This window comes from Monodelphis domestica, chromosome 1 (genome assembly GCF_027887165.1).
Source record: "Monodelphis domestica isolate mMonDom1 chromosome 1, mMonDom1.pri, whole genome shotgun sequence".
NCBI lineage: Eukaryota > Metazoa > Chordata > Mammalia > Didelphimorphia > Didelphidae > Monodelphis > Monodelphis domestica.
The window spans coordinates 462974276-463118454 of record NC_077227.1 but is presented as its reverse complement, the minus strand read 5'-3'; the positions used below and the strand labels follow the sequence as shown (position 1 = coordinate 463118454).

The 144179-nt window shown below is 41.5% G+C and overlaps 2 protein-coding genes across 8 annotated transcripts; one reads left to right on the top strand and one right to left on the bottom strand.

Annotated features, from left to right (window-relative positions):
* The first annotated feature begins 6637 nt into the window (after positions 1–6637).
* PTGES (prostaglandin E synthase) lies at positions 6638–53826 on the top strand. Of its 6 annotated transcripts, none has more exons than XM_007475133.3 (4): positions 6638–6781; positions 23030–23195; positions 28905–28987; positions 52743–53826. In XM_007475133.3, the coding sequence occupies exons 1-4, from the start codon at positions 6741–6743 to the stop codon at positions 52987–52989; spliced, it is 537 nt and encodes a 178-aa protein (XP_007475195.2). In that variant the 5' UTR covers positions 6638–6740; the 3' UTR covers positions 52990–53826. The 6 variants fall into 6 exon arrangements, with proteins under 6 accessions (XP_007475195.2, XP_007475197.1, XP_056668510.1 ...); XM_007475135.3 differs by lacking the exon at positions 6638–6781 and adding an exon at positions 19960–20093; XM_056812532.1 differs by lacking the exon at positions 6638–6781 and adding an exon at positions 19986–20089.
* Positions 53827–64531: 10705 nt separating this feature from the next.
* On the bottom strand, positions 64532–134021 carry PRRX2 (paired related homeobox 2). Of its 2 annotated transcripts, XM_007475132.3 has the most exons (5): positions 133440–134021; positions 70414–70598; positions 69734–69912; positions 68663–68786; positions 64532–68195 (listed from the first exon to the last, which is right to left on the bottom strand). In XM_007475132.3, the coding sequence occupies exons 1-5, from the start codon at positions 133726–133728 to the stop codon at positions 68013–68015; spliced, it is 960 nt and encodes a 319-aa protein (XP_007475194.1). In that variant the 5' UTR covers positions 133729–134021; the 3' UTR covers positions 64532–68012. The 2 variants fall into 2 exon arrangements, with proteins under 2 accessions (XP_007475194.1, XP_001369196.1); XM_001369159.4 differs by lacking the exon at positions 68663–68786 and having other exon boundaries at positions 133440–134015.
* Positions 134022–144179: the final 10158 nt, after the last annotated feature.

The window sequence follows — 144179 nt, the reverse complement described above, 5'->3', positions numbered from 1 at the left end:
AGGTGAAAGCTGTGAGGTAAATGCTATTACAACCAACACAGCCATGTTGCACTTGGAGTACTGTATAACTAAAACTATAGAAAGAATATACAACAGAATCAAATCAGAAGTGGGAGTCAAGTCCCAGCTCTGCTGCCAATTTATGAGGCCTTGGCTGAGTCACTTCTTCCATGGGTCTTTGTTTCCACATGGGTAAAATGATTTCAGCTCAAACATTCTATGAGTATTGGTCTACTACTGAGTTCAGCCAAGCAGTCAGAAGCTAGCTATTCAATTAGGTTTCCTGTAATAGTGCTGAGCTGTGAAAAAATTTATGATTTTCCCCATACACTCCCCCTTCTTCTTGCAGCCTCCCCCTCAGCAGAATCTCTCCCTGCTCACATAAGAGAATCTACAAGGGTGTGAGCTACTTGTTGAGGCATGGAGCCACTTTGGAACAACAGATTTCTCTGTGGCAAGGGATGGATGAAGAAGCTAAGGAGGGGTGAGCGAACAACATCCCAGGTTGCTGTAGTTCACACCCTCACCCTCTCTGAAGCTTTGCCTGTTGTCATGCCAGCCCTGTCTTTCATTGCTACTCTCAGTTTTACCCAGTGGAATGTATAATTTGAGTGCAGTGCTGGTGAGATTGAAATTGGCAGCTAAATCTCTATGTGAGTTCCTTAGCTTTGCCCTTTGTCTGAAGAAGCTAGGTAGTCTAATGGGATAGAGTCAGACTTGGAGTCAGGAAGCTCTGAATTCAAATCTTACTTTAGAAACTTGCTATGTGACCTAGGCAAGTAACTTAATCTCTCTCATTTTCCCTGTCTGTAAAATGAAAAAAATAATCATGGCACCCAATTCACAGAGTTCTGGTGAGAATCAAAGAAAACTCTCCACCTTCCATCTGCACTTCAGCCTGATTTGGACTCCTTAGAATATAATGTTTCTATGCTGGGTACCTTCTGGCATGACTACCCCTTTTCTAGTTTCTTTTGTGTGTTGTCTACCCAAATTAGACTGTAAACTCCTTGAGGGTAGAGATTGCCTTTCTTTTTCTTATTTGTATTGTTGGGGCTTAGTCCAGGGCCTGCCACATAGAAGAAGCACTTAATAAATATTTATTGAATTGAATTGGGAAAGGGCTTTGCATACCTAAATATATAAATACCTAATATTTATTTTTATTGCATATATTATATATAATAATAATAAATTGCATACCTAAATAAATAAATAGAAATGCTAGTTGTTATTATTATTTTAAGGATACAGATTACACCCTGAACTCAAGCTAATGGGACTTCCAAATGGGTGCCTTTTAATTTTTCAACTCAGCTCCCATGGATTAAGTACCTACTGTTCTTTAGGCACTGTACCCCTGGTGGAATCAGACAGAGAATCTCGCATGTTGCACAAATGCAGATCTTACCAGCCTGGAAACAATTCAGTGTATTTCATACTAATGAAGTCAGTAGCATCATCTCTGTATACAATGGGTAGTGTTTTCACACAGTTTGGATGTGTAGTAAGTAGCCCTTCCATAAGATTTAAAATTTATGAGACTATTTTTAGAGCATTGTGTCCAGTTTGGGTGCCTGTCATTTATAAAGAACGGGAAGAAATTGGAGTGGGTCCACAAATGAGCAATAAAAATGATTAAAGATGTCGGCTAAGAGGAAAGACTAATAGAACTGGGGATATTTAGTCTAAGAGATGGCTGAGGGGCAATTTCAAGTATATAAAGTGTTATTATAAGGGGAATGTTCACCAGCTGTTTTGTTTCCTCAGAACAAAAAAACGGAAAGGAAATGTGTTTAAACTGTAATGATACAGTAATACTAATAACTAACATTTATAAAGCATTTTGAAATTTGCAAATTATTCCCCTCCCAGTTATGCTTCTGACGCTTTGGGCTTTGCCACCATGACTCAGCTGTCTTTTCATCCTGGAAATTCCCTCCATGACTGGTGCCTTCTCAATTTGGAACTTTCCACCTCCATGCGTGGGGAATTCATTTGGATGAAAGGCCCAGGCCATCAATGTTTTATTCTCCTTCTAGCTGTGTTATTGACTCTCCAGACCACTCACGTGTCTGTGTGTGTTTGCACGATGCCATACTTTCTCCATCCACCCACCTCACTTTTTATGTGTCTTATCTATTAGAATGTAAATTCCTGGAGGCAGCTGGGTGGCTCAATGGATTAAGAGCCAGCATAGAGATGGGAAGTTGTGGGTTCAAATCTGACCTCAGACACTTCCCAGCTGTGTGACCCTGGGCAAGTCACTTGGCCCCCACTGCCTAGCCCTTACCACTCTTCTGCCTTGTAACCAATACACGGTATTGATTCTAAGACAGAAGGTGAGGGGTTAAAAAAAAGAATGTAAACTCCTTGAAAGTAGGACTATATTTTGTGTGTGGGGGGGTTGTTGCTTATATTTGTATCCTTGTGCTTAGCACAGTGCCTATATCTATATAGAAAGCACTCTTCTGCACCTGGAGACCGACTGGGAAGAATTTAGAGGTAAGGCAAAAATTCAGGTCCAGTACAAACTTAATGACACCTTTATTTTGTCATTTGCTAACCTAACATCCCATTAACAATAAGGTCTCTCATTCAAATTTCCAATAAGCTATAGCTACATTGATAGTGGCTTATAGAGGAGTGGGCTCCTTCTATCCAGCAAAATATTTCCCAGATCCCAAAAATGAAAGCAATTTTAATACATTTACAAAATTCATCATGGTGTGGGATGGACTCTTCTCCCTTTTGTTTTTTATCTCCTGTGCCCCCTCAACAAAGATCTCAAAACATAGATCTGGGACTAGAGAAGACAGATACTTCCTGTTCTTTCTACCAGTCACTGCCCTCAGAGCCCTTAGAAATGAGGAAGACTAGTGAAATATCATTAATATATGTTAGAAATAAAACTTTTCTTATATGAAAAGAGAAAGTCCAGAAGACATTTTTGCTGCTACTGCCTCCCACTAACTGACCCAATCTATAGACTTGAAGTAAATGATGATATTTCAGTAATGTACAAAACCTCTAGTTCCTGTCTTTGGAATTTGACCTATTATTGGAGGCCTCAGCTGCCTGTAAAAATGTCTTTCAGTAAAAATCATTAGAACAGAGTGCATCTAGGTGGTTCAGTGGACTAAGAGCCAGACTTAGAGATGGGAGGTCCTAGGTTCAAATCTGACCTTTGATATTTCTTAGCTGTGTGACCTTGGGCAAGTCACTTAATCTCCATTGCCTAGACCTTATTGCTCTTCTGTCTTAGAACTAATACACAGTACTGACTCTAAGATGGGAGATAAATGCTTAAAGAAAAAAATCATTAGAACATGCAAGTTTCAGGAGCATCTGGGTGGCTCAGTGGATTGAGAGCCAGGCCTAGAGATGGGAGGTTCTAGGTTCAAATATGTTCTCAGACATGCCCTAGCTGTGTGACCCTGGGCAAGTCACTTAACCCCCATTTTCTAGCCCTTAGTGCTCATCTGCCTTAGACCCAATACATAGTATTGTATGAGCATGCAACTTTCATGTGTGAACTATTTTTCTTTCATTTTTCTAGTGTGGCTGTTGGCTTGTTCTCAAGAGAACTTAGTTGCTCAACTTATAAATTTCCTGAAAACTTGATTTTCCTTTTACTGCTATTATTTTATAAAATAATATTGATCATAATTTTCTACTATCTTTATAAGATTTTCCAGATGAATCTGTAGTCAAAAATGATCTCTTTCAACTTGGTAGGGAAAGTATATGTTTAATGACCAAGAAGGTTCCTAGGCAATTTTGGTCACCCACTCTTCTCAATCTTCAACTTTTCCTTTCCTACTAGATCAGTGATACCAGACTCAAAGATAGAGAGAGGTGGATTCTTTCTGGTTGCAAACTAACTTAGAGAACCACAAATTAACACCATTTTTGTGGTATTACATTTTTTATTTATTTTGTTGAATATTTCCCAATTATATTTAATCTGGTTCAAGCCTTACTAGGGAATGCTGTGGGTTTACACGTATTGTGTTTGACACCTTTGTACTAGATCATTCCCCATTATCTACAAACATTCCCATATCTTTCCCATATTAAGAAATCCCTCACTTTATCCTACCATCCCTTCAGGATGTCTTCCTATATCTCTCTTCCCTTTCAGAGTCATATTTCTAGGGAAAAAGCTGTCAGTAATTGGGTCTATTTCTTTTCATCCCACTCACTTATCAGTCCCTTGTGGTCTGGCTTCCATCACTCAATTGAAAATTCCCTCTGGAAGGTTACCAGTGACTTCTAGTTTGCCAAATCCAGTGGCTTTTCTTAATCATCCTCCCTTTTTATTTTTACCACAATTGATATTATTGACCATCCTCTCATCCTAGCTCAAGGATCACCTTTTGTATTGTGGACTTTTTGGCAGACCCCTTCTCAGAACAGTGCTTTTATTTATTTGGTTGTTTTAATTTTTATTATATTTTTCTTTTCCAGATTACATTAATATATAATTTTTAATAATTATTTTATGATACATTTTCTCTCCCTTCCTCCTTTCTCCCCAAGATAGCAGTTAATATGATATAGGTTACATATGTATTATCAATTTCCATGTTTGTTATGTTGTGAAAGAAGACATGTTGCTTTTACATGGAAAAAAATCATGAAAAAAAAGAAAATGAAAAATGGTGTGTTTCAATCAGCATTCATATTCCATCACTTTCTTTTATGGTAGGGGATAGCCTTTTTTAGCATGAGTCTCTTGCATAATCTGGCTCCAAACTACTATTCTAATTTTTTACATTGCACTCTTCTTTACACTTTATATTCTGGCCAAACTGACCTACTTACTGTACCTTGTGTAGGTTCCTCCACTTCGTGTGTTCATGAACTCATAGATTACTCTCCTCATGCCTGGAATGGTTTCTTCCTCAGCTCTGCCTCGTAGAATCCCTACTTTCCTTCAAAGCCCACTTCAAATGCCTTTCTCAGAAGCTTATGCCTTTTATCTCTGAAATGTCACTTATGAAATGTCCATGGTGCATTTTCCCAATAGAACGTAAGCTCCTCAAAGCCAGGGACTGTTTTGTCTTTGTACCCCCAGCACCTGGCACCATCCCTGGAATGTAGTAGGTGCTTAATAAATGCTAGTTAATTGATTGATTGATTAAGAGATTCAGTATAGTAGTGGATATCCATAGGGATTCTTCTCTCCCTTTCCTTTTCATTCTTGATTGGAGGGACCATTTTCATCAGCCTATATAGAAACAACCTAGAGGAATATTACTTTCAGTGCTTGCTCTGGGGCTGTTCAAAAACAAAAACTTGTTATTTCCTGATCATAGGAGACTTCAACTGAAAGAGCAAAGGGAATACAGGGTATGTGTGTCATGTCTTCCCTTCAAATGCTTTAGGATGTTTTGTTTGGCCTGTTTCTTTTTCTGGTTATCCAGAAAGAACTGTCACAAGTAGGATTCTGAAGAACTGAAAGAAGGTAGGAGGGTTCAGTAAAGTATTGACTGCTCGGGGGTCAGAGGAAAAACACAATTCAGAGTACAAGCCTGACTCTTCCTTTTGCAGTCACTTTTATTGGGAACAAACCTCTATTAAGCAACTACTGTCTGCCAGGCACTTTACAAACCTTCAAACCCCACTGAGAGATGGGTATTATTATCTCTCTTTTACAGTTAAGGAAGCTGAGGTTAAATGACCTGCATAGCTAAGAAGTATCTGAGTTCAAATTTGAATCCAGTTCTTCCTGACTCCAGGTTCAGCCTGGTACCACCTAGCTGCCCTTTTGGGTCACAACATGAAAACCAGTTTTTCTCCCCTGTCTCCTTAGTGCCTTGTTATCTCAAGATCTTAAGTCAAAGGTTAGCCTGAGTCACGAATCAGTGTTGCTTAGGAAGGAAAAGTTCGAGGGGTTGAGATTCTTCATTCTCATGTTTCCAAATTACTTTGTGTTTATTTATTAATTTGGGTATACAGAGACTGCATGATTTTTTTCTTTGCATTTCCCTTGCTTAGTCTAGTGCCTGAATATATCACATGAGCTTAATAAATTTAATGGAGACAGATGACCTTCAGGGCTAGTGTTTTAAATTGGCAATCACCAGAGAAGGTAGAAAGGATCGTTCCCCTCTTCTCAGATGTCCTACAGTGATTCCCCAGATTACGCTATCAGGAATTTATTTCTTTGAATTTAAAAAACATTTAAGCCTTCTTTTAAAAAGTCCAAATATTCTTGGGAACAGTTACACACCTATTCACCAATACATGAGTGGGATTGGGTATATGGAGTTTCTGTCCTTCAAGAGAAATAAGGCAGTGGGCAGGGGATTAAGGCTGAAAAGACTGGTTTAGAGAAAAGAAGAAATGGGAAATTTCCGGAGTCTCTGAAGATCCATTTCATCTAGAGTTGGCCTGATGACCTTGAACCTGAAGCAAGAGAAATAACAGGGGGTAATCTCAGAGGGCAACCCCTGAACATAGTTAGGAAATTGAAACTGGAACTTGACTGGGCATCACTGTACCTCTCTGTGTGAGCTCTTGTGAAAGAGGGAAATTAAACAGAGGGAAAGTAGGCAGCATAATAACTCTGTGGTTTGGGTCAGGAAAACAATGACTAGGTCAGGTGGGGACGTGGACAGCCTCAGAGTGTGCGGCTCCCTGAGTCATGCCTCAGAGAGAAAAACCATAAGAATAAGGAAGGAGCAGAAATAACTCCTAGTTGAAGCCTCCTACATCTAAGAATTGACAGAAGGATGAGCTCGGACCTACGAAATCTTAAAAGCTTCATGACGGGGTAAGAGTAAGGGAGGCCAGATGGTGGATATCTTCCGAAGTCAAGGATTGGGTTATCGGGAGGGCGCCTACACCAACCCTCTGTCCTTCATTGCAGGAGACAGCATCTACTTTTTCTCCAAAAGCTCTGGGGAAACTTTACAATTCGAAATGAACAGAATTGGGCATCATAGCCTGCTCAACTTGCTAGGCACTGTTTCTAATGTTCCTGTTTTTGCAGTTCTTTCCTTTAAAGCCTTATCTTTCAGAACCCCCCCCCTTTTTTTTTCAGATTCTTGTGAACATTCTTCTGTGGCAACAGTAGTACTTTCTGGTCAACTGCTTAACATTTTACCTGATTCTATTGTGTGAGCTCAGAGCTGCATCTCAAGGTCCAGGGTTTCAAACTGGTTGAATCTAATGCCTTTAACTGAAACTGAATTCTTTGGCAGTTTGTGCACTCAAGAAAATGTTGTTATGCCATTCTCTGAGAATCAGATAGCTGGTATTGCTGCCCACCTCAGATTATATCTACTGTCTCTTCCTACTTGTTTCTTTCAGTTTAATTTTTACCAAAAGCATTATCAAGGGTGGGATTCTTGGAGAACAAGAAAGGAAGGAAACATAAGTATATAGTAAAGTACCAGTGTGGGGCTGTCTGGTGTTGATGCTGCCACTTTCATTGTTAACACCCCAAATAGGAGTGACTAGGGTACCTTTTCATGCTGCACTGTTTACAAAAGCTACTCCTTTCCTCTTGCTTCTATTTCTAGACCAGAATTCTCCTGTCCTCCTCTCTCAAGACCACTTTGTCTAACCCTATAAGCTCTCAGGATTCTGAATCCAACTTCTACCCACACTATGAGTTGGGTGCCCCATGGAAGGTTTTCCCATTGTGTCCTAGTGATATCTCTGAAGGATCTCCAGTATCTTTATTGCTAGTGATTCAAGTCCCTATTCTATTCTCACTAATATCAATTACCAGTAATTAGTGTCCCAGCATCATTTAGCCAATTAACATCAGCTGGTTTTTACAAAGGGCTATTTGCTGAGAAAATACAGCAGAACAGAAGTAAAGGCATTTCTCTCTCCAACACCCAGAGATACACACTCCCCTATATATTACCATGGCCCTTCTGGTGAGTGGGCTCAAAACTTAAGGCAGTTTTTTTGTTTCTATATATTTATCATATATACATCTATATGATAATATTTTCCCTATTTACATGTAAAAACAGTTTTTAACACTTGGTTTTTTAAGTTGATTCCTGAATTTTCTCTCTCCCTCCTTTCCTCCTTTGCTGAGACAATGAGCAATCTGATATAACTTTTACATATGTAATCACACATTTTTCCATATTTTCCTTTTGTGGAAAAAACTTAAACAAAAATATGAAGAAAGAAAGTGAAATATAGTATGCTTTGGTCTGGATTCAGACTCCATCAGTTTTGTCTCGGGAAGAAGATGCCATTTTTTATCATGAGTCCTTTGGGATTGTCTTGAATCATGTTGCTGAGAATAGCTAAGATATTCACAGTTGTGCATTGTATACTATTATTGTTATTTCTGTGTAAAATGTTCTCCTGGTTCTGCTTACTTCAGTCTGCATCAGTTCATCAGAGTCTAACTAGGTGTTGTTGTTTTTTTTTAAACCCTGACCTTCCAAATTGGAGTCAATACTGTGTATTGGCTCCAAGACAGAAGAGTGGTAAGGCTAGGCAATGGGGATCAAGTGACTTGCCCAGGGTCACACAGCTGGGAAGTGTCTGAGGACAGATTTGAACCTAGGACCTCCCATCTCTAGGCCTGGTTCTCAATCCACTGAGCCACCCAGCTGCCTCCTAACCAGGTATTTTAACCCACCCCCCCAATCATTTTAGCACAATGATATTCCATTACAATCATATACCTTAACTTACTCACCCATTCCCCAGTTGGTGGGTATCTCCTTACTTTCCAATTTTTTGCCACCACAAAAAGAGTTGCTACAAATTTTTTCATACATACAGGTCCTTTTCCTTTCTAGTTGTTAAGTCTTTGTATGTAGGCATAAATCCAAATTGTTCTCCAGAATGGTTGAATCAGTTCGCAACTCCTCCAACAGTGCATTAATATCTCAATTTTCCCATATTCCCTCTGATTTTTGTCATTTTCCTTTTCTGTCATAATAGCTAATTTGATAGATGTGGGGTGATACCTCAGAATTGTTTTAGAGGGCATTTCTCTAATTAATAGTGATTTAAAGTCCTTTTCATATGACCACAAATAGCTTTAATTAGCTTAGTCTGAGAACTACCTGTTAATATCCATGACCATTTTTCAACTGGACAATTACTTACATTCCTATACATTTAACTAATTTCTCTATATATTTGAAAATAAGGCCTTTATTAGAGACTTATACGTTTTTTTCATCATTATGATTACTGTATTACCCTCCATCCTATTTCCTCCCATATTTACTTTACTCTCTCACCTTTCATCCTGCCCATCCTCAAAAGTGTTTTGCTTTTGACCACTACCTCCCTCAATGTGCCCTTTCTTTCATCAGCCCTCTTATACCCTTTCCCTCCTGTTTTACTGTAGGGTAAGATAGATTTCTATACCCAATTGAGTGTATAAGTTCCTTCCTTCTTTGGGTCAATTCTGATGAGAGTAAGGTTCAAACACTTCTTTTCTCACCTCCCCCATCTTTCCCTCTAACTATAAAAGTTCTTTCATACCTTTTTTTATGTGAGATAATTTACCTCATTCTACTTCTTTCTCCCAATGTATTCTTTTCTCATACCTTAATTTTATTTTTTTAGATGTCATGCCATCATATTCAACTTACATCCTTGCCCTCTATCTATGTATATTCTTTCTTTTTTTTTTTTTAAACCCTTATCTTCCACCTTAGAATCAATACTGTGTATTGGTTCTAAGGCAGAAGAGTGGTAAGGGCTAGGCAATGGGAGGTAAGTGACTTGCCCAGGATCACCCAGCTAGGAAGTGTCTGAGGTCAGATTTGAACCCAGGACCTCCCGTCCCTGGACCTGGCTCTCAATCCACTGAGCCACCCAGCTGCCCCCTGTATATTCTTTCTAATTGCTCTAATAACAATACATTTCCTAGGAGTTACAAGTATCATCTTCCTATGTAGGAGAACAAACAATATGACCTTACTGAATCCTTTATAATTTCTCTCTCCTATTTACCTTTTTCTGCTTCCTTTAAGTCTTGTATTTGAATGCCAAATTTTATTTTCAGCTTTGGTCTTTTCATGATTAATTGAAAGTCCTCCATTTCATTGAATGCTCATTCTTCCCTTTATAATACTCAATTTTGCTAGGTAGATGATTCTTGGTTTTAGTCCTAACTCCTTTGCTCTCTGGAATATCATATTCAAGGCCCTTAAATTCTTTATTGTAGAAGCTGCTAAATCGTATGTTATATTGACTCTGGTCACATGGTATTTGTTTCTTTTTGTCTGTTTACAATATTTTTTCCTTCACCTGGGAGTTTGGAATTTGGCTATAATATTCCCAGGAGTTTGTATTTAGGGAGTTCTTTCAGCAGTTTTCCCCTAGCATTTGCCCCACCAAGTCTACTTCTAAATTTGTCATAGTTGGTCAATGAGTCATTCCCTAGTTTGTTGTGTTTAGCATCTTAGAATTGGGAACCCATTCAATGTTGAGTTGTACTGATAGCCCCAGACTTGGTTATTCCCACAGTCTAGCATGGATTTTGGCCCTTGGACCTCTGGTGGCTCACCATTTTGACCTATTAATGATCATAAAGTTGGAGCCTTTGGAGCCTTGGAACTATCTCCAATACTCTTTTATCTAGAAAAACAAAGAAAAAAAGAATGGAGAATCACATTTATGGGCCACATGTTGATTCTCCCATTCCTCTCCACTCCTCCCACCCCAAGAGCAGGAGGGAGGGGTGAGTCTTCCCATATAGAAGATTATAGCATGTTTCTCTCACTCAAATGCAATCAGGCAGGAAAAAGAAAGGGACTTGCTTTAGCCAGCTGATGCCTTTTGAATATGCTCTAGTTCTGGCTCAAACAATCAAAAAGTCCATCTCTTCACCATGTGGTTAGCAGACTGGCACCAGTTACAGAATGTCCATATTCCAAATTCCAAATAGGGATTATATCAGCAGAGCACATTGTGCATGCTCATTAGGACTGGGCTCATTTGCCAGTCCACTGCTACATTTGTTTGGTAGGCATGAAAAATATTTTTTCCCCCCTTTTTTTTGCAGATGAGGAAAATGAAACTGAGAGCTTAGGCCAAGTAGCAGTGTAGTATTGGAGAAAGAACATTGACTCTTGAGTCAGAGAATCTGGGTTCAAATCCAACCTCTTGAACTTATTCTATGGGCAATCTTGGGCTTCATTTTCCTGAAGTGGCTGGACTGGATAGCTTCTGGAGTCCCTTCCAACTTCCATAATAAATGCCCATTAATTAAATTTCCTATTAATTGTCCTATTAATGTGAAAACATTATTTTCTTAGACATTCATTCTTTTCATTTAAATTTCATATTTTGCTGGTACATTTTTGGGGAAAATAGTTTCTAATTTTATTTATTCTTCATTTCTGGTGACTATTCCTTTTTTACTTTTGATACTGGCAATTTTCCTTTTCTCTTTAGTCAGAGGAGCTAGTTTATCCATTTTACTTTTTTTAACCACTTTTGGTTTTATGTACCAATTAAGTGGATTTTTTTGCTTTTGATTTTTTTAACCTCCTCTTTGTTAGAATTTATATTTTGGTGTTTAGTTGGTTTTTTTAAATTTACTGTTTTTTTAAGTTTTTTTTTTTGTTCTATGCTCAATTCATTGATCTGTTCTGTCTCTTTTTCGTTAATGAAAATGTTTTGATATATTAAAATTTCCCTTAAAATATCTTTGGCTGCATTCCATTCATTTGGATATGTTGTCTCATTAATATAATTTTCTTTGATGATGTTCTTTATTATTTCTGTAATTTGTTTTTTGACCACCAATTTTTTAAAGTTGTCTTTTTATTTTTAGTTCATCTACTTCTCTCTGTATCTCTGTTTCTGTCTCTCTCTTTATTTTATTGAATCTGGGTCTTCCCATCGTGTCCAGGTTGTAAGTGTAATGGTTATACATTATTTCAGTCCCAATACTGATCACCCTGGAAGTTTTAACTTACTCTGTTTTTCCAGCCTGGGCCTATTCATTCCTCCTTAGAGTAGCCTGGTGGCCCTTTGCTCCTGAGGGAAGAGAATTAAGATTTATTAAATGTCTATGACTACTTTGTGCTAGGCACTGTGCTAAGTGCTTTACAAATTTTATCTCACCAAATTGGTGCCAGATCCATTATGTAGAGACTCAATAGGCCCTAGTCCTACTAAAGCTCAAAATTCCTGAACTCAGTAGATCCATCCATGTCAGATGCCTTAGAGGATCTTTAGGGACTAAGGGGCATGTACCTTCATGCCTGGCTAAGATATTTAATTTCCAATGAATTCTTAATTCTTTCTTCAAAGTTCCTTTATTGATCTGATCTTTCAAAGGTTCTAATAGGATTTTTGTTACATCATTGTCAATAAAGAATGTTTAATATTTCTGCTTTTTCTGTATTTTAAAAATGGTTTTTATGTTTAAATACATGGAAAATCTTTGGAAAGGTGCTGGGAAACATATTCTTTTTTTGGTTTAAAATTCAATTATCACCAGAGATCTAACATCTAGCTTTTCTAAAATTCTACTCTGGGCTTTGTCAACATAGAATCTAGAAACCCCAAACTTGTAGCCTAGTAAGATCTGATGAACCCCAAGTTTTAATATTAGCTTGTATGCTGGAGACCCCAAAGCATATACTTGTTCTCTGTTCCTGTGAGAATCCACCCTGAGGGGAATCCAAGGCTAGCAGTTTCAGACTCAATAATGGACCCTAAGGTAAAGGCAATGCACTTGAGGTGGAGGCTAAACCCAAGCTCAGTGACTCTTTGGCACAGTAGGCAGCCTGTCAGTCTCATAAGCTGAAGGTCCTGAGTTGGATCCTCCGAAGGAGGGTGTGATATACTAGCAGAGGCTTCTGGAGACAAGAAGAGACTCTCTCAATAAAGTCTTGTATTTTAAAGGATTGATTTTCCCCAGTCACATATTTTTAAAAAAGTGGTGAAGGAAGGTGAATTTTGAAATTTCCAAGGGCCCCTCAATTTCCACCCCACATAATCCTATCCTTTTATGCTTTTCCCTCTTTATCCCTTCCTACCCCTTTGTTAAGAAAAGAGTGTTGAGAGAGAATGTGCTCAACACTGCTCATGTATATTTTAATCAATCTGATTCCATTCCACTATTCCTCTTTTTGTCCAGTTCATGATCATGGGTTCTTTCCTTTGACTTTTCCCTTCAAACTCTACCTTCCATAGATGGACTTTGTTTATGTCTTCTCTAAATCTCCCCTTTTTAGTACCCTCCTCTCTACATCTGATTTCCTTTTTGAGTTGAAAGTATTTCTACATCAAACTTTGTATGTATATATGTATGTATTCAACCTCCCTTTGTCCAGTTAAGATGAAAATAAGATTCATGGGTAGCTCATTTCCCTCAACCCTTTCTCTATGTGTAGATAGTCTTTTTTCATACCCTAATTATGTGAGATAATAAATTCCACCCTTCCTCTTTTGTAAATTCCTTTTTCTTTTTTTTCCTAAGGTAATCAAAATAGAACAAAATTGTTCCCAGGTGCTTTGTCTTATTTGCTCCCTCTAAGACCCCTGAATACATTAGGGATCCAATGGGAAACTTGCTTCTTAACCCCTACTGTAATACACACACACACACACACACACACACACACACACACACACACACACATACTTTGTAATCACATAGCTTCTTTCAGTTACTCAAACGTAAATAAAATCTTTTTGTTTTTCTCTTGACTTCTTTGTTTTCATGTCAGTTTCTGCTCAGCTCTAGTCACATCAGGAATATTTGAGAGTTCTCTGTTACTCTAAAGATCTGTTTTTTGGTTGTGAACCTTTATGTTTTGTTTTCTGAAATACCATATTACAAGCTCTCTTCCTCTTTATTATTTAGTTAACAGGTCTTGTTCAAACCTACTCTTGACCTCTTTCTTTTTAAGTCTCTCAGTAGTTTTCTTTTTGATTTGAAATGTTTTGTATTTTAGCTATTACAATCCCCAATGTTTTCATTTTGGGGCTTCTTTCAGAGGATGACAGGTACCTTTTTTTCTATTTTCATTTTACTTACTGGTTCTAATAGGTTCAGAAAGTTTTTATTTACAATTTTTTGAAATAAATATTTAGGCTTTTTTGTTATCAAAGTCTTTGGGAAATCTGATGATTCTTAGACTCTCTCTTGAATCATTTTCCAGATCTGTCATTTTTGGTAGATCTCTTATATTTCTGGTATTTTTTCAGTGTTTTCATTTTTTTCTAAATTTTTTTTTTTAAAAAACCCTTACCTTCCGTCTTGGAGTCAATACTGTGTATTGGCTCCAAGGCAGAAGAGCTGTAAGGGCTAGGCAATGGGGGTCAAGTGACTTGCCCAGGGTCACACAGCTGGGAAGTGTCTGAGGTCAGATTTTAACCTAGGACCTCCCATCTCTAGGACTGGCTCTCAATCCACTGAGCTACCCAGCTGCCCCCCCTAAAATTTTTTTAATGGATTCATTGATCTTTATCAATTTGATCTGATTTTTAAGAAGTCTATTACTTGAGTGAGATTTTTGTACCTCCTATACCAAGCTATTCCTTCTCCTTTCAATTTTTTCTCATCGAACTCTCATTTCCTTTCCCATTTTTTCCTCTAGTTCTCTCATTTTAATTGTATGATCACTTTTAAATTCTTGCTTAATTTCTTCTGGAAATTCCAAGAAAGCATGGAGTAAATTTGTAATTTTCTCTGCTTTAAGACCCCCAAATCCTAGAAGTGCTTCAGGTCAAACTGTAAGCAGGAAAATTCCTTTTCTTCCTTGTTGTTCTTGTAATGCTGAGGAAAAGGTGACTTTGAGCCTCAGAGACTCATGATAAGACAAGACCTCTGAGAGGATTTCCCCCTAGATTTTGAGATGGACACAGAGATACACCTCCAGGCTATGCTTTGTTACCATCAGATTATATCTAAGGCATCTACTCATTCCCTAAACTATGAGTGTCATTCCCTGTGTCTTTGGGGTACAAACCTCAGTCAGATAACACATATCCCTCACTTCTGCCCAACCTCATTCCATTCTTCCTTTGGCACGTAGCCCCCAGGCTAAGCCCCTGTGCTAAGACAATAAAAAGTCAAGAACACATCTCCAATAGGAGAAGCAATATCCCATCCATGGTGTCCTCCCAGTCACTTTACCTTGAATTCCAAATTAATAAATTTCTCTTTTTATTTCTAAGCTCAGTTATGGAGTTTTGCATTCTTGCAAAGGGTACCTGTTCCAAACTCCAGGGATTCACCTCAAGCCCCCTACAACAATAGGATAGAATTTTTCTGGCTATGTATCTTTAGCATTCCTGGTTCTATTATATTTCTTTATTGTTGGTGTTTTCTTATATTTACCAATTTTTTTTTTAGCCTTACATTCTGAATTAGGATTTTTGCATTGGGACCAGGCTCTGTGTACTTCTAGAAGGAATAGCAGGCCTTCTTTGGTGCTGATCCAGATTATCTGAGTAATCAGGTTTCCTTCTTAAAGTACTCTAGAAGCAATTGGCCAACTCAGGTAGTAAATGTGGGGTAAGGTGGCCTAGACTGGAGTAGTCTGACCCAGGTCACGTCCTAATAGTAAAAAAATTAAAAAATAGTCACTAAACATTAATTAAGCATTTACGCTAAGTATTGGTGCTAAAAATACAAAAAAGACAGTCTCTGCCCTCAAGCAGCTCACAATCAAATCCTTCCCATCTGATTCTGAGTGGCTCAGATGCATGTTCTAGGCTTTCTTGGGTAGATTCTGATCTGATTTTCCATCTCCTTGCCTCTGGTCTAGAGCTTTAGTCTTTAGATTTCAGCTAAAAGGCTTCCATGAGCTCAAGTCCCCCGGCAGGGTGGACTTTATGTGGATCTGGGCTGATAAAATGCATGCATTTCTTGATCATTTCTTAGTCTCAAATGCTTTTTTTCTCCCTTTAATTCTTGCTCAAGTAGTTATGAGAGAGCTGGGGCTGCTCTGCTTTCACTCACTTCACCTTCTTGATGAAAGTCCTTTGATTAAGCAGCTTTCTCCTTAAAATTGTTAGCCTTCAACAGAACCCTGTTAAAATAAATGTGTTCTTCAAACACAAACATGTTACCAAGACAGTAATCCATTAGCACCCATTAACACATGAGTGAGAAGTAGTTTACGAGTGGAGATCAGGGCCTTCCGACAGTGGTACAGAGGCTAGGTAAGTTTTAATGGGGAAAGGGGTCAGGAAAGGCTAAGAGCATGGAGCCCATCTGGAAGCAGAATGGTTTAGATGGAGAACTGGAGTGGGGAGGGATGGGAGAGAAATACCTTGACTTTGAAGTAAAACAAGAATGACAATAATAGCTAGTGTGTGGTAGAGAACTTAAATATTTACAGTTATATATGTGTGTATGTATCCATGTATATATAATTTGTACATGTATGTGTGTATGTATATTATTTTTGTGTAATTTTAGTCATTTCAGTTGTGTCTGACTCTTCATGACCCCATTTGGAGTTTTGGCAAAGCTACTAGAGTGGTTTGTCATTTCCTTCTCCAACTCGATTTGACAGATGAGGAAACTGAAGCCAACAGGGTGAAGGGACTTGTCCAGGGCCACACAACCAGTCTGAAGTCAGATTTGAACTCAGAAAAACAAGTCTTTCTGAGACCAGGCTTGGTGCTCTATCTACTGTGCCACCAGCTGCCCCATATGAATATATGCATATATACATACACATATAAATTAATATATATTCTATATATGTGTAGATATATAAATTCATATACATATATGTATTCTATATGTATGTATGTATAAAATTTCACTTGATCCTTATAGCAATCTTATGAAGAGATGCTATGATTATCCTCATTTTAAGCATGAGGAAATTGAGGCTCTTAAACGATTTGGCTGATGTCACAGAGCTAGCAAATATCAATGGCAGGATTTGAATTTGTCTTCCAAAGTCTGTGAATTCTACCCACTCTTTGAAACTGCTTTTCAAGTAATATAGGATTTTAAAGTCAGAGAGGAAGTCAAAATCATAATAATAATAATATTGGTAGGGGACAGCTGGATAGCTCAGTGGATTGAGAGCCAGGCTTAGAGACAGGAGGTCCTGGGTTCAAATCTGACCTCAGATACTTCCCAGCTATGTGACCCTGGGCAAGTCACTGAATCCCCATTGCCTAGCCCTGACCACTCTTCTGCCTTGGAACCAATATACAGTATTCATTCTAAGAGGGATGGTAAGGGGTTAAAAAAATAATAATATATTGATAATAATAGCTGACATTTATATAGAGCTTACTATGTACCAGATACTGTACTAAAAGCTTTTCAATCATTATCTCATTGGATCCTCATGACAACCCCAGGAGACTGAGGCAAATAGAGGTTATGTGATTCGCCAAAAGTCACAAAGCTAGTAAGTGTGTAAGGTTGTTTTTTTATTCAAGTTTTTCTGTCTCCAGGAAATAAAAGATAAATTTTACCATTACAACCTCCTCTAGCATGTCAAAGATTTTGTTCTAAACAAATATTTACTTATTAAAAATGTCCATTCCTAAAATACTGTGATTTCATGACTGGAAGTCATGTTCCTTGAGATCAGAATGACATCATAAACTTCAGGGGAATGAAGATGAGCCTTTCTGATTCCTATGGGGTTTGTTTTCCCCAAACTGGAAGGTTTTGACATGTTCATCTATTTGGGAAAACTGTGGTCAGGCTGATTTGGGGAGCTCCATCTGAGTCCTTCCCTAGGAATGTGACATCGACTCTCTCAGGGCTGCTACAGGAAATAGATTCCTGATGTGTTCCAAAGGCATGAAGGCCTCAAGAGGACAACCATGGAGCAGGGGAGATGTCTGTGCACAAACAAAACCATGGAGGGTCTCGAGCAGGAGGTGGGGAAGACTGGGCAGAGATCTCATTTCCAGCCTCCTCCTTCTCCCCACTTTGAAACCAGGAACTTCTCTCTAGGCCCAGCTTTTCTGGCAAAGTTGGGTCTCCTAGAAATGCTTGGACAAAGGCTTATGCTGAATCAAACTTCTCATCCTCCACCCATCCAGCTGGACCCTATCCTAGGGATTGGGCCAATAAATTTCCCTCTCCTGAATGTGATCCCAAGCAGTTATCTCATCTATAAAACAGGACTGGTAACCCCTTCCTGGCCATCTTCACTGGGCTAATAATATGAAGCTCAAATGAGAGGGACTTTGGAACTGTGTAAGTTCCCAGTAAATAGGAACTATTAGTAGCAGTAAAACAACTGGGGAATAAAAGCCTCAGAAGCCAAAGATGAGGTCTTGTCAGAGGCCTGAGATTCCCTGGGCTGGATAACCTGGCACTATAGCTGCCAATATTATGACAGGAATTGCTTCCGTTTTAAAGGAGCAAATACCAAAAGAGGGTTTTTTTTTTAGTTTTAAATTTTATTTACTTTTATTAAAATTTTTAGTTTTTGATTGTCATCGGATATCTCCATATTTCCCCCTCAGTGTTGATTTGAGATTTTAGAGGTGTGCATGGCTCTCAACTATGACAAAAAAAACCCCAACAAAACCCAAACCACTTAAGTTTATAGACCTCAGAATGCTGACAATTTCTTGATACTATTGTTTATCCTCAGTCCTTCTTTGGATACACTCCTTACCCAGAGTTCCCAGTATGGCCTTTTTTTCTGACTTATGGAATCACAGGATTTTGGAGCTAGAAGCCACTTTTTAGGGATGCTTGGGTCCAACCCCTTTATTTTCTAGATGCAGAAACTGAGGCACAGAGGGGATATCTTTCAGATAGTTCCCAGGCAGGGGCATGGCTGGATCTTCTGATTCTCACTCGGGAGCATTCTTAGGAAATGTGTTGTTGAAAGAAACACCACTCCCTCAGCTTTTCCCACTAAGCCAGAAAGCCTTTATTTATAAATTAATATGCTGCAACCTCTGTAGGCTCCCTAAGAGTTCGTGCTTATCACAGTCATTGAGCTGTGATGCTGCAAGCTTCCAAGGCACTACTTGTACTTTGGGGGTGCCACCATTCCCACTTAGGGGCATCTAATGGGGACCCTTCTGCAGTCTTTTGCCCATAGGGGAGAAGCTGGAAAGGGTCTGTCTTCTTCCTGCCACAGTTTTGCATAATCTACTCTGGAAAGAGGCCCACAAGGTTCAGAGGAGTAACCGCACACTTCGGGAAACACTGGGGGTAGGTGGCCCTCGTGGCTCAGGTGTTGCCAACTTCTCTTTGGGTGGGCCAGAGAGTTCAGCCTCTCCCAATTTCAAACCATTTAAAAAGCTGCCTGATCTGCGGCAGATGCAAGAGGAGAATGATCTGGCCGGGGATTCTTGGCAAAGGCAATTATTCTTTTTCTTAAAGGATCCAAGAGGTCAGATTTACTAAGGAGAAAGGCTTTGGTAGTGGAGAAAGTGCACGCATGTGTGTGAATGTAAGTGCTGAGAGAAAATGGGCATTTATGAAACGCTAATTCCCCATTATGGAATCGATGAATTTTAGGTTTTAAATTGTCATCCAACATCTCCCCATGTCCCCTCCCCCACCTCCCCAGCCCGTTGACTTGGGATTTTAGAGGTCTGCGTGGCTCTCCGCGATTAATACACAACTCCAACTCTTCCAAGCCCTAAGTGGGTGCCGGTCTGCAACTTAAATAATGGCAGTGAGCTGCCTGGGGTCACAGAGATGTTAAATGTCCTGCGCGGGCGTGGGTTAGAGGTGGGACTCGAACCCAAGTCTTGCTCACCCTGAGGCCTGCTTTCTGCTCCTGCTTTTCCACAGTAACAGGTGGCCTTCTCTAAGGGAGCCAAGAACAAGTGGTGGGCTTCCCAGACCCCCAGGACCCGCCCTTGCGGGGCTTTGCAGGTAGAGTTGACCCGGAGCGCAGCGGGGTTCCTTCCTGTGATTTCCCCTCTTTTGATGAAGGAAGGCTTTCAAGGAGAGCTAGGTGCGAGCCCTGACCAGCTTTGACTCCCAGGTTCTGCCTAGCAACAAAACGTCCAATCACTGGGCCACCAGGGGTTTCCTGGGGCCCAGAGCAGGGCCAAGGGGTATATTAAGGATAAGGGAGGCAACCACGTGGCTCAGTGAGGTGAGGTTTTTCTCCGGTTGGGTTCTTCAACTCCTGGTCGGTGTTTTAGGAGCAGAGATCAACGAGTAGGTAGGAGACGTTGGGCCCTGAGGCGAAGGGGTTAGATGACCGCTGTGGTGGCCGGCCTTTGTCCGCTAATGAGAACTTCATGACTTATGAGGTGGGGGTGGGTCAGGAGACCTTAGGAGGTGCAGAGCTGATTGGGGCTAAAAACTTCCTTTTACAGAAAGGGAAACTAAGGCAAGAATGCGCATCTCATTAGCCCATGGCAAAATGGAGACCCAAATAGAAAACAGATACAGCAAATAAAATATAGGGGCGACTAATTTATTCAGTGTGGAGGCCGGAGTTCATATGTGGCTGTGTGACCCTGAACAAGTCACATAATCCCATTTGCACCATAGTTTCCTCATCTGCAAAATGAGCTGGAGAAGGACAACCACATTTGGTGTCTTTTTTTTTTTTAAACCCTTACTTTCTGTTTTAGAATCAGTACTGAGTATTGGTTCTAAGGCAGAAGAGTGATATGGGCTAGGCAGTGGGGGTTACGTGACTTGCCCAGGGTCACAGTTAGGAAATGTCTGAGGTCATATTTGAACCCAGGACTTCCTGTCTCAAGACCTGACTCTCAATCCACTGCACCATCCAACTGCCCCAAAATTCAGTATCTTTGCCAAGAAAACCCCACATGAGGTCACATAGTAAGGTGTGACTGACAAAATCTATATATGTTTACATATAACATATCCTGTATACATATATTGCATATATACTAATGTGTATGCATATATTTCTATCTTTTTTATTGACAAGTCCCGACATTCCCAGTAGATTCTGTTTCCTCACCCAAAACCTCACACACAATTATTTTGTCTAACTTCTACATTTTGTATATGAGGAAAATGACATCCATGGAGAATGTTGGGACTTCCTTTCTGTATGCACACAGAGAATGAAACAGATAAGATTTGAATTCAGGTCCCTTGACTAAATACTTTCCACTATATTAAGCTAATTTGTGGGCCTGGACAGGTGTAGGGGAGGGGTCAGCCCAGAAAAATAGTTTAAAATGGGGACAGGTGAACAATCCACTAAGCCAGAAAGTCTATGAACTTTGAAATTCTCCCCTCCCCCGCACCTGTCAAAGCCTTGGAAGTGGCTTTTACCAGAGGAACAATGATTACTGAGCCTCTGCTGTACCCTTTCATTTTATTCATAGGACCACAGATTTAAAGCTGGAAAGGACCTTAGAGGTTACCAACTCTGTTCACCCTATGACGTTGGAAAGTTACTTAATGGCCTGTAAAATTGAGAGAGTTGGTCTAAGATCTCCAAGGTCCTCTTCCACTTTGATTCTGTGATTCTAGAATTTAGAGCCTGAAGGGACTTTCTGGATCTTTTTGTTCAACTCTCTTATTATACAGAGGAGGAAGTGAGATCCACAGAGAATGTTAGGACTTGCCACTGATTTACTTTGGCAAAGCCAGGAGGAAAGAATACCCTATCCTTGCCCTCAAGGAGTTCGGAGTCTAGTGCAGGAAGCAGAACAAGACAGGACAGTGAGCCCAAGCTCCCACTCCCTTTTGCTGCAGTGTCTTTTCTAGATGCTGGTTGGGACACCCTTACTTCTCAGATCATTTTCTGTTAAAGTTGTACCTTGAGGGGAAGGAAAGGAGGCATTTAATTTAATTTATTTATTTTAAACCCCTACCTTTCATCTTGGAATCAATACTGTGTATCAGTTCCAAGGCAGAAGAGTGGTAAGGGCTAGGCAATGGGGATTAAGTGACTTGCCCAGGGTCACACAGCTGGGAAGTGTCTAAGGTCAAATTTGAACCCAGGACCTCCCATCTCTAAGCCTGGCTCTCACTCCACTGAGCTACCCAGCTGCCCAGGAAGGGAACATTTTAGAAAATTCTTTTGCATCCCTTCAGTTAGAGCTTAGGGGCTAGGAGGAAAGATCCTACTAAGCCATTGCCCATGAAGGCTCTGAAGAGGTCTCAGAACCCTTAACTAGTAGGATCTAAAGCCCTCAGTTTGGCCAGCGATTTGGTTTCTCAGCCTGTTGGTCTAGGAAGGCATTCCCCTGTTCCAGAAAAATAGCCGGTGGGAAACACAAACTCAAGAGGTAGGAAAAAGGATCTCAATGTACAGACCCAGGGGAGATCGATGCTCTTTACACTGGCCCTGAACATTGGCAGTATAGGCATTGTATAGCATTAGGTAAGTCACATCACTTGTTTTCCTGGTTTATCATGAGCAATAATGCACCTGGCTGTCTTAATCGTTTATCTCTGCTCTTGGCTGGCTGGAACCAGGGAGTGAGGAACAGTCAGCCCTTGGGCTGCACCTGGAGGTCTGGGGTGATGATCAGACCTTGAAGGGAGACGGCTGAGTCTCATATCAGTCTGGAATAACAGTCAGACCTTGAGCTGCACCAGGCAGTCTGGGGGTGATGATCAGACCTTCAGCTGAGGGGAGAGACTGAGTTTCTTCATTACCATTTTAAGAATTATAATTTTCCAGAGCAGGTAATTCATTCTACCGAGGAAATGAAAAGTGTATGTAGGCGATGCTCTGTGATGAAGATGGGAAGTATGGAATTGTTTGGAGGATTCTGAGACCTTGCTAGGACAGCCTTTCCTATACTCCCGATAGGGGAGGGTGGTATATTTTACAAGGAAAAGTCTTTGCTGGCAGGCTCCTCAACTTGGAGGCTTTAGTGTTACAAAGGAACACTTAGCATTTTCTAAAATACCTGGGGGGGGGGCCAGAGAGGACATGTCCTGCTAAATGACCAGGGCTGAGGGGCTTGGGGCAGGAGATGTTAAAAAAATGAAGGTCTGTCACCTTAAGGTTCTGCGCTTCTGTGTGGGTGTCTTCTGTGTTGATTACAGACTAAAGGACCATTTTTTTCCCCTTGCTTTCCTTTCTCCGCCTTCTTCCCTCTTTCCCTTTCCCTGGCCCCGTCCCTGCCCTGCTCACTCATTCGAAATGCAAACTAGGAGCCCTCCGTTTGGCCAGGCATTAGAAGGGGACAAAGCCCCAGCTTCTGCTCACAAGATGATGGACAATGAAGTCTTTGTGAACTTCCTCCTCTACAGCACCATTCTAGTCATTAAGATGTATTTGGTGGCCGTTATCACCGGGCAAGTGAGGCTTCGTAAGAAAGTAAGTTTTCAGTCTCTCTGGACCCTCCATCCTTCCCTCTTCCACTTCTGATTTTGTTCTGTTGTCTCGGCAGATAGTTAGAGGAGGTAAATAAAATTCAGTGTGTTTATACTCTGGCAGAGATTTAGAAGTGAGTTAGATGCTAAATATTTTCTTATGATTTGCTTGGGTTTTGCCTTCCCTCTATTCTTCCCCTCCCAACCCCAATCTGTTTCAACAGGATTTGGTTATTTCATCTTTTACATGTAAAGAACATTTTTCTCATTTGACATGACATGCAGGTGAGTGTTCTCTGAAAGAGTATGTGTGGGCTAATCTCTTCTTGGTATCTGGAAAGAAAATCAGATTTCTTTTAAACCAGCAGTTCTGGAATAGTACAACTCTGACAGCCTTGGAGCCTTGTATCTTTTTCTTAGGAAAACTTGTATTTTGAGGGTGGAGTAGATTTGATTAAACCAGAGACATAGAGATCAGTAAGTGGAAATTCCCCAAGCCTTAAAGGGTTGATTATTGTCCAGGACCATCAGGATCTTTTTTTTTTTTTAAAGCCCTTACCTTCTGTCTTGGAATCAATACTGAGTTCTGTGGCAGAAGAGTGGTAAGGGCTAGGCAGTGAGGGTCAAGTGACTTGCCCAGGGTCACACAGCTGGGAAGTATCTGAGGCCACATTTGAAGCTAGGATCTCTGGTCTCTAGGCCTGACTCACATCAATCCACTGAGCTATCCAGCTGCCTCCTAGGATCTTCTGAGTCAAAGTTTTAGCTGGAAATAATCAGGATTCAGGTTCTGGCACAGCTTATGTGAAAGAATTCTCCCCCCCCCCCCATGTTTTAGTCCCTTAACAATTGGAGGAAAAATACAAGTGAGAATGTAAGCAAAGTATAAGGAGAAGTAAAAACTGTTCAAGATGGGGATGCATTTTTAACTGGATAGTATCAGACAAATAAGTGTGTGAGCCAGCAGAATGGGCCTGTTTTATATTATGTAAAATTGCAAGAGAATGTGTACTTACAGGACTGTAGCCCCAAGTGTTCACCTGGAGTTTTCACTCACTTCCAATTTTTCCATATGATCTCCCTGCTGATAATACTTTTCTAATTAATCATCCTTCCAGTTTCTATCCTCTGCCCTTCTGAGCACTGGATTTAGATTCAAAAGATCTGGGTTTCTATCCCAAGGAATCCTGCCATTTATGAGCTGCTTGACCTCAGGCAAGTCACTTGGCTTCTCTGTTCCTTCATTTATAAAATGGTTTATAAAATGATAATAGCTGTGACATGTACCTCATCAGCTGAGATAAACAACATGAAATATACTTTTTAGATTAATTCAACAAACATTTATTAAGCACCTAAAGCATCTTACAAGTGCCATTTAGTTTTGTTCTCTCCCATGTCTCGGGAAGATGGTTGCATTTCAGAAGTAAGTAAAGTTTCAGCATAGAGCCTGAATCTTGTTCAGAAACTTGGGGGGGGGTTGGGAAGGGCTAGGAAGTGGGGTCAAGTGACTTGCCCAGGGTCACCCAGATAGGAAGTATCTGAAGCCACATTTGTACCTAGGGCATCATAATTCTAGGCCTGACTCTATATGCACTGAGCTACCTAGCTATCTCCATCACTGGCAGATCAAAGGAAACATGTTTGCCTCAGCCTTAGAAATGTGTCAGATCATAGCCTTATTTCTGGAAGAGGCTTGAGAGCTCACCTAGGCCAAAGCCCTAGTTTTCAATAGGAGGAAACTGAGACCCAGCTAGGTTAAAGTCATTTGTTCAAAGTCACATAGGTAGTAAGTACTAATAGGAACTTCATCTGGAATGTGGGTGAGCCATTGGCTTGTCACTAACTCCAGTTCTAATGACATTTGAAGAAGAGGAGTGTCTATGCTTGCACAAGGGTGTTTGTAATGTTACATATTTGAGGGTAATGCTGGGGAGAACTCCTCAGAGTAGGTTGATCTTGCTCCTTTGTGTCTTGCTTTGTCATTTCTTTAGTTTTTTGCATCGCAGTCCTGTACATGGAATAGCTTATGTATCTGTTAAGCCATGGTCTGGTCACCCTCCCAGAGGTAGTGGAGTTCTTGTTGAAAGAAAGTAAAAGGAAAGCAGGAGGTTTTTCCTAGGAATAGCTTAACTTTCAATTCTATTTATTACTCTGTTGATTTTCAGGATTTCCAATTTGGTGCTTTATTGTGGATTTTTAATTTGTTCCTTTTCTAGTTTTTTAATTGCATGTCTAAATCATTGATCTGCTTTTTCCTGTTTTATAGATGTAAGCATTTAGTGATATAAATTTCCCTCTAAGTATAGCTTTAGCTGTTTTCATAAATTTTGATACGTTGTCAATCTCTTTAATGAAATTAGTGATAGTTTCTATGATTTGTTCTTTGACCCATTCATTCTTTAGGATACAATTATTTAGTTTCCAATTAATTTTTAGTCTGCTTCCCTTTGTTGAATATAATTTTTATTGCATTGTGGTCTAAAAAGGATGTAGTTACTATTTCTGCTTTTCTTCTTTTGGTTGAGAGGTTTTTGTGCCCCTTTATGTAGTCAATTTTTGTGAAGATGCCTGGTAATACTTTACTTAAATACAGAAAGGATCACATTGCTTCTAGCTGAAGTCTTTAATATGACAAGGAGCTGGGAACCTAGAACTTAATTTCACATCTTGGCTTCACCATGCTTTTTTTTCAACCTTTACCCTTCTGTCTTAGAATTGATACTAAGTGTTGGTTTCAAGGACTAGGAAGTTGGGATTAAATGACTTGCAAAGTGTTACACAGCTAAGACGTACTTGACCAGATTTGAATCCAGGATTTCTGGTATCCGGGCCCAGCTCTATCCATTGAGCCACCTAGCTGCTCCTTGGCTTCACTATTTAACTTGACCAAGTTCTTTAACATCTCTGGGCCTCAGATTCTGCCTCTGATAAAGGAAAGTAAATAAGATGACTTCCATGTTCCCAGTTCTCAATCTATGATACTATAAACTTAGTGTCTATACCACTTATTTACCTTGTTTGTGGATGTAGCTCGACAACTGACTTGTAAGCTCTAAGAGGTCAGGGATGGTGTCTTAAACATTTTTAGAATCCTTTGTGACTAGTAGAGTGAGGACCTTGCACAACATTATGGTCAGTATCTTGGTATTTAAAAATAGTAGGGATGTATTAGGGATTTGGAAACAAGGCAGCATAAGTAGTTAGTATTTTTTTAATAAATGACAGGCTAAGATAATTTCATGCTTCAAGAAACATGCCTGCAGCTCTGCTGGCTAAAAATGGGGTCCTAGAGATTGGGCCTAGCTTGCTTTAGAAGTTAACAGAAAAGAATCCTTTGTGCTGATCCTAGTTCCAATTAATTCACCAGGTAATCTGGGACAAATAACATAAATTCCTAGTTCCTTCTCTACCTGTCTGTATAATGGGAAGAATGAAGTGTTACTCTTGCAAAATAAGCTAGGTATGAGAACTGGTAATGATCCAGTGGGGATCCTGGGATTAGGGTTCCTGGAACTGGAAGCCTATCAACTTCAGCCTCTTTATTTTGTAGAAGAGCAAACAGTACTAGAGAGATGGAGTAATTTGTCCAAAATCATACAAGTGATGAGTGGCTGAGCTGAGATTTGAACCCAGATCCTTTGACTCTAAATTTATCCTTCCCCTTGGACCATGTGGCCTCCTAGAGCTGAAAACATTTAGTTTTCTTTTTCTTTTTTAAAATTAAGTTTATTTAATTAATTTAGAATATTTTCCCATGGTTACATGAATCATATTCTTTCCCTCCCTGCCTCCCACTCCGTCCTGTAGCCAACAAGAAATTCCACTGGGTTTTACATGTGCCATTGATCAAGTCCTATATCCATATTATTAATATTTGCACTAGGGTGATAGTTCAGAGTCTACATCCCCAATCATATCCCCATTGAAGCATGTGATCAAGGAAATGTTTTTCTTCTGTATTTCTGCTCCCACAGTTCTTTCTCTGGATGTGGATAGCATTCTTTCTCATAAGTTCCTCAGCGGGGCAGCCAGGTGGTTCAGTGGATTGAGAGCAAGGTCTAGAGATGGGAGGTCCTGGGTTCAAATGTGGCCTCAGACACTTCCCAGCTGTGTGACCCTGGGCGAGTCACTTGACCCCCATTGCCTAGTCCTTATCACTCTTCTGCCTTGGAAACAATACACAGTATTGACTCCAAGACAGAAGGTAAGGGTTGAAAAAAAAAAAGATCCTCAGAATTGTCCTGTGCTGCTAGTAGAGAAGTCCATTGCATTCAATTGTGCTACAGTGTATCAGTCTCTGTGTACAATATTCTCCTGGTTCTGCTCCTCTCACTCTGCATCAATTCCTGGTTGTCGTTCCATTTCACAAAACATTTAGTTTTCTAAATGTACTTATCCTGGTTCTGTCAGCAAAACATTGTTTATTTGTTCAACTCCTAGCATTAGTTAATCAACAAACATTTATTAAGCTATTTATTTAGACAGCTAGAGGATAAAGTGCTGGTTATGGATTCAGGAAGTTATGAACTCAGGAAGACCTGAGTTCAAAACCTGTCCCAGTCACTTGCTAACTGGACATGCCATTCTCAGCCTTAGTGTCTTCATCTGTAAAGTGAGAATAATATGACCTCCCTCCCAGGGTTGTTTTGAGTAAGTATGTAACGAGATAACATGAATAAAGGGCACTGCCAACCTTTAAATTCTATATAAAACCAGCCGTTATACTAAGCATCTACTCTGTGCCAAGCGCTGCACTGGAAGATAGGGGTATAAAATACCAAAGATAAAATGTGCCCTGAAAAGCAGCAGCTGGTTGGTGTTGTGTGTGACTGTTGTGCTTGTGTGACCTTAATTCAGTTAGTAAGAGCTGACAGTAAGATCCAGGCATTGTGCTAAATGCTGAGAATACATACCAAGTTAAAGACAGTTGCTGCCCTCCAAGAGCTGACCTTTCTGATGGGGAAAGGTTTGAAAAAGAGAAGCTGAACAGGGTGGGGCATGACAGAGGGGTCTGGGCACTTGTCTTTTTTTTTTTTTAACTCTTATGTTCTGACTGAGAACCAATACTAGGTATCTGTTCCAAGGCAGAAGAGCAGGAAGGAGTAGGTTTAAGTAGGGCTAAGTGACTTGCCCTGGATCACACAGCCAGAAAGTGCCTGAGGACAGATTTGAATCCAGGACTTCCCATCTCTAGGCCTGGTTCTCTCTTTATCCATTGCTGGGCACTCTTAAGTGGAGGTACTGGGAGGGGCCACAGGGCTAGGGACTGAAGTGTTCTTAGCTAAAGAGGGAAGAGGAGGAAGGAAAAGGACAAGCATTTCAAATGCTTGTCTTGTACCATGTGACACACACTGCTAAGTGCCTAACAATTATTGTCTCATTTGATCCTCACAACAACCTGCCTGGTAGGTGCTATTTATTATCCCCCATTTCAGTTGATGAAACTTGAGGCCAACAGGATGACTTGCCCAGGGTCATACTGCTAGTAACTGACTAAGGTTAACTTGAGTCTTCTCGACAGCAGGCTCCAGCTCTCTATCTACTCTCCCCTAGCATGCATTTTCTGGGGCATGATAAAGGAGTCTAAATTATAGCCTGCTGAGAAAGGAAGAGATGACTGGCCTGGGCAACCTCCTTAAATGGAGGTTCTTGGAATGAAAAATTCCCAAGACCGACTTGTAGTCACACAATCTCTGTGGATATCTTTTAGGCTTTTGCCAATCCAGAAGATGCCTTGAAGCATGGAGGCCTCCAGTTTTGCCGGACAGACCCAGATGTGGAGCGATGCCGCAGGCAAGTGTCTGCCTTCTGTCCCTGTGTGTACCTCATTTAGCCTTTTCTTGCCATCCTGTGCGCTGGGACTTTAATGTTCTTTTTGCGGGGTGGCTTATGGGCCGTGGAGGAGAGCTGGGGGTGTCTTGGATTTTCTTTCCCTTCCGCCCGTTTTTGAGGTAGGTCAAGGAGGGTGGATTTGGTGGGAACTGTGGTAGAGAAAGGATCCTTGTGGGTGGGTGGTGGATCATAGAACTGGTTGGAACAAGGGACAAAACTCTCCTGTGCCCTAAAAAAATGAATGGGCGTGCCATCTCAGACTAGAAAACATGAGTACTTGGCACAGTTAGAAAGCTCTCTTTGCTTATTTATTCATTTGATTATTTCATTCACCACAAGCCTATCCCCCTTGCCTGGAATGTAGTCCCTCTTCCCCTCCTCTCTGCTTCTTTGAATTCTCAGCTGCATTGAAGGCTTGGCTCAAGTGCCACCCTTTACAAGAAACCTTTCTTGATCTTCTCCCTTTGCCTCCAGTTGTTGGTGTTTTCTCCCTCTTCACATCATCTTGTATTTATTTGGGTACATGTCTTACCTCTCATTGGAAACACAGTGCTTTGTAGGTAATGGACATGTCTTAAGAGTTTGTGATCTGACTGTAAGTCAAGAAACTCTACAGTCTCCAAAGGATTAAAAATAAGTACCATACAGGTTAGTCCAGAGGTGCATGGTAGGGGTAAGCATATAACATAGACACATGAAAATGAGGAACTTTAAAGAACTGGTGTGAAAGATGTCATCAAGGATATGAGCATTAAAAAAGAAGATGGGCTGGAGCCAGCTTGAACTGACTCCCCAGAACCAATTGTTAAAATTTTGGAAATCAACAAACTACAAATCAGAGCTTGACATTGCCTTGTTGATGGTCAAGACTTAAGAAAATAATAAAGAAAATATTAATAACGCAGATTAAAATGACTTGACATCCCCCCATAGCTGGTTATTAAATATTTACAGGCACACCATTGGCTGGTCACATGGTGAGAGCAAAGGCTATTAGGTGGCTGGCCTGTGTGTTCCACTAGGTTTATCCAGATATTAGAAAATGATAGGGAAGACACCCCCCTACCATATCCCTAGCACTTTGAGTGGGCCCTTGGGGTGAGCTCTGGGAAAACATGGAAAAGAGTCAGGGAGGGTAGGCAAGCAAGAATAGATTAGAATTTGAATCATTGAAGGGCTTATACAAATGGCTGAGATCATCACTGTTCCCTTTGAGACAATCCTGTAACCTCGATAATAGAGGTCACATTTTAGGAAGGGGTAGGTCACTTGTCCGTAGTCATGTGGTGGAACCACAACTTGAACTCAGGTCTTTGATTTCAAGTTCCACACTTCCTGGCAGTGCCATTCTTTGATCTTGAAATGCTAGGGCCCAAATAATGGGGAATTACCAGAACTGTTGGCAACTTCTCTGCAGCTTGGCAAGTTATTGCAGGGTATGGAACAAACAGAGGTATTCATTTTTTCAGAGTTTTGAAGAATGTATAGCCCAAGGAGGAAATCTCATCATCCTGGGGAAACTAGAGTAGTTAAATATTAGGCCAAGGCTGATGGAGCTGTTACTCAATAGCTTGGCCTTTCAGCTGTAATTTGAATTTGTGTTTTTTTTTTTTTCCTAGAGCAGTAAAGACATGCCATAGATGGGTCCAGAGTTTAAAAAATTAGGATGGACCTGGTGCAAGCTGGAGAGGGGAGGCAGAGAACTCTTTACTACTACATTTACATTCTGCCTTTTTAGATGGCCTGGAAATGGGATGGAATGGTAAGACTATTTCTGCACATAACACATAATTGGAAGCCATTCATGTGACTTAGTAGCAAAAGGAGAAATATCCTTCCTTTGATATGTTCAGGCAAAACCCCAAGGGATAGAGTAATAAGGACAGATACTTGTATTTCTTTTGAGCAGGAATTTGGGAACAGGAGAAAAGTTTAGACGTGGGTCCGATGGGAGAAGGGGGCATTGCTAGATGTAACTAAAAGAGCATTAGATCTGGGATAGTCCTAGCTTTGGTATTTAACTAGCTTATCATGAAAGGTGGTATAAGGGGAACTTGGGTTCAAATTCTAGTTCTGCCTCTTAGTTTTTTGTAATCACCCATAGGCACTGAGTCTTCCTGGGGCTCATTTTTATCTTCTACAAAATAAGTGAGATTGGACTAGCTAGCATCTTAGGTTCCTTCTAGCTCTGGGTAACCTTGGTCAAATTGCATTTTTTCCTCTAGGCCTTGGTTTCCTCATTTTTTCAGAATTGGGATAATGGGATAACCTATCTTTTTATTTTTTGCTCTCCAAATCCAAAGTTAATATAATTCAAACATCTTGTAGACCCTAGGGTGCTATGGAAATAGGCATTGTTATTAAGTTTTCTATTGGTCATGATGAATGAATTCTTAGGGAGGAGCAGTCTAGCCCAATTTAAAGAAGCTCATCACCATTTGGCCACAAATTACTTATTTTCAGTTATGGAAACAAAACCCGTATGCTATTGTGATTTGCATTAGTGGAGGGAGCACCTACTTGGATGAAAACACAGGTCCTTGGGGTCTAAGTATGATTGTCACCATGTTTGGAGAATTCCCAGGGCAAGGTCCAAAATAAAAGTTTTTCCTCATATCAGTTTCTAGTTGAGTTTGACACTACTAGTCTGGTTTTTATGTTTGTAGATGACATGGAGCTGATTACATCAAGTCTCAGAATATTATAGGGCCTTTTAAATAGGATCCAAAATCATGCCTAAGAGTTTAGCTTAACTGTCCAGACGGAAAACTCAAGGGGATGAAGAATGTGTATTGTCCAGAGATCTGGCCAATTAGTACTTATATCTTAGAAGGACACTATGCAGGGGCAATGAGTTGGACCCAGGAGCAAAGAGCAATCTGGATAGATAACCTGTGGAAAATTGTGCCATACTTCCAGTGCCCTGAAGCTTCTCTCTGAAACAAAAGCCAATTTTTAAAAACATTCTGCTGCTGCATGTTTGTAAGACATAGAGAAACCTCATCTCCGAAGAATGAAAGTTGTAGGTCATTCTAAAGAGTGATGGGCTCCAGTGTAGGAAACAACATATTTCTGAGGAAGGGTTATATGGGAGAAGCTGCATCAAGGATGAACTACCATTGAGATGTAGCCAGAAAGGAGGTGGGTAGGTCATAGATCCTAAGACCATGGATCCAGAGCTGAGAAAGATCTGAGCAGCCATCTAGCCAAACTCACTCATTTTATGGATGAAGAAACTGAGGTAAGAGATGATTAATGGAGAGTATGTATTCCATCACATTCATTTATTAAATGAGTAAATATGTGTTAAGCAAATTTAAAAGTGCTATATAGATATTAGCTGCTGTTTATTATTCATGTAATATTAGGAAGTTTTGAGATAGGTTTCTGGCACAGTGGAAACTACAAAAGCATTTATAGTAGGAAATGGATAAGAAGGTGTGAATGAATTAGAGACTGTACTGTTGAAGGGAATATCTATATTTCCTTCCCCCAGCTCCCATTAATAAGCCTTTGAAATGCTTTCAAAATAATGCTTTACTTTCATGGTCCAGCTTATTAAACATTGAAGGGGATGCATTCAAGGCACTGGAGTGGATTCTGAGATACTTGAAATTCATTTGTTTGTGGAATATTTTAAAAATATGATTTCCTATTTTTATTTTTCATAGTTTGAGATGCCAGTGGAGCCCAGTGCTTTCCTTTTCTTTAAATCAGCAGTTTTCACACTTTTTGGTCTTAGGACTCCTTTACACTCTTAATTTATTGAGGACCTACCACCTCCAATGAGCTTTTATGTTTGTAGTTGATATCCAAGGGTGTGTTTAATACAGACAACTTTATCTGGTTGAGCCAGTTGTTAAATTTTTAAAAAAATATATTTTTAAAGTTTAATTAATTTAGAATGTTTTTCTATAGTTACATGAATCATATTCTTTCCCTTCCCTCCTCCCACCCCCTCCCATAACCAATGAGTGTCATGTGTCACTGATCAAGACCCATTTCCGTATTATTAATATTTGCACTAGGTTGATCGTTTAAAGTCTACATACCCACATACCCAGTCATATCCCCATTGAACCATGTGACATTTGTTAAATTTTTATTGAGAGTATTTACTCCTTGGAAATCAGTAAGTGCTATGCAAATCAGAGCTTTATTTTATTGATTGTCTAGCCTTAAGAAAGTAAAAGTATTAATAATGTAGATTAAATGTTAGTGTCTCAGTGTACATTTTTATTTTCCTCCAGAGGGCTAGTGATTAACTGCTTATCAGCACCCCCTTGTTTGTATCTATTAACATTTGATTAGTTCAGTTATTTCCTACTTTTTTTTACCCCATTTGGAGTTTTCTTGGCACAGATACCAGAGTAGCTTATTGGTTCCTTTTCCAGATAAGGAAACTGAGGCAAAAAGTTAAGTGATTTGCCTAGTATTTAAAGCCCAATTTGAACTCAGGTCTTCCTGACTCCAGGCCTAGTCCTGTGCCACCTAGTTGCCGCATTGATATTTACTGTATTAGAAAGTAAAACATCTTAGTATTATAATGAAAAATAATTTTGACATCGTAGACTCCTTGAAAGGGTCTTGAGCATTCCCCCATGGATGCCTGGACCACACTTTGAGAGCTGCTACTCTAAATGATGAAATTTTACTGTGCTTTTTACCAGTTACAGAATTAAAATGAGATTGGTTACCTTAAAGTGAAAGTCAGGAAGAGTGTAGAGGCAGTGGGAGGAAAATGACCTACCCCCTGGATTGCCAGGACGTGACTCCGAGCAGCTACTCTGCCAGTGGGGATGAGGCCTAGGGGGAAGGTGCCACTTCCAAAATACAGCTATCAAATTTCCAAACTGCTGTAATGACATAGTAAAAGTCAGACTGATGTCGCAATAACTCAGCAGAGAGGCAGGATATTGCAGTACAGGGAAGCTACTGCGGGCGGGGAGCAAGTCTGGTCTGGAGTGAATTTGTTTTGGATGACTTTTGCCTTCAAGTGGTCATTTTTAGGAGTGACACACCTCAGTCCATCTCTCCATGGACTGAATTGATTTTTAATTTTTTGTTCTTGGATTAGATTCAGAAAATGTGAAAGTTTCCTTATAATAGACCTTTGTGTTTTCCCTTTGCTCCTTCACTTCCAACCTGGGGAATGTTCTTAGTGACTTTATTTGGAATAATTTTTATAGAGTGGGGAGTGACCTTTAAAGATTATCTAGTCTAACTCCCTTTTGAAGAAAAAACGTTCATTTATGCCTTTGGTTTTTACATATATGTCTTCTACTTCCCCCTCTTTCAAACGAACCCTTTTCTCGTAAAAGAAAAACAGTAATTGCAGTAATTTGTAATTGCAAAAATAAGCAATACGTGACTGACTAACAATGTAAGCAACATGCTGCCCTTGTAGCGCCCCTGTCTCTCTGTTGAGGTGAAGGAGAATATAGTTTATTTTATGTTTTCTGAGCTATCCCTCTCATTTTACTAGTGATGAAATTGAATCCCAGAAAGGTTAAAGAGTTGTCCAAAGTCACCCAGGCAAAGTCAGGAGTTGAACCTGGATACTCTGAGTATTTGGTGGGAACACTGTACCATGTTGCCTTTTAGTGGCTTTGACTGCATGGACCTAGTTATATGTACAGTTGTGAGGAATAGGAATACTGTACATAGCTCTGGTTCTGCTTATAGAGTCTCTATTTAGGATTCTTATTCATGGGGAGAATGTCTTCCAGTAATCAGTATTAAATCAAAATACTAGGAACTCCTAGGTTGAGAGAGCCCTCCAAGGAGAGAGACTTGGGTTTATTTACCTTTCTTTTACCCCTTGCTTATACATGTACAAACTTGGGAAAGTCACCTAATCTTTCTGGATCTTAAGTGGAACAGGATGACTACTTAAGGGGCCCTTCCAACCCCTAGGTAGGTGGTCCTCTAATGCTAAATGAGAGCATGAATGTCACAAAATCCCAGAATGATGGGACCTAGAGGGACCCTCCCTAAAGCTTGAGTTTCAGAGAAGCAAAAAGAAAGTCCACTTTTCATAGCAAGAAGCAAATAGATTCTTGGGTAATTTGCCTCAGTTTCCCTACTAGTGAAATGAGGGAGTTGGACTAGATGTCTCAAGGCAAGGGTCAGCAAACTGACTTGTGGGCCAAATATGACCTGCTCACTCTTTTTATATGGATTGCAAGCTAAAATTAAATTTTTCTTTTTTTTAATTAATTGATTTATTTGTTGGCTACATAAAATTCCCAGGTTATCTCCCTCCCTCCTATCACTTGAAAAAAGTTTTTTTTAATGTGTATGTCAGTGTATCTATAAACTGTGTCTTTTGTGTTTCTCTTTATCAGTTCTTTAAGTGGAGGTAGACATTCACAAATTATTTTTCAAACATTAGTTCTGTAGTTGTGTATAATGTTCTTTTAGTTCTACTCATTTCACTTTTCATAATTTCAATAAGAAAACTATTCATGGTTTTCTTAAATTAACTTGCCCATCATTTCTTATGGTACAGCAGTATTCTATCCCAATCATATGTCACAGCTTGTTTATTCCTTCCCCAAATGATAAGCCTCCCTTCAAATTCTAGTTATTTGCCACAACAAATAAATATTTCAGAATATATGGGTTCTTTCTCTTTTTCCTGATCTCCTTAGGAAACAAATCCAAGTGGTTTCCTGGGTCTGAGGGTATACTGTGGTGAAAATTATTAATTAGCAGAAACACTAATAAGAGAAACAATGTCTCTAAGCCAATGGGTTTATTGAGAGAGGGATGGTCTCACAATAAAGTGAGACTTTTGTCAAGATCAAAACCAAAGACTGAGTCTTAAGAGATAGCCTTCTTTTTGTCTAGAAAGTAGATGATACAATATCAGATTAAAGACAGAATATACAGTTAAAATTAAAATAGAATGAACATAAATCTTCTTTATGGGCAGGTGTTAATGCTGCAAGTGCAAAATAAACTGGAAAGTACAGAAATTATCATATGGGTGGTAACTAATATTAGGACTGACCTTTCCAAGGCCTCTGTAATAAGGGGTCAGAGTCTCTCCAAAATGATTGGATCATTTCACAGTTCCATCAACAGTGTATTAATGTCCCCATTTTTCTTTATGCCCTCCAACACTGATCATTTTAGCCAGTCTGAAAGGTGTGAAATGATTTGCATTTCTCTGATCAGTAATAATTTAGAAAATTTTTTATGTGCCTATATATATGCTTTGATTTTTTTCATCCCCAAACTACATATCTTTTGACCATTTAGCAGCTGGGGAACAACTCGTCTTCCTATGAGAAAGTCTAAAAAGAAAAATTTCCCAATTTTCTTCTTTCTAATATTGGCTATGCTAGTTTTATTTGCACAAAAAAAATTTCAATTTAATGTCATCAAAATTATCCATTTTACCCCTCTCAGTGTCCTCCTGTTTATTCATAAATTCTTCTATCCATAAATCTGATAAGTAATATTTTTCCCATTTTTATTTGCTTATATCTCCCTTTATGCATAGGTCATATATCCATTTTGATTTTATTTTAGTAAATATTGTAAGATATTGATCTATACCTAGTTTCTGCCAAAGTGAATTCTTATCTCAAAAACATGGGTCTTTACTTTTGTCAAATGCAAGATTGCTATATAATCTTTTACTACTGTTTTTTACAGTGTGTCTGTTCTGTTCCACTGATGTCCTTTCCTTTTGCTAAGAATGGTTTTTATATTGGCCAGTTTGGGTTCATGGACTGTTGTTTGTGAATTCTTGCTCTAGGGGGTTTTTGCCAGTTCTATACATACAGTCATACAGTCTATATCTATCTATGAACTTTATTCCAAGAAATTATACAACAGAAAGGCAGCAAGATCCTGTGGAGGACAAGGCCTGGTTTGTAGTCAGAAAGACCTGGGATCAACTCCTGCTTAAGATGTTTACCATTGGTGACCCTGGGGAAGTTATTTAACCCTGTGGGCTCTCTGTTTCACCATCTGTAAAATGGGGACAAAATGGCACCTGCTTCACTTTAAGAAGAAAAAAAATGTAAAAACTATATTAAGTGAGTTAATAATAACTGAACCCCAGTCAGTGACTCATGAAAGACAGAGATTTATGAAGACAAGTTCCCAATCTTCTGAAATTTATTTTAGAGTAAGGCAGTTGCATTTTTCGGTAAGCTGATCCTCAGGGCCTGTGCCTGAGATAGCATCTAGAAACAGGCTAAATAGTAATTTTTTCTTGCAATCTTTTTGTCCCCACCATTATCCTTCCATGTCCTCTTAGTTATATTATTTTTATTTTTTCAATTATATGTAGAAACAATTTTTGACAATTGTTTTCTGACATTTGAATATTGAGATTTTTTTCCCTTTCTACCCCTGTCCCAAGTGAAGTCTGATATAGGTTATACCTATACTTTAATGCAGTACATTTCCATATTGTTCATGTGATAGAAGACATATATTACACATACAATAGAAATCTCATGAAGGAAATATAGTGGAAGATGGCTTGCTTTTTTTTTTTGGAAAATTTTATTTAATTAGTTAATTTGGAATATTTTTCCATAGTTACAAGATTCATGTTCTTTCCCTCCTCTTCCCCCCAGCTCCCCTCCTGTAGCTGACATGCAATTCCACTGGGTTTTACATGTGTCATCGATCAAGACTTATTTCCATATTATTGATATTTGCACTAGGGTGATCATTTAGAGTCTACATCCCCAATCATATCCCCATCAACTAATGTGATCAAGATGTTGTTTTTCTTCTCTTTCTACTCCCATAGTTCTCCCTCTGAATATGGATAGTGTTCTTTCTCATATGTCCCTCAGGGTTATCCTGGATCACTGCATTGCTGCTAGTAGAGAAGTCCATTACATTTGATTGTGTCACAGTCTCTGTGTATTATGTTCTCCTGGTTCTGCTCCTCTTACTGCATCAATTCCTGGAGGTCATATCAGTTCGCATGGAGTTCCTCCAGTTCATTATTCCTTTGAGCACAATAGTATTCCATCACCAACAGATACCACAATTTGTTCAGCCATTCCCCAATTGAAGGGCATCCCCTCATTTTCCAGTTTTTGGCCACCACAAAGAATGCAGCTTTGTCTTTTTACCTATTATCTCATTGGGGTACAAACCCAGCAGTGCTATGACTGGATCAAAGGGTAGACAATCTTTTAGTGCCCTTTGGGCATAGTTCCAGATTGCCATCCAGAATGGTTGGATCAGTTCACAACTCCACCAGCAATGCATTAATGTCCCAATTTTGCCACATCCCCTCCAACATTTATTACTTTCCTTTACTGTCATGTTAGCCAATCTGCTAGGTGTGAGGTGATATCTCAGAGTTGTTTTGATTTGCATTTCTCTGATTATTAGAACACCTTTTCATGTACTTATTAACAGTTTTTATTTCTTTATCTGAAAATTGCCTATTCATGTCCCTTGCCCATTTATCAATTGGGGAATGGCTTGATTTTTTTTGTACAATTGATTTAGCTCCTTATAAATTTGAGTAATTTGACCTTTGCCAGAGGTTTTTGTTATGAAGATTTTTTCCCCAATTTGTTGTCATGCTTTGATATGCATTCATACTTCAGTAGTTATTCTTTTTTTTTTTTTAGGCAATGGGGGTCAAGTGACTTGCCCAGGGTCACACAGCTGGGAAGTGGCTGAGGCCAGATTTGAACCAAGGACCTCCCTTCTCTAGGCTTGGCTCTCAATCCACTGAGCCACCCAACTGCCCCTGTCCAGTAGTTATTCTTTAGCCATGGATAGCATTTTCATCAAGAATCCCTTGTGTTTCTATTATTTTTTAAAATGTTTTTAATTAATAAAAAAAAAAAACCCTTACCTTATATCTTGGAATCAATACTGTGTATTGGTTCCAAGGCAGAAGAGTGGTAAGGACTAGGCAATGGGGGTCAAGGGACTTGCTCAGGATCACACAGCTAGGAAGTGTCTGAGGCCAGATTTGAACCCAGAACCTCCCTCTCTGGACCTGGCTCTCAATCCACTGAGAAACCTAGCAGCCCCCTGGTTCTATTATTATTTTTTTAATTTTTTTAAAAACCCTCCGTCTTGGAATCAATACTGTGTATTGGTTCCAAGGCAGAAGAGTGGTAAGGGTTAGGCAATGGGGGTCAAGTGACTTGCCCAGGGTCACACATCTAGGAAGTAGCTGAGGCCAGATTTGAACCCAAGACCTCCCGTCTCTAGGCCTGGCTCTCAATCCACTGAGCTACCCAGCTGCCTCCTCTATTATTTTTAATGATGAAATCTCAATCAATTTCAGCTCCCTCTGCTCCCCATCTTAACCCCCATCCTAGCCCCTTTGGCTTTCTCCTAAAAGAGTGTCATTGCTGTTGAGGAACAGCTCAGAGTACCTCTAGTACCACTGGCTCTTGGAATAATGATGGCAAACATATGGCATGGGTGTCAAGACAGCGCTCAGAGTACTCTCTGTGGGCACGCAGCCACACTGCCCCCACTTCATTACTAGAAGGTAGAGGAATTTGATGGAGCTGCTCCTTTCCCCCTCTCCACTGTGCCTGATGACATTGTTTCACATGCCCTGCCCCTCTGCCCAGCAGCCAATGGTAGAGCACAATGAGTAAGGTAGGCTTCTCACAGGTGGCAGAGTTGGAGGGGAGCAGAGCATTCAGGCCACTCCCCATCTCTACACTTGCTGAGGACATTCTTTACTTCACCCTACCCTCTTTCCAACAGTCCATTGGGAGTACTTTCTCCCTCCCCTGTGTGATGTAAAGTGAGGGGCAGGGCATACCCAGCATGTGATGGGGGCATGGTACGTGGTGTCTGGGGAGGCAGGCACACACCCAGCCTAGGGGGTCAGGTAGGGTCTGGCACTCCATCTTTAAAAGGTTTGCCATCAGTGCTCTAGAACCTCTTCCTGCCCAATCCACAGGTTTTTTGGGGTGTCGACATCGTTGCTTGACATGCTCTTTCATCTTTTTAGTCTGCAGACTTTCCCCCCTAAATCAAATCATTTAAAATATAGTAGAGAAGCCAGATGAAAGACTACTGTCAGAGATCCTTTCATAAAGTGAAAAATCCTTTGGCAAAGTGATAATGACTTCTTCTCTGCCTCCTGTATAAATCCCTTACTCTGTCCGTCTTATGTAAAGAACAGTACAGCTGCACTGTAACAACCATGTTGAGAGATTTCTTCAGAGGTACTGAAGCAGCTGAGAGTCATAGGTCCACCAAATTTCAAAGCTTGAGGGGATTGGAGACCATCCAGCATGGTATCTCAGCAGAAACTTTGCTCTTTTTAAAACTCTGCATATCTGTGTGTCTGACTCAAAATCTAGTTCTGGGGCAGGAAAATCCTCATATTCAATTTAGAAAACTATTTTCAAAGTTAAAAACATAGATTGTCTTATTTTAACTCACCAGGATGGAAACCACTCATGGTAGGTTTAACACTTTAAACCCTTTTAAAGGTTATGGTTAAAACTATGATTCTTTTAAGATTAAATCTAAAGATTTCTGGCTTTTAATTCATTCAACCATTTTATTCCATTAAATCTCAAAAAATGCCTAACAATACTGTTTCTTTTAATTAAAATGAGTCTGGCCACTGGTTAACAGATTTATTATGAATTATGGATAGATAGGAGAGGGAAAGGAAGAATATAGAGAGAAGTAATTTCCTAATCTAGTTTCCCATTTCAGTTGCTGCTTCTCCAGCAGCTCCTCAAGCCACAAGTGGCACCAAAGTGAGAGAGAGAGAGAGAGAGAGAGAGAGAGAATGAGAGAATGAGTGTATGTCAGGCATGCAGGTAGTTAATAGGGATTGATGTCACATTTGCAGCACCAGAGGGGAAGGGGAAATTTCCTTCACACAATCTTATATGTATAATATATTACATTATACATTTAAAACCTTTATTTGGGAAGAGGTTACAGAAATTTCAAAGACTTTACCTTTCACCTTACTTTTTACCATTTATTTGAAAATACAGTATCATTTCTCTATCAGGTGTTTCATTCATGTTACAAATTCTACAATATGAAGAAACTTATTTCAATCTCTATGGATCAGATTCATATGCTTTTTTCTACAGTTTCCTTTATCAGATTGATAAAGTATATATTAAAATAAATAAAGAGTAAATATGGGCATAATGTAACTATGGTCAAACTAGAAAATTTGCTATAAAGTGACTAGAACACTGCAGTATACACTATCATTCAGAATAAGTTCCTCACATCCAAATATAATTTAAAAAACTTCTAAATTACATCAAAACAGAAGTTTGAACATAATACTGACCCAAGAAAGATGATCAGAAATCTAAACTCTTAACCATAGAATCACCACACTTAAGAATAGGTGTTGATAAAGCAATTATTAGGTAACCTGTTTTAAAAATGATTTTAACAAACTCTTAAAGATGCAAAATAAAAATTCCACAGCTGAAAATTCAATCTTAAGTCACAAAATCTTTTGTAACAACTGGGAAGTCTTGAGTTAATGAAACTGCAAGATCTCAGTGTCACAGTTTGCAAGCAGGACCTGACATGATCTTACAATTAAGCATTTTAAAGAGATTCTTAACGAGTTTCACAGACAATATTAAGTGTATACTTAATACCTTCTCAATTAAAGATAACAAGGAAACCATGAGTTTTCAGATCAACATTTCTTTAAAAAGGATTTAGGTTTTAAACAGTTCCTTCAGTTACAAAAATGATTTCAGCCTAAATTCCAAGGTAACATTTTAAACATTTACCTCTCTCAACATTTTTTTAAACATGTGAAAAATTTGAGCATTACTTTTAAAACTATCTCAGCCCTTAATTCATTTGTTTAAGGTTCAAACCATTAATGAAATGTTTGACTATCAAACTCTTTTAATTATTGCAGTTAATACCATGTTGATTGAATTTGCATTTCACTCAATCTTTCATAATTCTCCAATTTATTATGAATTGCTTAAACATTCAAAATAGTTTAGATTATCACAGTAATATTCTTTTAGAAGGGTAAGGTAGAAAATACCACTTTTACTTTTGAGGTCAGTATCAAAGTCGGTAGGTCACATAATATCCAATTAATCCTTTTGCCATGTTAGAATAATTTCTACAATAAAATTTAGAAGTAAAACCTTTTAAAAGAATAATTTTACATTTAGCCTATACTTAATATTTACCAAATCTATGGTCATTACAGAACATGAGAATATTGAAGCTTGTACAATTAACAGTACCCACAGCATCTGTAATACTATAAAATCTGATAAATTGCAAATACTGAATTATGATTACATATTCAGAACCTGAAAGTTTTCTAAGTTTAGCACACTTTATAATTGAGACTTAACTTTCAAATACATATATACTCATTCTAATTTTGAAATAAACACAACTTAGAAAATTCACTTAAGAAATTAAGTATCTCTCTCTTTGTCATATGATGAGTTTCTCATTAGTTTTATATATATGATCAACATTGAAACAGAGGAAAGGGGGCATATAGATATTATTATTTCCATTATTACTGATATTTCTATTTTGGCTGATCAGACTGAATAAGGGCTACTGAATAAGAAAGATAATAAATCATGCTAGTACCAAACATACACAAAATTTAGTAAATTAGAATATTCCCTTAATTTCTTTATACTTGTTAAGTGATCACTGCTACTCTTTTACTTTCCCCAAGTTTCTCTTGAGGGAAAAGATAAAGTGTAGAATTACATACAGAACAAAAGTAGCAACTTTGATAAAAGAAGATTCTTTTGGACAAAAACACTGAACTTGAGGATCTCATGAAATTTTATCTCTCATTTCTTTTTTTTTAGGAACTATTAAGAGGATTATTTGCCTTAGACTTAACTGAATATTCCTATTAATATGGGCCTGTCATTTGGCATATAGAAGAAATTAAATAAGATAATGGAGCTGCGGGGCTTCTAACCCATATGGGGAAGGCATTTCAAATAATTCTGCCCAGGGTCTAAGCTCTCTTTCCTGGCTTATTTTAAGTGAAGTTTTTTTTTTTTTTACCAAAACAGTTGTTTCTTCTCAAGAATTTATTGCAGACTTCTCAGCTCAGTAGCCTAGATTTCTTTAAGGCTTCCTTCCTGCTTTTTAGACATTTTAAAATTTATATACAATATATTTACAGCAGTACTGTATCATAAAGCTAGCTTATCTTTAAAAAATTTTTTGAAAGCAGTTATTTAAAAAATAAACATTATAGTCTTTTGTTACCAAAATTTGACTCTATATATTATCAAAATCTGTTTTTGAGGTTCTTAGGCAATTTTATCAACTGAACAACTTTAAACTTCTCTCAAAGGTAAACTACTTTGAGAACTCATGAAAACAAACATTTAACACACTTAGCTAGGTTCCAACAGACCTCTCACACAAATTTTCTCTTCTGAGACAAAATAGAAGGCATCTAGGTTTAGACCTTGGTGGAGACACAAGTTCACCAAATTAAACTCCAGTGGAGACACAAGTCTACTCCTGTGGGCCTCTTTTTCTTGACCTCCATATGTGACTCACTAGAAATTATAGAGAAAAGGATAGTAACAATAATATACGCTGACAAGATAAGACTTAACACTACACCACCCATGAAAAAATTACCCCTGAAGAGATGGGACTCATCATGTCTTTAATGAGGAGTCTTCAGAAAACAGAGTCCCCCTGAAAAAAAAGCTCCTGAGTGTTTCCATGGAACCTTGTCCCCAAGGGATCTCAGAATCCTAAATCTTTTCCTCAGTCCCATCAGGTCAACAAATTGTTAGAAATAAAGAAACCTCTGGACTGTGATGCTGAGCCAAAGACCCAAACTTTAAATTAAAGCTGGAGATCTTACCACACCCAGCCTGTGGCAAAGACCCCATCTAGATGTTCAATAGTGTGTCTTACTGGTTTTTGACAGCTAATTAGACTAAGTCATTAACATTGCAAGAAGGTACATAGGATGTTAAGAAATATGCAATGGTTTTTAGTAACAATGGTTTGGAACACTTGATATGAAGTCATAAGTTCAATGCAAGGTTAAGATAAGATGATTTAATTAATCCTCTGGAACTATACTACTTAAGTCAAAGTAGCCATTCTTGGTCATGATACTTTGGGGAGCTACTAGTTGGCAGAAATCTTCTATGGATCAAGCAACACCTGGGCATGCCAAGTTTGCTTTCATATGATCTCATCAGGTCAGCTCGACTCCCAATGAACCCAGCTCCTTCTGCATGGGTTTCAGTTTCCCTAGATAACTAAACAGATCTAAAGTTTTTATTCCTCCAACAAAATCTTAGAATTTAGCTAGTTGCTATAATATTCTAATATACCAAACTATATCCTTTCTAATATTATGGTTGATATTCTGTTGTTATAATTGATATCTTATGCAGTTTACTAACTTGGTCTACCTTTTTCTAAAAATCATAGTTATCTAAAAGATTATATGTGATCACTTGGTTTATGGTCAATAATATAAAACCAGCATTTCCTTTCATAGAGAAGGCCATCTGCTGGACAGAAGGATGGGGGAGGGGGACGTGTGAAGGGGAAAGATGTCTGAGTGACATAAGATAAGGTGAAGAAGTTGTCTGGGAATAGTTTCAGTTTTTTTTCTTGAAGTTTGAGACTTAAGGGGGGAACAAGGTGGTTTGAACTACTAGCTGCTGTGATGAGTGGGCTAGGGAATCGATCACATGTAGTACTTTCATGGAGGTGAAGCACTGATTCTCATTTGGGTGTGGGTGATAAAATGTGGCTAGAGTGTTGGGCCTGGAGTCAGGGAGTCTCTTTGTCCTGAGTTCAAATATGGCCTCAGATACTACCTGTATGACTGGGCAAGTCACCTAAGTCTGTTGGTCTTAATTTCCTCCTCTGTCAAATGAACCAGAGAAGGAAATAGTAAGCTACTCCATTATATTTGCCAAGAAAATCCCAAATGGGGTTACAAAGATGGGATATGACTGAACAATAACACATAGAAAGAAGGAAAAGGCTTCTCTGGCCCTTACGCCTACTCTCTGGTTTCCAGGGTTGATGAGAATCTTACTACAGATTGTGGCTGTTTACCCAAGAGAGGAAGTAGTGGATGGGTTTCCACAGAGACCCTGTGTGTATGCCCAGCAAAGCTCACGCTCAGAGAAATCCTGAGAAGAAACAGCTGGATAGTAGTCTGCAGCTGTCTCCTGTCAGCCACAATAGGAGCCAGAAATCAGGGGCAAACTCTTGCTGGCCTGAAGACGCTGTTTTATCCTTGCTGATGTTGGCCACTATATTTTTAGAGTGGGAACAGGCCTATAAGGCTCTCTAGTCCCATTCCTTTATTTCTTACAGAGGAGGTGCCTTGCTTGGGGATCACTCAGATAGAGCTGGGATTTAAGTCTAGGGCTCTTTTTTCCATGGTAGCAAACAGATGAGTGATGCTGGCTATTAGAGACCTCTAACCACTTGCCACTACTGACTCCATTTCCTGGGACCTATCTAGAAAGCAATAAAGTTGTCATCTTGCTAAGGTATTTGTATTGTTGTTAATTATAATAGAAGAAGAAGGCTTACAAAATGCTTTCCTCACAACTCTGTGAAGAGAGATACTATAGACACCAATATTCCCATTTTATGGATAGGGAAACAAGATGAAGAAGGGAAAAGTGGCTTTTGCTCAGTCTTATGCTACTAGAAAGTGCTGGGCTTGTAGTTCTACAAATTTAGAATAGGGAGGGTCCTCAGTGGCTATCTAATCCAACCATACCTCTTTTTATAGATGAGGAAATAAGTCCAGGAAGTTAAGTGATTTGTCTGAGGGTGATCACCCATAATAAATGTCAGGTGGGATTTGAATCCAGGGATTCCGGTACTCTTTCTATCTAGTTGGGCACTTTTGGCACTGTACAGCCCAGGACAGATTTTTTTTAAACCCTTACCTTCCATCTTGGAATCAATACTGTGTATTGGTTCCAAGGCAGAAGGGTTGTAAGGATTAGGCAATAGGGGTTAAGTGACTTGCCCAGGGTCACATAGCTGGGAAGTGTCTTGAGGCCAGATTTGAACTCAGGATCTCCCATCTCTAGACCTTGCTCTCAATCCACTGAGTCACCCAGCTCTCCCCCAGGGCAGATTTTTATAAATATGATCCTAAAATCAGAATCCACCTGAGTGTGATCCACCTGAATAGATGTTGGGCAGGGGTCCCCCCCTCTTCTTCCTTTAAGATCTTTATACAGAATCATTTTGTGATGTTAAAATATCAGCCCCTTCCAGCTTTCTCTTTTTAAAATGAATTAAGTACTCCTGGCAAGGTTGACATAAAGGTCAAGATTCCTTAGTGTGGGCAAGAATCCTCTCTGTTAGATAGATAGTATGTTTGAGAAGGAACAATGAATGGTTATGGAGAATCATCCTAAAGATGTCACAGTTTGCCAAGGTCCAGTTTTGGGGGTGGGGGGAATGGAAGGGAATTGTTTTAAGGGGAGCACCAAATCTCAGAAGGGGCATTGATTAGAAATCATGTTTGGAGAAGTCCAGGATAATGTTTTCCCCTTTTAAGCAGAGTGAAGGAGGGTCATGGGAAGAGCTACATATTATTATTATTTTTTAATATCCTTTACTTTCCATCTTAGAATCAATATTATGCATTTAGTTCCTAGGCAGAAGAATGTTAAGGGCTGAGCAGTGCAAATTAAATGACTTGCCCAGGGTCACACAGCTGGGAAGTGTCTGAGGCCAGATTTGAACTCAGGATCTCCCATCTCTAGGTCTGGCTCTCAATCTACTGAGCCACCTACCTGTTCCAGGAAAGCTACATCCAAATTGAAAAGTAGTGAGATTTGTCTAGGGATTAGAAGGCTTAAGTAAGGCTAGATCACTACAGGGACCATTCAGCAGTCATAGTGCATCTCTACAAGCAAATTTATCTGCTTCACAAGACATAGATTTAGACACCAGATCTTTTGGGTACAAATTCTAGGAATGAAGATGGAATATGGTTGGTCACCTTGTACAAAGGCAGAAAATTCGCTGGGGTTGGGTTGCTGAACTGAGTTCTTCAGGCCTTCTCTGTCTCTCCTAGTTCCCTGTTTGGGTAACAGTTTTTCAGGTTGGATAAGTATGAATTGCTTCTTGCCAAAGAATGCAATTTCTCACTTTGAGAATGGTGAAGTCGCAGGGTTTTGTTGAAGAATTGAAGTGATGGAATCCCTGGAGCATTCCAGCTGGATAAGATCAAATGAATCTTGCCCTAGTGGTGCTTCTGGTGAGCTTGGGAGGAAGGGGTCTTGGGAATGGGAGCAGGAAGGGTGCTGCTCTGAGAGGCCCATCTCTTCCATCTATCAGTTTTGTAAACTTGGGCAAGTCCCTTTCCCCTTCCAAAGTCTCAACTTCCTTTCTGTCAAAAATAATAAAACAACAAGGTGCAGGATTTAGATTATCTCGATGGTCCTTTTCAGTTCCAGATAGTCAATTCTGTGAGAGCAGATTCTGGAATCTACGGATTTGTGTTTGTGATGAAGGTAGAGAGGGAATCAAGGGTTACAGAATTGGTGGGGAGACTCAATAAGGGAATTGTTTCACACTGATTTAATGGGCACTTTTCGTGATCTGTGATTTCCTTCTAAATACTCCCCTTCATTGATAGAGATCCCAGCCCAGGCATTTATCCTGTTGGAATAGTCTGAAACTTATCTGTGTTTCCCCCCATAAATCCTCCTCCTACCCTCTAAGCACTTCATTTTAGTACTTAGGGGCACAAATAGATCAAACCAACTGGCCGACCATCTGCCCTATCTCATTCTTGCTTTGTGATATGACCACTCCCAAATTCTTTCCCAATCATACATTTTTTGGTTGTGTGCACAAACAGATTGTTGAAACTCCCAAACTGTGGGGTTTAAAGTACTCATTTAAAGCACTCATTTATGACAATCTGGAATCTATGTACTACCAAACTCGGGGAAGTCAAAGGTTACCTAATGCCTCATGGAAATTGTTAATCAGTTCCAATTCGATTGAAGCAAATTGGCTTTCTCCCACATCATTAATTTATGTATAGGTATTTCCCTCCTTTCTGATTTCCCTCCTTTCTCAGCCCTTATAATAAAAGGAATTTCATTAAAAAGCATAGTCAGGGAGCCTATAGTTACTTGGTGATTCTTGTTCCTCAGGTGTGGTAGTGATGTGTGTGAGAGGCAGCATGCTGCACATGGTCCTGTCAGAAAGACATGAACTCAAGACCTCTCTGTTGTCACATGCTGGCTCTGTGACTATGGCATATGCCCCAGGCTACTTTGGTATAACAGTGTAAGAGTTAAAAATTTGGGGGAAACTGAGGCAGGTAGAAATTAGTTTCTCTCTGCAAGGAGTATTATATTTTTAGAGTTTTATTTAAGATAAGGAATTTAAGAATATACAAGTAAGAGAAGCACGTGATAGGTGGGCTGAGAGACCCAATTCAACCTTACCTACATGATGAAAAGACCCATCTGCTCTGAAGTGGAAGTAGGAAAGAAAGCCCAATAGCCTTTACAGCCAGGTTAAATACCCCATCTCGCTCTTGGCCCAGGTGAGGTTACAAGGCATTTTGGGAAGTGAGCAAGGACTCCTGGGAAATGGAGTCCTGAGTTCAAGTCTCCATTTTTACAACAGACAATGCAGAACAGTTACTAATAACAAAACTGTCTTATTTCTTAACTTTTCTTTAGCTTTCTGATATAGAAAGTTGTGAAATGACTTGCCTTTCAGTCTTGGGAAGTATTAGGGATTATGGGTAGAGTGTGTATATGTTATATACATTTACAAGAGGCAAGCGCACATATATTTATAATCACAGACGTGCATAGAGAGCTAGCCTGGAAGCAGGAAAATCTGGATTTTTGGACAGGTCACTTCCCTTCTAGGTGACTAAGACTTTAGATTGCTATGAAGGTACCAACCTGTATGAGTAGAGGGATTTCCTCACCCAGGAGATCCTTACACCATTGAAATCCTAAATCAAGTCCCTAGTCTTTTATATTTGCTTGAGAACTCTACAGAACTTTCTCCCCTCTGGGAATTAGAAGGTCTAGCTTAATTGTCCAAACTTGTGTTTTACTTGGTGTAGGAAACTCCCAAGAGAGAAGAAATCTCTACAAGGAAGATTAGTAACTGTTCTGTATCTTATTGGTTTTAGAGTTTAAAGACCTTCCCAGGGTCACACAGCCTTGGGCGGACTCTTCTTGACTCTGAGGGAAGTTACACCAAGTTAAGTCTCTGCAGTCTCTGTCTCTTATTTTATACATATTTGTTTATATACACTATAATAATAAACTATTCATTTTCCAATGCTTCATGAATAAGTAGTATAATAGTAGTCAATCTGGAGAGCCCCTGATTAATGAGATTCTTCCCTTCTCTTAGTGAATTTGTGTGTTAGGCAAGAAAAAGGTTGCCTCTGGCCCAGGCTTCTGATCAGCCTCCTCAGACTTCCTCACCTGCCATCTCAATACAAAATTTATGGATGAGTCAGCTTCTGATCATTGTTGCAAGGCTCTGTGGGCAGAGGTTCTTTTTATTTATTTATTTTTTTATTCAAGGTTATTTTTCCAATTAAATGTAATAATAATTTTCAACATGTTTTCTGAAATTATAAGATCCAAATTGTCTCCTTCTCTCCTTTCACTCCCCCTTCTCAGAGATGGTAAGTAATTTGATCTGGGTTATATATGTATTATCAGACAAAACACATTTCCATGTTGGTCATTGTTGTAAAGAGAACACTTATATAAAACCAAAATCCCTAAGTAAAACCATAAATAAACTAATGAGAGAAAAGTATGCTTTGATCTGCATTCTGACTCCAGTAGTTCTCTGGGTGTGTATAGCATTCTTTTTCATAATTGTTTGGGGATCATTGTATTGCTGAGAGTAGCTAAGTCTTTAATCATTTCATACTGTGTACAGTGTTTTCCTGACTCTGTTTATTTCACTGCGTCAGTTCATATAGTTCTTTTCAGCTTTCTCTAAAATTATCTTGCTTGTCAATATTCCATCACCAACATATGTGAACTTTAAAATCACTCCACCCTACTTAGACCATACTTTAGGGGAAGATAAAGTTGTAATCTCCTGATTGAACAATGAAGGTACTTAGTTCTCACCTTATAGTGAAGCTAGAACTTTAAACCAAGTCTATTTTAAGGTCTTAATACAAAAAGATGTTAAGTAACTATATAGGTTAAATTAATCATAAAAAAGTGAAGTAACTAACAAAAGGTAAACTTAACAAAGAAGTGTTAAGTAACTCAAAGATATATTCTAATCAAAGAAGATGAGAACTAAAAGTATGGGCAGTCCTGGAGAAAGCCTTTGATGTGATTGGTAGATGTGAAAATTTAGAGGAGGAGACACAAGGGTGAAGGTCTATATATTTGGGATTTTTTGTCTCTCCTAAACACTCTTTCCCTGATTGGAGGTGGAGAATTAGCTGAGAGCAGCGTGCTGAGCTTTCAGCATCATAGTGTGACTACAAGCTATTGTCTGGTTTGGTGGTGAGTTTCTGGCTGAGTTTTCCTCCTTTACTTTCCAACTTTATCCTTTTAGAAGCGTCTAATCTTCTTCAGAGACCTAGAGGCAGGGATTTTAAACTCCCCCTGGCATAGGCCAGGCAGGAGAAATCCTATATCCTCTTCCCTCCTTCTCCTTAAATTTCTTCCCTCTATATTAATTAAATTACCATAAAATTCCAGACTGATTTGGGTATTTTATTTGGGATTTCCCCTGGCGACCAAATTCAAGTCACATCTAAAATCATCCTTACATATATACCACAATTTGTTAAGTGTGGGTAAAGGTTCTTAACTTTTTTTGTTTGACCCTTCTGGCAGTCTGGTGAAACACATGAACTCCTTCTTAGAATAATGTTTTTTAAATAAACAACAAAATACTATAGGTATACAAAGGAAATCAAGTATATAAAAATTATTAAAATCTATATTTTTTAAAAATTGAGTTTGCATATCCCAGGTTAATAACATCACATTTATTCTGTGGTCTCCCCATGTTCCACATCCTAAATGTATCTAAAACATGCCTATTATGCCACAAAGTCAACTCTAGTTGACTAGGTTGTAATTCTCAAAACAGTAAAGATTACTCCCTTAGTCCATCCCCACTATAACAATCAATAGAAAAAGGAAAGTCTCCACCATTATGGTTTAGATGTCATTAAATAGATGTGGGGCACTGGCATGCCCACAGTGGTAAGGTCTCAGCCAATCCTGAGCTAGGATCCCCTGGTTTGTTTAGCCTGTCTCTGGTTCATTAGACTCCTTGGATTTTCAAAGCCCCCAGCTCACTGACCTCTGTTGTGAAGCTAAGTTCTTGTCTTCCTGAGGCCATGGTAATGCCTACATCCCTTGATCCTTTCAAATGGGGTGCTTATTCTTTCCCTGTTTTTGACATTGTGCCTTGTTTGTGGAATATCCTTGTTATAGTTAAGGGCTTGTTGGCTGACAATAGGCCGGTCAAGAGGAAGTGAGGAAATACCTGAAAAGGATTCCTCTGTTAGCCAAATTGAATATTCTAATGTTATGAGCCTAGAAACAGCAAAATATGTATGTGATTAACTGTTCATTTATTTATTCTGTACATATAAGTACTAGGAAAGGAGAGAGCACTTGAGGTTCTGTCTCAGGCCTTATAGAGAAGCACTGCCTTTGGTGACAGTCACTGGGATTTATAGAATAACACACTATCTGACCTTTAACGCAACTGAAAGGAATATATCTTGGATAACTGCCTTCTTAGGTTCTTCAAACTTTTCCTAATCTCCCCTGCTGTCTTGTTGCTTGTGCTGACCTGTGAATTTTTTGTATATACATTTTTTCTCATTATGTTGCTGCCTCTGATAGAATGTAAGCTCTTTCAGGATAAGACTTATTTTATTTTTGTCTTTGTATTTTCAGCATCTGGCTCAGTGTCTGACATGCAGAAGAGTTTTCTCTCTTGTGATATAAGCCTGTCCAGGCCTATTCCTACTCCTAGACACACACACATATAAACAACCCGTATAGGTTAAAATGTGAGAACATCAATTTTTATCAATTATGAGAACTATAATATTATTAATAACTAGCTAACATTTATATAGACTGTTAAAAGATTTGTAAAATGCCTTATAAATGTTGTCACATTTTTTTCCCTCACAACAACCCTGGGAGACAAGTGCCATTATTATCATCCCCATTTTGCACATAAGGAAACTGAGGCTAGGTGGCATTCAGTGACTTGCCTAGGCTCACGTAGCTAGTGGGTAACTGAGGCTGATTTTGAACTCAGGTCTTCCTGACTCCCAAGTCCAGCTGATTTATTTAGTGTCACCTGACTGCTTGTGGACTCAATTACTTATTAGAGATATAGATCACTCTTTGTTCCCAGCTTTCTACTCCTTGGAAGGGAGAAAGGATCACCAAGTTCTCAGTCCCCTGTAGTTCTCTATCCTGTCACATCTTATTCCCCTAACTCAATTGTAAGCCTCTGGAGGGGTTAACTAACTAACTAAATAAAATGCCTTTTTTTTTTTGGTGGCCTATGCAAATAAGAGATGTTTAGGAATCCAGGAAGGAACCGAGGGTAGAATTAGAGGGACTTGAAGTGGATACCTTTGGCCTGTGGGTGGAAGTGCCCCCTTCCAGCTCTTGATCTGTGATTTGCAATTGACTGAACTCTTCTCTTTCTATTCCAGAGCCCATGGGAATGACCTGGAGAACATCTTACCATTCCTGTTCTTGGGATCCATCTATTCCTTCCTGAACCCAGACCCCTTCATAGCCTGGCTTCATTTTTTCATCTTCTTTGTAGGGAGGATAATCCATACTGTCGCCTACCTGGTGAAACTGAAAGCTCCTATTCGCTCAGTGGCCTACACTGTAGCTCAGGTCCCTTGTGTCTCCATGGCTTTGCAGATCCTCTGGGAAGTCGTAAAGCTGTAGCTAGTCACCTATAGCAGTCAGCTATGGTGCTATCTTCCCACAGAGAGAGGACAATGAATGCAGATTTTCCAGAACTCCATCTCCTCTACATTTCCACCTCTTCTTTTCTCACTTTGCTTCTCTGTATGACTGATCCAAGCACCTGTTTGGCTGGACACTTACAGAATGTATGCATGTGCTCTTTAATTTCATGGAATCTAGTAAAGTTGCTGATTACATATGATTATATAGCATATGGAGGAGACCAGTCAGATCCCAAATTCTTCAAGTTTGCTTCAATAGCACAATTTAGAACTTATTAGTCCAGTATGCATGTCTTTGCTATTCTTGTTCTCTTTGGCTCTCTCTGGCTCTGTATGTCTGTCTCTCTCTCAGGGGATGGTGTTTGAGTCCATTTGAGTTTTAAGACCCTGGAAATGGAAATATCTCTTTTTGTTAAAAATTTTTGTAGTTGAAGTTGAATGAGACTAGGGCCATAGGAACAATCTATTGTGACCCCAGCATAGGTTGGCATTATTTGGTATGCTCTATCTCTTCTATTGCATTTTTTTCCCATAAGAGATCACTTCAGAGTAGACAAAGGACTACCCTTTCTAGTAACAATGAAACAGGGCCACTAGTTAAATGTTGGTTCAGAGATAAGTAATGGAGTCCCCTCGTTGAGGGAAGGGACAGATTGAATACTTATAGCTATAAATTGGGAAAAGTCATAAATGAGATAAATAAAAACTGAAACCCAAGATTGTAGATAAATGGAAATTTATTTGCAAGAATATACTTTTTTCTTGTTCTGTCAAGTGTTTATTATTGTTATTAAATTGAATTGTTTGAGAATTTGACTCATATTTAACCTTTTTTGACTTTATCTTTTTTTTTTTAACCCAAACCAGGTGCTCTCTGGTGGTCTTGCTTGGCCATGCCCTTGTGATATTTAAAAGATAGGGATTCCCAGTGAAGGCCAAACTCTGGATCCAACTCACCCCCCAGAATGTAGATCTTACTTTCTACCTGTAGGGCATGTTATAAAGGGGATTCCTTTTGGATATAGGTTGGACTAGATCGCTATTGAAATCCCTTCCAACTGTGAAATCCTACTGTCTGGGTCCATCCTGGCTCACATTTGGTATGAGGGGTTGCTGTTTGGGTACTTGGTTACTAAAAGGTTTGCCATCACTGCTCTATAGTATCCCTGGCTGGTGGTCATCTAACTTTTTTGAAGACTCCACTATATCTTTTTTCCTCACTATCTCTTGAGATAGTTCCTATGAAACCTTTCTGAGACCTCTTCTCATTGTTCCCCATTCCATCTTTGAGGGACAAATAGACCAAATCCAATGTCTTTTTTAAAAACCCGTACTTTCCACCTTAGAATCAATATTGCATATTGGTTCCAAGGCAGAAGAGTAGTAAGGGCTGGGCAATGGGGGTTAAATGACTTGCCCAGAGTCACACAGCTGGGAAGTATCTGAGGTCACATTTGAACCCAGGACCTCCTGTCTCTAGGCCTGGCTCTCAATCCATTGAGCCATCCAGCTGCCCTGAAATCCAATACCTCTTACATGGAACAGCCTATCAGATACTCAAAGACAGTCATCTATCTAAATAGCACCAGTTTTTTACCAATGCACATTGAGTTTAATTGATACCAATAGGAACAGGTTTTTCTCAGTGTTCCCTAGATCCCAGATTACACTTCTGTAGAGAGTTGAGCTAGCTGTTTCCCTCAGTTTACCCCATTGTGGGGACCTGTTCTCTAAATGGGAATAGAGATTGCAGTGGGGAGAACATTATCAACCTTTACCCTTCCCTTCAGGAGTTAAATGAAAGGTCTGATTCAGAGGCCTCAGGGAAGAAACTAGGTGTGTGGGAATGAGTGGGGTGCTGGGCATTACTCTTGGTGAAGGGGTAGTCACCAGGGGTATCATTCTGGAATGGAGCTGCTGAATGAGGACAAGCTTCCTGGTTGAAAACTGACTTTGACTTGCCTTTGGAGCAGCTTCTGACCATTGAGGAGGCTGCAGTCACTTCTTAGCGTGTCAGGTCTGGAGTTTAGGGGACCTTGGTTCAAATGTGACCTCAGATACTTCCTAAAATTGTGAGACCCTAGGCAAATCACGTTTGCCTTGCCCTTATGGCTCTTCTTTCTTAGAACTGATATTAAGATTGACGGAAGGGGAAAGAAAAAAAGGGAGGGAAGGAAGGAAGAGAAAGGCCAGCCAGTCTGCCCAACCAGGCTCAAGTCAAGGGGAAGAAGATAGACAGGTGGCTTTATTGCTAGATTTTTGGTGTGAAATTAAGAAGCTAGGCTCAAAGGATCCTATGTTTAGAACCAGGATCAAATCTCATGAGGTTGAGTCCTAACTCATTTTCAATGAGGAAACATTTAGAGAAGTGGTGACATCTAAAGTGGACACGTAGCTTAATGACAGAATTCAAACTCATGGCCCCAGATTTCAAAACCAGTGTCCTAAACCTTGCTGGGTTTAGATGAATCACCCAAAGGGATATGGGCACTTGGCCTGCCAATGAAGCCAGGGCATTGTAACCTTGGAATTCCCTGTGGTTGTTACTATAAAGAGGCTAATTTGATCTCTGAAGCAAAGACCTGTTCCCCTTCCCCTTCCTCACTCAGTGACAACTATCTTGGGAGGAATGGTGGTACCATTTAACCGAGTCTTTGCAAACATCAGGCCCTTGCTTTGGATCTCAGAAGTAGGAGGCTGTTGGGTGGAGCTGGGAAACGTAATATGAGAACTTTGGGGACTGTTCATTTAGGATGGGACTTGATGCCCAGTGACCTCAAGGTGGCAGTATTGCCCAGTCATAGAGACACCTGATTGAACTAGCGAGCAGTATGGACCCCAGGAATCCATCAGGAGAGCTGAGGGACATCACTCCTTTGCTCCTCAGGTGAAAGGACATAGAGCTGGAAGAGGACCCACCTCCCCCATTTAGTGATGCCATCTTAGCCATTAAGTACGTTGCTGTATTAGAATTTAGAGTTGATTCAAGGGCCAGAAATTGTGAACTCTGATGGGAAGTGAGAATAGGGAAACACCTCACCGTGGTCAGGTTTGTGCTGCCCTTGGAAATCTGAACAGCAAGTACAAGTCTTGGGTCGATCCCTCCCAGAGCTGGGGATTGGGGGAAATAATCTCTACCTTCTTTGTCCCATCATCCTGAAGGTTAGGGATAGCCTGGTCGTGACAAATACAGTGTTGAACCTTGCCCCCAAAAGTGAAAATGAGGACCCTGGTAAAGTTTGTTTCTCAGTAATGGCCCTTTGTCCTTCCTCTGCTTATCCCACATCTCCATGATTTTGCCAAACTGTTAACTTGCCAAAGCTAAGCTATCAGTTAACTGATAGCAACAGTCAATAAGTATTCATTAAGCACTTGCATTATTTTTATTTTATTTTTTAAGCAAACGGAGTTAAGTGATTTGCCCATAGTTACCCAGCTAGTAAGGGGCTAAGGCTGGATTTGAACTCAGGTCTTACCTAACCCCCAAGACCAGCACTATGCCATCTAGCTGTCCCTTATTAAGCACTTCTGATGTGTACCATGTACTTGATACTGTATTGGAGGCTAGAGATGCAGATTCAAAGGGGAGACAGTGTTTACATTCTAGAAGGGGTGTGTGGTACCACCCATGTTGGGGAGGACTGGGCAGGGAAGTGGGCTTTGTGGATGGAGCCACATGGCAGTAGCTTCTTTTGCCCTTTCTAGAAACAATGATAATATTTCTTTGATTATTATTTTTAGAGCAAGAGATCAGAAATGGGTTGGGAAAATCAAGGAAGTAGTGACAAGCATTTAAGTGCCTACTATGTGCTGTATGTCAAGATAGAGAGAAAGAGACAGAGAGAGACAGAGAAACAGAGAGAGAGAGAGAAGGAAGAAATAAATCCGTCCTCACTATAGCATACCTGACAAGTCATTCATTGTCTAAACTCTTGTTTGATGACTTCCAGGGAGAGGCAATCCACTACTTCTTGAAGGAGCACATTACCTTTTAGACAGTTCTAAGGAAGTTTTCCCATGTTGTCCAAGTTTCCATTAGCTGCATGGAGATGGTCTTAGGGCTTGGGATCTTGGATCTGCTTGGTATAGATGGCAGAGGTGGGATTGACTCAGCCTCCTATCTGGACAGTTTTGTCCCATAGAGATTACTCCCCTGGGATGATGGAGGCAGGGTCTCTGTAGGTCTAGTCAGAGGGTCACTCCTGGTATGGCAACACAGGTAGCAGCAAGACAGAGAAGAATATATCCACATTGGCTAGGTTCTGGTGTCCTGATAGGTGGCAGGATGGGGTAAAGCATGATCTGGAGCTAATGTAATGGGGTTTCATGGGCTGGGGTAGAATCTTTGAACTTCAAAGACCCTCAGCTTCCTTCGTGTGGATAGTCTTTGAACCAATGAGGAGAATAGCTCCTCCATGTTTTTACTTTGATGAGCTATTGAAGCTCAAAGAATATATCATCTAGAGTCAATCCTTTCTTCACTTGGCAATAAAGGCAATGCTATAGATGCTTTTTCAATATGGTAGACTCTGTCAGCACCTATGCTCTGTTTCTATAGCCAGTAGGAACTAGGGCCATGATAAAACAGCAGAACCAGAGTATAGTATTTCCTTTTTAAAGTGGGTCCTTGAAACCTCGGAAGACTCTAAGGAGTGAAGCTATAATAATGGAATGGCAGGTATTGGGGAACAATCGATATTGTCCAGTATCTGTTCTCAGATGATGCCGTGGCTAACTTGGTCATCAAATAATAAGTGTTAATCATCTCTCCAGCATTACATGAGGTCCTGTAAGGGATGGAAACTTAAGACTTAGTCACTGCCCTCAATGAGTTTACAATCTTTTTGGATTGCTAATTAACACTCGTAATGCTGAACTTGATAATGTTTAAAATGTTTGCTAGAAGGCTAGAAGCAAGGGTAATGGGAGGTAAAGAAATTTTGTGCTCTTCTAGAAAATTCTGGAGTCAGTCTGGGACAACTACTAGGAACTGGGGGAAAACACTGGTTCTAAAGTTCTTAGTTTAGATCTAAACTTGGAAAGAATCTTTGTAAGCCTTAGTAGCAGGGTTGATATGGTTGTCTGCTCTGGAATGTCTCCTCCTTGGGTGTGATATCTGAGACTATCTAGTTATACATTATTATACATTATCCAGTTTTCCAAAGGGCAACTAGGTGGCATAGTGGATAGAATGCCAGGCCTGAAGTCAGGAAGATACATCTTTCTAAGTTCAAATTTAGCCTCATACTGTAAGCAAGTCACAACCCTATTGGCCTCAGTTTCCTCATCTGGAAAATGAACTGGAGAAGGAAATAGCAAACCATTCCAGTGTCTCTGCCAAGAAAACCCCAAATGAGATCACATAGAGTTGATTAAAACTGAAAACTGAACATAAGAATCCAGTTTTTCCAATAATTATTGAATTCTATTAAATTCCTTTCCCCACTATTTCTTAAGTAATGGGTTTATCAATACTTTTATATTCACATAGTTCCATTTCTGGAATCTGTATTTTTCCATTGACCTATTTTTCTCTTTAAGTCTAGTATCAGATCATTTCTACAATTACTCTTTAAAAGTTTAATCTGACATACTGCAGAATGAGTCCTCTTCGTAAAGCTTTTATTGTTTCTCTTGCTATCCTTGCCCATCATTTAAAGCTCCATATGGATTACGTTGTAGTTTTATAAATGCTAGTCAGTAACTCATTGGCATTGTGTGCAATCTAAATTAACTTGGGAGTTTTAACATATTGAATCTAACCATTTGCACTTCTTCCTAATTTTTGTCAAAATAGTGTGTGTATGTGTTTTAATAAATCTCATGTTTGTCTTGGTTTTTCCTTCTTTCCCTCCTATCTTCAAAAAGCTCATCTCCCCTAGTAATAATTAAAGTCACTTCATATTAGATACTTTCCAACTTTCCTCTTTCCTGGATTCACTTTCTTAGGATTGCCTGGGAATACTTAATAGGGTGGGGAGGTGGGACTAGACATCCAGTGTGAGATCTTTCAGAGGATTCTGGTTATCCATATTTGGAAACTGATTTATTCTATAGGACAGGGCCATGCCCAAATAGTAAAGAACAAAAATGTGTATGAATCACTCACATTAATAAATATTGGCCTATTTGAGCTGATGTTGAATTGCCAATCTAGATCTCTCTCGGTATTCCAGACCCATATTTCCCATTGTCTTTATCACCATCTGGGTGTGCCACCAGCACTTCAGATTCAACTATCCCAAACAGGGGTCTTCTTTCTCATTAAGCATATTCTTCCTTCTCATTGCACTATTTTGATCCATTGCATTATCCTATACAGAGTCTCCCATGTTTGCAACCTTCAAGTTAGAGTTAACTCTTACCTCTCCTTCACCTTTTGTATCCATTCATTATTAAGTTCTATGAAATCCACCTCATTGGACAGGAAGTCCTGGGTTCAAATGTGACCCAAGACCCCTCCTAGCTGCGTGACCCTGGGCAAGCCACTTAACCCCACTGCCTAGCCCTTACTGCTCTTCTGTCATGGAAGCAATACATAGTATTGATTCTAAGATGGAAGGAAAATCTTTAAAAAAAAAAGCAAACTACTTATTCAAGGCCTTTTATAATTGGGCTCCAACCTAATCTATTCATATTACTCACCTAATGTCCATTATACACCAGACAGTTCACACTATTTGCTATTCTCCAAACTCAGCATGCTGTCTCCCTGCCTTATTTTTGCACAGGTGTCCAGAAATTCCTAGAATATGTTCCTTCTTCATCTTAGCCTTTTATAGTTCTTAATGTATTTTTTTTATACCCTTAACTTCCATATTAGAATCAGTACTGTGTATTGGTTCTAAGGCAGAAGAGTGGTAAGGGCTAGACAGTGGAGGAGGGGTTAAGTGACTTGCCCAGGGTCACACAGCTGGAAAGTGTCTGAGGTCAAATTTGAACCCAGGACCTCCCATCTTTAGGTCTGATTCTCAATCCATTCAGCCATTTAGCTGCCCCTTTTCTTATCTTTTTTTTCAAGACTCAGTTCAGATGCCCCATCTCCCAGATGCCTTCCATGATCACCCACCTCAAAATTCCCAGAATTTTTTCTAATGTGCCTTTCCCTCCCTTTTGTAGTAGACAGGCCACTCTCTTATGTGGTAGACATATTCCTCCCTTAAATAAGTAAACAGTGTCCAAGAAATCAGGGCAACTCAAAAGATTTGCTTGCTTGCCTTCCCTCCGGGGTTAGACTGGCTGGGAGAATCCCTGGGGGCACTTGTATATATAAAGCTCTGAGCTTAAAATTGTTGGAGGGAGGCAGCTATTAGGAAGATGAGGAAGGAATACTGGAAACCCTTGTGGTAGGGTGAGAGGAGTGTCAGGCCATCAGAGACCATATGGGAGGCATGCGATGAGCATTGTTCTACAAGATCTGACTTAGGAAGCCCAGCAGGAGATGAACAGCTGTGCTGAGAGACAGAAACTGGGAGAGAAACTGAGAAACTCGAGAAAAGTGAGAGAGCCAACAGAAAACCATCAGATCCATGATGATCTTAACTGGTGGTTCAAGGCCTTGCAAGGAGGTCTGGTCAATGGATAGGTTTTGGGGAGGAGAAAATCGATAAACTGGGTTGGGAAAAATCTTTTTTGTTTTTGTCAACATTTGGCTTCCTTTATAATCCTATATATTTTGTGCATTAAAAAAAAAGGGTTACTCAGGGGCAGCTGGGTGGCTCAGTGTATTGAGAGCCAGACCCAGAGACAGGAGGTCCTGGGTTCAAATATGACCTCAGATATTTCCTCACTGTGTGACCCTGGGCAAGTCACTTCACCCCCATTGCCTAGCCCTTACTGCTCTTCTGATTTAGAACCAATACATGGTATTGATTTCTAAGACAGAAGGTGAGAGTTTAAAAAAAGAGTGTTACTCCAAGAAGAAGCTCACCTGATTCATCGTAGTGCAGAGTCCATGACACAAAAAAATTAAGAGCCCTTGTACCAGAGACTCAGGACTGTGACAGACTCTTGGGGTGAGGGAAACCGAGCTGAACAGACTGAAGGCAAGGGGCTTTGGATACCAGTCTCTGCTCTGTTCTCTACATTCCATTAATAAAACTGCCTGATGTTTATTGTTGAGGAAGTCTGATGCTCTTACGGGGGAGCTGGGAGCTCCTTTGAATAACATGAGCCAGAATCGGATGTTCCCAGGGGAGATTTGTGGGCGGGGGGAATGTCTTAGAAATTATGATAGAAGAAATGCTCCCAAGATTGAATGAGTCTTTCTGTCAAAGTAAAGGGGTTTAGGGGTCCCACTGGGCACTCAAATTAGACTTCTCGGTGTCCATTTCATTACTGTCTCCAGGAGGATGCAAGCTCCTTGATTGTTGGCTATAGGTGGAAGGCTAATGGTGTTAGCCTTAGTTATGGGTGGAGATTTTTCTCTACACAACATCATGTTCCATGTGGGTAGGGACTGGGACTGCTCTATAATTTTGTCCTTCTCCCATTAAGAACCAGTGATGTCCTCTATCCTCTTAGCACTATATTGACCAGAGCCCACAAGCTTCCCCTTACTTTTTTTTTTAAACTGAGGGAGATATGTGGAAGACATGACTGTGAAGCTGATCAAGCCTGCTCTCCAGCTTCCCTTCTTTCTGTACTACAAGCTTGGAAAGGTCTTAAAGAATCACAGACTTAGCACTGGAAGCATCCTTAGAAGCCAGTCTGACTCTCTCATTTTACATGTGAAGAAACAAAGCCGAGAGAGAGTAGGCAATTTGCCCAGGGTCACACAGATGGTAAGTCTCGGAGGCAGGACGTGAAACCCCAGTTTCTTGACTCCAAGTCCAGAATTCTATTGACTGTGCCTCTAGTGCTGCTTCATCCCTGACGTCAAGAAGGAAACCAATCATCTAACAAATTAATTTATGCCTAGATAGGAATGATGGGAATGGGTGACTCAGCCCCTTTGTCAGAGGTATATTCCTCTAGAGCAAGGGCTACGTCACCCATTCCCATCATTCCTATCTAGGCATAAATTAATTTGTTAGATGATTGGTTTCCTTCTTGACGTCAGGGATGAAGCAGCGCTAGAGGCACAGTCAATAGAATTCTGGACTTGGAGTCCAGGAACCTAATAGCCTGAATGAACCCAAAGGGAAGAAGCCCTCACGATGGGATTCTGGATACCACTGACCTGGAGTGGGACACAGGACACTGGTTTTGAATGGGGGCCAGGTCATGCTCTAATCACCAACATTTCCACTCTAATCCTCTTTGATTTTCTCTGCTCTTATGGTTGTTGTTGTACAGCAATATCTGACTCTTTGTGACATGGTTTGGGGATTTTCTTGGCAAAGATGCTGGTTTTCCATTTCCATCTTCAGCTCATTTTATAGATGAGGAACTAAGGGAGACAAGATCAAGTAACTTGCCCAGGGTCACACAGCTAGTAAATGTCTAACACTAGATTTGAACTCATGAAGATGAATCTTTGTGATTCCCAGCCCAGCGCTCTATTCACTTCCCCACTTGGCTGCCCTTTTCTCTGCTACCTTCTGCTACCTTTGTTGACCTTCTCTTGGTCAAATAACTCAGTGAAGGAGTTAGTTGTCAATGGTGAGCCAACCCAAGGTTATGCAAATGATGGCTCTGCCTTCCTTTTCTCTGGAGAGTAAACCAGATTAGCTTTTGGTTTTTGCAATGACTTCATGTGTGCATTTAAAATGTTTTTTTTTGTGTGTGTGTAAAGTAACAGGTGTGAGATGGGCCTGAGCTGGATGACCTCTCAGCACCCAGGGAGGGGATTTTGGTGTCAGATTCATCCTTGACAGTTTTTGGGCCACTTCCCCCTTCCCTTGACTCCCATCAAACCACGGCCTATAAAAAGTGATTAGAATTTCAGGAGCTGGGTTTCATTCATACAATCATGGAATGTGATCACAGGATCAGTGGATTTCAGAATTAGAAGAGACTTTAGAGATTGTTTAATCCAGAGGTTCTCAAGCTTCTTGATCTCAGAAACTACATTTTTAAAAACTGAGTATCTTGGGGGCAGTTGGGTAGCTCAGTGGATTGAGAACCAGGCCTAGAGATGGGAGGTCCTGGGTTCAAATCTGACCTCAGACATTTCCTAGCTGTGTGACCCTGGGCAAGTCACTTAACTCCCCATTGCCTAGCCCTTACCACTCTTCTGCCTTGGTACCAATACATAGTATTGATTCTAAGGTGGAAGGTAAGGGTTTAAAAAAACAAAACAAAACTGAGTATCCTGAAAGAACTTTTAAATATATGGGTTATAACTATCACTGTTTGCCATATCAAAAATACAAATAATTTAGATCTTGTAGACTCTTTTTACAGGGTCATGGCTCTTACTTTGAGTACCACTAGTTTAATCTACTATCGTTAAAACAAACAACCCTTACCTTCTGCCTTGGAATCAATACTATGTATTGGTTCTAAGTCGAAAGAAAGATAAGGACTAGGCAGTTGGGACGAAGTAACTTGCCCAAGGTCACACATCTAGGAGATATCTTGGGCCAGATTTGAACCTAGAATTTTCCATCTCTAAGCCTGGCTCTCCATCCACTGAGCCACCTAGCAGCCTCTCCCCCACCTCCAACTATCATTTTATTGATGAGAAAATGTAAGAGAAGCCCCTCCAGGATTACATAGGTCATGCTACTGGTCTTGTCAGGATTCAAATCCGTATCTTCTGACTCCAAAACCTCCTCCTCTTGGCCCACCAGAAACTTGAACATGAGAATAATAATAATATCTCCCAAAGCTGGGAACCTTTGCCAGGAGAAGGGAAGCCAAATTTACTTATGTCTCCTTTGTGACCAGGATGGATGGAGACCAGTGTTTGGCCCTCCCGAATCTCCAGTCATCTTTTCTCTCTTCCACCTCCTTTCCCACAGCTCTCCTGAGGGCTCTTCTTCTGTGGTGATGGCCAGTTCTTACAACAGACCAGCCCAGCCTCTAAGGAAATTCTCTTTAACCTCTGGGAGAGCTGTAGTCTTAGGAAAGCTGATGACAATCTCAAGGCATCCTTGAATTTCTCCTTCAGGATCATCATCTCATAATAGACAGAATTTGGCCCCCAACCTGTACAAATGCAGTCAAATATATACCTTTCACATTGCTTTGCCAACAGCTGAGCCTGCCTTCCTTCCTTCCTTTTTCTTCCTTCCTTCCTTCCTTTCTTCCTTTCTTCCTTTCTTCCTTCCTTCCTTCCTCTTTTTTTAATAGTTTGGAGTTTTTCTTTGTTTTGTTTGTTAACAAAAGTTCCTTCATATTAAAAAAAAATTGAAAGGGACATTTGAAAACACCCACCGATCCTGCTTATGAGTCACTAAAACAGACAAAGGGAAGGGAGACAGGGAGAGGGGAAAGAACTACAGAGGAAAAATTTCAAATTCACTGCAACACTCAGCGTGGGCAATTTGTATCTTGTCTCGGTGAAGCCTTTATCTCAAGTGACAGACTCTGAATAAGCTGCCAAAACATCACAGCAATTAAGGGCTACGATATCAAGAGCAAATGTTTTAATTCATTTTGTTTTTCTTTTTTAAAAAAGGGGGAGGGAGGAGAGAGAGAAAGAGAGAGAGATCCTTATTCTCTCCCTTTTGGGTTTCCAGAGAGGCATCTGTAAACTATTAAACTGGTTTATTTTCATTAGTGCACTCACGGCGGAAGTGACATTTATATCCTTGTGGTATGACTGAGAGCCAGGAGCTTTCCATGGGAATCGAGCCCCCACGGCTTTTTCCAAAGCTGACGGAGGTTCTCATGAATACAAGTTTCGTGTTCAGAGAGGATTCCAGGCCCTCACAAAACATGCCTTCCCTGCCGATTCCATCTAACTCGCCCTTAGCAGTGCCAGAAAAGGCCTTTATTTTCTCCACCAAAAAAAAGAAAAAAGAAAAAAAGAGCAAAGAAAACATCCTTCTTTTGCCTGCACTGCCCCTGCCTGCTGGGCACCCATCCCTAAACTCAGAGACCTTAACCACCTCCTGGGATACCTGGGAGGGCCCTCATCTTGTAGCTTTTCTGTTCCCATGGGGAAAGGAGGTTTAAATGGCAATCTGTTCCTCAAGGCCCCTTTGGGTGTTCTGTTGGGCCATCTGCTGGCCACCTGGGGGCAGTGCAGGCAGGTGGTAAAGCTAACCTTCCTTTCCTTGAGTGGTTGGTCCCAAAGCTGTGTGAAGTCTGGGTTGATTAGTCCCAAGACAACCTGTCTTTGAAGAAGAAGCTGCGGGTGCCTCTTGCTAAGGCCCTCTCTGCAGGGGCCATGTTTGCATGTAAGCTGTGATTAAGGTGCCTGATGGCGATTTGGGTCCCATATTCCTTCCTCCACCTCCAAATCCTCGAGCGAAGTTATAGAGTCCTTACATGTTCTTTAGTATCTTCCACTTTTCTCTCTCATCCTTCTTTTCTTCCTTTAAGCTCCTCACTTCCCTTTTCCCCCAGCTCCAAGCCCTCAGAGGGCTCAGATTTCCCCAAGGAAGGAAGCTTCGGATAAACTAATTTACACCCAGGTACTTGTTACTTAATATCTGGCCCAAGGCCTCACAGGGATATTTGCACCTTAAGAGAAGTCCAGAGAGAGCCATGTTTAACCCAAAGGGACCGAGTGCCAATGGTGGGATTTCAGAGAGTGAGCCCTGACCCTGGGGCTGGGGACAATGCTTTCGGGAATTCCTGTTATCCTCAGTCTCTTCCAAGTGGATGACTGCCTGCTTTGTCCGCTTTTCCCTGTTCTCCGGTGGGGTGAATGCCTCCGAGGATATTTCAGGCTTGCTATTATTGAACAATGTGGGGCTCTCCTGACTCTGCCCTCCTTTGCCTGCACATAGTAAACCATTTGAGCTCTGGGTGTAATGTAGCAGCATCTATAGGGAAATAAATGTGTTTTATGCAATTAAAAAAAACCCAAACCTCTGTTTTTGTGTGCAAGAACAGATGTGGGGTGGGTCTGGGCTGGGTGGTCTCTCTAGGGCTGGTTGTCAGGGAGAGGTTGTTTAGTTTCTGAACCCCCATATGCAGTTTTCTATGGCCCCCTACTGCCTCGGCTGGCAGGCAAAAGTCCTATAGTTGAATTTCAGTCTCTTGCCTTTTTTCCCCATCTTCTCTTCTCTTTTCATGAATGATCTGCAGAGATATTTTTGGTCCATGCCCCTTCAATCCCACGTCATACGTGACCACCCATCTATAATCCCAGACCTGCCTGTGGTTTGGCATCTCCTGTTTTCTCAAGAGATGATGTTTTCAGAATGGATTTTGCCCAAGTTGTATACAGCATATTTCCATGCAGGTTTTTGAGGAAATTCACCGAGATACCTGAAGTTCTGTGTTCTTGAAAGTGAGGTTCTTTCAAAGTACCCTGTCATGTTCTGCCCCACCTTCTCCAGCTGAACCAGCTGATAGGGACAAAGCTTCTAGTCTCCTGGCCCAAGATTCAAACCCCAGAATCTTAAAGATCTCATTAGGAGGAAGTTTAGACATCACCCCATTTTACAGATGGAAATGCCGAAGACCAGACAAGGAGAGTTCCTTAGCCAAAGTCAAATCAAGTATGAAGTGACAGAGGCAGGGTTGGAACCAGACCTCCTGGCCCCTGATTTATTGCTCTTCTAAGTCCCCAGAAAAGATCCTGGCCTAGACCCCACTCCCATTCAGTCCTTCTTCCTTCAAATCATTGACTAAGGAGGGTTGAGAGGGAAGAGGAGGCCATACATAGGCAGCAAAGAGAAGTTTCTGGATATGAGAGAAATGACCCTGCTATTTCTGTGCCTCTCCTCCCCTCATGGTCACTGCTGGTTTGTCAAATTAATGAAGGGTAATGTTGGTTGGTAGAAGGAAGAATGGCCCAGCTGTCATCTGGAAGACTGGAAATATGGGGGGGAAAGTGTGTGAGGGCAAAGGAGAAACACCAACAGTCCCATGTTCACAGCATCTGTGTGGCTGAGCCTCCTATATTCATGGAGGACCTCTGGTCTTGGAGCTAGACAGCAATCCTGGATTTATCTAGTCCAGCCTGCCCTTAAGCAGGAAAAGAAGTGGTCCAGCCAGGGGGGTTGTGACAATGGTTCAGGGTGACACAGCTCAAATGGTGGTGTGGTGACAAGGGAACCAGAACCACTGTTTCCAAGAACCAGGCTCCTTTTACCCTATCACATAGCTTCTGACATTCTTGCCTTAGAAAATCTGCCGGAACCCTGGGAGAGCTCCCCCGGGAAAAAGTCCCAGTCCATCTCTTCTCTCTTGACTTTCACCACCACCACTAGGTACTTTTATACTAGGAGTGCGCATTGTTGTCCAAGGCCCAAACCATGGAGTTGGATTTCACCATTTGTCCTGTGGAAACAGGCAAACTTCAGCCTGTGTATAGATCAAGGTACACCAGCTGGCATAATGATGTCATAGAAGGGCATGGCTATGGCCACTGGTTCATGCTGACTGTGGCCCTGAGGGCTGCTGGACATTTGATGCTAAAATCCCCCTAGTTTTAGGAACCAAAATGGATCTTGAATAGCCATCATCAGCTGGTACCAGTTCATATTCTGCATCGCAAATCATCACCTTTGGTTCTGTTTATAGCTTTTTTTTCCTTTTTTTTCCCATTCCTTTCCAGATTGTTTTTTATTTAAGAACTCAAGCTTTTGTATTTTCAAACAGAAACTCTGTTCACGTAAGTCCCCTCCTCCTTCCTGGCTTGACAGCATCAGATGCTCATGAGTGAGGCTAATAGAGACAGAGGGTGGAAGAGGCTGGGCCTGGGCCCTGCTGTCCTCAGCAGCCAAAAGCAAGGAGTTTGGGTTGGAGAGAGTGTCCTTGGATGTCTCTGAAGGCTCCTTTCTTAACCAGCCTTTCTGTTGAGGGCAGGCACAACCATTCTGGCACTGTGGAGAGTGGAGTGGGGCTCGTTTTCCTTTCCTTCCCTCCTCCCTTTTGTTCTCATTTTTTTCTTTTAAAAACATTTTTGTGTTTTTTCTTTTTTTAATTTTTTTTTTAAGAAAAGGGTAGCTTAGTCCTGACTGAGGGCTGCTGAGAATCATTCAGTTCACTGTGGGCACCTGGTTCTGATGCAGGCTGAACTCTTTGGCTTTGAGACGGAGGCTGGCGATGCTGTTGGCCATGTTGACCCCCTGAGTGGGAGTGGCTGTCCCCCCGGGGCTGTAGGATGGCACCGTGCTGGGGTGAAGGAAGTAGGAGACATAAGATAAGTGAGTCACTCACAGCCTTGGCCCAACCATGTCCTGACTCTCTGGTGATTTCCCATTCTTGTTCTCTCTGTTCACTTTCCTACCTTGGCTTTCTCTTTAAATCAGATGGGATTTCACATCTGCTCCTTCCCTTTCAGACATGCCAGGAGGTTGGCAAGACTTGGGGAGGAGTTAAAAGCACCTTTCAGTGTTGGGGTCGGGTAACCTTTGAAGTCTTACAAATATGGGATTTTAGAGCTGGAAGGGATTCTAGAGTTCATCTCTGGTAGTTAAGACCCCCAGAAAAACTTTAGTTCCCCACCTCCCCTGCCATCTCAGGTAAGAGTGAGGAAGGAGGAGGAGGAGGAGGTGGTGTGTGGGGAGCCCTAAGCAAACATTCTAACTCCCTGCTCTCCCCATGCCCCACTTCCTCTCTTCCCTTCTTCCCCTTCACACCGGCAAGCCCATCTCGATGTTCTGTACAGGCGTGGAGCTGCCCCCGCAACTGGCTCTGGAGCCCCCATCAGCCGGTGCATCTCTGGCAGGAGGGTGTGATTGCCCAGAGCTGCCAGCAGCTGAGCTGAAATTGAGATTAGAGAATGATCAGAACCTATGGGCTGGGCTGTGCAGAGGGGAGCCTAGACACCAGAGCAGGCACTTCCCTATACAATTCGTCTCAGGAGCCATTTGGAATCCCCCTGACTCTCCATCTTAGCTCCCCTCCTATCCTAGGAGATACTGGGATACTGGGCTTTTCTGATAGTTGTTCGGAAATCCCTTTTCCTGAACAGATTCCCCTAAAAGCAAGCCATCTGATAAATCTCTCTCTCTCTCTCTCTCTCTCTCTCTCTCTCTCTCTCTCTCTCTCTCTCTCTCTCTCTCTCTCTCTCCTCTTTATCTTCTTATCTCTCTCTTTATCTGTCTCCCTCCCTCTCCCCCATTTCTGTCTCCCTCCCTCCCTCCTTCTCCCATTCTGTCTCTGTCCCTTTCTCCCTTTCTCTCTGTTTCCCTCCCTTTCCTCTCTGTCTCTCTCCCTCTCCTCACCCTCTTCATCTCTCTCCATCTGTCTCCCATTCTCTTTCTCCCCCCTTCTTATTTTTCCTCTCCTCATTTCTCTCCCTTTCCCATTTCCTCCCCTCACCCCTGCCCTTTCCTACGATTTGTGCCCAAGCAGGTGGAGCCTGGCTAACGTGTTCTGGGACAGGGGTTTCCCGCTGGTTTAGCCTTTGGGATACCCAAACTCCAAGGATTCCTTAATCTCTGTTTCTGTGCCTCTTAAACACAAAGGAGTCCTTAGCTGTCTCTCACTGTGCCACCCAAGGAAGCGAACAAAATTCATCTGGAGCATTCACTTTGACAATCATTCCCTTTCCCCTCTCCATTCTGGGGGTCCTTTCCGCCCACTCTTTCCCAGACTTCAAGAGGCCTTGTTGGTCTTCCCTTTGCTCTCTAGCTGCCCCACAGCCACAATGCCCCTGGAGGGTTGGTGGGGAGAGGGCAGGTTGAGCATGGCGGGGGGAGTCTCACCTGTAGGGAGAAGTGGTTGTCCAGGACAGATAGTCTGGGCTCAGGGCTGTTGGCCTGGGGGCCATGGGCTGCTCGATGGCGGCTTCCTGGCTATAAGACTTGAGGAGCGAGGCAGATCTGTTGGCCAGCATGGCTCTCTCATTTCGTCGGAACTTCGCCCTTCGGTTCTGGAACCATACCTGGGCAGAGACCAGGAGGCACACACTGAAGAGGGGCCAGGTTGAGAGGAGTGGGGCATACAGGTAAGGGAAGAGAATAGCTAAAAGAGGGAAGAGGATCTGGGCATCACAGGATCTTGCTGAGGGGTCATAGCCAGCCAGAAGGAATACTTGACAACATCACTAAGTTGATCTTAGTTGGGAGCAAAAAAAGGATGCTCTAATGGTGGGGTTGTAGGCATGGAGGCAGGAGGCCTTTCCAGAGGCCACAAGGAAGTTAGTGTCTTCCCTCCCAGCATCCAGTTCAATCACAGGAGCTTAGAAGAGACCATGGAGTCCATCTATTCCAACTCCTTATGAAGTGAAGATGAGAAACCATTTTGAGGGGTTAAATGTTACACAGAGAATAAATCTCAGAGCTGGAACTAGAACCAAGATCCTCTGACTCCAAAGCTTCTGCTTATCCCCACACCCTGGGCTGCCTCTTGCATGGGGCTGGCTGCTGGACCCCGATGCTCTCACCTGCACCCGGGCCTCACTCAGGTTGACCCTCCGTGCCAGCTCCTCTCTGACAAAGGCATCAGGATAGTGCGTCCTCTCGAACACCCGTTCCAGAGCTTGTAGCTGGCTGCTGTTGAAGGTGGTTCGGTTTCTCCGCTGTTTCTTCTTCCTCTTGGCAGCCCCTCTGCTGGGGCTGAGGCACTCACCTGGAGACATAGGGGGACACAGAGAGAGCCCAGCTGGAGGGGTGATACCTATACCTTGTCCTCCCTCACAGAGGCCATCCCAGCGAGAACCAAGTTATGACTGCCCATCCTTATCAGTTTCTGCATTTTATAGTATAGGATGCTCAGTAGATAGAACAATGGGTCTGGAATCAGAAAGACCTGAGTTCAAATTCAGCCTCAGATACTTACTAGTTGTATGAGCCTAGGCAAGACATTTAATCTCTGTTTGCCCTATTCCACTGGAGAAATGGCTGAGAAATCTACTGGCAAACTACTCTAACATCTTTGCCAAGAAAAGACCATGGCCAGGATGGTCCATGGTGTCATGAAGAGTTGAATGGAACTGAAAACGGCTGAACAGCAGTGGTGGAAAGAACCTTGGGTTTGGAATGAGAAGAATAGCTTGAATTCTGGCCTTGCCATTTACCATCTCTGTGGCTTTGGGGGAATCTCTTCCCTATTCTGGGCCTCAGTTTCTTCAACTGAAAAATGGGGTGATTTGATTAAATAATCTCTAAGGTTCTTTCCTGTTCTAAATAATAATCACTAAATAGGGCACTTTAAGATTTGCAAAGCACTTTATAGATAATTATTTCCTTTGATACTCATAACATCTATGGGAGATAGGTGCTATTATCTGTATTTTATAGATTAAAAAACTGAGGCAGACAGAGATTAAGTGATTTGCCTAGAGTTATACAACAAACATCTGAGGCTAGATTTGAATTCAAGTCTTCCTGATTCTAGGTCCAGCACTTTTGTCTGCTGTGCCACCTTGCTGCCAATAATATAATATGAATCCTATGATCCTACTGTGTATTGTTGTATCTTCTTTTCTCCCAATGAAAAAAAAAATTGGTAAAAAACTTCCCTTCCATCTTGGAACCAATACTATGTATTAGTTCTAAGGTAGAAGAGTAGTACGTTTTAGGCTATGAGGGTTAAATGACTTGTCCAGGCAAAGGTTTAATTACTCATATTTATAATGAGCTAAATCAATTGTACAAAAAATCAAGCCATTCTCCAATTGATAAATGGGCAAGGGAAATGGATAGGCAGTTCTCAGATAAAGAAATCAAAACTATTAACAAGCACATGAAGAAGTGTTCTACATCTCTTATAATCAGAGAGATGCAAATCAAAACAACTCTGAGGTATCACCTCACACCTAGCAGATTGGCTAACATAACAGCAAAGGAAAGTAATGAATGCTGGAGGGGATGTGGCAAAGTAGGGACATTAATTCATTGCTGGTGGAGTTGTGTACTGATCCAACCATTCTGGAGGGCAATTTGGAACTATGCCCAAAGGGCGACAAAAGAATATCTACCCTTTGACCCAGCCATAGCACTGCTGGGTCTGTACCCCAAAGAGATAATGGACACAAAGACTTGTACAAAAATATTCATAGCTGCGCTCTTTGTGGTGGCCCAAAACTGGAAAACGAGGGGATGCCCATCAATTGGGGAATGGCTGAACAAACTGTGGTATATGTTGGTGATGGAATACTATTGTGCTCAAAGGAATAATAAAGTGGAGAAGTTCCATGGAGACTGGAACAACCTCCAGGAAGTGATGCAGAGCGAGAGGAGCAGAACCAGGAGAACATTGTACACAGAGACTAATACACTGTGGTATCATCGAACGTAATGGACTTCTCCATTAGTGGCGGTGTAATGTCCCTGAACAACTTTCAGGGATCCAGGAGAAAAAAAACACCATTCATAAGCAAAGGATAAACTATGGGAGTGGAAACACCGAGAAAAAGCAACTGCCTGAATACAGAGGTTGAGGGGACATGACAGAGGATAGACTTTAAATGAACACTCTAATGCAAATACTATCAACAAAGCAATGGGTTCAAATCAAGAAAACATCTAATGCCCAGTGGACTTACGCGTCGGCTATGGGGGGTGGGGGGGAGGAAAAGAAAATGATCTATGTCTTTAACGAATAATGCTTGGAAATGATCAAATAAAATATATTAAAAAAAAAATGACTTGTCCAGGGTCACACAGCTAGGAAGTTGCTGAGATCACATTTGAACCCAGGATCTCCCAATTCTAAGCCTCATGCAGATCTGTTGTGCCAGCTAGCTGTCCCCATCACCTTTTAAAGACACTCAGTTGAGAGGGAAGACACAAAGCTTGTGGAAGGATAGACTACAGGATGCCACCCCATTGTGAGAAAACAGGGGCCCTGGGACACTGACCCCAGAGGCAATGGTCCTAGAAATCCTGAAAGATTGCATCTGGGGGAGGGAGCAGGGCAGAGATTCTCTAGGAAGGTGCTCATCAGATTGGGGGGGGGGGCAGAGGCTCTGGGGAAAAGAAAACTGAGGCTATTAAGTAGCAAATACTGCTATCAATGCTTTCCAAATTTTGGTGCCATGAAGTAAAATCCTGATTCCCCAGCTTAGGGTGTAGCTCTGGTTTCCATCCTCTCTTTACAAGCAAGTCAAAGAGATTTTCCTGAAGTATAGAACTGGCCATATCATTCCCCACTCAGTAAATACCAGTGATTCTAGGATCAAATATAATCTCCTTGGCTTGGTTCTTCTAGCCCTTCCCAACCCAGCCCCAATTTACTTCTGCAATCTTATTGGACTTTTTGCCCTTCTTCACTGAGGACATTCCATTTCCCATCTTCTATCTTTTCCCCTTTGGAGTGATCCCTCCCCCTGGAAGGGTCTCCCTGCTCTCCTCCATTTCCCAGAATCCCTGACTTCTTTCAAAACTCTCCTCAAGCACTACTTCCTACACTTGCCTGATGCCCCCAGCTGCTAGTTAGTGTCTTCCTGTTAGGTTTACTTCATATTTATTCTATATGGTCTTATACAGGGTGTCCCCAAAGTCTTAGTGCTTAAAGCTTCAAACTCCACTAAGACTTTGGGTACACATACAGATGGACTTCCTCCATTAAATATGGATTCCATCAGGGCAGAGGCTAGATTTTGTCTTTGTGTTCTTGGTGCCCCATGCAGTGCCTGGCAAACAGTAGGTACCTAATAAATGCTTATTGACTGACTGTCATAGGTCTCAAGAGATAGATGTCAGCTTAGAATTGCCAGCAAAATGGCAGGCACTTAGTTGATAATGTTTTCAACTCTGCTGGGATACTGACTTTCTTCCCATCTTTTCTTGTGGAGAAAACTTGTCAGCTATTTTTTTCTTCATGTGTCTCCTGCATTTATCTCCTGCTCTTTAGGAAGCAAAATTAATTACACATCATCCTTGAAGGTCTCCTCAACTCCTGCCCCTTCTATGAAACCTTCCTTGTAACTGTCCCGTATTCAGCAAGTACTCATTGACCATTAGACTGTCCAGAAGGCACCCCAGGACAGACTAGAATCCTTTACTTGTCAACTATTCTGTTTCCTCAGATAAAAGTGCCTTCAAGTCAAGGATTCTTTCTTCTCCTGTTTTTCCCTGTCCACCAAAGATTACTTAGTGTGAGGGCAGCTGGGTGTCTCAGTGGATTGAGAACCAGGCCTAGAGATGGGAGGTCCTAGGTCCAAATCTGCCTCAGATACTTACCAGCTGTGTGACCCTGGGCAAGTAACTTGACCCCCATTGCCTAGCCCTTACCACTCTTCTGCCTTGGAACCAATACACAGTATAGATTCCAAGATGGAAGGTAAGAGTTTAAAAAAAAAAAAGGATTAATATTTAGTGCATGAGTAGAGTTCCAGGAGGTGCTCAGGAAATGGGCTCAGAATCAAGAAGACCTGGGTACAAATCCTGCCTCTTAAACTTATGATCTGCATTGACTATGGCCAACGCACTCTGTTTCTTCCTTCCTTCCTTCCTTCCTTTCTTTTTTCTTTCTCTCTTTCTCCTTTCTTTTCTCTTCCTTCCTTTCTTTTCCCCTTCTTTTCTTTCTCCCTCCCCCCTCTCTTTTCTTCCTCAACTCCATAACTTACTCATTGCCTTTTTCTTAGTCAAACTGAGGATTTAAGAATGTTCAGAGGGGAGAGAGACTGGACCTGAGATTTCAGTATAGGAAATTACCCCCTTTCAATGCAATTTAGGACCTCCTCTGTGGCTTATAAAGACAGAGGTGGCCAATGATGTTGCAGCTGTCAACACTCCTGAGTACTGCCAGAACCAGATTAAAATGTAATTCTGAAATATTTAACAAAGTAAATAAAAACAAAATAGGATAGGTAATGTTAATATGTTACTTTCTAAGTTAATATATGTGCCAAACAGATTCTTATGTAAGGCTTTTGTTGTTTAATTGTGTGCAGCAACCCATTTGGGGTTTTCTTGGCTAAGATATTGGAGTGGTTTCAGGAAACTGAGGTAAACAGGCTTATATGACTTGCCCAGGGTCACACAGCTAGTATGTGTCTGAGACCAGATTTGAACCAAGGAAGATGAGTCTTCCTGACTCTAGGCCTGACACTCTTATCTACTGTACCACCTAGCTACCCCATGTAAAGTTTAGTGGCCTCTTTTCTTTTTTTTTTAATTATATTTTATTTGATCATTTCCAAGCATTATTCATTAAAGACATAGATCATTTTCTTTTCCCCCCACCCCCCCACCCCCCATAGCCGACGCGTAAGTCCACTGGGCATTACATGTTTTGTTGATTTGAACCCATTGCTATGTTGATAATATTTGCATTAGAGTGTTCATTTAGAGTCTCTCCTCTGTCATGTCCCCTCAACCGCTGTATTCAGGCAGTTGCTTTTCCTCGGTGTTTCCACTCCCATAGTTTATCCTTTGCTAATGAATAGTGTTTTTTTCTCCTAGATCCCTGCAAATTGTTCAGGGACATTACACCGTAGTGGCCTCTTTTCTTTTGAATTTGACACCTTTGATCTCAGAGAGTTGGCTGAGGTTAAATAATTTGCTCAGCATCACACAGCTAAAATATATCAGAAGCAGGACTTGAACTCAGTCTTTCCTTGTGGCCTTTACTAGAATGTACATGCTGTATTTACATTTCGTGGGGAGGTGGGAGTGGGGAATCAGGGAAGTGAAATAGTGAGGGCCTACTGGGTGCCAAAAACCAGTCTGGTTTTTGCCTTTATTTTTTTTCTGGTCAGTTTAATTCAAAAAGGGACCGGGCCAACATGGGGCAGATATGTGGCGATTTTCGTATTTCTTTTTGAGTTCCAGATAACCCATCAGGTCTCCTCCTAACTTCGCACACACAAGCACACATTCCCATACATATTGCTGTTTGGGCGTAAACCCAACCCAGAGAAAATTTTCAGCCAAAAAAGGAGAATTTTTCCGGGCAGTTTCTGAGCCATTCAAAATGGAAGTTATAATGAAAACCATTTTGCTTTATAAGGCTTTTGAACACAAGAATGGTTAAGAGACAACTTTTCTGGCTCCAGGTTGTCAGAGAGATGCCTCTGATGGAGCCTAAGAGCTCCCTCAAAACTGTTTCAAACCAAATCAGGGAAGTCCCTGAAAAATCTAGAGACATGGTAACTGAGAACCACTACCTAAGAACTGCATCTCCTTAGAGTTGAGGGGACCTGGGTTCAAATCTGCCCTCAGATACTTCCTAGCTGGGTGACCCTGGGCAAGGCACTTAACCCCCATTGCCTAGCCTTTACCACTCTTCTGCCTTAGAATCAATCCTCAGTAAATTCTAAGACAGGAGGTAAGGGTCTTAAAAAATAAAAAAGAACTGTAGCTCCTTTGTTAGGGGTCCAGAGCAGGACTAAGCTTCCTTCCTTCCTTCTTCTCATCCAAACTTTGATTAAGGTAGCCCTATGAACCCTGTAGCATGTCCATGCTCAGGATGGACAGTGGAGGGCTTAGAAACCCACCTGCAGCCCCCAACTCTGAGTTTCCTTTTATAATCATTTAGGAATTCCTAGAGCTCAGGGGTACTTGTGTGCATGTATATGTGAATATATATATATATATATGTATATATATATATATATACAGAGAAATATAATATGAGAGAGAAATAGCTATACAAACATTTATAATTGGTATGTTATATATAGAGAGCATGTATGCGTTCTCTCTATAACATACCAATTATAAATATATATATGCGAGAGAAAGAATATTTAAATATACAGGCAGCTAGGTGGTACTATAGGTAGTGCTAGGCTGAAGTCAGGAAGACTTGAATTCAAATCTAGCCTCAGAATAGCTGTGTGACCCTGGGCAAGTCACTTAACCTCAATCTACTTAGTATCCTTATCTGTAAAATGGAGTTAATATTAGCATCCACTTCCAAAGTGAGGATAAAATGAAACATTTGCAAAGTACTTTGTGAAAGAGTGCTATAGAAATTCTAAGTCATTATTCTTACAAACAGAGTTGGTTTCTTTTGCAATCTTATATACTCTCTTTTGTATATTAAGAAGATGATTCCAAGAAAAAGTTCATAGGATTCCCAGACTACCAAAAGGGTCCATAATACAAAAAAAGGTTAAGGGGGCAGCTGGATAGCACACTAGATAGAACACTAGCACTGGTGTCAGGAGATCCTGGGTTCAAATTTGGATTCAGACATTTCCTAGCTATGTGACCTTAGGCAAGTCATAGAATTTCATTTGCCTAGCCTTTTTTTTTTATTATTATTCTTTTAAAATAGCCCTCACCTTCTGTCTTCGAATCAATACTGTATATTGGTTCCAAGGCAGAAGAGTGGTAAGGGCTAGGCAATGGGGTTAAGTGACTTGTCCAGGGTCACACAGCTAAGAAGGGTCTGAGGCCAGATGTCTCTGGCTCTCTACCCACTAAGCCCTCTAGCTGTTCCTGGCACTTTTCTTCAAAAAAATAAAGTGCCAAGCCTTCAATTGCTTCATACATTTTAGCCCCAGGACAAGGCTTAAATCATCCTACAAAACCTTCCACTCTGGACCAATCAATTCATTCCACTGAACTGGCATTCAAATTCATTATGAGTGGACATTGCCCTACTTACTGGGGATTTGGGCAGCAGGTTGAGACAGTCCCTGCTCTCCTTGAACATGCTTCCTATGGAGAGGTTAATGAACAAGTGAAGACAAGATAGTTTGAGTAGCTAGGGTAGCACCAACCACTAGAGAAATCTAGAGAGGCTTCCTGTAGGAGGGGATGCATGAGCTGAGCCTTGAAGGCAGCTAGGGATTTCCTGAGGTGGAGGTGAGGAGGGAGTACACACCAGTCTGTGGAAAGGCATAAAAGCAGGAAATAGAATCTGGCTCACAGTTTGGCAACGGCAGGTGTGTGTGTGTGTGTGTGTGTGTGTGTGTGACCTTGTTTGGATGACACTGTATTCCAACAAAGTTATGAGAGTCTGGAGAGGTGGGCTCCAGATGGACTATAAAGGGTTAGTGCCTAGCTGAGGAGTTTCTATTTTATCTTTGGGGCAATGGGGAGCCACTGAATATTCTTGGGTAAAGGTATTATCAAAATTTCTTATTACTTCTAAGATAAAATATCAATTTCTTGAATATCTCCACCCACCAAACACAATTTACTGCTTCCAGCTTTGTGTCACAGTGGTCTGAAGCTGGGAAGACTTCACTTCAAATCTAGCCTCCCATAATTACTAGCTGTGTGAACCTGGACAAGTCACTCACCCAACTTTTGCCTGCCTTGCTTTCCTCAACTGCAAAATGGGGATTAAAATAGCACTTACCTGCCAGGGTTGCTATGAGAATCAAATGAGTTAATGTAAAGAGCTTAGCACAAGGCCTGGTACATAGCTGGGGCTTAATAAATGCCTCTTTCAGGGGGTGACTCAGTGGATTGAGAGCCAGACCTAGAGACAGGAGGTCCTGGGTTCAAATCTGACCTCAGACACTTCCCAGCTGTGTGACCCTGGACAAGTCACCTAAACCCCATTGCCCAGCCCTGACCACTCTTCTGCCTTGGACCAATACACAGTATTGATTCTAAGATGGAAGGTAAGGGTTTTAAAAAAGTGAATTCTTGTTTCCTTGTTTCCTCCACCAGATCCTCTCTTCCTCTCTGCCCATCCACTGTTCCCAAGCTCCTTTGAAATCTAACACTAATCATACCTCCTTGGGGAAGGTTCTCCTGATTAATACCTCTCAGCTCTATTTACGGCTGCTCTCAGAACTTTGGGGGGCTTTCAGAGCCACGTGCATTCATTTTTGTTGATTTATGTTGCATGGTAAGTGCCCTTCACTGGGATCATGCCTGCTTCATTTTAGGTTCCTGGGATTTAGAGCTCCAAGGGACCTTCGCCATCATCTAATCCTTTCTTCTCATTTTCCTTGACAGAGGAGGACGCTGGGGCCCTTGTGGTCAGGTGATTTACCTAAGGTCACACAGGCTATAAAATGAAAGAACTGGCTTTCAGACCCAAGACCTCTGATTTCAAACCTGGTGTTCTTTTCCCCAACCCGCATAACTCACCCCTTCCGACTTAGACTAGCTTCCTCACTCTTGTCCCCTCCTCGTCAGTTTGCTGTTTTACAGTAGGAAGAGCTGCATGCTCCTCTCCTTTGTCTGGACTGTTTTCTGGAGGCAGAGATTGTGGCTTCTATTTCCTGTGTGTCTCCCTGGCTTCTATGTCAGGGATACTCTCAAGATTCTGATTTCATTAGTAGACCCAGGACATCATCTCCAGGCCTCAGTGGACTCTCTCCCGTTTTACAGGGGTCTCTTGGTGCATGACTTTTAGAGACAAACCTCTGCATTTAGTTTGGTCATTTCTTGGATAACAGACAATCTGGTATATCCATCCAGGAGCATTCTTTTTCTTTTTTCCCTTTTCTGTTTTTTAAACCCTTACATTCTGTCTTGGAATCAATACTAAGTGCTGGTTCCAAGGCAGAAGAGCAGTAAAGTCTAGGCAATGGGGTTAAGTGACTTGTGCAGGGTCACACAGTTAGGAAGTATCTGAGTCAAATTTGAACCCAGGAATTCCTGCCTCTAGGTCTGGCTCTCAATCCACTGAGCTGACCTAGCTGTCCCTCCTCCCCAAAGTGTTCCCAAGGCCTTTCTAACTTGGTTGGACCTGGCAAGGCCTGTATTCCACTGGAATAATCTTCAAGTCCAGGATCACCTCCAAAACAAGGCTGATCAGAGGAGGGCTTTTGTGGAGGATAAATGGATATTCGTTTATTACATTAACTTCCTAAATCATCACTTAAGGAATTTATTGATGTGGATATGTGTCCTCCTCTGGGAGCACCAAGTTTGAGGTTTAAAAAGAAACCACTGTTTTATAGCCAGAAAATGCCATAACACAACTCAGTTCCAGTGGGGGTTGGGGGGGGAGGAGGAAGAGGGAGAGAGAGGGAGGGAGGGAGAGAGACAGACAGACAGACAGACAGAGACAGAGAAAGAGACAGAGAGAGAGACAGAGAGGGGGGAGAAGAGGGAGAGGATGAGAGAGTGTCAATGTGACATCTGGATACCTCAATTTTTTCCCCTTTGAGAAACCCCAGTACCAGGCACACCAATTTTGGGTTAACTATAGACCTTAAACTGTTTGGGTACCATAGTGTGGGTGGGATTAGTGGATATAGTCAAAATGTTGAGTGCCTTTATTTGTTTTAGAAGCTTCTCCCCTTGTATTAAAGATCTCTCTCAGGAAGCCCAGGTCTTAGTTTGACCCATTCCTTTGTAATTGTTAGAGTTGGCCTCTCCCTGATACCGTCGAGGCTGGCTACAACCTCTTTGCAGCCTGCTTGCTGTTGGTCTGTCTATGTCCCTCTTCGGAGCTGGCATCTAGCTTGGTGCCTTCTCCCAGGGATACGTCCCCAGAGTCCCCAGGGTGTAGGGCCTGTGTAGATCTTGGTGCTGGGCTTTGTGTGGTGGCCGAATATTGTGCCCTATCCCTATCCTGATTAAAGACTTGGTTTTTCTGACTAATAGTTCTGTGTTTTTTCCAAGTTAACAAGAGAGAGAGAGACAGAGACAGAGACAGAGAGAGAGAGGGAGGGAGGGAAGGGAGGAAGAGAGAAATAATCTATTTTGAAATTAAAATTTTTGTTTTGAGGGAGAAAAATCATTAAAAGATTTCCATTTGAACTGGCTGCTTAACTGTTGTTTGTATAATTTCTGTCCCTTCTCTGGGTTATGTTCCGATGGGGGAAATTTCAGGTCTACACCTCTTGAAGCTAAAATTACATTGGCTGCTATTACACTGCAATGAAAAAATGACTCGCGCACTTTTCTGCCATTAAATTATTTCACACATTCCATTTCTTTTCAGACGCTTGCCAAAGAGATTTTTAAATGTGCTCTTGGCCAAATGATCAAGTCTCTCTTCCCCTGGTCTCCCCCTCCCCTGGCTTTTCCTTATTCCTGGTAATTTAAGGGCGAAATAGCCTGGAGGGAATTAGCTGCAAATTCTTCCTAAAACAAATAAATTCAACCTTTGCTTCTCCCCCCTCCCCCCTTCAAGCTGTTGAGAGACACTTTCTGTTTGTTTTCGGTTGAAATAATCAGTTTGAGCCTGACCCTCGCCTTGTGGTGGGCTCATACCCAAATAAATAACTTTTATTAATTAGTATTTGCTCTTACCCAATAGGGCCCCCCTCCCCCAACACACAGACACACACACACACACATACCCGCCGTCTCATCGCTGCCAATTTATTAACAAAAACAAACAACTGGCTCCCTAAATCTTGATGTGGATTTAACAAATTAACACTGGGCCTTAATCAGAGGGGCCGCGAGGCTGCCGAAATCTTTATGGCCAAGAGAGTCGGAGGGAGGAACAGAGGAGCAAGTCTTTCCCTTCACCCAAAGGCTTTCCCTGGGAAAGATGTGGCCGCCTTGAAGATGCCCCTGGGAGAAGGGCTTAAGTAAGAGCGCTGGTAATGATGTCCTTAGTGATTACGGGCAGGCGGACTGCTCCACAAGGCTATTAATGAATGGAGCCCCTTTCTCAGCTGCTTCTCTCCAGGCTTTTGGACTGAAGGCGGCTCTGAGGTGGGGGTGGGGACAGCTGCTTGGCAGAGTTGTAATGGGGGGCAATTAGAGAGATGCAGAATAAACCCTAAAGAAATGTGGGGAGACGAGTCTTCCATGACTTACTTACATAGGGAGTCATCTTGCTTATTAAGCGATTCAGGACTTCCTGGAAGCCACATGCTTAGGACACTTATAAACGCACTGTTTAACTGGGGCTCATTTATAAGGTGCCCAAAGGACAGACACCGGAGCCACTGGGAATGAGTATGACTTGTGTGGCGTAGTCTTGAACTCTCATCTCCTCAGTGAGGGGAGTTTTAAAAAATGGAACATACACTATATTTTCCAGTGTATTGGGCATACCTTTTTGAGGTTGGAAAGCTGGCCTAGACAAAATGCTAGTTTTTAAAACTTCTACCTTCTGGGGTGGCAAAGTGGCACAATGGAAGAGCTGCAGGTCTGAAGACAGAGGTCCTGGGTTAAAATGTAGCCTCAGACATTTCTTGGTTGTGTGACTCTGGACAAGTCACCTAACCCACACTGCCTAGCCCTTACTGCTCTTCTACCTTGGAACTGATATTTAGTAGCAGCAGAAGGTAAGGCTTAAAAAAAGGAAAAAAAAAGAATGAAAACAAAATACACTTTAGAAGATAATAAGTATCAATTCAAAGGCAGAAAAATGATAAGGGCTAGGCCAGCTATGGCAAACCTATGGTATGGGTGCCAAAGATGGCACACAGAGCACTCTCTGTGGGCATTTGGCCACACCCCCCCCCCCAACAAGAGTTCATTACTAGAAAGGCAGAGGGATCCAGGTGGAGCTGTACTCCTCCCCCCCTCTCAACCCAGCCTGATGACATTTTTTTCACATGCCCCATCCCTCTGCCTAGCAGCCAATGGGAACTCACAGGGGGGGTAAGGTCGGAGGTTCACAGGAGGCAGAGCTGGAGGAGAGCAGAGTGCTTGGGCCACTCCCCTCCCCATCTCTACACTTGCTGAGGACATTCCTCACTTCCCCTGCCCTTCATCCAGCAGCCTAATGGGAGCACTTCCTTCCTCCCTTGTGTGGGGTAGTGGGGGGCACAGCACTGGGTCTCTGGTGGGAGAGCCAGCACGGCACTAGGTCTGGGGATGATTTGGGGGTTGGGCCTGGCACTCCATCTCTAAAAGGTTCACCATCACTGGGCTAGGCAATGGGGGTTAAATAACTTGCCTAGAGTCACACAGCTAGGAAGTATCTGAGGCCACATTTGAACCCAGGACCTCCCATCTCTAGGTCTGTGATTCTATTTACTATGCTACCTATCCACTACTCCCCCCACCCCAGGAGTGCTATTAATGACAAAATAACAACAGAAAGCTATGATAGCTTCCAGAAAGGATGCCCTGCCTCCCACTTAGGGATTAGCTCTCACTGGCCAGAGTTGTGCATCCTCACTCTTCCCTCCATTGTCCGTCCCCCAGACTTCCTGGGCTCTCACCCAGAAAAGCAATGTTTTCAACAAATGCGGTTAGGGCCCCTGAGAAGTTGCCAGCTGAAGCTAATTGCTGTACTTGTCCCTTTGAAACAGGCAAATCCAGTGTTTGGTTTTAAGAACCTAAACACTTCTGAGCTTAAGTCCTGTTGGCAAAGGACAGTCTCTAATTCCGATGGTCTATTTGGAGATCTGGTGGTATGTGAAACACTTAAGAAGAAGGGAATGAGATGACAGGTAACAGAAACATTTGTGTAACAGTTGCATGTCACATAATTCAATTATGGAGCTCCAGGGAAATTAAAAACTACATACAGGCTGGGGGAGAAGTTAGGGGGATGGGTGGAGGAAGAGCCAGGGTTTGAAGGCACAGCCTTTAGGAGTCTAGAGAGGGAGACTGTGCAGGATCCAGAAGGCAAGACTGGAAGGTGTATGTGAGGGGATGCCCAGAGGTAGCCAGCCATATGGGAAGATGACTAATAGTGTGGAGAAACTAAAAAGACATGGAGGAGGTTTGGTGAGTTAGGGAGTTTGCCAGGGCTTAGGAAAAACTGGGAGGATTCATTTGAAATTGGATCAGTTTCCTCCATGATGCCTCTCTAATTTCTCAAGTTTTCTTGTGTCCTGATTATTCTGGGCTGAACTTAGTTTTCTCTTATTCTGTTTGACACTGGGAATGAGAGATGCAACAGGGTTTTGCCCATTGAAGCCCAAGGACAGGGGAACCTTTCCCTACATGCTATTGAAACCAACTGGTTATTTTCTCTCTCCTAAGGGACTTGTGGTCCTTTCTCAGGGATTCTAATCTTTTTTTCTTTTTAACAATATTTTATTTGATCATTTGGGGATTCTAATCTTAACAAGGAATAGGGAATGGACCTGTGGTTTCACTGGTATAGATAACTCTTGTGTGAAGGAATTCCTTCTTCCAATAAAGATCTGCACCAGACCTGGAGTCAGGAAGACCCAAGTTCAAATGTAGCTTCAGACATTTACTAACTGTGCGACTCTGGGCAAGTCACCTCATCCTGTTTGCCTTACTTTCCTCATCTCTAAAATCAACTGGAGAAAGAAATGGCAAATCCCTCCAGTATCCCAGTAAGGAAAACCCCAAAAGGGGTCATGAAGAGTCAGACACAACTGAACAACAACGACTTTCTCTAAAATTTATAGTCTTTGAAAGCAGCCTACAGCATTGAGAAGTTAGACTTACCCAGGGTCACAAGTCAATAGGTGTCAGAAGAAGACCTGAATCACGCCTTTCCTGGCTTTCAGATCATTCTCTATTCATTATACTACCCACCATGTCTCTACTAGCTATCTCCAGCAAAGTGTTCAAAAGGAGATTCCATCTCAGACTGAGCAGTGACTCTCTCCACTTTAGGGTGTGATAAGACTGTGGATGATGCCCCAGAATGAGTCCTAGGAGTTCAGACACATGAAAGGCCTTCCAAGAGGTAGAGTTTTGTAGGATATTCTATTACCAATGTTTTTAGAAGATCTGGGTGTAAGTTCCGACTTTGCCATTTACTAGCTATGAGAACTTAAAGGGTATCCTTTCTCCTTTCTGGACCTCAGTTTCTTATTTGCAAAATGAAAGGTTTGGATGAGATCAATGATTCTTAACCTTTTTAGTCTCAAGATCCTTTTAAAACACTCTTAAAAATTATTGAAGAGTGGGCGCAGTGGAATGAAAGCCAGGCCTAGAGATGGAAGGTCCTGGGTTCAAACCTGGCTTCAGATACTTCCTAGCTGTGTGACCCTGGGCAAATCACTTAACCCCCATTGCCTTGCCCTTACTTCTCTTCAGCCTTAGAACCAATACACAGTAGTGATTCTAAGATGGAAGGTGAGGGTTTTAAAAAAATCATTGAAGACCACCCTAAAGTGATTTTATGAGTTACATCTCTTGATATTTACCATATTAAAAATGGAAATATCTATATATTATTATGAAATCAGATTCGACCTCACAGACTTGAAAGATTCCCCAGACCACACTTTAGGAAACGGCTATTCTAGATGATCTATTTATTTATTTTCAACCAGAAGTGCAAGAGCTAGGCCATGGTGATCAAGTGACTTGTCTAACATCACACAGCTAGAAAATATTTGGGGCCAAATTTGAACCCAGGTGCTCCTAACTCTACGAATGGCACTTTGTCCACTGTGCTACCCAGCTGAATTCTGAAGATGTCTCCAGGCTCTAACTGTCTCCTGGGATTCTATGAAATTTTTCTTACCTGAAATGAATTGGAACACTGAACTCAAGTTAGAAGTCCTGAATTCAGGGCCTGATTCTGCCACTTACCAGACATTTGACTGTGGCCAAGTAAGTCTTTGGGCATTAGTTTTCTCTTCTGCAAAATAAGACTGTCTTTAAAGGAACCCCCCAGCTCTAAAATTCTGGGATTCTAAAGGAATCAAGAGAGAAGATTTTGGGTTTGTTTGGTTGGGTTTTTTTTTCCTGTTAAAAATTAGGAGCATAGAGTGTCCAAGCTGGAAGAAACTTAGAAATCACCTAAGTCCAATCTCTTGTTGTATAGAGAAGGAAACTGAACTTGGCCAAGGTCACACAGCTAGCTGGTGACTGATCTACAAATAGAAGAGCCAGAAGTCCTAGGCTCCATTCACCTGCTTTAGGCACTCAGGTCATCTCAGGAGACTGACCTTTGGGAGAAATCCTGTGCTTGCAACTGGGGCTAGTTCTAGATATCCTCTAGTAACCTGGAGACAGTGGTCACCCATTGACAGAACAGGAGGGCTTAGTATGACTACAAGGAGAAGTTCTATTGGGATCATCAGAACATGGAATGTTAGAGGTCATCTAGACCACGTCCTTCATTTTGGTGATAAGGAAACCTTCTCTATGGGCTTTGGAAGACAGCAGTTGGTATAGGTGCCACAGCGGAGAGAGGACTGAGCATGGATTCAGAATAACTCATCTTTATGAATTCAAATATGACCTTGGGCAAGTCAGTTAACCTTGTTTGCCTTAGTTTCCTCACCTCTAAAATGAGCTGAAAAAGGAAATTGAGAAGCATTCTAGTATCCTTGCCCAGAAAACCCCCCAAAATGGAGTCATGAAGAGTTGGACATGACTGAGCAACAATAAAAGTTGGTATTAGAAAAGACGCTAAGGAAAATCTTCCGTATTGAAAGAGGAACCCACAAAAACTATCTGAGCTGGAGGGAGCCACAGAGATAGGATCTGTGTGTGTGTGTGTGTGTGTGTGTGTGTGTGTGTGTGTGTGTGTGTGTGTAAGATGGTCAGCCTTAGCTACTGAGGTAACTTTACAGTGTCACATTTCTAAGAACATTTCACCTCATTAATTGTGAGGGGAAAAAAGTGGATGGATTTTTATAGGCTGCCTCTTGAGGGGTATAGGTTGGGGGTTGGGGAGAGTCCTCTACTGAAAGAAAGAGAGGAGAGTAAATCTGGAGGGAGGAGAGAGTCAGAACTTTTCACTGAAGGGCAAACAGCTCATAGGAGGGCACTTTACAATTACAAAGCTTTGGTCCATGCTAATCAAGAACTAGCCTGTTTCTGCCAGCTTCCCGTTAAAAGGCAGAAGGGGAAAGTAAGCTAAAGTGCCCTGGTTGCTCTGTGGCATAGGGACCCCCTTGTCTGACTGTAGAAGACAAAGCCAAGTGAATGTCACAGCTTGTCCCCACAGAGGGTAAGTAGGAGAGCCTGAAGCCTTGGCCTTCCTGGACCGCCTGAGAAGATGAGGAGAATACATGAGGTTGGAGCTAAGTAGGAAGGACCAGCCTTGGGGTTTGCAGACTCTGCCTACTAAACTGCTAAGCAGCTGTAGTCAGGTCTGGACTGGCTGGGCAGAGCCCTACTCAAGCCTTACCTCCTCTGATGTTTATGAAATGTTCAATTATTAAACTGAGGCACAAAGACAACATTTGCCCTAGCCCACTCTCATGCCTGAATTGCCTTCCTTTTATCACCCCCTGCCTTACAGAATCCTTGTTTTCTGTCAAAAGTTTTTTTAAAACCCTTACCTTCTGCCTTAAGTATCAGTTCCAAGGCAGAAGGGTGGCAAGGGCTAAGCAATCTGAGTTAAGTGACTTTCCCAGCGACATGACTAGGAAGTGTCTGAGATCAGATTTAAACCCAGGTCCTCCTGACTCCAGGTCTGGAACTCTATCCATTGTGCTACCAAGCTGCTCAAGCCTTCTAAAACTTTTTCTGATTCCTCCCCCCATCCAAATAATACTAGTGCCTTTCCTTACCAGACAACCTCTTATTTAATCAGGTTTTATTTATTCTCTATTTGTATTAAATATACTTCTATACATTCTTGTTGTCTCCCCCATTAGAACAAACTTCTCATAGGTAGGGATTGTTTCAGTCTTTTAAACCCCATTGACTAGTATAGCATCTGGCACACGGTAGATACTTAATAAATGCTTGTTGAGTGATTAATTGATCTATAAGTATTTGGGAGACTGGACTTTGGAATTTCTGTGGCACAGGGAACTTGCAGTGAGAAAACTCCTCTCCTAATGCAGATCAGTAACTGTTCTGAAATTTTCAGTTTGATACAAGAATTGCTTGTATCACTGTGAAGTTAAATGACTTGCCCGGGGTCATACAGCTCATATAAGTCAGATGTAGATCTTGAACCCAGGTCTTTCTGGCTTTGAGCCTGGCTTTCTATCCTGTGTATCATACTACCTTACAGAAAATAAATATATCTTGAATCATTAAATCTCAAAGCTATCCCGTGTAGCTTGTACCCTCCTACCAGACTGCAAGCTCCAGGAGGGCAGTCTAAATCTTATTTAAACTTTGTCCCTTCCTCAGAAGGGGACCCTGCACACAGTAGGTACTTGATAAATGTTTGCTGAAGTCAAATGAGAATATGGACAGGAAGGGTGCTTTGAAAAGTATAAGCGGTCATCCAAATATTTGTTTATTATTATACATCCAGGTACTGTATTCCCCCTTTGGGAATCTCCTGCTGATGTTCCCAGCACAAGTCCCTCAGAAGTGGTGACCAGGCTGATTACACAGCTGAAACAATAGTAACTCCAAGGGATTTGGCCTTAAGAAGCTGGCCGGGCCTTGTTAGTGAGGCCTGCTTCATACAAGGGCTGGAAAGAGAAGCTTGGAAGAGGCAGAGAGTGAGCAGGCTTGGGGACCTACGGGGGTTTCCACTTTTAAAAGGGACTGGAAGGAGAACACTGGCTTGGTGAAAGAACTCAATGAAAAAGGACGTCCTAAATCACAAGGGTTGGACTTAAAGATCTGCTGGAGGAAGAGTGAGGCCCTGAAAGGAAGTGACCCAGCAAGGAGCCTGAGACCTTCAGTCTGAAATCTCCACTGTGTTTCTCTCTGTTCCCCTGTCTCTCTTCCTCCAAGATCCCTTCTCTTGAACTTTAGGCAAATTTCATCCCTTCTGTATCAAGAGTATCAGAAAACCTCCAGATCCTTCTCTTGACACTGTCCTGTCTTCTTGGCACCTCTGGCCCGCAGACCAGCCAGAGGGAGTGAGTTGGTCTTGGGGGCACATGGTAACACAGGGGCTTGGATTGCTAGATCAAAGAGTAGTTTACAAAGCATCAGAGACCCCTGGTGTGAGGCTCAGTAGTGCCAAAACCTTAATAACTCCCCAAGAGCCTCATGAAATAGACCAGACAAGGAAACCGATCCGGGAGGAGAGAAGTGATCTAGATTCAAAGGCAGGGAGAACAGAACTGGCTGGGGATGGGGAAAAGGGTCAGGTTATGGTCAGGATGGGAAGACATTATTGAAACTAAGACAGACAAATGACTTGTGGCAGTAACTAGTGGACCCTTTCCTCTATTAGATATGAAGGTAGGAGTTTCTGGGAGTCTCTTAATTTAGCACTCAAGGGCCTTTTATAATTGATCAGTCCTATATTAAAACATGAGGTCTTTTGGTCTGTCCTTCTGAATCCTTATGTTATCCCCATTTTGCTATGATTTCTTCATGCATCTTGGGAACAGTCTTCACACCATCCCTTGACCATTAATGTGAGAAATCTGGCTACTCTCCTGGTCGAGCCTATGGTAAACATGCACTGTATCACCCCCCCCCCCCCCTTCAAGGAGCTAGGTACCTCCTGCAACTTAACAAGCCCCTCGAGCCCACATCGAGCCCTCCACAAATGGCATCTGGCATTGAAACTGAACACCAGCCCTTCAGGTTAAAGTGGAGCCCTAATTGCATTAGGGCGGCTGCCAAAATAGGCATGTAGAGCCTTGTGATGCAGCACCAGCCACTGGGGTGGGGTGGGGGTGGGGGGCAGGTGGGGGATTCAGGAGAGAGCCCCTGTTCCAATCAGTGTTTATGGCCTCAGCCCTGCACAGTCTCCATTAAGAGTCTAGTGTGTCGCTTGTCAAGGGAAGAGAATTTAAATTAGATTGCTCTGGAGAGTACAAGCCTGACTCTCTATGAGGAGAACTGCCAAAGATTGGGGGAGGGGGAGGGAAGTACCTGGGGAGGAGTGGGGCAATGAGGAGGAAGTGGAGTATGTGTACCGCTCATGCTCTGGAATCCTTGGGTCTGAAAACCGAGTTGCTGTCCGCTAGTCTGTTTTTAATTTGGAGTCGGAGCCCTGCCAAATTTATTGTAAAACATTCATTTTAATAAGTGGTTGGTATCTCTCGGAAAGCCGCCCTACTTAACCATTTTCAGTCCAGGCTGCACGTTAGCAGATAAGAGCACCACTGTTTCCCAGACTTATTGAAAGCCTGCAAAGTAACACCTGCTGAAAATCTGGGGCCAGATCATGGTCACCTAAAAAGTAGACAAGTACCTTTTACCATCAATCAGTCATTAAGCATTTATTAAGCACCCACTATGTTCCAGGAACATAAAAATATAAAACCGATTTTTCCCAACCAATGTCAAATTGCAAGTCAAGCTACCCTTTAGCCTTTGTGGTCATTTTGCTCCCCTAAAGAAATCTGAATAAATTTAATCTTACAGCATTCCTCCCACCCATTCCATCCTAAACTGTTGGGGTTATTTAGCTAAAGGTATCAGGTCCCATCCTTCTTCACAGGACTGTAGTGTTAGAAAGGGCCATGAAGTTCATCTGACTCAACCTCTTCTCTTTAGGGCAAGAATCACTTCTAAAGTGTCTCTGGCAGGTGCTCATTCAGTCACCACCTGATGATTTCCAGTGGCCAGGAATTTAGCCCTTTTCAAGGACACAGCCTGTGCTGGTCTCATACTGCATCCCCAGCTCACTCAGAGGTCTGGGCCATAGATCCTGGAGCTGGAAGAGGCCACCAGAAATCATCTGTTCTAGCTAGTCCCTTGCTTCCAGGCAACCACATTATCATTATTCCTTATTTTGGGGATCAAACAACTGACTCCAGAAAAGTTGTGACTTATCCTAGGAATTCCACATGCCTCCCAGTTTTGGATCTCATTGAAATTCATTCTCCCCTCAGTAACGGGCAGATTCTTCCTGTGACTAGACAAAGTGAGGCAAGGCAGAGTCAAGATGGAAGGAGGACAGCTGAGGGACTTCAATCAGATATGCTGTTCCTTTGTCTACAGTTTGGTACATGAGATCTAGCACAGCTTCTCCTAGTCCTCTCCCCTCTGCCCATGGTTTAGGGCTTCATCTTTGTCTTATAAAGACATAGGCTGTAATTGCCCCTAGTGGGGTTAACTGAGGTGGATGCTAGACATGCCTTTAACTCATGACTGCATAGGTAGTTTAGGTAAACAGAAATTCATTCACTGGCCATGGGATTGGGCTTAATGGCCTCTGAAGTTCTAAGGAGACTGAAGATTCTATAAATCTCTACCATCTCTGCCAGTGGCGGGGACAACAGACCGATGACAGGCCTGATGAGAAAAATGTATTGGGTCCCTATTCCAGAAACAAATTTCCCTGGTTGCTTATGAGGTAGAATATTAAAAGCTGGAAAGCAACTTAGAGACCAATCAGTCTTTGTTGTTCAGTCATGACCCACTCTCTCTGACCCTATTTGGGATTTTCTTGGCAAAGATACTGAAGTAGGTTACTAGTTCCTTCTCTAGATCATTTTACAGATTAAAAAACCAAGGCAAACAGGGTTAAATGACTTATCCAGGTTCACATCTGAGGCTGCATTTGAACTTGGGTCTTTTCGATTTCAGGCCTGATGCTCTATCCAAGCTGTCCCTAATCAGCCTAGTTGCTGATTTAATGAAAGAGGCTGGGGAAGCTGAGGAGAGAAGTGGCTTCCTTTTACTCTGTCCTTTCTTATATGTCCTCTACCACCTAGAATAGAGAGGATAACTAAAGGAGTGAGTGGGATTTCTCTTCCATTCCTGAAAGAATTGAGCAGCCACATTCATACAACCTTAGTGATCACAGATTCTTCAAGCAGAATGAGACCTCAGAAGTCATCTGATTCAACTCCCTTCCCAATAAATGAACCTTTTCTTATAACATCCCTGACCCGGTTTCACCCAGACTCTTGGTAAATAGTCATGCTGTGAAATAATGGAAGACTGGTACCAGAACCAAGTTTTCTGGCACCAAACCAGGGCTCCTTTCACAACACCGGATAGCAATCAGAATTTAAACCTTCTCTGCAGAGCTAACAGCAGATTCTCATCAAACTTACCCTAGGGGTGTTTCCTCGGGATCCACTGCAATACCTACATTATGCCTCCAATCAGAGGGCCCTAGTTGACTGATCTCACTTATTCAGCTTTTCTGGCTCCAACTTTTGAGAGGGCAGCAAGAGAGGGAAGCTAGCCCATTTCTCAATTGGAACCTATCACATATACAGTGAAAGAGTTTCCCCCCTCCCCCCCTCCAGGGAGAAAAGCAATGAACACAGCCATATGGAGTCCATAGAAGCCTGAGGGCACCAGTGCTGATTAGCTTCCTTCCCAGGTTCTCTTGGAATAACTTTCCATTTGGTAGCACCAATAGGACCCAGGGGCTAAGGGGAATAACCCTAGTGCCTGGCCCTGGGAAGAATGCAGTTTCCCCTCCTCCCAGCACCCTTCCAGGGGACCTCACTATCATCTGCCTCAAAGCATTCCTGGCCCAAGTTAAACTTTTTGGGTCTTGATCCATTATCTAACTGGTGGGGCCCTTCATGACGCTTTCAATTGCTCAATTCCATCTTCCTGACTGTGTTTGGCCTTTGTAGCACTGGCAGAGGATTTTACGACTCGTTTGTGAGTTCTGGCTATGCTGGAAAAAATGAACTTGGAGCTCATGAAAATAAAGGACAAATGACATGGATTGGTTAGAATTAGGCATAGCTCCAGCAGATGTCTTTAAAGTTTTTCCTTCTTCATTTGTCTATCTGTTCAGTAAGCTGATTTGGTTTGTAATGCTGTTGGTCAACAGGGAATGCAATCTGTTATCCCTCATTCAAGGTACTGAGCTGAGTTTCTGTCAAAGCCTGGACAGCTGGATGGGTGATGGTGTCATGTACGCTGGTTCACAGTAGGGACCAGTCTAACACCAATAGGTCTATATTTTTGTTATTTTTCTGACCCTTAACAAAATCCCAGTGCTCCACCCACATCTACCAACCAGACCACCCAGTTTCTTACTCTGCCTTTCAGCTGGGAAGAGAGGGGAAAAAAGGGAAGAGGGCTTGAAGGGGGAAAAAACCCCCAGCTCTAATCCCACAAATACTCATTATATCATGTGTAAAAAAAGGGGAGGGTCACCAATTTGTTGTCATTCCATAGCCCCTGTGGTCTTATACCTGAAAAAGTAGCTAAAATCACAGAATGTTTGACTTGGAAAGGATGCTGAAGATCATCTCATTCAACTCAATTATTTTTAAGATAGGGAAAGAGAAGGGCATACCTCTGAATTGCTTTCCAGAATAGCCAAACCATTTCCTAGCTCTCCAACAGTGCATTAATGTACCCGTTTTCTTAAAGTTTTTTTTCCAACAAATGTTATTTTGCTTTCATCTTTGCCAATCTGATGGGTATGAGATGGATCCTCCTACTCACTTTAATTTGAATTTCTTTAATTATTAATTTTATGGAACATTTTTTCAAAGGATTGGTGAAAGCTTGGACTTCCTCCTTTAAGGACTGATTGATTATTCATAGTCTTTGACATTGTATTGGGAAAATGGATTTATTCTTATAAATTTGAATCAATTCCTTATATATCTTGGATTTGAGACTTTTATCAGAAAAATTTATCATAGAAACTTTCCCCCAATTGCCTATTTTCCTTCCATTTAACTACGATGGTTTTGTTTGTATAAAAACTTTAAAATTTTATGTAATCAAAACAAGCCATTTTTATCTTCTGTGATCTTCTCTATCCCTTACTTGGCCATTAACTTTTTTTCTAGTCATACCTATTGTTGTAAAAAGTATGTCCTTGCTTGCACTTCTAATTTGTTTATGATGTGACCTTTTTAATATGTCATGTATCCATTTGGAATTTCTCTTACTATATGGTGTGAGATGTTAGTTCTATACCTAGTTTCTACCAGAGCACTTTCTAATTTTCCCAGGATATTTTATCAAATAGTGAGTTCTTACACACAAAATACTTTCTCTTTACTTTAAAAAAAATTACTTCTCTTAAGATTTTTGACCATATCTAGACCATTTTAATAGTCTGCTGATTAGCTTCTCTGTCCCATTCCAATCCATTCTCCACTAATCTGTCAAACTGTCAAGCTGTCAAAGCACAAATCTAATCATATTACTAAACAATTCAATAAACTCCAGTGGTTCCCCATCACTTCTATGATCAAATACAAAATCCTCTGTTTGACATTTAAAAGCCTTTAATAACCTGGCTTTTCCCTACCTTTCTAGTCTTCTGAAATCTCATTCCTTTCTACATAGACGGTGTCAATGACACTAATTTTCATTATTACTTGGATACAACATTTCATCTATTGAATCTGAGCAAGTCACTTAACTCCCTTTGCCTAGCCGTTCTCTTTTCTCTTAGAGTTGTTACTAAGAGAAAATGAGAATTAAAGCTTTTTTTTTTTTTTAATAAAGGAATCTAGGGGCAGCTGGGTGGCTCAGTAGATTGAGAGCCAGGCCTAGAGATGGGGGTCCTAGGTTTAAATCTGACCTCAGACACTTTCTAGCTATGTCACTTGACCCCCATTGCCTGGCCCTTACCACTCTTCTGTCTTGGAACTAATACATAGTATTGGCTCTAGGGTGGAAGGTAAGGATTAAAAAAATAATTTTTAAAGAGAAAAAATAAATAAAATGAAGAAATATGTGGTAGTTTGGAATGCCACTGAATTGGTAAATTAATTTAGAAAGTATTATGATGTTTATTGTATTGACATGGTCTACCCATTATTAATCAATATTTTGCCATTATTTAGGTCTGTCTTTATTTCTTTAAAAAAAAGTATTTTATAGTTGTATTCATATAGTTCCTATGCATGTATTGGTAGTTACACTTCCAAATGTTTTATAGATTCTGTAATTATTTGGAATAGAATTTTTTTTCTGTCTCTTGTGCTGGATATTATTGGTAACTGAAATATTAATAATGTATATGAACTAATTATACATGCAAAGCCTTTACTGAAATTATTGCTTCAATTTTTTAGTTGATTCCTTTCTATTTCTTATATGGACCATCTTATGTGTAAAATGTTATAATTTTGTTTTTCCTTTGCCTATGTGTTCCCTTCATATCTTTTTTCTTAAATTATTATAGCTAACGTCTCCTTAACTATATCAAATAACAGTGTTAATAAAAAATATTTTTGTTTTACCACTGATCTTACTGGAAAGGCCTTCAGGTTACATGGTATCCCAGAAGACTTACTACAGTTTAAAGCTTTAGTAGCTTAAAATGTCACTAAAACTTTTGTAATGCCCTGTATAATCTTAGTTTTTAGATAGATAGCACTTACTACATTAAGGAAAGGTCCATTTATTCTTATGCTTTCTAATTCTGTAAAAATAGGAATGGGTGCTGGATTTTTCCAAAAGCTTTTAAAGAAAAGCATTTACTGATATAATCATGAAGTTTTTACTGTTTTTATTATTAATATGGCCCATTATGTTTATATTTTTTCTTCTGTTGAATTAATCCTGTATTCCTGGTATAAATCCAACCCAATTTTAGAGTCTTTAAAATATGTTATTGTAGGTTTTTTGCTAATATTTTATTTAATGTTTTAGTATTAATGTTCATGAGGGATATCAAGCTATGGTTTTACATCGCTGCTTTATTTTACCACAGTTTAGATGCCAAGATCCATGATTGTATCGCAAAAAGAGCTTGGAAGGATTCTTCATTTTCCCATTTTTTTCAAATAGTGTAACTTTGCAATGAATTGTTTTTTGAATGTTACTTATAACATCTAGTCCATGAATTTTTTCCTTTGGGAGTTCAATTTCTTTTTCTAATATTGGAGACCCTGACAGAAGGGAAATGACCTGCCAAAGGTGTTAAAGCTTGTAAATGGCAGGGCTCAAGTGTTCTGATCCCAAATCTAGTGCTCTTCCTAAATCACCATAATCTTTCCCACTTCTGGCCGGAAACAAGGAAGAAGACAAGACTCCAAACTCAGTGTATCACATGTCATTGTCTAACACAATTTGGATTTGCTGCTTTGTTGTTGTTTGTTAATTTTTTAGTCATGTCTGACTTTGGGGTTTTCTTGGCAGAGATACTAGAGTTTGGTATTTCTGTCTCCAGCTCATTTGACATATGAGGAAACTGAGGCAAACAGGGTTAAGTGTCTTGCGTAGGGTCACACAGTTAGGGTGTGTCTGAGACCAGATTTGAACTCAGGATGTCTTCCTATCTGTAGGCCTGTACTCTATCCACTGGGCCATTTGGCTGCTCCTTAAAGAACTGATGGGGAAACTGCCCTGCTTCCAAGGAAACCTATTTCATTTTTGGATAGCTCTAATTATAAGGACATTTTTCTCTCTTTGCCACTCTTCCATCTTAGAACTGATACTAAGGGTAAGGGTTAAAAAGCACTAATATCTACCTCACAGTGTTTCTGTGAGATCATTTATGTCAAATGCCTTGCAAACCTCAAGTTCGTGTAATCAACTATGTTGGCTATAATTATGATTATCATTATTAAGGATGATAACAACAGAGTATATCTCTTCATCCATCTATCCATGTAATGATAGTTATTGAACACTCTGTACAAGAACTTATAACAGAATCCCTGCTTCAAGGTCACTGAATTAAGTCATTTTTGATTTGGAAAAGATCTCAATATCTATCTAATCCAGCCCCCATTGGAAAGCTAGACCCACATTTCTGACAAGATAGGGGAATTCTGGGAATTCTCACTTCAGGATGTCATTGGTCCTCTTCTGGGATGAAGGACAGACAACAACAATTCTTCTGAAGAAGACTTGGGGCTTTTAGTAGCTCTTGAATCCCACGTGAGCTAATAGTGTCATAATATAGTCAAGAAAGCTCCATCAACCTTAGACTGAATTGAGAGCCTGGCACCAGGTCAGTGCTAGTACCATTTATTCTGCCCTGGTCAGACCACATCAGAAGTACCGTGTTCAGTGCAGGGTACCACGTGTTGGGAACTATTTTGATAGCTGGAGCATCCAGGGAAGGCAGTCAGGATTGTGGAGGACATTATGACCGTGTCATATAAGTTGGAGGAAATGGGGACATTCTAATTTGGAGATAGGAAAACTTGGGTCAGGGGTCATTAGAGCTATCATTAGGAGAGCGAAGGGCAGTACAATGGAAGAGGGGTGAGATTGGTCTGCTTACTTCCAAAGGGAAGAAGGAGCATTGGGTGGTGTTACAAAGAAAGATCTGGGCTTCATTTCAAGGGTAGGGAAAATTACAATTTTTACAATTAGAGCTATCAAAAAATTAAAAAAGGTTTCCTTGGAAGTTGGGCAGTTTTCCCATGTGTGAGTTCTTTAAGGAGCAACTAGGTGGTACAGTGGATAGAGTGCCAGGCCTGCAGTCAGGAGAACCTGAGTTCAAATATGACCTCAGACACTTTCTAGCTGTGTGACCCTGGCAAAGTCACTTAACCCTGTTTACCTCAGTTTCCTCATCTGTCAAATGAGCTGGAGAAGGAAATGGCAAATCACTCTAGTATCTTTGCCAAGAAAACCCCAAATGGGGTCACAGAGTCAGATTGAAACAGCTAAGCAACAATAAAGAGAGTTCTTTAATCAGTGGCTGTAAGAACACCAATAAAAACAAATTCCTATTCAGGTATGGATTGGACTAGAAGGCCTGGAAGGTCCCTTCTGATTCTGAAAGTCTATGACTTTACTTTACTTACACATTTTAAAAAATCCTTACCTTCTGTTTTAGAATCAAGACAGAAAAGCAGTGAGGGCTCTGCACCTGGGTTTAAGTGTCTTACCCAGGGTCATAGCTAGAAAGTGTCCGAGGCCAGGTTTCAACCTCCAGCCTCCCAGCACTAAGCTTGGCTCTTAATCCACTGAGCCACCTAGCTGCTCCCTCCACTAAGACTTTAAGTTTCTCCTTCAAGGATTTTTATAATCCAATCGAGAATGAATCAAAAAGAGGGCAGAGGAAAGGAATAGACAGGATTCTTCCTTATATAATTGCATAACTGTATAAGGCAGCCATTCTCCTGGATTTATAGATGAGTAAAAGTGGGAGAGGCAGTAGAGATCACAGAATCATTTTGCTGATAGAGATCTTAAAGATCATTGAGTCCAACCCCCAACCCAGGAGACAAATCCTTTCTAGAAGACTTCACTGGTTCATCTTTACGATCATTTCTAAAATAGAGAATTGGGTTAGGTGATTTCTGAGTTATGGCTCTAATTCTATGATCCATGAGCTCCAGTAACAGGGAATGTATAACCCATTATTAATTTTGCGGTTAAGAAAACAGGCCCAGAAAAATGAAATTATTTGCTCAAAGTCAAAAATCTAATAAGTAGCAGAGCAAGAGCTGTGTTCTGTCCCCGTCTCTCAATGCCTATTAGGCAGGAACAGGAGAGTTACAGATCTTGAGGTCTGGCTGGATGTGGGATGAAGGGCCTCAGATTCCCAGCTCCTTAGAATCCAGTTCAAGGGAGTTACAAGCAACAAACAGTAAATTCTTACAATAGCTCTTCCATTGTTTTTTTTTTTATCCTCTCGGGGTCTATTTTTTTTTTTTATCTTTTTAACTAAGAGGCCAGTGTCCTAATCCCTACAAGAGAGAAAATGTGACAAAGCAAAGGTGGCCAGTGCTGGTTAATGTATCCCAGACCCAACTTTTATCTGCTTATCAGTTTTCTTGTGTTCACTAAAGTTGCCCTGGGATGCAGCCAGAGAAGGCTAATTAGGGTGCCAAAAAGTAAAATGTCAATGACTCTACATAGGTAAAGGACTCTACTAAATAAATGAACCCTATCTTCTTCCAGTTTATGACATCTCCCCAGATCTAGCCACTTAAGAATATTTAAACCCCACATCTCCATTGTCAAATCCTTCTATCACTGTTGCTGGGTCTATGAGAAAACTGACCATGGACTTAATCTTACTATCTTCTTCCAGCTCCACAATTTTGACTCTTCCGGTGGAGGAAAAGAGGAACAGGGAATTATACTTTTTAAAAAAATCCTTACCTTCTGTCTTAGAATCAATACTAAGTATTAGGTTTCAAGAGTGGTAAAGGCTAGGCAATTGGGGTTAAATGACTTGTCCAGAGTCACACAGCTAAAAAGCAACTGAGGTCACATTTGAACCCAGGACCTCCTATCTCTAGACTTGGCTCTCTATCCACTGAGCCACCTAACTGACCCCTGGGAATTATATTTTTTTGTGACCATCTTTACAGATAGTCACAAAAGACAGCCACAACCTCTTAATCAGGAAATCTTCAGTGTGCTGAGCTCAATTGTATGCAAAGACGATAACTTTTTAGTGCCTTCTGAAAATTGCCCACTTTTCTCCATTTTTAGGGAATGGCAGAGTAAATGACAGAAGAATGAATGAAGAGTAAATGACATGAAGAGTAAATCTTTAAGCTCCAATTTTTTTAAGCATCATCTTTTGGAACGGTAAATGATCAGCATCAATCTTTAAGCTCCAAGTGGGCCAGGTTGGGAGATGCTTCCTCTAGGGCCCTGTTGGGGAAGCTGAGACCCACATACAGAACTCCATCCCCCCTCTTCCTAGCACAGGAGGGCATTTTTTGCATGCCCCTCCCCTCTGTCCAGCTGCCCAAAGCAAGCACTTTCTCCCTCTGCTCTCTCTGGTAATCTAGGGACTCACAGACATCTTGAATTTGACCTCTGGGCACTTGAACTGGGAAAAGCTTCACCGACCCTGCTCTAGGGTGAAGGCACCTACCCACTCAGCCCATTCTGGTAGAGTTTTTGTCTATGGAAGACTCAGGGAATAAGGAGAAAGAGATGGAAACTGAGCAGAGCCCCAGAGGCCACTGGAAATTATTCCTCATTTTTAAGGAAAGCCCTTCCTTCCAGCCAAGCAACAGTCTCCTTCACCCCTCACACTGATCTAATGCCCGGGTCACTCAAGCCTGAGCCAGCTCGGCACCTCTGCCCATCCAAATCTGGCTTTTGTTTCAAGGCTCCAGTTCCACTTCTTGCTTGAAGCCTTCTCTGCCTCCTCCAGGGCTCCTTATACTCTTTCTTTACTTGCTAGACTGATGCGACATTTGCTGTCTGGTTCTCGAATTTTAGTACTTCGAGTCATGGAATTTTTGGATCTAGAAAGGGAACTCATTTTGCAGATGAGGGCTTCATCGCATGATGATGATAGCTTGTGTTAACACAGAGCTTTGTAAAAGGTATTTTCACAACCCTGGACTGTTTGAAAAGCATGATTATCCTCCATTTTAGAGAAGAAGGCTTCAGACATAGGGAATGAGCTGCAAGGTCACCCAGTAGGGAGATGATTTCAGGTCTCCCTGTGGCTGTTGATTACAGGTCTCACTAGGGGTTCATTAAGAAGGGCAGGTTGTCTCTGCAAGAATACTGCCCTTAAATTTTGAAGACTTTTTGTTCACACCTTCCTTTAAAGTGAGCAAGGTACCCATAAGGTGTACTGACCTGAACTCATAGCCTCAATCTCTGGGGATTGGCTTTTGTAAAATAACTGTTTAGGAGACACACTCCCTACTCAGCTCTCCCAAGCCCCCACCAAACTGACTTTCTCCTCTAACTCTAACCCTAGCATTTTTATCCTAGATCAAAATTTTCAATTCTAAATGCAATTCTCTGCACTCCTACTTGTATTTTTTTTAACCCATACCTTCTATCTTAGAATCGATATAAATATCAGTTCCAAGGCAGAAGAGCAGTGTGGGGTAGACAATTGGGATTAAGTGACTTGACCAGGGTCACATAGCCAGGAAGTGTCTGAGATCAAATTTGAACCCAGGTCCTTCCAAATCCAGGCTTGGAACTCTATCCACCAAGTCACCTAGCTGCTTCTGCTATGTTTTAGGTAAAATGAAAGCTTCTTCTTTTTTTTTTTAATTTTATAATATTTTATTTGATCATTTCCAAGCATTATTCATTAAAGACAAAGATCATTTTCTTTTCCTCCCCCCCACCCCCCATAGCCCACGTGTGATTCCACTGGGTATCACATGCAAAACTGAAAGCTTCTTGAGGGCAGGAACCTTCTCATATTTTGAGCACTGGAGGAAAATTCTTGTGTTGCAGTTGGTCTGTAGTTATTTTATAAGTATACCCTGTCTAGATGAGTCCAGCCTTTCCAGAAACCAAAACCTGTAAGCTTAAATTCTGCCGGAAACCCTTTAGTCTCCAGACCAACCTGCCCAAATCATCCTTCTTCTCTTTGTTCTTCCCTAACCTAACGGTCCTGCATTCTTCTGCAGCCTTAGGCAGCCTGTATCAGAGCCCTTAAACAGATGCCACCATTATCAACCCCCATCCAAAAACTAATTTCAGAAATAAAAAACAAAATTTCCTTTCTTTGGAGGGTGGCTGGGGGCAGCCACCGCTTTTGGATCACGTGGAATCGTCTCTCAGTTTAGAAGGATTAAGGATGGAGAGATTTAGGAGGCAGAAGTTCAAAGTGAGATAATGGGGGGGGGGCGGGGAGCTGCGGGGAAGAGAATCTCCTGTAGTGGTGGGCCTGGAGTTACACAGGGGCTGGGAAGAGTTTGTTCTCTTCCGTTGGGAGAGGTCAGAACATTTGGGGTTCAAGGGCAGCTGAGACCAAAGGGAACAGGTTGGGGTGAATGGGAGACGCCTCCTGGAAGGAACCTTGGAGTCGAGCGCCCAGAGCTCTGGTACCGGGGTAGTAGGATGGCCAAGGCACCCTGCCTCTCCGGGAGTTATGCCTTTCGTTCACACACATCATTTTTGGTTCAAAGATCAAGGTCCAAGAAGAATCTGAACGGGCTGGAGATGCAAGCAAGCGTGGGGGTAGGGAGGGGGGAAGGTTTGGAGGGGGGGCGGGGGTCGCAGCATGCTTCCTCTAGTCGGCCCCAAATGGGCTGCAATCCCCTCCCCTCCCCTCCCGGGCCCGCCCTGCGCCCTGGCCAGATGCTCCCCTGTCTCCCCAGCCCCCGCCTCTCTGCCATGTGCTCGCCAGTCTCATTGCGTGTGAGGGCTGCGATTCGGTGGCTGGGCGGGATGGCGCCTCTCCACATCTGGTTCAATGTGAGAGCCTGGCGCCTGGCTTCGCCACAGACTTCAGCCTGAGACATGCAGACGTTAATAGACTTGCTCGTTCCCTCACACAATCCTCCCCAAGCTATCGAGCTATCGCTTCCTCGCTCAACCCCCAGGCTGCTGAAAAGCCACTTTATTGTGCGAGGCCCCTGAGCCTGGCCGGGATGGAGGGGTGGGGGTGGGCTGTTTCCACACCCCCTCAGCCATTCTCTCTGCCATTCTCCCCGGCTGCGATTAAACTTCTCTCTCCCCCCAAAGCTCAGATCCCGTCCTGCCTTTAATTCTCCCAGAAGCTTCGGATCCGTTCCTTTTCTTTTTGGTAATTGGGGAAGAAGGAGCTGGGAGTTGGGAGGTGGGGAGAGGAAAGAGTGCCTCCCCAAGTTGGTCTCATGCCCTGTGGGCCACTTCCCCCCCATCCCCTGGATGTAGCCATTACCTTTGATATCTGCCTTGCACCCCTGAATCCCGGTCTCTGCCAGAGCTAAATCTAGACCGGGAGCAACTTTCTGTTCTAGAGGAATCCTTCATCACCTGCCTGAGTTAGGAATGAGGGATTCCCCCTGGCTCTGGCCCTAGTTTCCAGCACCCCATTTCCCAAAGTTCCATTTGCACACAGGCACCCGAGGTGGATGCCCAGGTGAAATTGCTTTTTGAAGTCATCCCTTTGGATAGAATCCAAGACTAAATTTACCCTGAATTCCACTCTATCTCCAGTTATGGCATAGTGGCTTTGTAAGGCTGGCTTTGGTTGTGTTCCTGAAAGATAAATATGAGCCTGGCTTTGCAGCCCTAGTGCCTTTGTGGAGGGGTGCAATTTAGAAGTCTGTTTTTATTGTTTAAGGACACGTGATGCATTTTATTTTGCAAAAGGGCAATGGTCCATCGGTCCAGCCCCCCTATAAAGAGCTAAATAATAATAAATCTTAAGGCCTCTTCTAAAGAAACTTTAGAAGTCCTCTCAAAAAGCTTGGGGGTAGGATGGTGTTTCATTGTTTACAGCAGACCTTAGTCCCCGTTTCTTGCCCATGTGTGCTTAAATTGCAAGTCAATTGGAGGCTGGGTGCTAGGCTTTAGCTTTCCTCCTTTCTTAGAGGGTAATTTATAAGAAATGGACTACGTTTAGCTCAACTTCAAAGTACCATCGATTTATTTTTAAATTGAAGAAGAGAATTTTGCTGGACTGCCCGTTTCTACTTGGACTGCCACTTTAAGAGCTGCCCACCTCTCCCTCCCTTCTTAACTTTGTCTGTCGGAAATTCTGGATTTGGGGAATAAACCACAACATTTTTCTTTTTTCTTTTCTAAAAGGCAATTCCAAACCTGTAACAGGATCCACAATCAACGACTTCAGCATGGTCAATACACCCAGGCATGTTTAAAGGCAATGGCTGAATGATGGATGCTACTTGACTCCCCTGCCAAGCCCCTGGGCTCAGAACTCTGTTTTTCATGACCTTGGCTGGTGGTATCCCCTACTGCCTTATGGATGGTGGAGACAGAGAAGGGGAGAGATGCCTTCAGGTCTCACTGTGGCTCCTGCAAAAGAACATGGGGAACTGGGGGCTCCAGAACTCAGCAAGTGTTCATTAAGAAGAGCAGACTATCTTTTGGCAGGAAACACTGCCTTTTAATGTTAAGACTTCATTCACACCTTCCCTTAAAGAGAGAGACTGAGGTACTCTTAAGGAGAATTGACCCCAACCTTTGAGCCTGGCCCAGATCACTGACTATTTAGAAGGCAGAGCCATCCTGGCCCCCTTCCCTCGACTTTCCTCTCTGACAGACTTGAATCAAGTGGAAATTGGAGCAAGTGGCTGGTTTTTTAGTTAAATTTTCCATCAAAGGAACTTCTCAGATGCTTACATTCTAACTCCATCTCACAGGCAGCCCATGGTACAGTGAAAAAGGCTTGAGGAAATGGAGTCAGAGGACCAGGGCTTAAATTCTGCCTCTGCTGCTTAGGACCTTATACAAGTCATTTAATCTCTCAGTGTCACAGTTTTCCTAACTACAAAATGGGGGAGGTAGGTGAGATAATCTCTAAGGTCTATTCAAGCCCTAAATCTGATATTCTTAGTGTGTTTTGTTATAGTTTGTAATCATTTCCCTACTCTCTTAGCAATATCATCTGTCCTCTCCCCCTTTTCTCCATTATTCTCCCTCCTCTTCAAATAAAACCAAAACAAAGCAAAAAACCTCTCTGCACCTTAACATGGATGGAGGAGAAAACATGGATAGGAGCTCCTCCTTGCAGCAGGAAAAAATATATTCTGGTCTCAGTTTACTTGAAAGTGGAATTTCTGTTCTTTTCTTTACAGAGGCACTGAGATGTTTCAAATACTTGGAACCTACAACTCACCTCTGTTCAGAAGAGGCCATCCTGTCTGCTTCTGCAAACTATGGGGTTTCTCCTGCTACATGTCTTTGGAAAGGAGCCCCTGCTTTTCCTTCCTTTTGGCCCCTGGCCTTCTTTAAAAGATAAAGTGATGGCTAAGCAGTTCCCCCTTCCCCACCTTCCTCCTTGACCTTTCTTAAGCGGTGCTGTTATATGCCTCATTGCTTCTTGATGATTAATTCTTTCATCTGGGGCTGAGGAGCTGGTGGGGGAAAGAGGAAGGAGGGTGATGGGGCCTTGAGGCTGGGCAGACACAGCCTTCTTGATCCAAAGTGCCATTCATTTCTTTCTTTCTTTAAAAAAAAGTTTCTTAAACCCTTACTTTATGTCTTATTACCAATTCTAAGACAGAAGAGCAGCAAGGTCCAGACAATCAAGGTTACAAAGCTGGCAAGTATCTGAGGTCAGATTTGAACTCAGGTTCTCCCCCTCTTCAGGCCTAGCACAATATCAACTATGCTACCTACCTGCCCCTAAATTACCATTCATTTCAACCAATATGAAGACTAAGCCACAGAAAGTAAGTTCAGCTCAGCCAACCCTTTCGCTCCCAGTTGTGGCCCTCGGACATTATTATTGCTATTGCTTTAGAGATTATCAAATATAGTGTCCCTCTCCTTCATTTTATAGGGAGAAAAACTGAGGAGAAGTGACTTACTTCCTAAAGTCTCCCAGGAAATAAGCAGTATCAGAGCTGGGATTGGACTTCAGGCTCCCTGACTCCAGAGGTAGTACTCTTTCTACCATAGCATCTGTCTCTAGAGGAGGAGTTCTTAACCATTTTGGAGTCAGGGATCTTTTGGCCATCTGGTGACATCTATGGAGCCCCCTTTCAGAATATTGTTCCTAAATGCATAAAATGGACTATATCAGATTATGGAAGAAACCAATTATTTTGAAATAGCTATAAAAATATAAAAAACAAAAAATAAACAACAAATTCATAGACCCTCGGTTAAGAACCCTGGTAGTAGAACATGATAAATACTTTAGCCTGCTCTGTAGAAATGTCAGCATTGTACATGCACACAGCTTATCCAAAGCGACCCAAAGTGACTTTTACAGCTAGCTCTGGGCCTTTGTCACAAGCTGTCTTGGGGGGGGGCAGGTTGGAAGGAGCTTTGGAGTTCTGATGTGAAGGCACGCTTTTATGGATAGCATTTATATTGTTGAAGGGCTCTTATTACTGCTCTTCTCTATTAACAGAATCATCATTTAAAATCACAAAAGTTGAGTAGGGCTCATGTACACTTCTCTCCCCACCCTACTTCTTTCTTCTTCTTCTTGCCATTCTGTTCCTCAAGTACCATCCCTTATGGTGGCTGCCAGGGAACCATTGTCCAAAATGTACCAAAGCTGGGTTGAAGTCCTTGCCTCCAAATCCCCACATTCTCCGCTGTCATCAGAGGAGGAGAACAGAATATCCTCAACTAGGGTTGCCTTCCTGGAAGAGTTTAGGTCATACCCCACCGTTGTGCTGCCAGCTACGGGTATTAAATACACCATACTACTCAGGCATCTGTACTATGTTTTATTGAACTTTTTAGAAAAGGAATTTGGCTACCCTTGAACAACTTGTCAGTTTTAGAAGAAACTGAACCTGTTTGAAAAGTCCTGCCTAAGTAGAAAGGCTGTTAATGGACAAGTCAGAGGCACTGTACTTAAGGATCCTGGGAGAAATAAAGAAAATCAGCAGTTCTTACCATCCTGGAACAAAGGAGAGAATGCAATGGCAATATATACTGCCTGACTTAGTGCTTTGAGATCTTAGAGGAGAAAGAGATCACTGTGAGTTAGAATCATTAAGGGAATCCAGGTATGTAATCCTTAGCATGAGGGGAAACTGAGGCTGGTGGTTCACTTGAATTCTGAGCTGCAGTAGTATTAAAACTGAGGAGGTGCCATATGAAGCCTGGCACCAATATAGTGAGCCCCTCATAATGAAGCCCACCAGGCTATTCGTGGAGAAGTAAAGAAGTCCAGAATCAGAAATGGGCAAATCAAAGTTTCTATATGCCTATCAGTAGTGATTGGGGCCATTAGTGGGTGATGTCTTTTCAGGCTAACTGAAATAGGAAGATCCAGGCTCGGAAAAAAATCAATAGGGAAGATGAAGGATTTAGCTAGATCTTGAATGATGTACAGAACATTTTTATACAGGTGCATACATATGACAGGAATATGTATCTTCTGTACTAGCGTGTGCATGTGTGTATGCAGGTGATGAATAATCCATATTTCAATGGCACTTTTAAGGTTGATAAAGAACACTTCTCTTGTAAGGACCCTATAAGGTAGGTCTGTAAAACAAGTATCATCTCATTTTACAAGTGAGAAAACTAAGGCTTAGGTTAAATGGCTTCCCTAAAGCCTCAGAATGACACTGTGGTTGGCATTAGACCATAACCTATATCCTTTGACCTCAGCACCAAATGATTTTTGCCATAACCCAGCCATGAAACATGAGTCAACTTGGAGGCAGAACCCAGCTAGTTGAACCATGTTTCAGACTCCACAGTCTTATTTTTCTTACCCCTAACAAAATTCAAACTTTCTTCCTCACCAAATTAATCTTTCTTCTCTCCTCCCCCTCCTCCAAACAAGGGCATTCCCTTAGGATGGAAAGGTCTGAACTGTGTTGTCAATGATATTAGAAAGGAAAAGACTGGCTTGCTAAACGATTAATTATTTCATCAAACATTTATTAAGCACCTACTGCATGCTAAGCACTGTTGTAGGCAGCAGGGAAGAGACAAAATTTAGATAAGACACATTCCTTCCCTTCTTGGACCTTACAGGCTAGCAGGGAAGAGTTAAGAGAGGCAGCCTGCTATAGTGGAGAGGGAGCCATCTTGGAAATCAGGAGGACCTGGGCACATACCTTTCCTGCTTCCTTTTTTTCTGATATATGCTGGTATGACTCTGGGCCAATTATTTGACTCCTCCACTCTTCAAGCAATTCTCTAAGACACGGGTTTTCAGTCTGGAGTATATGTACCCTTATGGGGTTTGCAGAGCTTATCAAAGGGTATACATTTGGTAAATTACTGTATTAGTCTATGGAAAATGATCTCTCTAATTTTTCATGGGCATAGACATGGTTGTTATTGTTCAGTTGTCATGTCCAAATCTTTGTGACCCCATTTGGGGTTTTCTTGGCAAAGATACTGGAGTGGTAGGCCATTTCCTTCTCTAGTTTGTTTGGCAGATGAGAAAACTGAGGCAAACAGGGTTAAGTGATTTGCCCACAGTCACACAGCTAGAAAGTATCTGAAGCCAGAGTTGAGTCTTCTTTGTTCCAGGCCCTTTAATCTATCCTCAGTCCCACATAGCCTCCCCATATACATGGTAAACTCTAGAAATGATTCCTTTTTATTCTGGAGGCTACAGGAAGTTTTACTGAATGCCACAGGGCAGAGGGGTGGAAAAAGGTTGGAAAACCCCTGCTCTAAGACTATAAATTATAGAGTAATTGCTGATCTGTATTAGTAGAAGGAATTACCTCACCAGGATTTCCTCTATCCTAATGTGATCTGGACCCCTCTCTCTCCCCTTCTATTCCTCTCTCCACCAAAGCCAAAAAAAAAAAAAAAGAAGAAGAAGAACAGAACTTGGTGAATTCCATTGTAGACATGTCGAGTTTGAAGTGATGATTGATATGACATGCAAGTTGAAATGCTTGGCTCCAGAGGAAAGAGCAAGAAGCAAGGGGCAGAAACTGTATAGAGGCAGATTTTGTCTCCATATAAGGAAAAATTTGCTTCTAGCCAGACTCATCCCAAAGTAGAATGGATTGCTTTGGGGGCAGTGGTTCTTCATGTGAAGAAGGCTGAAGGAACACTTGTTGGGGATGCTGTCAAGGGGATTCTTCATTAGCTATGGGTTGGCCAGATCCTTTGGAAATCCTTGGAATTCAGTGTAGTGTTTAGGAGCTAGCTGGAGCTCAGGTGTGAGGTGTAGCTAGAGCTACAGTTGAGGTCATACCCACTATACCAGCAGTTATTAAAACCAGAAGAGAAGGGGACAAGGAATGAATGTTGGGGAGAGTTCAGGGGCAGCAGGAGGCAATGGACCAAGCAAAAAAGATGGAGAAGGAAGAGAGAGAGATAAGAGAACCAGGATAATGTGGTATCAAGGGGACAAGGAGAGGAGAGTTTCATGGGAACATCGATTGTGAAATTAGGGCTTAGAAGGGTCTTACTAGGTTATTTAGTCAAATACTCTTATTTTACAGATGAGAAAAATGAGACCCTGAGTTTAGTTATGTAGTCAAGGTTGCATAGGTAATAGGTACTCAAGCTGATGATTTGAATATAAATCCTCCCTAGCAAAGGAGAACACAAATCCTCTGCTGCCCTTCTTGCTTTGGCTATAGTGCTTCACTTCTTGCTTTGGCTATAGTCATCAAACCAATACTAACATGCTTCTAGAAAGGCTATGACAATTAAATTCTCTGTAACCAAAATTCTTTTCTCTGTCCACCAACCCTGTATCCAAGAGGGACAATGGCACCTCTATATGAATGATACCCCCCCCCATTTCAATATATGATCTTTGAGGGAAGGGACTATCTCACTTTTGTCTTTGCGTAGCATATAAGGAAGCACTTAATATTCTCTCTTAGCATCGTGCCCATTTTACAGATGTAGAAATTAAGGTTCAGAGTAGTATTTGAATCCAGGTCTTCCTGATTCCCAAGTCTTAAATTTTTATTCCATTCTTCCTCTCTGTGTCATTAATTGGGTTAGGGCTTGGGGAAAGAGATAAAGCTTAATTAAAGAGACTGGAGGAAGTTTGGGACAACTGATCTGGGATCTGCCTAGGCAAGCAACAACAGATGAATAAGAGGTTTTTTGAGCACTGAGCAAGTAAGCTGGAGAGGCTGAATCTGTAGTCCTGGGTCTGTAAGGTTCCAGAATTTTCTCTATGTTCACAGCATGGGAGCAAGACTGTAGAAGCTCGGAGTTCATAGAATGTTAGAGCTGGAAAAGTCATTAGATATTGAGGAATTTCCACATTTAACTCAGGCCTGAAGTGGGTCCTGTAGAAATGAAGTAAATGGCCCCAGGTCACAGTACCAATTGAAGGAAAAACTGGGTCTCTAGCCTAGGAGTCACTTTCTCTTACCTCCCAGGCCATTCTTTCCTCCCCTGCCTTTACCAAGAGAGGTAATCCCAATATTATAAGATCACCCCTGGGGTCCTTTCTAGCTCTACAGCAATAATTCTTTGAGGATGATTCATGGATGTCCACTAGCATGACAACAGTTATCTAAGTTGTTGCCTTGTCAACACTAAGTTCAGGGTATAAGTGTGAGCCATACTGGAATGATTGGACATGACATGTAGAGAGGAGAGGGAAGAGAAGCGATGTAGCCAGGACAGCTAAATAGATTTGGTGAGATGAGTAGAACCATCAGAGCAGGCAAAGAACAGGCTGACCAGGCATGATAGAAGGGGGAAGAGTGCCTTCTTCAGGGCTGGCATAGAAATCCAAGGAGAACAAAGATGACACTTGATAGCTTAGATGGGACCCTGACTCTAATGAGTCACTTCAGAATCTATGCTACTAGTATCAACGTAGGCACTTGACAAGAGAACTTGGGTGACTCCATGTGAGATAATGGCAAGAATGAAGTGGCTCAGGCCAGCTAGGTGGCAGAGTACCAAGCCTGGAGACAGGAGGACCTGGGTTCAAATGTGACCTTGGATACTTCCTAGTTGTGTGACTCTGGGCAAGTCACTTATCCTCATTTGCCTAGCCTTTGCCCTTCTGTCTTAGAGTTGTCACTAAGGCAGAAAGAAAGGGTTTAAAAAAAGAAGAATGAAGTGATGTCCAGAAAGGAGCAATGGCAGGAAGCTTCAAAAAGGCACAAGGCAAGGGAAAACTTCTGAATAATCTGAGCTATCTAAAAATATAATGGATTGAGAGTCAGTAGATTCTTGGCAAATGTCTCCTCTAGTGTTAAGTGTGTCTTCTGTACTGGCAGAGCAGTGTGGTAGATAGTGTTGGCTGGACCTGGGATCTGAAAGGCTTGAGTTTGAATTCAGTCTCTGGCATATACTAATTGTGTGACCCTGGGTGAGTCATTTATCTCACTGAGCCTGGATTTCCTCATTTCTAAAATGAGGAGAGAGGAACCACATGGCTTCAAAAATTCCTTTGAGTTTGGTTTTATAAGATTACTTGCTTACACAAATGAACAATATGGAAATATATTTTGTGTGATAATCCATGTATAACCCAGATTGAATTGCTTGTCAGCTCTGGGAGGAGGGAGGGAAGAGGGGAGGGAGACAACATGGATCATATAACTCTGGAAAACTTATATGGACATTTGTTAATAGAATAAAACATTTAATAAAGAAAAAATTAAATGTTTAAAAAATAAAAACAAAACGAAAACAAAAATCCCTTTGACCATTAGGTCTATATTGCTCTGATGCCTGTTCCATACACATACTAGTTGTGTGTCCTCAGACAAACCATTTAACCTCTCTGGCCTCAGTTTCCTCACCAGTGAAATAGGGATAATCATATCACCCTCTTCACAGTGTTGTTGTAAGGATCAAATGAGATTATGCTTGTAAAATTCTCTGTAAGCCTTTAAGCATTACATAAATATAAGTTATAATATTTTATTATATGTATATGTTCTACTGTACTATATATTGGATTTTATATCTTGTACTTATTTTACATATTTGTATTACATGTTATGTCATGTTATATTTACAGTATATGTATGCATATTGTATTATATATGCATATTGTGATATATGAATATACTATCAGGATATAGAGAACTAGCCATGGAGTCAGGAAGACCTGAATCCAAAATCTGACTGACATATGCTGGCTATGTGACTCTGGACCAGTCATTAATCTCTCAGTGCTTCAGGCAACTTTATGGGGCTATAAATTGTAAAATAGTTGTAAATATGGATCTGTAGAAGGTGATTCTCCCTGGTAGTTTCCCAAATTGATGAGATCATCTAGTAAAAAAAGATATAGTTGTTATATATAAATATATGTAAGAATATTTTCTCTCTTTTCTACCCTCTTTCCCTCCTTTCCTTCCTTCCTTCCATGCTTTTCTCCTTCCTTTAATTTTCTCTTTTCCCATCTCTCCTTTCTTTTATTTTATTTCTTTGTATCCCTCTCTTCTTTCTTTTTCTTTCCCTCCTTTCTCCCTTTCTTTCCTCCTCCCTTCCTTTCCTCCTTCTGTCTTTCCTGTATTCCTTTCTCTTTCTCCCTCACTCCTTTCTTACAGTTCTTTCTCTTTCCCTCCTTTCTTTCACTCTCTTTTTTCTTTTTCCCTCCATTCTCTCTCCCTCTTTCTTCCCTGCTTTCCCTCCTTTCTCCATTTCTTTTTTCTTTCTTTCTTTTTATCCATTTCCCTTCTTTTCTTTCTGTTACACTTTTCTCTGACTCCTTTTCCTTTGACTTTCTCTCCTTTTCTCTCTCTCCATCTCTCTTCCTTTCTTCCCTCCTTCTTTATTTTCCTCCTTCCTTCTTTCCTTTTTTTCATTCTTTCTTTCTCCTCCTTTCCTCCTTTCTTTTAGTGGTTCTTTCTTTCTGTCTCTCTTTCTTCCTCTCTCCTTTTCTGTTATTCTCCCTTTCTCTCCCTTCCTTTCCCTCTCTGAGATTCTGTCAGTATTTAGTAGCAAAGAGCATGCTTACCATGGTAGAGAAGGGGCTCAAAGACAGCACAACAAACATCCTTCTCCAAGTCAGTCCTAACAGCTGGATGTCTATTTTAATGTCCAGCTCCTACCTTTAATCATTGCAATTACTATGATCCTTTACCATTACAATGGAAGGCAGCAATGTATGTACATTCATTTATTTATTCCTTTGTTTGTATTTAAAGCCCTTCATAACCAGCCCCCACCCCCCATCACCTTTCCAGTCTATGCGCCAGTGACACTGGCCTCTTTACATTCCCTTAAATGAGACCCTGGCTCTGGTTGTCCCTCTGATTTATAATTCTTGTCCTCCTCATTTCTGCCTTCCAGCTTCCTTCAAACTCTGACTAAGATCCTTCCTTTTGAGGCAGGTAAGGTGGTTCAATGGATAAAATAGAGTGGAATTGAGAGGACCTGTGTTCAAATCTTGTCTCAGACACTTCCTAACTGTGTGACCCTGGGCAAGTCACTTAAACCCAGTTGCCTAGCCCTGATCACTCTTCTGCCTTGGAACAGGTGCTCAGTGTTGATTCTGAGACAGAAGGTAAGAGTTTAAAAATAAAATAAAATACCATCTTCTACAAGAAACTTTTCCTAATCCCTCTTAATACTAGTGAGGCAAAGCCCTCTGTTGACTATTTCCCATTTATTCTTCCTTCTGTTGGTTATCTCAAAATATATACTGTATCCATTTTGTTTGCATGTTGTCTCCCTCTTTACACTGTGAGCTCCTTGAAAGCAGGGTTTGTTTTTTGCTTTTGTACCCCCAGCAAAAGTGCTTGACACATAGTAGGTGATTATTAAATGTATGTTGACTTGACTTGATTAAATCATTTGAATAATCAATGTTAATAGCCTTCTCTCATTCTCCCCTCTCTCAGATTCACCTCAATCTCACCCTGCTATGCTCTTAGAAACTCCCTTGGCAGCCTCCATCGATTTGAATTGCATATCTTTTCCTCGGAAGCAAACAGCCAATTAAATATGGAAACGAATTTCCACTGAGTGGCACTGCATTTGCTTAAATCGAGTCTAATCTGGTCTTGACAAGGCAAGGAGAATTGCTGCTTTTGACTGGACCTTTGGTTTTAAGAGAATCCTCAAATTTATTTATCCAGAATTGATTAGAAATTTACCCAGAAAAAAATGGGAAAGTACCTTCTTGTACAAAAATAGTGATAGCTGCTCTTTTTGTGGTAGCAAAGAATTGGAAATTAATGGGCTGTCCCTCAACTGGGGAATGGCTGAACAAACTGTGGGATATGATGGTGATGGAATACTATTGTGCTACAAGGAATGATGAACAGGATCATTTCAGAAAGACGTATGTGAACTGATGCAGAGTGAAATAAGCAGAACCAGTAACTGCAATATTGTGGAACAATTAAATGAAATGAAATATGGTGCGACCAATAGCAGTACAATGATTTAGGACATTAATGCTCTCTACCTCCAGAGAAAGAACTGTTGGAGTAGAAATGCAGATGAAAACACATGATTTATCACTTGTTTACTTGGGTATGTGTTTTGGGGTTTGGGTTTTATGAGAATATTCCCTTATAAAAATGAATAATATGGAAATATGCTTTGCATGATAATTCACATAGAACCCAGATCGAATTGCTTGCCAGCTCTAGAAGGGGGAAGGGAAGGGAGGGAGGGAGATAATACGGATCATATAACTTTGGAAAACTTATATGGAAATTTGTTATTAAAAGAAAAAAAAAAGAAAGCCGTTCACCCAGAATTATTCTTACAGTGTGCTAAAAAAAAATCACTGGGAAAGATTTTTTTTTTTTCAGGAATAGCAGGGAGAGACATAGGTGGGCTCTATTGTGAAGGCTTCTCCATAGCTGCAGGACCCATTCCTGGAGCAGGAAAATTCATTTTTCAGCCAGAAGGTAAGCAAGTCAGGGGTCAGGAAAGGCTCAGGATCCATGGACAGCTGAGGAGCCCAGAGAGAGCAGGATGGGCGTGTGTATAACTCATTCCTAATAGGAACCAGAGAGCCCTGTTTCTAATTGCCTATGGTTTCAGAGACAACAGGCACCTGCTTGATAGCCTTGCATCTCTTAAACCCAAACTCTTTCCCCTAGAACAGGGAGGGATCTTATAGAGCCAAGAGAAGAGTGGCTGAATATGAAGGGTGAGGACTATTCAGCACCATTTCCTTTTGCCCTGGGAATTTCTCAGGAGGACCTCCAGCTTTTCCATAGACTTAATTGTCTGGGCTGCATCCCACCAGAGGGATGATGACAAAAGCAGGTTTTGCCTTCTATCCTCATGCTCTCCTATCCCTTGCTAAGAGAGGACTTCCTTTGCTGAGTGTCAATCAAAGTCAATCAAAGTTAAGATTCTCTTTTCTCATGAATCTATCCCTTCCTCCTTTCCAAAGATTCCTCATCCTACCCCACACCCATCAGCTTTTAATACAAACATATTCTAACCTCCTTCCCATAGCAAACTTAGAAAGTTTGCATATTTTTTTCTGAAGTTGTCTCTTCCCTTTTTAAACATTACTTCCCATTTCTGATTTACACAAAATTTCATTCTCAACTATTCTAACAGACCAAACCTTATGAAAGTGTCAATGATAAAGGTGCATGTGAACCTCTGGCTTTGGGAGACAGCACTCTAATCCAAAGGTACAGAAATTTCAGGTACCAATGGAAGGTTTGAAGGGGAGAAAGGTCAGGGGAACCTTTTAGTACTTTCAGTGAGAAAGCTACAGTACAACCCCCTTTTCTATAAGCTTGCTTCCTTATCACAAAATGGCCTGAGATCTGCTGGAACTTTAAGAGAATCAAGACATCCTAAAGAGTCAGCTGCTGAATTTTCCGAATTTCTTTCCCTTATGAAAGGTTGGAAGGGCTATTTACAGACTTTTGATTTAACCTAAACAAAGAAAACTCTTGAGAAGGAAAAAAGAAATATAAAGGGATCAGAAGACAGTGGAGAACCACCTTCTTTTTATGGGGAATCCCCCCATCTAGGGAGATGGCTTGGTAGGTTTGTTTCCATTTGTTTTATCTAAAAGCAGTGAAGACAAGGGGCAGCTAAGTGCTTAGCTGATAGAGAACCAGGTCCAGAGATGGGCGGCAGGGTCCTGGGATCAAACTGCCCTCACATACTTTCTAGGTGTGTGTAGACACGTCACTTAACCCCAATTGCCTAGTTCTTAAGGCTTTTCTGCCTTGGGACTGATACTTTGTATATTTGTAGCAGCTCTTTTTGAAGTGGCAAATAACTGGAAATCTAGGAGGTGCCCATCAGTTGGAGAATGGCTGAACAACTTATGGTATGTGAATGAAATAAAAGCTATTGTGCTGAAATAAATGACTAATGGGATGGTTCCAGAAAATTTTGTATGATTTGTATGAAGATTTGTATGAAATGATGCTGGGTGAAGTAAGCAGAACCAGGAGAACAGTTAATACCAGAACAATAATATTATAAAAGACAAACAACTTTTAATGCCTGAAGAAATATGATCAACCTGATCACCAACTACAATTCATCTCATGACAGAAAGCTGACAGACTAAATATTCAGAACAAGACACAGTTTTGGACATGGCACTATGGAAATCTGTTTTCCTTGACATGCATATTTATTATAAGGACTTTGTTTTTCGTGAGGTTGGAGGAGTTGGAAGGGAAAGAAAATAAATATATATTAATTGAAAAAATCCATTTAAAAAAAGCAGGAAAGACTTGGAAATTTAGCCATATCTTTAAATGAGCTAACTCTGCTTTTAGATGTCTGGGACAGACACTATGGACAACAGATAATAAGGCTTGTGGTGGAAGCTGAAGCTGGGAATCTTAGGCACAGCGGGTAGGGATTCAATGTCCAGGTTAAAGAATTAGCTGCAGTGCCCAATCTTGTCCCAGGATCACAGATGATGGAGTAGATTTCTCTTCTATGGTAGAGAGGTAGAAGGGCTTACAGGAGTGGGCTATTTCCCACACTGTCAGATTTTGCTTAACTGACTTTCTTACCACAGTTGGAGAGCTTTTAAACTGTGCTTGTCACAAGTGGGGGGGGGGTGCAAGAAAATAACAGTGACATAAAAAACGAATTATCAAACTTAAAGTTTGAAATTCTTCCTCCACACCCCTCCCCAATAATCCAAGAAACAATAAGAATGTGGAATAACTCCTTCCCTGTACCCACTCACCAGTTGGTACTTTAAAATAATCCCTTGAAGATTCCTGTTTGAGACCCCCACAACGGGTGAATGTAACCAAAGTCTTCTGACCCTACCTCTCTAAGTCTGGAAAACTCTCCCCTATCATTATTCCTGATGTTCCCCTTCCCAACAGAGAAGATACAAGACTTCCCATTCTCAATACAGAATCCCAACCATATTCCCCTGAGCTATGTAGCTTTAATACATAACTATCTGACATCAAGCCCTTGACTGGAGCCTGACAACCTGAAAACCTCCCATGAGGCCACACTACCCAGGACTGCCCATTTGGAAAGAAATGTCCAACATTGGCTTAGAATCCCCAGAAACCCGTGATCCAGAGTACACTGAAGGGAGCAACTGGGGATGGGATTATATTTTCTCTAACTGTGGGTTTCTTCCCTTCTTCTACTCACTGGGCAGCAGATTGGATGACTAAACCTGGAAGATTCCTTCCAACTTGAAGATTCTGTGATGTAGCAAATGCTTCAGATGAGCTCATACCATTACCTTCTGGCTAATCAGCACCTTCAGGAGCTGGCCCCAAACGACCTTCCCAGGCATATTACACAATACTCCCCTTTGGTCCAGTACACAATCCAGTCGATTCAATTAGACCTGCTTACTATTTCTAATTCTGAGCAGCTAGGCAGTAGAGTAGATAGAATGCTGGGTCTTAAGTCAGGAAGACCTATCTTCCTGAGTTAGAATCTGGCATCAGACACTAGCTGTGTGACCCTGGGTAAGTCACTTAAACCCTGCTTGCCTCAGTTTCCTCATCTGTCAAATGAGCTGGAGAAGGAAGTGGCAAACCACTCCTGTAACTTTGCCAAGAAAACCCCAAATGGGGTCATAAGGAATCAGACACAACTGGAAACGACTAGCAACAATTTTCTTATATAGAGCACTCCATTTCCCTTTTTACAGGCTGTCTTTCCTCTAGGTCTGAAGCTCCCTCCCCTCTCATCTCATTCTTCAAATCTCTAGTTTCCTGTAAAATTCAACTTAAGCCTCCCCTTCAAAAAGACGACTTTTTTAATCTGGAAAGCTGCTAGAACCCTGGTACCTGTTAAGAGTTTGTATCTATTTTCTATCTATTTCTATAAGCACATATTATCTCTCCCAAAGAATATAAACTCCCTGAGGGCAGTGTCTGCTTCACTTGTTTTGTATTCCCAGTATCTAATGTGACGACTAAAATAAAGACAATTAATAAATCCTTGATTAATTAATTTTTCCCATTTTGTAACAGAAACTACCAATGTATAGGAGAGAGGGCCGGGTAACAGCCCTGTGTAAGAAGAGTTCAGAACTCAGGCTGTTTTAGTACTAACTAATTAAGGTTCTCCCCTTACTATTACCAGATCTCCAATTTGATGCCATATTCTCAGCTTCACTATTACTTATATTTTCCATCTGGTTTGGTGTTTTGTTGTTGTTGTTGTTGTTTTGGGGGGGGTGGAGGGTGCAGGGAGCAAAGAGCTGAACCACTGGCTGATATGCCAAAGAAGGAAGCTGATACTTAAGGGGAAGAAAAAAACTAATGGAAATTTGGTATTCCCTGAATTTGCCGTTGCTACTTAACTCCACAAAAACTGGGATTGGGTTTATCACAGAGGTTATGGTGGCTGCCCCTTAAACATCAAATCTTCTAAATTGATCTTAGGTCTCCTGATTAGACAGAGGACACATCTGGGTGTCATACTAGCTGCCTGGGGTCCCCTATCAATCTTTCCATCAAGATCATTTTTGAAATGGTTGTCTTAATTGCAAACACTCACTGGACACTCGATAGAATGGTTTCTTCCCATGTCCCACTGGGAGGGCATGTGTGTTCTTAGATTTGCCAGAAAAGTGAGTACTACTTTAAGGGGACAGACAACCCCTAGCCTATAATTTTTGTCCATGGGGTCACAGGAACAGAATCCACTACTTTTGGTCTTCCTGAGCTACCTTATCGGGAGATCTAAAAGACATGGTAATTAATCTTTGAATTAAATTAGTTAACCTGAAGCACAGCCACTGTGGTATATAAATAGACAGCAGTGTTGTGTTTTTTTATAGAAGATATTTGTCATGCAATTATACATGTTTGCAATTTGTGCCATTCAAGATAAAAATCTGGCTGCAAAACTTTGGATTGAAGTGTTTTCCCCAAGGAACAGTGCCTCATTTTAGGAAGTAGATAAAACTGGAGAGCATCCAGAAGGCAACCAGGATGATGGGGAACCTCTAAGATCTAGGCCAATTCCTTCAGCTCTTGAGTTGAAGGGCCTGAAGATGTTTAGGCTGGAGAAAAGAAGACTGGGGTGGGAACATGATAGCCATCTTCAAATATCTGAAGAATTAACATATGGAAGAAAGATTAGGAAAGATTGGCTAAGAGTGGAAGGAAGGGGGATGGCAAAGAACAATGGATAGAAGATGCAAAAAGGCAATCTTAAATTCAGGACATAAGGAAAAACTTTCCAGCAATTAGAGCTGTACAGAAGTGGAATGGCAACCTCAGGAGGAAATGAATTCCCCTTCACTGGAGGAGGGGACCAGTCTTCAAACAAAAACTGAATGACCATTTGTTGGAATCAGATGGCCTGGGCTAATATCCAACTTCTGATGCTTACTGTAACCTGTATGATCTTCAATTTAATGTTCCTGGACCTCAGCTTCCTCCACTGTTAAATAAGGGGATGAGACTAGATAACCTCTTAGGCCTCTTCCAGCTTTAAATCTAGGATCAATAGAGATTGTTTCTTCCTCTTCCTTCTGCAAACTTTCTAGACTGGATAGATATTTATAGATGGAGAAACTGATAGGCCCAAGGCCAACAAGAAAGAACAGATGGATTAAGAAAACTCAGCTCCTGGCTCTCAGTCCAATGATTTGACCCTTGAACTCAATGGCTTCTAGTTGCGTATCTTTTGCTTTTAAAGAGAAACAGACAGACAGACAGAAATACAGAGAATCAGAGAGAGAGAGAGAGCAAGAGAGAGAGAGCGAGAGAGAGAGAGAGAGAGAGAGAGAGAGAGAGAGAGAGAGAGGGAGGAAGAGAGGGAGAGAGAGAGAGAGAGAGGAGAGAGAGAGAGACAGAGAGAGAGAGAGAGAGAGAGACAGAGAGAGAGAGAGGGAGGGAGGAAGGGAGAGAGAGAGGGAGAGGGAGGGAGGAAGGGAGAGAGAGAGAGAGAGACAAAGACAGAAAGATAGAGGCAGAAATGGAGAGAGACAAAGAGACGGAGAGAAAGGGGCTCATGGAAGATCTCATAACATGTCTATCCAGTGATTGGAGAGATAAAGTGCGGCAAGTCCACTTGGGAGTGTGTGTGTGAACACCTGTTCTTAGTTTTGTAGGACTCTGAATATATTGTGCTTATTGGGGAAAAATAATTAGGTGAATTAGTTGGACTGCTGGTAAAGTGTACCAGCTTGGCCTTCTGCCATATGCTCAAGGTAGACTATGTCCCTTTTAATGAGGCTCCAATATGATTTTGGCTCCAGAGTGGGTCAGTTTTAAAGCACAAAAAATTCCAGTGGTGTAGACGTGCTCTCAATCCAAGAGCCCAGGTAACAGCTGGTCAGGAATTTACAACCTTCCCCTCTAGAAGGCTTGAGTAGCCACAGGCAACTGTGGCCCTCTAAAACAGCAACATGTAAATCAAAATAAAATAATATAGCCCATGCTACAATAAGAGTTTCTCTATAGCTATTTAGAAAAGTAGGACAGAGCCTCCCCTAGTATAGTTATGTTCAAGGCAGTTACTAAGAATCTGCCCAGGGGCCTGCTTTGGAAACTCAATTCAGGACAGAAGATGCAAAGCACCATTCCTCTATCACAGTTGTGTTCAGGACTCTGAAGGCCTTTCTTTAAAGGGGTTGGGTGTGTGTGTGTGTGGGGGTGCCTATTTTAAAAAAGGAATCCTTTCCCCCTCCTCCTCTCACTCTGCTCTCTCAAATGTACTGAAACAGAAATCACTTTCTTTAAACAGTGAATATGTTTTCTGCTCTTGGTTAGATCTTTTTTTCTCTTCTTTTTCCTTCTCAGTGAAACTGGATCGGTCCGTTTTTACTTCTTGTCTCTAGTAATTTCCCTTTCAGGTTCTGATGCCCTAGCCGAGGGCCATGGAGGCTGGGCTCAGAGCTCTGCAGGGAGACACTCAGGTCTTTCAAATGAAAACATTATGTCTCTTAGAAATATTATATTCCCAAAGGCTTTGCCTTCTCCTGCTCTCCATCCCTACTCTTCCCCCTACATCGAAAGCCAAACCTAGAGCCCATCTTTTCCAACCACGTCTTTTTCCTATAGGCCTCACAGGTACAATGACTTAAATACATAGACAGACAGACAGACAGACACACAGACACACATAGAGCCTGGTTTGGACAGCATGGGCCCCCTGCCTGAGATGCTCAGTTTCCAGGAGAGCAAGGAGACAAGGCTGGGGATTGCTATGATCCCAGGAGAAGCCAGGCAGACCTCTCCACATGCAGGCCAGGGAAGGACAGGGAAGAGCACATAGTCTAGGGACTGTTTGCTCTTTCTGTAGCCTGAGAACCGTAGAAAAGCCAGATCCTAGGTTGGAATTTGCTGCCAAAGAGGTAGAGAGGAATTGTCATGTGTGCAGTTTCATCAGATGAGGAAATATTCTTCCAGACAGCTGGACAAAATGACAAATTTGTCTTTCTTCCTGGCTCTACCATACTTGAGTGATTCTTACCAAGCCGCTTTTGTCCCTGCCTGAGCCATTCCCGGGCTGAGATTGATTGTAATTCAGTCAAGATTGAGAGGAGTACCTCAACTTCCCTAGGACTCTGGAGCTTAGATCTGGGGGATGCATAAGCCTTTTCTGTGGGTGCTTTCAGGCCTCTTTGTTCCATCTGTCCTTGAGAAACATTTCCCCTAACCCTGAACCTTCTTGCTCTATGTTCATATGAGGAATCCCCATCATGAGGGTGGGAGGATAGAATGGGAGGGACTTGTCCCACGAGAATATCTGCACTCAGTATCCCCTGTGGCTTCTGATATAGAGCCTCACTCCCCATACAGCTAGTTGTGGGTGCTTCCCCCCTTTTTAAAAATAATGTACTTATTTATATTTCTTGGGATTCTATTGTTTGGGGATGCTTACAATAGAAAATTCAGCTCATGTCTATTAAAAAAAAAAGAATAACTCAAAGATTCTTTTCTTTTGAATGTACATCTTTTTGTTGTTGGTTTGCAATGAATCAAAGAACATATATTAACTAACTTTAGGGTGACCCTGGCCTGACCTGGAGGAGGCTGCTTTCTGAAAGTCCACTGATGCCCACTCTCCTTTATCTGTGTATATGTCTTCTCTTGGCCATGAAGGTTCCTGGCAGGGTGGAGAGGGAAAGCAGGAATGACAATGACATCTTCTATCTATTTCTCTGCCTTCTCTTCAGTACCTAGTACAGCACACTGGATATATACGTAGTTGGCTGTTAATAGATCAATGAATGAGTCTTGGGAAAGGAGCTGTAAAGGGTTCCTCCCCATGTGTTGCACAGAGGGACTAATACTCTAGGGTAACCTGGGATACCTATGAAAGCAGCTTCCCTGGGGAGGGCAAACTTTCCCCTAAGGTCTCTCCCTCTCCTGGTGGGGATGCCAGGAGTAACTGCAGCCCGAAATGGCATCAGACCACAGCCTGCTGGCTAAAATTACCCTTCTGCTTTATCATCTTGAGAACATTAAGGGCTGTTGTTAACAGATGTTTTCTGTTACACGTTATTTGTTAGTCTAATGAAAGGAGGTGCACTAGCTTTCAAGACCTCAGCGTTCTACAGAAGGTTTTATATGAGAGGCTATTGCACAGCTCTGGTGGAGAGAGCGTCTCTGCCAATTGTGCTTGGCGGGTCCGGCTTTGATTTCGATGTTTGCAACCATTTGCATTGTAATTTTAGCTCTGGTTAAATGTCATTTTTAATAACTCCATCTATGGCGTGTAAATGTTTGAGCAAGCCCAAGAGAGGCGGGAAGGGAGCGGAGAAAGAAAGACAGAAATGGAATTCTTGGTCAGCAGGAACGAGTGGAACTGCTGAGGACGGTGAGCCAGCCAGCTCTTGGGATGCAATAGGAAAAGCTGTATCCCCTCTTGTTTTTCCTCAAAGGGTGGGGACTAGATGCCAAGGCTAGAGAGAGGGAGAAGACTGTAGGGAAGGTCAACTGAACCATCCCTTTGGGGAAAGGGAGTAAGCAGCAGAGATGGAAATAATCTGTATGCTAAGGGTCCTATCCTAACAGTACAGAGGGACATACGTGCCCATCTTAACAGTGAAGCCCAACTCCCACAGTGAGCCTTGGCTGGAAGGTAGAAATTGGACTGGGGAAAAAAAATCAAGACATGGGTTTAATGGGTTAATGGGATAAGTTTTCTCCAGCTAAAATTCCTTCTTACTTTACTCACAACCACTTGGGTTGCTATTCTTTGGTGACTTAGTTACACTTTCCAGTGACCTGCTCTATTTTCTCATCTTTATCCCAGACACTAAGACGTCCTGGAAAATTTTAGATCCTGGAAATTCAGTGCCCCATCCACAGTGTTGGCTGGCCCCCATCATTCCATATTCATTCTAGCCATTTAAGTCTCTCTTACCCAAAAAACATCTATGTTCTTCACTAAGATCAGTTTATATGACATCTTCTATACTCCTGACTAGTTGTAAAAACTGGAAAAATGTCTTTTTCCAGATGAGTAAATTGAGGCAAATGACTACACAACAGAAATGAGGGAAAGCTAAGGTGATTAAGTCTTGAATAATCAACTCATATTTCTAGTATCACTTTATGGTTTTCTTATGACTGTCCTATGAGGTAGGAGGTTCAAATATTATTCTCATTTTATAGATGGAGATATTGAAACCTGGAAAAGTGCTCAGAACTAGGATGTTCTAGGGTTGGGATTTGAACCCAGATCTTCTTATTCTAGAAAATGATCATGAGTTTCCCTTGTGATTTTGTTCCTTCTATGAAAATCCTTCCATTCCTTACCTCTTGAATTGTATATTCTCTCTCTGTCCTGTATATGGGAAACTTCAGTGATCTTTCCTCTACTGTCTACTGTGGTTTGATTCCCTTTTACTCTTATTTATCAAGGCAGATTAGAGCCCAGTCCTTGAATCTTCCTTAAAGGGAACTCAGTAACTGAGATACATATGTATGAGGATATGTATGTGGAGGTGGGGGTAGGGGTGGAGACTGTATGTATATAATTTGGTTGGGTTTTTTTCAATGTTGACAATAAACTTGTTGGCCCAGACCAGGAAAGTTCCAGCTGCCCATCCCATGTACAGCTGGGAACAGAGAGAGCTGGCAATAAAGAGGGGCTGGAATAAAAACGTCCTGGGCCTGTTTCATTTTAGGACACCAATAAAAGATACCATTACCCGTAAAAGTCCCTGTGTGGACTATGCCCTGCCACACAATGGCCCCTCAGCTTTGGGGTGGGAGCTGAAGGTTTCCCAGATGTGTGGAGAGAGAAAGAAATAGTTTAGAGAAGGCTTTAGGAAAAAGACAGCAGGACACCGTGGCATCATGCATTACCCCTGAAGAATTAAACTTGACACCCGGACTCATAGACGAATTCACAAAAAAGCTCCTCAAGTTTTACTTCCTAGATCAAGGGATGAAGAGTTGACTGAAATTCAAATGAAGCAATGAATTATTTAAAGAGATATTTTCCTAGCAATTTTTATAGTCAGTTCAAGGCAAAGCCAGCCTTATCCCATCCTGCCCTCAAAATCTTCACTACAAGATATCCCTATGAAGTCCCTTCTGAGTCCCTTGGGTTTACAACCCAATCTCCTATTCTTTATGGAGTCAACAGAACTTGGATCCATTCCTCTGTGACTTCTACATGGAATTCAATGATCTCTTTCCCCCTGAAATTTCTGGGCTCACAAGTGGCACCACAATGCCATTTTCCCTTCCCTAGTTTACCAAACCCTCTTTCCTTCCCCTCCTCTCCTACCTCTTCCCACAAGGCCTTCATCAAAATAGAAGTATGATGGCTTTCTCTAACCACATTGTCTAAACAGGAAACTCCCCCATCCCTCCCCTACTCACCACCTCACAAAAGGCACTTAACCCTTGGCCCCTACCTCATACAAATAGGTAATCTCATCTACTCATTATTAGTATTTATCCTATCACTGGTTCTCTGGGTGTTCTCTCTAAGTTTATCTAAGTGTTGATCCCCCAAAAAGGAATTCTTAGTAAGATAAGAGTTGGATTACCCATCCTCTGCAGACCCTTTCAGCTCAGAGATACTGGTATTCTGTATCTTCAACTTTAAGAAAAGAAGTTGGGGGGTTGGGTAGGGAAAATGTGTAATTTTCCTTTTGGGAGTATCTAATATAATTATAACTAATCGGCCAACTAACAAGCATTTTGATTTCTTTTTATATTTTTAATTAGTTTGTTTGTTGACTACATTACAATTTTTAGATATCTCCCTCCCTACTTACCTCTCCTGAACTAGAGAAGGCATAGTATAACCAAAAAAAAAATTACATATGTGTATAAAGCCAAGTCCTGAATGTTTCTATTTATCAGAGGTGGACATTCACAAGTTATTCTTCAAACTAATTAGCATGTTTTCAGTGCCTACTATGTGTCAAGCACTATGCTGGGTATCTGGGTTACAAAGAATAAAACAGTCCTTACTCTCAAAGAGTTTACATGCTAAAGGTGTGTGTGTGTGTGTGTGTGTGTGTGTCTTGGGGGGAATTTACAGTTCACATAGGAGGAAGACAAGATAGTGATGGGCAAAATGGAATCATAAAACATTTAGGCTAAAGGGATAGTGGAGAGTGTTTAGAGAGCCCAAGACCATTGCTTTATAGCTTTGAAAGCAGACACAAGGATGAACCAACTCACCCAAGATTACACAGGGAGTTTGATGTAGGATCTGGACCTGAAGCTAAATCTCCTGACTGGGAGATCTCATTTTTGTCTCTGCCATTGCTATGCGGTTTCTCACCTGATGCTCCCAACCCAAAGTTAAGTTAGCTGTGTATGCAATAGAACAAGGGGTTCAGGGTGGAGAAAAAGTCATACTCTCAGCTTTAGTCCAACTCTGATATGTCTAAGAAGCTCCTATGTCAACACTTACCAAATCTTGCTTGATCCTACTTCCTCTCTGCTCAGTAGGAATATCTGTGGATGATTGTGAGGGCAAGGAAGGGATAAATCGATCCATTAAAAGCACCTACTATGTGCTAGGCACTAAGGATTCAAAGACAAGAATGATGATAGATTGACTAAGACATAGAAGAGATTTTAGAGGTCATTGAGTCCAATCCTCTTGTTTTATAGATGAAGAACCTGGGATCCAGAGAGTTTCAATGACTTGCCCAAAGTCACACAGGTAGTAAGGAGACAGAGCTTGTATTTAAACCCAGGCCCTCCAGAGAAAGTATTCTTTCCATAATAGTACTATCTAGCATTTACTTATCACTTTAAGTTTTCCAAAGTGCTTTACAAATATCCCATTTTTATCTTCACAGCTCTGGAAGGCAGGTTCTATGCTCATTTTGCAGGCGAAGAAACGGGCAGAAAACAGTTAAGTGACTTGCTCAGGATCACAATATCTGAATCTGGATTTGAACTCAGGTCTTCCTGACACCAAGACCAGTACTCTACCCATGTGGAATGAAAAGGTACTTACCTTTCCATTCTATTCCATTCTTTCCTAGTTCTTACAGGTCATCTAGTCCAGTCCAATGCCTTCTCTCATATCCCTAACAAGTGGTCATTGAGCCTCCTCTTTAAGACCTCTAATGACAGGGAACTCAGTTCTACTCACTGGCCCTTTCCTTCTCTCAAGGGTCAAGCTGAATAAGTCTGATCCTTCTACTTGACATCCCTTCAAATATATGAAGTATATGACCTACTAAAATCTATCATCTTCTCCAGGCTAAACATCCCTTGCTTCTTCCATTGATGCTTGAATGACATGGCTTCAAGTCTACCCCTCCTAGTCACCCTCCTTTCTCTAGGTAAGCCCCAGATTTTCAGTGTCCCTTCTAAAATGGGCAGCTCTAGGGAGGGCAGTCCAAATGTGGACTGATTAGTGCATCTCCTTCCCTCCCTCTGGAATGGGCTCCTGCTGATGGCCTATCAGAGCAGCTCCAAATCTCTGTTAACCGAATGTCCAAAGCCCTGCATGAATGAACATCATTCTTACTATTACTAGGTCTCAAATTCCTTGAACAAACCTTCTACTTTAGGATATCTCTTTATTGCCTCAAGTGCTCATCTATGAAACATCTAGTCTTTCTTGTAGTGCACTCTAGTTTCAAACAGGGGAAGCGATTCACTTCAACACACACTTATTAAGTGCCTACTTATGGACAAGTTCATTGGGCTAGGGTCAGGAGTAACAAAGACCCAAATCTCCAAGGAGCTTACATCCTTATGTAGGACAGGATTGGTATCTTTTCTTTATTTCTGTGACTTGGTAACTAAGGAACTCCACAACTGTTCCCATATCTAGTAGAATCTTTTGTATACTGCCACATAGTAGATGACACAAGACTAGACACACAGTAGGCACTCAGTAAATACTGTTTTGCTCCATTCAAAACCAGCTTATGTTATATTATATATAAAAGCAGTCAAGAATGGAGATCCACTGGGAAATCTACACAATCCTCTTGGGCTACTTGATTAAGCATTAAGTTGTTTGCATCAGGACAAAATCAGTGTTTAAAACCTCAGTGTATCTAACATTTATAAGTATAGTCATCCCAACTCCCAGGCAAAACTCCTTCTCCCTCCCCCCCCTACTTCAAGCACAATCTTCTCTCTCCACTTAACATCAGTTCTCATATCCCCAGACTGAGGGTTGGTCCCTTCAGATTTCCTCTTTGTCATATATGATCAGCCTGTGGCAAGGAAACATGATCTGAAGAGGACAAAGATACATTCAGATAGTCTTACAACACAGTGATTTTCTGAGGTTCTGCTAATCCTCCAAGGCAGCTGATCCAACTGGTTTCCTGGGATGGTGTCTATGGCACAAGCTGAGCACTGACTCCCAGGTTCTGTGGGGTGCTTGTTAGTTTCACTCCAGTGTTAAATTGGGGAAGGAGGCAAGATCTCACTGAAAACCAGATGCTGCATCTAAGCTCAATAAATATATATTTTAAATGGAAACCCCCCTTCCAGCTAATGATTACACAGAAGCCATCTGTAAACATGAGGCTAAGCGAGCCATCAAAAAGCAGACAGATGAATCTGATGATGTTGCTGCCTGTCTATCCCAGCAAGTTATCCTTTATGGGTCAGTTGCCCTCTGCTACTCTGGCAAGGTTGGAGGTGATGGTGGCGTTTATACTTCAGATCCCTTGTGCTCCATTGGGGAGAAATCTCAAACACACATACATCAGGCTGCCAGCTTTCTCAAGACACACACTGAGGGGATTTGTCAACAGAAGGGTTGGGAGTAGTTACCCTACACTAAATCTTTTTTTGGGGGGAGTCTATCAGCAGTGTCCGCTTGAGATTTTGAGACTTTCTGGTGGGAGTCTATGGCCTTGGGTCCCCCAGGGACTGTGAAATTTATAATTTCTTTATTAAATTATTCTATATTAAAGTATATAAAAATATACTTTAAGGGGCTGGAAAACCAATGATGGTCCTGGAGAACAGGCAATGAACTGTCCTTGGCTCCTCACAGTAGAGAAGTGGGAGAATACTAATGCCCAGTGTTGTGTACACTATCCAAAGCCCTCAAGCTTTTGGGCTTTGGTCTTAATTATTTTTATTTGTTACATCAGAGTGTTCAATCTCGAAGGAGGGATGGGGATCTTTATCAAGAAATGAGTGTGATGTAAAAGATAATACAGTATTAAATTATTCAGATATATATTTAAAAAGAGTTTCAGATCAGTAGATATCATTTCGTTTCTTGACCAATCACCACTTCTACTCCTCTCCAAATTCCTACTTCCCCTACCCTTGGAGCTGGTAGCCTACAGCAGATGCAGGACAGATTCTGCCCTCTGTGCCAAGCCAAAAGAAATTTCAAGCCAAATTTCAAATGAAAATGATGTTGGAAGTTCCCTGGCAATATGTGCTCATAAGTGAGCATCCTTGGAGCAGACAAAAAAGGGTGTTTCAGGCTTTCTTTCCCTCCTCTGGGGCTAGATCCCAATCCACAAACCGGGCTTTTATTCAATGTCACTTCCTTTCACTTTTTGGCGGGGCGCGTTGAATCGCCTAACTAGTAAGACATTGTCAAATCAGACTCACATGATCTATGGACTTCTCTGGTTTTCGTTTTCTCTCATTTCTTTCAATCCTCAAGTAAATACCGCGTCCTGACTTTAGGGAAACTAGGTGGAAGTTTGGTGGTGGTTTTCTTCTCCCTCCCCAATCCCTGACAGCCCGAGTGAAAAGAACACATTTTCAGTCCTAGAGTTTTTCGAGAATAGGCAACAGAGAACCGAAAAATGGCAAGAGGAAGTTCCGTTTTAGCCGAAAAGTTTGAACCTTTCACTCTCGACTTTATTTTTGTAGCTTCCATGTTACTAGTTTCCGCCCTGCCCACAGGAGGGAATCTTTGAAAGAAAAGGCCAGTTATTAATGTGGTCTCTTTTGTTGTAACTCATTGCGAAGGCAGCAACCCAAGGGTTTATTTTCTCAACGTGCTTGGCATATCTTAACGCCCTAGCTCAGACCTCAGAGTTTGATTTGGGAGGAATCCGAGATCCTGGCTTGCTCTGACTCACTGAAGAAGCCGCTGCTTTTCTCTGCTATCTCTCGGAAAGGGGGGTGCCTGATGTCTGGGAAAACCACCTGCCTTCAGAAATGAGCTGGGTCCACCTTGTGACCTGCATTAGCGCTAGCGCGTGCTCTCTATCTCTGTCTCTGTCTCTGTTTCTCTGTCTTTCTGACTCTGTCTCTCTGTCTCTGCCTGTTTCTGTCTCTTTCTCTGTCTCTGTTTCTCTGTCTTTCTGACTCTGTCTCTCTGTCTGTCTCTGTCTCTGCCTCTGCCTCTCTGTTTCTTTCTCTGTCTCTGTCTGTCCATCTCTCCCTTTTTCTCTCTTCTTCCCTCCCTCCTTCCCTCCCTCTTTCTCTCTTCCTTTCTCTCAATGAGAGCATGTTGCAATTCAGCTTGGACTGTTGAAAACATCTCCATTTCTTAACTTTTTACTATGTACCATTCTTTCCTCCTCTATCCACTGCCTCCACTTTTTAAAAAGGGGGGGCACACATCTCTTTCTTTTTCCAGATCTAGAAAATAGCTCCCTGATGCTTCGGGGAAACTAACTTACAAACATGTTGGAGTCCTTTGGGAGTAGACAGAGCATTTTCAAGGCCAAGGGGCCAGAAGGAAGTTAGAACATGTGGCCAAAGCTGCCTGGAAACTGAATCTTGGAGATCTGCCTGGTGCCTGGGCAACTTGAATATAATTCAAGACCTGCCAGGCCATAGATAATGGTCTCAAAAAAGGGAGAGCAGTGGCCAATGGAACTGAAAAGGAAGTTAAAATCACAGAAAGAGGTGCAGCTGGGTGGGTCAGTGGCTTGAGAGTCAGGCCTAGAGATGGGAGGTCCTAGGTTCAAATCTGGCCTCAAACACTTCCTAGCTATGTGACCCTGGGCAAGTCACTTAACCCCCATTGTCTAGCCCTTACCACTCTTCTGCCGTGGTGTCAAAGCACAGTATTGATTCTAAGACTGAAGGTAAGGTTTAAAAAAAATCACAGAAAGAAATGACCACCCCCCCCCTTCATATTTTGAGGCAGGAATCATAGGATCAAGATCCTAGAGAAAAGGGCCTTAACCTGGGATCTGTGAACTTGTTTTTTAAAAAATATAACTATTTCAAGATCATTGTTTTCCTTTGCAATCCTAGGTTTTTTGTTGTATGTATTTAAAAAGTATTATCCTGAGGCATCCTTAGGCTTCACCAGGATACCAATAGGGTCCATAACCTCCCAAAACTCTAGGGCAAGGGTCACCAAGCTATAACTGAGATTTTTTTTTTTATATAGCCTATGAGCTAAGAATGGTCTTCACATTTTAAAAACAATAAAAGTTCATTTAAAAAAACATTCTTAGTCTGTGGGCTATGCAAAAACCATTGGTGGGGCAGATTTGGCTTGTGGGCTGTAGTTTCTTGACCTCTAACTAGAGCTCAAAGAGTCTTCAGAAGCCATCTAGTTCAACCTCCCTTATTTTACAGATAAAGAAACTGAGGCATAGAAGTGAAGATGCTCAGCTATTCTTGGGCCAGTAGTCCTTTTTTATTCTCCAAAATCTTCTAACTTTAAGACATGACAAGTGGAATAAGCATCTTTGCTTTGCTGAGGGGATGCCACCCATGTGATTTGAACAGGGCATTCTTGCTGTTGAACTCCCTGAGGAGTGTCGGGGCTGGCGCACATGGAACCCAGATGCCCAGAAGCCTAGAGTTCTATGGAGAGCCAATAGCTTGCAAGGCCTTTCTCCTAACCCTTCAGTCTCTTGGCTTGACTAGCGTGATGATGCTCCACTTGTCTCCTGGGAAATGATGAGCCAGGAGCAGTAATGTACTTCTGTCTCCTACCATTCTGAGGCCCTGACTGTGCTAATGGAAACCACTTTTTTTTTCCCAGTCAAGGAGTCTTTTTGGCCATGACTTTCTAAGATTTGAATAGTTTTCTCTCCAAATCATTTAAGTTCCTTGCCTTTTCCCCCCTCTACGCCTCCTGGGATATTTCATCCTTTTCCATTCCCTTCCATCCTTCCTCTAGGAAAATGATGCTATCCCCAGCATCTTTCATGTCCATCTTTCATATTGGAGACTTTAAAAATATTTGTCAAATAAACAAACGATGATACTCATATTCACTGTGTCCATAGCTCTTCATGGGTTTTTGAAGCACTTTTCCAGAGATTATGTCACTATTCTAATTATCTAATTATTTAATCAACTCTTCACTGCTTTTTCCCTTTGCTAGGTCCAGAGCCTAGCTTGTTCTTTCAGATAATATGTAAATCTGTAATCTTTGAGATAATACTTAAAGTGCTGAGCACAGTGTCTGCCACATAGTAGGTGCTATATCAATATTAGTTATTATTGTTATTAATAACATTTTCCTGAAATGTTTTCAATACAATGGAATTTCTTGGATTTTTTAGCTAGTAGAGCTTCTAGTGCTTCTGCCTGGCCCTAACTACTGAGGATTTAACTCTCTACCATCCTAGGAAGACAATTTCATTAAATCGAAACTCTTCAGAGTCTGGCCCCTGAACTCCCTCTTTGAGAGAGAAAAGGGCTTCTCCTCCTCTCTACAGAAAGTCACTTCTCCAGTTCTGTTTCCTCTGACTGGAGGGAGACAGACGGGTTATAGGAGACAGTTTGCTTCACCTTTGATTCATTAGGAATAACAAACCCGGCTGCCAAAAGCACTCTGGAGGGAGGAAGACTTGGCCAAATGGGGCTCTTTCTCTTCACAGAGATTAGGCATGGCCACAGCTTTGCCATTAATTACAGAGGCACTTTCTGATCCCTGCTTCCTGCTTGACCTCATATGCAGGTTAAGCATCAGTTTTCTGTGGCCATGTCTGTCTAAAGACAAAACAAAGCAAAGAAGGCCAAACCATCACCCGACATGAAACCCCTAAAGCTCCTGGGAGTCTGATGCTGGAAGAGGAGAGCTGTGGCTTCACCGAGGCTGGGGAACTTATTAGTCATTTTACAGATGCTGTGCTGTCCTAATTTCCTGGCAGGAATGATGCTGTAAAATATGAATATAGCCCTTACATGGAAAGGCTAATGATAGGAGAGGGGAGAGAGTGACTTCTCTCCTACATTCATCCAGGGGGTAGTCACCAGGCGGCAGAACCCGTGGAAGAAAGTTCCTGTACATGTGAAAGAAACCCACACCTCCAGGGTGTTTACAAGTGCTCTGCTACATAGGCTTCTCCCTAGTCTCTTTTAATATCCCTTACAACTTAAGGAGGTACTGATACACCTTTAGATCAGACCTTCCCCTTTTCCTTAACAACTGCAGAATAGGTGTCCTGGAAACAACTTGGAACATCAGTCCAAAGGGGGACGGAGATTCCGAGTCTGGATTCTCTCTCCATCCATTTTCTTCATTACTTCTAAGCTTCAAAGGAGAGATGACTACCACTATAAACTTTATCCAGAGACTACTATCAGAAGATAGGAGAATGAAAAAAAATTGCTTAGGACCTTGAAAGTAAGAGGAGTTTCAGTGCCTAGCCTCTACACACCAATAGTCAATATTTATATAATGCTTTTAGGTTTGCAAAGCACCTGATACATGTTAACTCATTTGACCCTCATTGCCCCTATGAAGTAAGTGCTATTATTGCTCCCATTTTACAGATGGGATAACTAAGGCTAGAAGAGGATCCCACTATTACTAAGAGTTTGTGGTAGGATTGGAATTTCAGGTCTTCTTGATTCCAGGTCCAGCACTCTATCTGCTGTGTCACCAAACTGCTCCCTACATCTAGCTAGGAATTTACTTTCCCACATCTCAGGAAAACAATTTGATTAAATCTAAACTCTCCAAACACCCAGGCAGAATGCTTCCTCCCAACACATAAACCTGTCATTTAGGTGAAAGTTGTTGGGGGGTGGGGGTGGTGAGCAGAACCTAGTCCTTGGCTCTAACCAGTAACTCATGAGAAAGTCAATAATCCCCATCTTCCTTTGAGATGCTGCAATAAAAACAATCCACATGTCTATAGTGCTTTAAGATCATAAACTTTAGGCATTAGAAAGAACCTAATAGATCTCCTAGTCCAAACCTTTTATTTTATGGGTTTGGGAGAGAAGTAGTGCAAATATTAGCATTCTCATTTTATAGATGAAGAAACTGATGATCAGAGTGGTGAAGGAATTAACGAATGATCACACAGCTAAGAAAGTGTCAGAGCCAGAGTCAGAACACAAGTCTCCAGACTCAGCCTCTAAAGTTTTTTCCACTAAGATTCCCCTCATGCCAACATTCCCTCCACCTCCCCCAGTCTTCTCTAGGAAGTTTCATGTTGTTTTGTTTTTTCTTAAAAAGAAAAAAGAAAGAAAACCTCTCCGCCCAGATCTGTAAAGTCCCTTCCACAGACTGACTCATTTGGCTCACCAGGGTGTTGCTTTTGCTGCTGTTTCATCTCTAGCACCCACTAATCCTCTGACATCCCTCTGGACTCCCTACTGAGGCCTTGGCATCGCACCAGCCAGAGTTTAGGGAGGGGTAACAAAGTGAAGGGTGTCCGCCAGGCAGGACACTTGCTCTTAGCTGAATGACTCTCGGGGTCTCCTTTCGATCGATCCCGGACCCCCAATTGGTAAGGGGTGGTAGGGTTGGGGTGGGGGATACGGGGCCGCAACTAAGCCCAGGCTGGAGGCATCCTCAGCCTTCTGGTACTCATTAGAATTAAGTGTTTCCCATTAGATGTCCTCGGTCCTCATTAGAGAGCTGCCGCCCTCCACCCCTAACCAGGATGAGCGGTTTCCTAATGATCTCATTTGGGTGGCGGGGCGGTGGGTGAGGAGGATCCCCCTCTCTTCTGCTGCGCCCGACCCCCTTCCTCCCGTCAAGCCCCAAGGTCACTTACTGTCCTGGGGCGCCGCCTCGCTGCCGCTGCTCCCCCCGGACGGCTCCTGAAGCCCCCGGCTGCCATCCCGGGGCTCGGCCCGGGGCTCGCGACCTCCGTTCCTGCCCGCGGCCGCCACCTCCTCCAGGTCCAGGAGGTGGCTGACGCTGAAGTTCTTTCTGGCCTGGGCGCAGTCCCCCGGCTCCAGGAGTCGGCCACCCAGGGGCTGCTGCGGCCCGAACGCCTTGTCCATTCCGAAGGCGCCAGAGGGGGCGGCCGGGGCAGCGGCCGGGGCGCTGGGGCTGTCCATGCCGCCTCCGAGCCGCGCGGCTACGGAGCTCGGGCCACCCGGAGCCTCTCCCCGAAATACGCTTTTTAAAAACCTCGCCCCCAACTCTGTCCCCGTGCACTCCCTTCACTTTTTCTAACTCTTGTTCCGCCTCGTGCTGACTCTATGAGAAAACAAACTTTTTCTCCCTCTTTCCTCTTCTTGCTCCTTCGCTTTCTCCCAGAGGTTGTTAAAAAACACAATCTCCTCTCACCACACGCCCCTTCTTGAAGGGAACCTCTTTCCTTAGTCTCTCCCTCCCACCTCTTCCCTCCACCCTCGTCCCTCCTCCTCCTCCTCCTCCTTCTTACTCTAGTCCTTTCTCCTTCAACTCGTGAAGGGACAGTGGGGGTTGGGGTGGGCGGGGGGAGGGTGTCAAAATAGGGGAGTCAAAACCCAAAGGCATAAAAAGAAGCTTTGGGAGTGGGGGATTTTGGAGGAGGAAAAGAGTAATTGTTTTTCTTCCCTTACCGCCCCCATCTCTCTCTCTCTCTCTCTCTCTCTCTCTCTCTCTCTCTCTCTCTCTCTCTCTCTCTCTCTCTCTCTCTCTCTCTCTCTCTCTCTCTCATTCTCTGTATTTCTGTCTGTCTTTCTCTCTCTCGTTTCTTAGAGCTAACAGAGGTAGGGAAAGTTAAGAACTATCAACAAGTGTCAGAGAATGTTTCTAGTTAGAAGACTGCAATGAATAGAAGTTGGTGCGTGGATGGGGGGTGTTTTTTCCTTCCTTTCCCATCTGCAAATCTCTCTTGGAAGTGGGCAACTGCCGCACAAGATTAAAGGGCTAAAGCTTCATAACCTTCTTTCTCATCCTCTATGTACTCTGTCTTTCCAACAGTGCCCCTACCACCATACCAACACGAGACCCCCACCCTGAAATGGAATGGTTCCAGAAGCTTCAAAATCCCCAATGCTTCCCAGCCTTGAATCAAGGTCATCTCCAGTGGGCAAGCCTAGCTCTCTGACTTTAATGAGATAATTGTACCCCATACCACAGTCAAAAACACCCCGTCCCCAGGGACAGTTCAAGGAACCTCCCTAATGGAAACCAGGAAGGGAAAAAGGAGTTTTCCTCTTTAACATTTTTTTTCTTGTAAAGAAAAGAAAGTAGAGATAAGGTTTGAAAGTGGGGTTAGGGCTTATGATTGGTGTATGGTTTGGAAGAGTTTTGACTGCACTCCACAATGCTCAAAGCCAGGAGGGAAAGTATCATGAGCCTTCTTTTATGGATGCTTGGCTCCTGTTCTTTTCTATGTCTAAATAAATATGGGTACAATGAAAAAATATTTGGAAGATATATTCAAAATGCTGAACGATAAAAACTTACAAATAAGAATAACAACTTTTGAGTTACTTCCTCCATAGCCCCCTGCCTTATCTTTGTCCATTTAAATAAACATGTATCTTTTTTAAATCATCAGTGCATTTACTATGGTAATCCTGATTCCTTTGCCTTATGTTAGTTTGGGTGTCTTTACATATTGCTCTGGGTTCAACAAACTCACCATTTTCAAAGCAGCATAATATCTCCTACCTTCCTGGAGCAGTTTGTTTAGCCAAACTCCAACCCTTGGACACTTAGGTTGTTTCCAATTTTTCCTCTTTCACAGATAACACAACTATAAATAAATCTCTACAGATTATCTTTTCACTATTTCAATTTATTGTGCTATAACTTTAATAAAAACATTACCCATTTGGGAGTTAAAAATTTTTTTTTATACTTAAGGAAACATTCTGTGTGCTCATTTTAAAATTATAGGCATTCTTCCTTTTTTTTTTTTAAGTTACTCTTTCTCAGAACAATTTCAACTGCTGATTCAACTAAAACTTTATGGAATTGCATGAGCTTTTTTATTTTCCTTTAATGGAACAACCCCAAACTAATTAGAGTAGACCCCGTTGTCTCTTTGCCACAACCACATCCATAGCAACTGATTGGGAGATCACAAACAAATGGGCTGTGAGTTTCTAGATAAAGCCCCAGGGACAACAAAGATTTCCCTTCCTTGAAAACAGCATCCCAAGTAAGGAAGACTCAAGACAGTGAGAAACAGAAAATTTTAATAATATAGTACTTTAAAGCTTGCAAAACCCCTATGAAATATGTATGTTATTATAAGCATTTTTAGCCCCATTTTATAGGTAAGGAAATGGAGGCTGAGAAAACCTAAGTGATTTGTGCAGGGAACACAGTAAAGGCAAGAACATAAAATTTTTTTTTTTAATTCTTGGTAAAGAAAGCAAAGTGCTGTATTTGGAGTCTTGAAGACACAGATCTCCTGTGATCCTGGACAAATTGTCTCACATCTTGGGACTGGCTGTTTTCTCCCTCTATAAAATTAAGGAATTGGATTAGGTACTTTTACACTCTCTTAAAGCTTTAAAAAATCTATGATTCTATACCATGTAGCCAGAGAGAATATATTCTTTCCTCTACCTACCAGGCAGCATGGAGTAATGGGAATAGCCCAAGATTTGGAGGTAGAGATTGTGAGTTTGAATACTGGCTCTCTTACTTATTACTTGTGTTACTTTGGAAAAACATTTTCCCTTTCTAGACCTCAGTTTCCTCATCTGTAAAGGGAAGAAGTTGGAATCCTTAAAGTCCCCTGTAAGCCTAAATTCTATGATTTATTTAATTCAGCAAATATTTACTAAATTCCAATGTGCAAGGGATTTTTCAAGACCCTAGAGCTATAAAGATAAAAAAATTATAGAGCATTATTAATTTGAGATTAAGGGAGGGGCCATGGAAGTCTACAAAGAAAGAAATGGTGAGGATTTTGAGAGTATTGGATGAGGAAGGAGTATGTGCCCAGCAGGGGACTGGCTTGAACAAATGCCTAAAGGTGAGAGAGGTAGGATTTTGTTGAGAAATAGCAAGTAGGCCAATTTGGATGGAATACAGAATAAATGTGGAATACCGTGAAATCAGGCTGTAAAGACAGAGTGAAACCATATTGGGAAGGGCCTTAAGCATGAGGATGAGGAGTTTAGATTTTATTCTAGGAACAACAGGAAAGCATTGAAAACTTTTGATCAAAATTTCTGAATGGTACAGGTCTAACAATGTCACTCCTCTGCTTCAGAAGATCGAATGATTCTCTTGTTCTAGGGGACCTAGAAGTCAATGATCTCTAGGATAAAATACAAACTTCTTGGTTTTTAAAGCCTTTCACAATGTGATTGCACCCTATCTTCTCAGACAGATTTCACATTGTTTTCCATCCTTTGTGAATTCTCCTTCCAGCCAAAACAGGCATACTCTTTCTTCCCTATGCTTGACATTGCATTTCCTGGCACTGGGTCTTTGCCATGGCTGTCCCTTGTGATTGAAAAACATTATCATCTCACTTCCACCTCTTATAATCCCTGGATTCTTTCAAGGATCATCTCAAGTCCCATTTGCTACTTGAGACCTTTCCTGATTTCTCCCCCACTCCCACCTCCCACCAATGTTTTGTGTTTAATTTGTGCATTATATATTTTATATTTGTTTATCTGTTAATGTGTCCTGCTTCCCATCAATAGAATTGGGGGGAGGAGGCGGTTAGCTCCACAGAACAAGTCAGCTCCTTCCAAGTTAAATTCATCACCTCTAATCTCACCATCAATCTGCTAACTCAAATCTTGTCTGAACCACCTGACTCAGTCTCCTTTCCCCCTTTGATTAGAAGGCTGGAGGATGGTGTACTAAACTCCTCCCAATGCCTTCCTTTATAGAGGGCAGTAACTGGACTTTTCAACTTATTCCATTTGCTGCTTTACCTGGTTTTAAGATACTTCCTTCCTCCTTTTCCTGCTTCCAAGGGCTGTCTTTCTTTTTGTTAATTGTATCTTTAGTTTCTGGCGCAAAGTAGGAGCTTAATAATTGTTGGTTGGGTTGGATTGGATTGGATTATTTCCCCTTTGCTTTTGTATCTGTATTACTTTCTTTGCACAAAGTAAATGTTTAATAAATACTTGATGAAAAGCTGAATGGCTTGAATTGTATGAAAGGTAGAATGTGTCAATTTTAAGAGTACAGACCCCCAGTGGAATAGAACAGATATACAATGCACAGCAGTAAAATAGTATAGTAACATTGTATTTGACAAAAATATAGATCCAGGTTTTTGGACTAAGAAATCAATATTTGGAAAAAATTTTTAGACAACTAGAAAGTAGAGTTATGATTAAAATTCTATGAATATTGTATATTAATTTGTAACTTATTAGTAATAGTGAGAGAGAAAGGGAGAGAAATCACATGATCACCTAATTCATCTCAGTTTGTTACACTGCCTCAGTTCATCAGTCAAAAGTGGTTGTCACCAGCAAGAGTCTCCAGCCTCTCCACATCAAGAACTAAACACCCCCAAAAGAACTAAATGCCCTCAAAGAGACCCCACTTCATCTGTCTCCTTTCTTATAAAACCATTTTTTGCCACTCCTCCTGGTATTTTCTGGTCTGCTGGACTTACCCTCAGTCCAGGTCCAAGCCCCATCTAAAGATGCCATGAGCCATTCAGGGGCTTAAGCCAGATCCTTCCTAATATCCAGGTAGTTATGAGGTACCAAGTCAAAAGGTGGGACTGATACCAACAAAAATGGGTTTTCAAACATAATAAGGGGATATAATTTATATTAAATTCACACTTTTGGCAGAAACTACACATAGACCAATATTTTACACTATTCACTAAGATAAGATCAAAACGGACGTTATCTAGACAGAAAATGAGATCTAGGTAAATTAGAATGACATGGAACATATTACCTTATAGATTCATGTATAAGAGAGAAATTTATGAGTCAATAAGAGATGGAGAGCATTGTAAAATGTAAAATGGATAATTCTGAGTACATTACATTGAAAAGTTTTTGTACAAATAAAACAAGTGTTGCCAAGAATAAAAGGAAAGCCAAAAATGGGGGGGAGGGTATTTATAGATAGTTTCTTGGATAGAGATCACATATCTAAAATATGTAGAGAACATCAAATCTATAAGAATAAGAGACATCCTCCAATTGATAAATGGGCAAAAGATGTAAACAGACAACTTTCAGATGAAGAAATCAAAGCCATATGAAAAAAATGTTTCAAATTATTAATGATTAGAGAAATGAAAACCCAAACAATTCCCATCAGACTGCCTAAAATGACAAAAGGGCAAAATGACAAATGCAGGAGGGAATGTGGAAAAATGGGGACACTAATACCCTGATTGGTAGAGCTGTTGAATTGATCCAACCATTTTGGAGAGCATTTTGGAATTACACCCCCAGAGTTATAAAACTGTGTATATCCTTTGACCCAGAAATACCATTGCTGGGTCTGTTTCTCAAAGAGATCAGGGAAAAAGGAAAAGAGCTCATGTGTTCCGAAATATTTATAGCAGTTCTCTTTGTGCTGGCAAAGAATTGGAAATTGAGATGCCTATCAATTGTGGACTGGCTAAACAAATTGTGCTATATGCTTGTGATGAAATATTACTGCACCATAAGAAGCAAGGAGCAGCCTAATTAAAAAAAAGAAAGCTTGGAAAGAACCACATGGGATAACGAACAGTGAAATGAATAGAGAGAACATTATACACAGGTACCGAATTGGTGCTGGAAGAATAAATTCTGGATGTTACCTTGAAAGGTGAAAACACAAAAGACAATTTGTATGAACACACCTGTCTCTCAGAGAATACCTTCTGGGTTGCAGTGAGGGTTGGGAGGGGCTTAGACTCTTGTGAATAAATTCTATTAATAAATAAATAAGAGACTGGGATATCCAAAAGGAAACACAGATAAGAAGGAAAGCTTTGAAAGTTTCATGTGGGATTTATTATGTGGCTATGAAGAAAAGTATGTTAAACATAGAAGATTTGTGATTTCATTTATGTATAATCTTCTTTTTCTTTGTATATAGAAATGCTTATTTTATTTGGTTTTATAAAATATGACACTGAAGAAAAAAGAAAATAAAATGTTGGGGAAAACCAACAAAAAATCAAGATAAATGATAGCAGCTCAAGAGAGAGACAGAGAGGCAGAGAGAGTATACAAATCCCAGTTTAAATTAACCCTCTTCTCTTCTCACCAACTTCTCCTACTCTGGGCCCTCTCTCCTTTTTCCCTTTCTCCTTTTGTCTCCACTCTTCTCTCCAAGTTGGGTAAAGGGAGAGAATCCATTATTACAAGCTCATGATTTTTAATGTTTGTTAAATGCTGAAGCTTCTTCCATGGTGTCTTATCAGCTCTCCCCCACTCCTTCCTATACTCATTCTGTTGTAAGGTTGAAAAAAGGTCTCTTAAATTTTGAGGGAAGAAGAAAAGAGGAGGAACTCCATTCTCCCAACAAAGAAACAAGGAAATAATTCGCTGTGAAATTGCCTCTTTTAAATTATTTTAAATTATTTTTCTTTTGTTAGAACAGACTGAACAGGTGTAACGATTTTTCGTGCCACTGGACCCAGGCTTCCAATGCTGAGAGAGTGGGACCGTCTCTGTGCATCGACTTTTCCACTTAAATCTCCTTCACGCACAAGTGTCTTTGTGCACTCATCTATACACCATAGATGAAAACGCACAAAGATAATCGTCATCCTTGGTTACCGAGAGACTACTACTATATAGAATATAGTAATTTTTTGAGGGAGTAGACAGGACTCCTTTTTTTCATTCATCTGGCTCCTCGGATGGCCACCTGTGGGTTTCTAATGCTGATCACAATTAGGATTGGTCTTTTGGCATGATTAAATTCAAAAAATATTTATCAAATGCCTACTGTGAAGAGTTGTGCTTAGTGTTGGGAGATGCCTCTGGCTGTTAACTCTGATTTAGGTTTCTGCTAACAGAAGTAATGACCACCTTGGTGTCCCAAAGGCATTCAGGAAGGATACCCAAATATGCATTTTTACACATACACACACATGCCATACATATATATATACACACACATAAGTGCATATATAAGCGTACACATGTGTGCATATTAGTTGGTGCTGTCCTTTGTTTTCTAAGAGAGGCAGAGTTGCACAAAGTCATCAGCCTTAACCTCTCTTCCAGAATGATTGGTCCAGTGGCAGGACAAAAATCAGGATGCCTGGTGATGGCCTGGGATGCAGTGGAGGACCTCAGTGTCTTCAATGTCTGATGGAGCTTCAAGTACTCCACAACACCTGCTTCAGCCACCTTTACACCTTTGGAAAAAAAACTGTTCTCATCTGCTCATTTGGCCAGGGGAAGTCTTCCTGTGCTTCCAGTGGGCATCCTCCACCTCACGGATGGGTAGGAGGAGGCTTGTCAGAAACCCTCCACCTGCCTGCCTAGATGGCTTTACTGGGGTATGAATCCTGCAGCTTCTTAGAACCACAGGTAGAAGTTAGGTGAAAGATGGACACCAAAAGCGAAGGAGTGGCCCTAAAATGGGCTTGGCAAGCTCTCACACCAGAGGTGCAAGTGTTCCCAGAACACTCCATCTACATGCCAGTGTATGAAATGGTAGCTAGAGTCAGGAAGACTCATTTTTCTGCATTCAAATCTGACCTCAAACATTTATTAACTGTGTGACCCTCCACAAGCCACTTCACTCTGTTGGCCTCAGTTTCCTCATCTGTCAAATGAGCTGGAGAAGGAAATGACAAATCACTCCAGTATCTTTGCCAAGAAAACCCTAGATGGGCTCATGAAGAATTGGACACGACTGAACAACAACAATATAAATTGTACATACGTATATAGAGACACACATACCACATGTATAAAGCAGTTACTTTGGGCAGCACTCTAAGACTAAGTATTGTAGAATGAGAGTAGACCTGCCTTGGGAAAGGAAGTTTTTTCTCATGTGGAACTTCCTCCTCTACCACCGAAATCACAGGTCATGGTGAAACAATAAATAAACATGTGCCACTGGAACACGATCATTATTATAAGAATGGGTTCACAGCAGGACCTAGAGGGTAACTATGAAATGAGTCCTGGATTTGAATCAGAGAACTCAGCTTTGAGTGCTGGCTCTGCTACTTGCTTCCTGTGGAATCCTGGACCTGTGCGGTCACTTCGCATTTCTAGTCCTCAGTATCTCCATCTGTAAAATAAGAGTTGGTCTAGAAGATGACCCCTGAGGTCCTTCCCAGCAATCAATCTAGGATCCTAAGAAGTTAGACCATACGTGGGTTGGGGGAAGGCAATCTGTCAGGTGTCAATGCAAAGTGGGTGCTCTTTCGTCCTGCCCACAGTTGAATTCCTTCATCCTCTGCCTTTTCTAGATTCTAGCTCACAAGTATTTGGAGGCTCAGGAGGCTTAGATTAGCTGGGGATTCAATACTAGGTACCATGCAGGTCAGGAATTACTGAGTGAACTAGCTTTTTTTGTTGCTTGTTTTAAATTTATCACAGCACCATTGTGAAAGATCTTTATTGGAGCAATATTGATCAGTCAACTAAGTGAAATCCTTGTCAATCAATTGGAGACGGGAAGGTGGTAGAGGGGAGGAGAAGAGTTGGTGGGGATGCCTGGGTAGAATTCTTTCAGTGGTCAGATTGAATGTCTAAACACTTTAAGCATGGAAGCAAAAGTATCAGGCAAAAGCAAAAGTATGTTACTGACACAGTTAACTCAGCTAAGAATAAAACATGTAAGAGAAGACATTCTCTCTGTCCTCAGGGAACTCACAATGGAGTAAGGGCTTTCCCCACATAGTCAGAGTATATATTCATTTTAATGTGTCTTGCCACTAACTCTAATCTCTATTACCTTCCTAAAATGGGAATCAAATAGTTTTGCAGAATCTCAGAGATGAAACTGATCAGTTGATCATTCAATCAAGTATTTAATTTTTGTTACTTAATCATTTCAGTCATGCCCAACTCTTTGTGGTCTCAATTTGGGGTTTTGGAGCAGGTTGCCATTTCCTTCTCCAGTTCAATGGACAGATGAGGAAACTGAGGCAAACAGGGAACTTAAGAGGTCATCCTACTAGAATTCAAACTCCATGTAGGCAAGGACCTTACTTTATCCAAACTATATACATTCCTCCACTCTTGGGTCAGTGCTCAGCACTTACTTAGCAAACGTTTGTTGTAAAATAGTAGTTTACCCTTACAAAAGGCTTTAAGGTTTCCAAAGCACTTTCCTTACAAACACTCTGGGATGAGAATGTAAGAATTTGGTGCCTCAGTTTATAGATGAAGAACCAAAGGTCAGAGGAGTGAAGTGACATCCCAAGGTGACTGGGTCAGAGGTGGGATTTGATTCGCCCTCAGGTAACTCCAAATCCATTGTTCATTGCATTCAATTATATAGGCTTTACTTGAATAACTTAGGCAGAAATACATTGAGTTTCCTGATAAGAATCTGGAGTAGCAAGGGCAGAGCAGTGAGAATTCCATCAATATGAAGGAAGGCACATACATCATCAAAAGGACCCTGGTGGGGTTAGCCATTTGGAAAATGGAGAAGTACCAGGTCACCTCTCAGAGTAAATCTGGGAAATCAGGAGGGGCAAAGATTTGGGAGTCCTATAGCCAGGGCAGCTAGGTGGTACGGTGGATAGAGTACTGGATCTAGAGTCAGGAAGACTCCTTTTCCTGGGTTCAAATCTGGCCTTAGACACTTACTAGCTGTGTGACCTTTGGCAAGTCACTGAACCCTATTTACCTCAGTTTCCTCATCTATCAAATGAGCTGGAGAAAGAAATAGCAAACCACTCCAGTATCTTTGCCAAGAAAACCCCAACTGGAGTCATGAAGAGTCAGATATGATTAAACAAAAACAACAACAAAAAGCACCTACCTCTCAGGGTTGTGAGGCTCAAATGAGATAATATTTTTAAAGTGCCTGGCACATAATAGGAATTATGCAAGTGCTAGCTATTCTTATTATTACAAAGGAGAAGAGGGTGATTGATCATGTTAAAAGCTATAGAGAGATGAGGGATGAAAATTAATAAAAGGTCATTAAATATGGCAATTAAGGGATCTTTATTTGGGGCAGCTAGATGGCACAGTAGATAGAGAGCCAGGCCTAGAGACCAGAGGTCCTGGGTTTGAGTTTGACCTCAGACATTTCCTAGTTGTGTGGCCCTGAGCAAGTTACTTAACCCTTCTTGCTTAGACCTTACTGCTCTTCTGCCTTGGAATCAATCCACAGCATTGATTTTAAGATAGAAAGTAGGGATTTAAGGAAAAAGAGAGAGATCATTATTAACTTCAGATAGAATTGTTTTATTTGAAAGATGAGGTTGTATATGTAAGAAAATTGAGGGCAAGCCATATTGTAAAGGATCTAGAAGCAAAAGAGAAGAGGGACATCTCCCCAGCAAGTATCCTATTGTCCTGCTCAAGATAAGGGTCCCTATCTGGGGACAACAACTCTAACTCTTCAACTATCATAGCTGGAGGACAAAAACAAAAATTGTAAAGTCCTATTTAATATAAGCTTATAGAAGTCTTTA

Excerpts from the sequence above, each read along its gene's own strand:
- PRRX2 (XM_007475132.3), bottom strand. The coding sequence starts at position 133,728 with ATGGACAGCCCCAGCGCCCCGGCCGCTGCCCCGGCCGCCCCCTCTGGC. Across the intron at positions 68,787-69,733 it reads ACAACCACTTCTCCCTACAG|CTCAGCTGCTGGCAGCTCTG; the intron begins GTGAGACTCCCC and ends TCTCAATTTCAG. Across the intron at positions 68,196-68,662 it reads ACATCGAGATGGGCTTGCCG|CACGGTGCCATCCTACAGCC; the intron begins GTGTGAAGGGGA and ends CCTTCACCCCAG.
- PTGES (XM_007475133.3), top strand. The coding sequence starts at position 6,741 with ATGAGCTCGGACCTACGAAATCTTAAAAGCTTCATGACGGG. Across the intron at positions 23,196-28,904 it reads AAGTGAGGCTTCGTAAGAAA|GCTTTTGCCAATCCAGAAGA; the intron begins GTAAGTTTTCAG and ends GATATCTTTTAG. Across the intron at positions 28,988-52,742 it reads GATGTGGAGCGATGCCGCAG|AGCCCATGGGAATGACCTGG; the intron begins GCAAGTGTCTGC and ends TTTCTATTCCAG.